This window comes from Lycium barbarum, chromosome 11, assembly GCF_019175385.1.
Source record: "Lycium barbarum isolate Lr01 chromosome 11, ASM1917538v2, whole genome shotgun sequence".
Taxonomy (NCBI): Eukaryota; Viridiplantae; Streptophyta; class Magnoliopsida; order Solanales; family Solanaceae; genus Lycium; species Lycium barbarum.
The window spans coordinates 94,532,236-94,676,414 of NC_083347.1; the positions used below are offsets into that span (position 1 = coordinate 94,532,236).

At 40.9% G+C, this 144,179-nt stretch overlaps 1 non-coding gene across 1 annotated transcript; it reads right to left on the reverse strand.

Moving 5' to 3' along the window:
- Positions 1-129,117: 129,117 nt before the first annotated feature.
- On the reverse strand, positions 129,118-129,223 carry LOC132620622 (small nucleolar RNA R71). Its single transcript, XR_009575062.1, has one exon. It is a non-coding gene; the product is annotated as a small nucleolar RNA R71 (small nucleolar RNA).
- Positions 129,224-144,179: the final 14,956 nt, after the last annotated feature.

Consider the following 144,179-nt stretch of genomic DNA (forward strand, 5'->3'; position numbering starts at 1 on the left):
CAAGCATCTCTGCTTAGGATTTATTCCAAACCACACGCAGAAAGAACACCTAATCATATTAAGCAAACATGATATGAATAAAAGTTCTAAAGGGGAAATCTGAGTCACAACAAGCCTGTCAGCTTGACCTATGTTCTAAGCCCCACATAATCTCATTAAGTAAGCATAATATAGACTAAATCTAAAAAAGGAGACAATCATAACAAGCACATCAGGTTGAACTTTGTCCTAAACCACAAACAATCACATTAACTAAGCATAGTATACACAGAAACTGAAAGGAAAGGCAATAAACCAGCATATTAACCTAAACTTTATCTTAAACGACACATAATCACATTGACTAAGTATAATATAGAGAGAATCTAGATATAAAGGCAATAAGCTAAAACACTAACTTAAACTTTATCATAAACCACACATAATCATATTACCTAAGCATAACATAAATAGAATCTAAGTATAAAAGCAATAAACTAAAACACTAACTTAAACTTTATCACAAACCACACATAATCTTATTAACTAAACTTAATAGAAATCTAAATATAAATCAATAAAATAAAAGGCATTTACCTTTTGTGAGTGCAACCGGGGGCAAACTATGAACTTGGAGGTTCTTATACTTCCAACGCCAAACTCAAAGCCAACAACACCATACAAAAAAAATAGAAGACAGCAATTTTGGAATTAGAAAAACTAAAACCCTTAGGTTAAATTAATTTTTTTTGACTTATGGAACTCTTAAGACTTAAAAATCGTAATTTTCAGCCTTTTTTTTGGTTTCCAACCTCTTTTCTTTGAACAAATGGGGTTCTATTTATAGAATCCCCAGAATACATATCAAAATTGCAACAAACGATGTGCGACTTGCAAATTTATGCAAGTCTCACTCACAAATCCAACACACGGTCCAGATTCAAGGTAAAAATGAAATCAACGGTTCAAAAACTTCAAAACTAGCAATAATGACGAAAAAAAAATATAAAAAGGGAGGCTTGTACCTTCAAGGGTTTGTTTGGCCGGGTTTTGTGGAGAGAAGGATGAAGCATTAATGGCTTCGCCTTCTCTCCTCATGCTATATGCCCACTACGATGGGACACGACTGTAAAGAGGCGGGGGTGGAGGAACAATGGGGCGGCGCTAGGGTTTTACCCCTAGCCGTCTCCCCCTCCTCTATTTTGCTAAATGACCGCTGAGGTCTTTGTAAATGAGACGGAGGAGAGGAGTATATTATTCCCTCCCTTTTAATTGCTAATGGACCGAGTTTTGGTCTATACTTGACTAGGCCTGGTCCTTTTATTTTAAAAAACATTTGGCCTGGTATATACATGGTGTGTATATGGAGGGTCGGGGAAAAATAAAAAAATAAAACTAAATATTAGGCTATCACGACTTAATTAATTTAAAACATGACTCATTTAAAATCATTTTGCAGATACTGGTTTTAAATTAATTAACCAGCTAATTTCCCAATTAAGCAACTACGCAAACACACACAGAATCAAGATTTAAGGGGTAAAATGGTCAATTATATTAATTACTCAAAGTGCCTTGGACAATAAAAATGGACTAAAATTACTCATTAATCTAATTTTCCTTGATTTAATTAATTAAGCAAATAATTATCCAAACGGGTTTTTGCCTTTGATTAATTTCAATAAAAATATTCCCTGAATATCATTAATTTCCATAAAATTTAAAAATACCTTGGAGACTTCTTTATCAATTTAAAGGGGTGAATATTATCCCAAATAATTCTATAAAAATTACCTAGACCCTTTAGGGTGCGCAGCTGATTTTATTTATTGTCCAAGGACTCCGAGCACTTAAAACAAGTTACGGGAGGTCAAATATTAGGTGCCAACAACTGCGGTGTTCGGGGATGGCGGGACCATCCCTGAGCAACGAAATTTGACTAACCCTAATTTTTGATGGACCCGACTCATCTTGCCCTTAAATTTCAAACAACTCGCACATGTGTGGTCAGACCCTGGCCTCCGGGTTTCCTACATATCTTGGGATGTACGAGAATTCAGGCCACCTGTAGCTCGACTCCATTAAAGACTTTTAAGTGATTGAGCAGGAAAACCTTGAGACTCCCGGTGTTGTGATCGGGGTTTCCCTGAACGGTGGTTAGAGTGCGGTCGACTCTCGTGTTTTGAGCCTGCCTACATATCCCTGGTCTCTGGAAATCAAGCCGCATGTAGTTCGACTTGCTGGAGAAGAGCATCCCGCTTTTGTGCAGGAATACCTTCGGATTTTATCGGTGTGTATCCGACCGGTAGCGGTTTTTTTTAGTAAAAGACAGATTGTGGCTGAGTCTGGGATTGGACGGCTTCCAAATCCTGGCCAGAGAGCTTGACTCTCATGGGCACCCTAGCTTGACTGGTTGCATAAGAAAAAGTCTACATTTGCTCCGCAATTCGTCTGGATCTGGTTCAGCAGGTTGGCTCTATCTTGGAGGCTATGCACCTGCTTCCAAAATTCGACAATATTGCAGATATATTTATGATATTTGTAAGAATGGCCCTCTCGGCAGCAGGAAATTAAACATGCAATGGCCCTCTCGGCAGTATGTATGAATGAATGGCTCTCTCGGCAGTATGTATGAATGAATGGCCCTCTCGGAAATATGTATGAATGAATGGCCCTCTCAGCAGTATTTATGAATAAATGGCACTCTTGGAAGTATGTATGAATGAATGTCCCTCTCGGCAGTATGTGTGAATGAATGTCCCTCTTGACAGTATGTATGAATGGCCCTCTCGGCAGCAGGATAGTAAACGTGCAATGGCCCTCTCGACAGTAAGAAAGTAAATGTGCAATGGCCCTCTCGGCAATATGTATGAATGAATGGCCCTCTCGGTAGTATTTATGAATGAATGGCCCTCTCGTCGGTATGTATGAATGGCCCTCTCGGCAGCAGGAAAGTAACATACAATAGCCCTCTCGGCAGCAGGAAAGTAAACGTGCAATGGCCCTCTCAGCAGCAGGAAAGTAAACGTGCAATGGCCCTTTCGGCAGCAGGAAAGTAAACGGGCAATGGCCCTCTCGCAAGCAAGAAAGTAAACATGCAATGGCCCTCTCGGCAGCAGGAAAGTAAATAAAGGAAATGACAGCTATGGCCCTTTCGGCTGAATAATCTTTCTTCCATTCGTTGTGTTGGCTGTTGACCCTTGTGGCCAGATATGCTTCTTTTGTTTTTTTGTCATTCTGACTCTTTTGGTCGTACATATTCTTTCTCGTTTGCTTGTTGCAGACCTGATGGTTAAACAAGTTGTTCCTGCTGGACTTGGTCTTCACAGTTCTTTCGCTTTCCTGTTAAAACCTATATCTACAGAATAATTGTGAGTTTCCTAAAAGGCCGATTAGCGTTGTTGTCCTCCTGTCTAGTGGCTCCTCTTGCCGTTCTTTTGAACCCTCTTGGGTTCGGTATTTCAAGAGATGGTTTTTAGAGTGTACTTACACTAATGGGTGCATTTTTCTTTGGAAATCTACAGTAAAAATTATTAAAGCGCGTTGTTCCGTATATATATTTTTTATTTGTCATGACATGTGACTTTGAGCGAGGTTTTTCGGATCCCCCGGGAGTTATGACTGCTGATTTCCGAACTGATGAAAGAATATTAAGATCTTTCTCGAAAAATTCTGTCTCAGTTTTGTATTTGCCTTGAGCGGCCCCTACTACTTCTTGTTATGCGGGAATTTTTGAGGCTCCCTAAAAAATTTTTCCCCAGTGTAGGGTTTCGTTTTGTTATCTCCCTGTTGATAATTCTGCCCCAGTGTAGGGTTGACGCTGGCCGGTTCTTGTATCGGTCCTCGTAGTTTGATCTCGTCGATGCTATCCTGCTTTATTGTCTCTGGGGTTTTCATAATGGCTTCTGGGTTTTTCTTTTATGATGACCGAGCTCGAAAATGCCTACATATCCTGTCGCAGCAGGAATTCAGGTCGAATGTAGTTCGAGGTAAAGTAACTGAATTTTGGATTTTACTAATAATATGATCGGGTCCTATACGGACTACCTACGTGTCCCACCGTGGGGAAGTCAGGTCATTGTGTAGTTTATTTCCGAAAGAAGGATACACATTTTGTTATGGAAGTACGATTACAAGGAAATGATAATACAATTACAAGCAAATGGAATCCTAAATGTTGTATCTCTTGAGCGCATCTGCATTGATGGTTTTAGGCCACTCCTGTCCATCCATCTCGGCTAGGACTATGGCTCCTCTCGAGAGTACTTTTCTGACCATGTACGACGTGAATTTTCCTTTATATTCTTCTTGGTGGGGAAAGACCCGCTTGAGCACGAGTTGTCTAATTTGAAAAAGTCGAGCTCTGACCCGTTTGTTGAAAGCTCGAGACATCCTTTGCCTATACAACTGTCTGTGGCATATGACCACTATTCTTTTCTCATCTATCATGGCCAATTGCTCGTAGCAGTTTCTGACCTATTTTGCGTCTTTTAGCTCCACCTCTTGAATGATCCGAAATGAGGGGATTTCCACTTCTGCGGGTATGACCGCTTCTGTACCGTAGACACGGAGATATGGAGTCATCCCGGTGGAAGTACGGGTTGTTGTCCGATACCCCAACAAGGGCAGCTGTTCGTGCCAATTCCTGTAGTCGTCGATCATCTTTCTCAGGTTTCTCTTGATGTTTTTATTAGCTGCCTGTACGACTCCATTCATCTGTGGCCGGTAGGTGGTAGAGTTCCTGTGGGTTATCTTGAATTGTTCGCAAATGTCCTTCATCAAATGACTATTTAAATTGGCACCATTGTCTGTGATGATGGATTCCGACACACCAAAGCGGCATATCAGATTATTTTTGACAAAATCAGCTACCCCCTTCTTGGTCACTGACTTGTGTGAAGTGGCTTCCACCCATTTAGTAAAGTAGTCGATGACGACCAAAATGAAACGATGTCCATTGGAGGCCGGGGCTCGATGGGTCCTATGACATCCATCCCCAATGCCACGAAAGGCCATGGCGAGCTCATCACTTGTAAATTGGTGGGAGGAACCTTGATTAAATCCCCGTGTATCTAGCATTGATGACACTTCTGTATGAATTTGCAAAAATCATGCTCTATGGTCATCCAGTAATATCCTGTCCTTAGGATTTTCTTTGCGAGGACAAATCCATTCATGTGAGGACCGCATGCCCCTGCGTGCACCACTCTCAGCAGTTTTGTAGCCTCTTCGGCATCCACACACCTGAGTAACCCCAGGTCAGGCATCCTTTTGTACAATACTTCTCTGTTCAGGAAGAAACCATTAGCATGACTCCTAATAGTCTTTCTTTGGTTCGTTGAAATTTCTAGGGGCTATTCTCCCTTCTCTAAGTATGTCTTGATGTCAGCGTACCCTGGTTGGCCATCCGGCTTGGCCAAAATGTGGGCGCAGTGAGCCTGTTCTTCTCTTAATGTGATCTCAAGAGGGTCAATGTGAGCACTCTCGGGGTGCAGGATCATGGAGGCTATCGTAGCCAATGCGTCCGCGAACTTATTTTGGGCTCTCGAGGTATCCCTGAAATCTATATTCTTGAATCTCTCGCACAGTCTCTGCACTAGATTTACATACGGGAGTATCTTATCATTTTTGGTCACCCAACTTCCTTTTACCTGATTTATGAGTAAATCGGAGTCTTTTTTTTACCAACAACTCTGGTATGTTCTTGTCCAATGCCATCCTGAGGCGGAGGACACATGCTTTGTACTCCACCTTTTTGTTGGTGCACCTGAAGTTGAGCTTTGTGGCCATTAGATAGTGTTGTCCTGTCTCCGATATCAATACCGCCCCGATGCTTGACCTTTTGCAATTGACTGCCCCATTGAAGAATAGCTTCCAACTCTAGTATGGTTCCGTCAACTCTTCTTCCATAGCGAGCACCTCCCTATTTGGGAAGAAAGTCCATAGAGGCTCAAGCCCGTTATCGACAGGGCTTTCTGCCAGCAAGTCGGCCAGGGCTTGTCCTTTGATTGCCTTTTGTGCTATGTATATGATATCGAATTCATTTAGCAGCATCTGCCATTTAGCCAATTTTCCCACGGGCATCGGTTGCCTGAAAATATATCTCAACGGATCCATTCGAGATATGAGGTGGGTGGTGAATATTGATAGGTAGTGCCTTAGCTTTTGAGCGATCCAAGTCAGCGCGCAACAGGTCTTCTCTACGTGCGTGTACCGTGCCTCACAGGATGTAAACTTCTTGCTCAATTAGTAGATGACATGTTCCTTTTTGCCTTCCTCATCATGTTTGTCCAGCATACAACCGAAAGCACTTTCCGATACTGACAGGTATAGTAAGAGAAGACTCCCTTGCCTAGGTGGCACTAGAACAGGGGGATTGGAGAGATATCTTTTGATTTTTTCGAATGCCCCTTGACATTCCTCCATCCAGTTCGTGGGAGCGTCTTTTTTGAGCAGTTTAAGGATTGGCTCCATGATCACAGTTGACTGGGCTATGAACCGCCCAATGTAGTTCAACCTTCCCATGAAACTCATGACTTCCTTCTTGGTCTTAGGTGGTGGAAATTCTTGAATCACTTTTATTTTGGTAGGATCCAGTTCAATGCTCCTGCAGCTGCCTATGAATCCTAACAACTTTCCAGCGGGCACTCCGAAGCCTGTCGAAGAACTTGCACAGGTGTATGGTGTGTTCTTACGTTTATTTTGATTTTATGATGACATCGTCCACATAGACTTCGATCTCTCTATGCATCATATCATGGAACAGGGTAGTCATGACTCTCATGTAATGGTAGCCATGACTTCTCAGCGTCTTCTTCGCTCATGAGTATTTGGTGGTACCCAGCGAAACAATCTATGTACGACTGCAGCTCGTGCTTGGTGCAGTTATCTATCAGGATGTGAATGTTTGAGAGAGGAAAGTTATCCTTTGGACTGGCCAAGTTGAGATCTTAGTAGTCTACGCAGATTTGAATCTTTCTGTCCTTCTTGGGTCTGGTACTATGTTGGCTACCCAAGTGAGGTAGGATGTTACTTCCACTATCCCCGACTCGATCTGTTTTTCTACTTCGTCCTTTAACCTGATACTTATGCTTGGTTTGAATGTTCGCGTCTTTTGTTTGACTGGGGAAAAACCCTCCTTGATGGGTAATATGTGGGCCACTATTTCAGTACTTAACCCTGGCATATCTGCGTATGACCAAACAAAGACATCCATATATTCTTTTAACAAAAGCTCTTCCCTTTGTGGGGCTCCTAAGTGAGTGCTGATTCGTGTCTCCTTGAAATCCTCTTCGTCACCGAGGTTGATCACCTCTGTTTCATCCATATTCGGCTTCTTCTTTTCTTCTAACTATTCCAGCTCCTCTACCAACCCTTCTGGCATCATTATTTATTCATCGCACTCCTCGTATTCCTGTTGGTTGCTTTCCTCGTTCGTTTCATGAAATGTCATGACATTTTTGGTCGTTTTATTATGATTATTCCTGAAAAAGCGAGGCAAAGTAAAATTAGGCTTATTCGTCGGTTGTTATTACCTAGTTAGTAAGAAAACTTTGTTATTATTAACCGGTAAAGGTAGCAATTAGTGTGGATTGAGGATTTCATTAATTCAAAAGGTAATTGATTACAATTGTGGTCCTGGTCCAGAATAATGTCAGACCATTTCCCTTTCTTTTTTAACATCGCGAAATAATTTTAGAAAAAGGCGATCATTCGGGTCTCAGCCAATGTTGCTGCTTTTAGAAAAAGGATTTTTTTAAGAAAAATTCATCTCTCTACCAAGGGGCCAAGAGGGGGGTGGATGTTCAATTGCTCAGGCGCTCTCCCGACCTCAGACTAATATGTTGGGCATCTCCTGACTTTCTTCGGCGATTGTGTAGCATCTCTTCTCTTGGAACAGTGATTGAGACCCCCATCAGCTTCCTCTTCATTCGGCATCAGCATCTTTCTGGGGAATGACTGGTACTGACCTGAAATTGGACAAGGTAGATTCCTTGTTCTGGGCTCTCTCTTGATTGCCCTCGTGAGCTCGTCTTTGCTAGGGGTATACCCTAGACCGAAGTGGTATTTTTCTTTCGGGATTGGCTCCTAGACGTTTTCTCATTTTTCAAATCCATTCCTCAGCATGGTAGAGACAATCATTCCATAGATTGCCAGCATAGGTCTACCGACCTCTTCCTCCGCATGTGTGGTGTTACACCCCGGAAATTTTCCGTTAACGTACAATGAGTAGACTAACTAAGGGCATGACGTATACGATGTTTTAATAAGTAAGAAATAACGTTTGATGATTTTAAATAAGTTTTCAAAGACATTCGAGGTAGGAGACGAAAGTTGTTAAGGAAAGCAAGGTATATGTTGTGTGTCGGGCAGGATAATGACGGCTTAATGATGTTCTGGAGAAGGGTTATAATGTGCCTTAGATGGTTATCGAAGTGTTAAATAAGTACCAAGAAGGTTCCATGAGGATTTGAGATCAAACAAAGTGACGAGAACCAAAATCAGATAAGAGGTGGATTATACGACCGATTATACGGTCCGTATAATATTATACGGTCCACAGAATTGTCAAGTGAAGGTCCCTCACTGATGGGATTATACAGTCACTTATACGGACCATATAAAATTATATGGACCGTATAATGTGCCGTAAAATGAACACAGAAGTGAGAAGTTGACGGGGTGATTTCACGGTCACCTATACGGGCCGTATAATGTGCCATATAATTGACACAGAATGAGTTGATGTTGGGATGATTTTTACGATCACTTATACGGACCGTATAAATTTATACGGACCGTATAAATTTATACGGACCGTATAAGTGTCCGTATAATTTCGTCGGGACAGATTTTAAGTTTTTAAATAAAGGACCCCAAGGTCATAATTTTCATTTCATTTTTATTGTACACGACTCAAGACATTTCTAGAACCTTCCACACACTTCTTATACAAGAACCCAAGAGAAAATTGATGATCAACTTCATCAAACCAACAAAACTAAGTGTGAGAAACACCTTAAAGTTCATCCAAGTCAAGAAATCTCATGGAAGATGGAACTAGGGTTTTGTTCAAGTGAAGTATTTCAACTTAAGGATTATTCCTACACCATGTAAGGTAGGTTTCATGTTATTTAAGGTGTTGAAAATTTGAGACACTTGGGTTGTGGAAGGGTATAGGAAATGGGACATGAAAATGGGAATAGTGTTATTTTTGAGTAGTAATTTAGAATAAATCATGAATATTGATATGATGTGATAGTAATTATGTTATGAAGGATGTGAAGAGCATGATAGGAACATTAGATGAGAATGAATGTAATGTTGTGCTATGACCATGATTATGGATGGCCTTGAGAGGAAATTGTGGGGATTGGATAATGATGAATTTGATAAAAGATATTGATGATGATATTATGAATGTTGCTAATGAAGTTTGGGAGTTGATATATGATATGGAGAAAGTAGTATAAATAAAGGGGACACTGCTCAATTTTCTCTAGCTTTTGTTCAAACACGCTTATGTTACCGATTATCTAATATGAGTATGAACTCTCTTGAAGGCAAAAACGTGAATATTGGAGAGGAACGTTCAAGCGATGGAGTAGCTAAACGAAAAGGTATGTAAGGATAATCCTTTCCTTCTACGGCATGAATCTTCTAAATTTTCCATGATCTTCTTATATAATGGAAATTATGAGCCCATGACTATACAAAGCTATATACGAGCATGATAACGATGGTGATGAATTTGAGTATAAGGAAATCCTAGAGTAACAGACGACGTCCATGAAGCTAATAATGCTATATATAGTTCCATTGATGATTCTCCTTGTGTACACTCACCTTAAAATATTAGTCCCTCCAAGGTGAGCTATGACGATTATGATTACTCCATAACGTAGTCGGGGGTTCACGACCTTATGTCACCTCGACATAGCCATGGTTACCTTCAAGCCTTAATGTATGATATTAATGATGAATGTATGATGATGTTAAGTTATGATAAGATTATGATATGTCTATTAGATGTGTAATAATGATGAGTTATGTTGATTATATGACGATACGATTCCACCGCGCCTAGTTGGCCGGGCATGTCACCTCGAAGGCGGGCTGCGTACGATTCCACCGTGCCTAAATGGCCGGGCATGTGACCACTAAGGCGGGCTACTATGTTTACACCGAGCCTAGAGAGCCGGGCATGATCACCACTAGTGGGCGGCATATGATGGTTACCCGGACGCGGGTTATCGATGATGATCTATATGATACGATGATGTATGCGATATGATGATACATGTGCTATGTTTATATATATATGATATACGTATGAAATGTATTCACCCTTAAAAGTCACGCAGGTTATATCCTCGTCTTATGACGTATGATTTCTCTATTATGTTCATTTCATCCATGCCTTACATACTCAGTACAATGTTCGTACTGACTTCCATTTTCTTTAAACGCTGTGTTCATGCCCACAGGTAGACAGAGAGGTGATCTAGACTCGTAGAAGTTATAAGCAGATTTACAGGAGCACTCCACTATTCCGGAGGTGCTATTTGGTTTATTCTTTTGTGTACATGTATATATGTATTTTGGGTACGACGGGGTCCTGTCCCGTCCATATGTCTAGTACTCTAGTAGAGGCTCGTAGATACGCATGTGTGGGTCATATGGTCTCACGATGTCCTCATTGTATAAATATGTATATACGTATTATTTTGATAGCCGAAGGGCTTATGTATATAACAGTAATTATGTTTCCAAATGAAAAATGTTTTTCCTATGATTTGGGAATAAATTAATGAATGTATGTTAAATGAGTATGATGAGTAATAGAATGAGTGGTGCTCGGTGGTTAGCCCCGAGTACCTATCATGGCCTTTAGTCGGGTCGTGACAAAAGTGGTATCAGAGCAGTTCAGTCCTAGGAAGTGTCTGCGCGCTGTGTCTAGTAGAGTCTTGTTTATGGTGTGTTGCGCGCCACACTAGTAAACAGGAGGCTACAGGGCATTTAGGAAAAATGGCCATCTTTCATCTTAAGAGATCGTGCGATAGAGCTGTGTTATAAGATTTTCTCCTCTTAATAATGTGCTATGATTTCAGAAATGCTGCCAAAGGGAAAAGCTACAGCCGTCCAGAAGGGAAAGGCTACGATGAAAAGGCGGGTAGAAAGAGGGACGCCAATGAATGTAGAAGAGGGCGAGTCACATAATGAGGCCCCATCTAATACTTCCTCCACCCCGCCCAATGTGGAAGAACAAGGAGGAGCTTCAGCTCCGGTTCCTCCACCGGCTACTTCGGGTCAACAAGTGACCGAGACTATTCATTTATTAATGCAGTTAGTTGCCGCCCAGGCACAACGGAAGAATGCGGGTCCAAGTGATCGGGCAACTAGTACCAGAGCCCGTGATTTCACGAGTTTGAATCCTCCAGAGTTTTTCGGGTCAAAGCCGAATGAAGACCCGCAAAGTTTTATTGATGAAATGTTGAGGAAGTTGAAGATTATTCATGCCTCCGAAACTGAATCTTTGGAGTTGGCATCTTAAAGACTCCGAGATGTGGTGGTATTATGGTACAATAATTGGATATCATCGAGAAAAGAGGATGCGCCTCCTCCCGTTTGGCAAGAATTTGTAGACGCCTTCATCTGCCATTATTTGCCACCCGAGGTCCGCTGAGCTAGAGCGGATAGGTTCTTAAATTTGAAACAAGGAAATATGAGTGCCCGGGAGTATAGCATTCAGTTTAATTCATTGGCTAGATATGCCCCGACTATGGTGGCCGATATGGGGGATAGAGTGCACCGATTTGTGAGTGGCTTAGGGCCACATTTATTTAAGGATTGTTTGACGGCTTCGTTGCAAGATGGGATGGGTATTTCCCGTATTTAAGCCCACTCCCAAAATTTAGAAGGACAACAATATCCACAAAGGGGTGACCGTGATACTGATAGAAGGCAAAGCAAGAGAGCCAGATCTATGGGGGCAGGTAGTGATTACAGAGGGGTATCGAGGCAGACATATCCCAGACATTCAGGCCAGTCGGCGACTAGTGCACCTCCACAATTTGCAGATAGGAGATTTGATCGCTCCTTTTTTTCAGGACGGGGTCAGAGTTCGAGGGCTTCAGGTCAGAGTTGGGGGTGACCATAGTCAGAGGAGATCACCAGTGCCGCAATGTAATCAGTGCGGTAAATTACATTCGGGGCTATGTCGCCAGCGTACAGATGCTTGCTATGTTTATGGACAGACTGGGCACTTGATGCGTGATTTCCCCTCGAGGTATGGTAGAGGTGGGGCTCAGCCCACAGGATCAGCAGCTGGTTCCTCTTCAGTGCGCCCAGTAGGGCAGACTCCCCAGATTCCAATAGGTCGAGGTAGAGGCAGAGGAGGAGCATCTACTTCAGGTACCACTCATCCTCGTATGTATGCTTTAGCCGGACGATAGGATCTTGAGTCCTCCCCGGATGTAGTTACAGGTACATTATCTGTATTTTCCTATGATGTGTATGCATTGATAGATCTGGGTTCTACCCTATCTTATATTACTCCATATGTTGCTGGTCGTATTAGGGTGAAACCTGAGCCAATTAAACCTTTTGAGGTATCTACTCCGGTTGGTGATCCCGTGATAGCTAGGCAAGTGTATAAAAATTGTGTAATTGTGATATGTGACCGCCAAACTAAAGTTGATTTAGTTGAGCTGGAAATGTTAGATTTCGATGTGATTATGGGTATGGATTGGTTGGCCTCATGTTATGCTAATGTTGACTGCCGAATGAAAGTGGTTCGATTTCAATTTCCGGGAGAGCCTGTGCTTGAATGGAAGGGTAATACAGCATCTCCAAGAGGTAGGTTTATTTCCTACCTTAAGGCAAGAAAAATGATAGCTAGGGGCTATATTTACCACTTAGTCTGAGTTCATGACACCGAAGCAAAGTCGCCAACTTTCCAATCCGTTCCGGTAGTGAATGAATTTCCGGATGTATTTCCAGACGAACTTCCAGGCCTTCCTCTGGAAAGGGAGATTGCTTTTGCCATTGATGTGTTGCTGGACACCAAGGCTATTTCTATTCCTCCTTACCAAATAGCTCCGGCAGAATTGAAAGAATTAAAGGCACAGTTGAAAGATTTGTTGGAGAAGGGATTTATTAGACCCAGTTCATCACCGTGGGGAGCACCAGTCCTATTTGTGAGGAAGAAAGATGGTTCCCTACGGATGTGCATTGATTATAGGCAGTTGAATAAGGTGACGATAAAGAACAAATATCCTCTCCCAAGGATTGATGATTTATTTGATCAACTATAGGGTGCCAAGTGGTTTTCCAAAATAGACTTGAGGTCAGGTTATCACCAAGTGAGGGTTAAAGAAGAAGATATTCCCAAGACAGCTTTCAGAACGAGATATGGTCATTATGAATTCCGGGTGATGTCGTTTGGATTAGCCAATGCTCCGGCAGTATTCATGAATTTGATGAATAATGTATTCAGGCCTTTCTTGGATTTATTCGTAATAGTATTCATTGACGACATTCTGGTATACTCTCGCACAGAATCAGAACATGCAGATCATTTACGTATTGTTCTTGGAATTCTTCGAACCCGAGAATTGTATGCAAAATTTTCAAAGTGCGAGTTTTGGCTGAATTCTGTGACATTTCTGGGTCATGTTATTTCAGATGATAGCATCCGAGTTGATACACAGAAGATTGAAGTTGGAAGACTTGGCAAGGCCTACGACGCCTATAGAAGTCCGTAGTTTTCTGGGGTTGGCAAGTTACTATAGAAGGTTCGTAGAGGGATTTTTCTCTACTTCAGCCCCGTTGACGAAGTTAACCCAGAAGTCAGCTAAGTTTAAGTGGAATGATGCTTGTGAACGTAGCTTCCAAGAGTTGAAGGACAGATTTACTTCAGCTCCGGCCTTAACACTCCCGGAAGGGCCAGATGGCTATGTTGTATATTGTGATTCTTCCAGTATTGGGTAAGGATGTGTGCTAATGCAGCACGGTAAGGTCATTGCTTATGCTTCGAGACAGCTGCGGAAACATGAAAAAAATTACCCAATTCATGATCTCGAATTGGCTGCAGTTATTCATGCATTAAAGATGTGGAGACATTACTTGTCTGGCGTGCATGTTGATATCTATACAGATCACAAAAGCCTTCAATATATTTTCAAACAGAAGGAGTTGAATCTGTGGCAGATGCGGTGGTTAGAATTATTGAAAGATTACGACGTGAGTATTTTATACCACCCCGGAAAGGCAAATATAGTAGCTGATGCGCTTAACCGCCGATCAATGGGCAGCCTATGTGAAGTTTCTCCGGAAAAGAAAGAATTGATTCATGAGCTCCACCAACTAGCTAATCTTAGAGTACGTGTAATTGATTCGGGTAGTGCAGGAATCGGTATTAATGATCCCACAGTTTCGTCCCTGAATATAGAAGTGAAAGAGCGTCAGTATGAAGATCCTCATTTGTGCCATTACAGAGATACATTTCATGAAAAAGAGAAGTCTCCATTTGAAATTTCTATGGAAGGAATTCTTAGATACCGAGGCAGGCTATGTGTGCCGAATGTTGTAGAATTGCGCCGTCGAATTCTAGAAGAAGCTCATTATTCTCGGTATTCCATTCACCCAGGTGCAACAAAGATGTATCATGATCTCAAATTGATATATTGGTGGGATGGCATGAAGAGAGACATAACAGAATTTGTAGCTCAATGTCAAAATTGCTAGCAAGTGAAAATCGAACATCAAAAGCCAGGAGGGTTATTGCAAGCAATGGAAATCCCTACTTGGAAATGGGAAGTGATTAATATGGATTTTATTGTGGGATTACCTCGTTCCCGAAGCAAGTATGATTCTATATGGGTGATCGTGGATAGATTGACGAAAGCAGCTCATTTTCTTCCGGTCAGAACCGCATACTCAGCAGAAGACTATGCAAGGTTGTATCTCAAGGAGATTGTTCGACTCCATGGTATTCCGATATCCATTATCACGGATAGGGGAGTGTAACTTACAGCCAAGTTATAGAAATCTTTCCAAGAAGGTCTAGGTACTCAAGTAACGCTCAGCACGACATTTCATCCGCAGACTGATGGGCAAGCCGAACGTACTATTCAGACCTTGGAAGATATGCTACGGGCATGTGTACTTGATTTCAGTAGTAGTTGGGATGACCACTTACCTCTAATCGAGTTTGCATACAACAATAGCTATCATTCCAGTATCCAAATGGCTCCGTTTGAAGCTTTATATGGAAGGAAGTGTAGATCCCCAATTGGATGGTTTGAAATAGGAGAAGTACAGCTAATAGGCCCTGAGTTGATTCAACAAGCGGTAGAAAAAGTCAAGGTGATCCGAGATCGATTATTGACAGCCCGAAGTCGCCAAAAATCTTATGCAGACAACTGCCGGCGAGACTTAGAATTTCAAATTGATGATTGGGTGTTCTTAAAGGTGTCACCAATGAAAGGTGTGATGAAATTTGGCAAGAAAGGAAAGTTAAGTCCTCGATGCATCGGACCCTATAAGATAATCCGCAAGGTGGGTCAAGTAGCTTACCAACTGGACTTGCCTTCAGAACTTGAATCAGTCTATCCAGTCTTCCATGTTTTAATGCTCCGCAAGTGTGTTGGAGATCCTACGAAGATTGTTCCAATAGATGATGTTCAAGTGACAAAAAATCTAGCATATGAAGAAATGGCCATTGCCATATTAAACAGGCAAGTACGGAGACTTCGAAATAAAGAAGTGGCCTTAGTTAAAGTCTTATGGCGAAGCAACAACCGAGAAGAAATGACTTGGGAAGCAGAAGAGAGTATGAAATTTAAATACCCGCATTTATTTCATCCCCCAGAAGAGATCCACGATGAAACACCAAGATTATGAGGTATGTGTGCTTTCTCTTTATGCAAATGGGTCCTGTGTGGCCAAACTTACATTACTATTGTGTTGTGGCCCTGTGAGGCAATGTTATTATGGGCCGTTGTGACAGGATGGTAGTGTCATATTATAGGGGAAACTATGGCGAAATTTTCGGAGAATTCCCGAGTGCTTAACATTCGAGGACGAATGTTCCAAAAGGAGGGGGGGGGGGGGGGAGAATGTTACACCCCGGAAATTTTCCGTTAACATACAATGAGTAGAATAACGAAGGGAATGACATATACAATGTTTTAATAAGTAAGAAATAACGTTTGATGATTTTAAATAAGTTTTCAAAGACATTCGAGGTAGGAGACGAAAGTTGTTAAGGAAAGCAAGGTATATGTTGTGTGTCAGGCAAGATTTACGAGTAGTGAATTAATGATGGCTTAATGATGTTCTAGAGAAGGGTTATAATTTTCCTTAGATGGTTATCAAAGTGTTAAATAAGTACCAAGAAGGTTCCATGAGGATTTGAGATCAAACGAAGTGACGAGAACCAAAATCAGAGAAGAGGTGGATTATACGACCGATTATACGGTCCGTATAATGGTCCGCAGAATCATCACAGTGAAGGTCCCTCGCTGATGGTATTATACGGTCACTTATACGGACCGTATAATGTGCCGTAAAATGAACACAGAAGTGAGAAGTTGACGGGGTGATTTCACGGTCACTTATACGGACCGTATAATGTGCCGTATAATTGACACATAATGAGTTGATGTTGGGATGATTTTTACGGTCAATTATACGGACCGTATAAATTTATACGGACCGTACAAGTGTCCGTATAATTTCGTCGGGACAGATTTTAAGTTTTTAGATAAAGGACCCCAAGTTCATAATTTTCATTGTACACGACTCAAGACATTTCTAGAACCTTCCACACACTTCTTATACAAGAACTCAAGAGAAAATTAATGATCAACTTCATCAAACCAACAAAACTAAGTGTGAGAAACACCTTAAAGTTCATCCAAGTCAAGAAATCTCATGGAAGGTGGAACTAGGGTTTTGTTCAAGTGAATTATTTCAACTCAAGGCTTATTCCTACACCATATAAGGAAAGTTTCATACTATTTTCATATTATTTAAGGTGTTGAAAAGTTGAGACACTTGGGTTGTGGAAGGGTATAGGAAATGGGTCATGAAAATGGGAATAGTGTTATTTTTGAGTAGTAGTTTGGAATAAATCATGGATATTGATATGATGTGATAGTAATTATGTTATGAAGGATGTTAAGATCATGATAGGAACATTATATGAGAATGAATGTAATGTTGTGCTATGACCATGATTATGGATGACCTTGAGAGGAAATTGTGGGGATTGGATAATGATGGATTTGATAAAAGATATTGATGATGATATTATAAATGTTGCTAATGACGTTTGGGAGTTGATATATGATATGGAGAAAGTAGTATAAATAATGGGGACGCTGCTCAATTTTCTCTAGCTTTTGTTCAAACACGCTTATGTTACCGATTATCTAATATGAGTATGAACTCACTTGAAGGCAAAAACGTGAATATTGGAGAGGGACGTTTAAGCGATAGAGTAGCTAAACGAAAAGGTATGTAAGGCTAATCCTTTCCTTCTAAGGCATGAATCTTCTAAATTTTCCATGATCTTCCTATATAATGGAAATTATGAGCCTATGACTATACAGAGCTATATACAAGCATGATAACGATGATGATGAATTTGAGTATAAGGAAATCCTAGAGTAACAGACGACGTCCATGAAGCTAATAATGCTAAATTTAGTTCCATTGATGATTCTCCTTGTGTACACTCACCTTAAAATATTAGTCCCTCTAAGGTGAGGTATGACGATTATGATTACTCCATAACGTAGTCGGGGTTCACGACCTTATGTCACCCCGAGATAGCCATGGTTACCTTCAAGCCTTAATGTATGATATTAATGATGAATCTATGATGATGTTAATTTATGATAAGATTATGATATGTCTAAGAGATGTGTAATAATGATGAGTTATGTTGATTATATGACGATACGATTCCACCGCGCCTAGTTGGCCGGGCATGTCACCGCGAAGGCGGGCTGCGTATGATTCCACCGTGCCTAAATGGCCGGGTATGTCACCGCTAAGGCGGGCTGCTATGTTTACACCGAGACTAGAGGGCCGAGCATGATCATTACTAGTGGGCGGCATATGATGGTTACTCGGACGCGGGTTATCGATGATGATCTATATGATACGATGATGTATGCAATATGATGATAAATGTGCTATGTTTATATATATATGATATACATATGAAATGTATCCACCCTTAAAAGTCATGCAGGTTATATCCTCGTCTTATGACGTATGATTTCTCTATTATGTTCATTTCATCCATGCCTTACATACTCAGTACAATGTTCGTACTGTCGTCCGTTTTCTTTGGACGCTGTGCTCATGCCCACAGGTAGACAGGGAGGTGATCCAGACTCGTAGAAGTTATAAGCAGATTTACAGGAGCACTCCACTATTCCGGAGGTACTATTTGGTTTATTCCTTTTTGTACATATATATATGTATTTTGGGTACGACGGGGTCCTGTCCCGTCCATATGTCTAGTACTCTAGTAGAGGCTCGTAGATACGCATGTGTGGGTCATATGGTCTCACGATGTCCTCATTGTATAAATATATATATACGTATTATTTTGATAGCCGAAGGGCTTATGTATATAACAGTAATTATGCTTTCAAATGAAAAATGGTTTTACTATGATTTGGGAATAAATTAATGAATGTATGTTAAATGAGTATGATGAGTAATAGAATGAGTGGTGTTCAGTGGTTAGCCTCGGGTTCCCGTCATGTCCCCTAGTTGGGTCGTGACATGTGGCCCCCACGTATTCCACTGTATGAAAGTTTGAGAAATGAGGACTCCCTTCGATCACAGGAATGGTGTTATAAGGATACTTCTGAATATCCCTCTCAGCTGCCACTATAATTTCCTGTCCTTGCCATTCGAGTTTTATGGCCTGGTGCAGACTTGATGATACCGCATCGACGGAGTGGATCCAGGGTCTTCCCAAGAGCATGTTATAATTAGCAGTGATTGCCATGACCTGAAACTCTATTGTGAAGGAGGTGGGTCTGACCAGGATTTGCAGATAGACTTCTCCTAAGGAATTACTTAGGGATCCATCGAATCCCCTGATGTTCGTCCCGCTTTAGCGACTCTTGAAGCTGTGTCAGGGTGGTTACGGGGCAAATGATGAGGCCTTGTTACACCCCGTAGTTTTGTATGTTGAGATTCGAGCTACCTTTCAGGAGGCATATGAGATTATACGTGTTTATCTTATGGTTATGAGGGTTTAAGTTCATATAATATGTTATGGCAGGATTGAAGGGCAAGTGAACTAAGGAAATTAAGTTTGTTGGAACTTCTGAGAAAATGTGAAGGGCAATTTTAGCCCAACTTGGAGGAAGAATATCTTTTAGTATACGAGGGGTTTTGAGGCAAAGAAAAAGCCAAAAGTGAATTTCATGAAGTCTAGTTTCCAACGCAACAAACCACTCATCGATACGGTATCGGAGTAAGGAGATATGGGCGTTACAAGTCGGGCTAGCAGGCCAGGAAAATGGTCTGCGCGAACGTGCCAGGGAGTGGAGCGAACGCGCAGAGGATCAAGGGCCAACTCAGCGGGTACGCGCCACTACTGGGTGCAAACAAGCCACTAGTAGGTGGGTATGCGTAGAGCAATTTTTAGGTCGGTTCAACCCGAGCCTAAAATGTTATAAAAAGGGGTTACACCCTTATTTTCTTCAAAGTCACCCCTGAACACCTCTCCAAATTTCTGGAATCCTCCACCAACTTCCACACACCAAATTTTAACGCAAATCGAGTATAATCCCCAGATACTGATCCAGACAGCGTATAGTTGCAATTATAAAATCGTATAGCGATGAATTTCAGCAGACTTTAAATGGAATTAAATCCAAGACTTAGGATAAGTATATGACGACATTGGGCCAAACCATAGTACGAATGGTTTATATGTAGATTTACGAGCTTGGAAGGAAACGTTGAATCGCTAAGGAGACCAAAAGGTATGTAAGGCTAGTACCTTTCTTTCTAAAGGCATGACTCCTACGTTACGATTCCATATATGTCTCCCATAACATCCTTGTTCCCGAAAAGCCAGAAGTTCATGATTCTCATGGTTTTATGATATTAAAGATAAGACGTTTTCTATGAGGACAATGATGACTTCTTTCTTGTGAATCCATACATGTTTTCCATAATGTCCTTATTTCCAAAAGCTAAAGATTCATGATTCTTAAAGTTTCTTATGACGGTAAAGATGATTATGTTTTCATGATGAAAATGATGATGTTGATGATGATTCCATTTCTAGAAGTTTCAATGTTTATGATTTTAAATGCTATAATGAGATTGTTGAGCTTATTTCATGATTTCCTTGTTTTTATTCATTGTTGTTGATCTCACCTTATAATCATTGTTCCTTCAAGGTGAGATATAGTAATGATGATTGTTCCATAACATAAATCGGAGGTTACCGACCTTACGTCACTCCGATAAAGTAACAACCTTTATTTGGGCTCTCATGCATGCTACTTATATTATATATGTTTATATGTATCTATATGTATATATGGGATATGGGAAAAGGGCGAGGCTTTATATACGCATAGCCACCTGATCAGTTGGCATATTATGATATCGTTCCGGACGCGGGATATATGGGATAAATGGATCGGGCTGTTTGTTCCGCGGTGATATAATATATAAATGGATTGGGCCATTTGTTCCGCGGCAATATAATATATTTATGGATCGGGCCGTTCGTTCCGCGGCAATATGATATACTTTTGGATCGGGCTACTAGTTCCACGTCATTACTATTTTGTGTATACATGTATAAGAAATGTTGTCCTACGAAAAGCTAAGCATGCATGGTATCCACCTTAAGAGGCAGTTAGAGGTAAAGGTTATTCCTTTATCTCATGTTATGCTCTATATTTCTTAATATGTTATTGTTCATGCCTTACATACTTAGTACACTCTTCGTAATAACGTCCTTTCTTGTGGACGCTGCATTCATGCTCGCAGGTTTAGGTAGGCAGCCAGGCGAGCAGACCAGGAAGACCGCCCCCCAGCCACAGTCAGTGCACTCCATTGATCCGGAGCTGCAACCCTTTTTGGTATGCTATTTTACTATGTAGATATGTCGGTATGACAGGGCCTTGACTTGTCTTTTCTACAGTTTATATTCTATAGAGGTTTGTAGACAGTTGTATATCGTGGGAGCGTCATGTAGCTTTGTGGTCTCTTATTTTATGTACAGTATATGTAGTGGCCATGTGGGACTGCGTTGTCATCATTTGCACGCATGCCTATATATATCCATGTGGACTATTTATGAGTTGTTGAGGTAGAGTTTATGGTATAAATTTTACAGCAGATGCTATCATTCAGATATAAGTTAGAAATGGGCCGCCAGGTTATTCTGTATATAGCAAGTATGAGTTTAGGGGTTCTTGGTCAGCAGTGGTCGGGCACTCGTCACGGCTCATTGGTTTGGGTCATGACAAGCCTGACTCATTATCCACAAGTACCCTTCCTACGGCCTTGTCACGGCATTCCAGGGTGATATGGAGTGTCTTGTTTTGGGATTTCCCTTCTATGGGTAGCTCTTCTTTGGAAAAGAAGATTTTATGTTCCCCAATGATATGGGGCACTAGCCCGGCTAAATCTTCACTACTTGTACCCGCTGGTACGTGTGCATCATCCAATACCTTCATGAGGGCATGCCTATGCGACAGTGAGCTAGCCAGTAATGATAGCCCCGAGATTTGAGCTGACATCTTCTTTAAGTGCTCCCAATAGAAGAGTCTTTTGGCTGCATGCGCCGCTAGAAATCTTCAGTTTCTCATTCGGTTATCGCGCTTTTCTGAGTATTCTCCTTCTTTGTTGCGTTCTGGGCTAATTTTTCAGGAATATAGCATATTCCTGAATGAGTCATGCCTTGGGTCATTGCTGCCTGCACAGTTATTGGCTTTTTGGGGTCAGACACAATCTGTTGTGCTACCTGCGCTATCACAGGTGCTGGGACCAAGGTCCTGAACATGGGTATAGCCTCAGGAACTCTCGAACTGGGGATCAAGACCTTAAATTTAGGCCGTTCTTGAAATGTGAGGGAAGCAACTGTCTGTTCAAGAGGCTCGGTGACTTTGGGAGACAACATTCCGCAAGCTTCCCAGTCTTCGTCCCTCTCTACCATGTGGACCCTGCTGTTTCCATGATATGGCAACGGATTCGTGTTTACGTTGGGAGTGGCAGTTTCTAAAATGATTTCCCTTTTGTCGATCAGATCATGGATTTTGTGCTTCAGGTTTATGCAATCCTTCGTGCCGTGCTCATTCCCTCCTGAATGGTAGGCACAAGTCTGATCAGCCCTGTAGAACCTGCTTTCGGGCTCTGCTAGCTTTGGCAAGGCTTTCTGAATTAATACTGCGGTCAGTAGCCTCTCCAGTAGTTGAGCCCTTGGTTCGAGGAGCATCGTGAATTCCCTCACAGGTCTTTTCTCAAAAGCTGGATATAGCGCATTATATGTTGAAGATGGTGGCTGATTTTGGTAATTCTAGGGTTGATAGGCTTGTGGGGGGTTGTTTTGTGGTGGGCGATAGTTTTGTTGAGTTGGTGGCTGATACGTTTGTTGTGGTGGTGGTTGATAAGCAAGAGCGGATACATGGATACTGGGCGGAGCCGTGTATGCTGGCACAATGGTGGTAAAGGCTGGTTGTGTGTAATACATGGGTACTGAGCTGTACGGAAGGGTAGTGTAATTCAAAATTGGTGGATCCTGGTAGGAAGGTGGTGGTCCCTTTGGATTTTTGTTTGAAATATGGGATATACTCACCACGTTCTTTTTCTTTTTGCGGAAGATTCCTGCAGCGGCTTGTCCAGATGCTTTGTTGAAGATACTGACGATCTTTCCATATTTGAGACCATCTTCTATGGCCTATCCCATTTTTACTAATTCGGAGAACGTCCTCTCGGCTATGGACAACATCCTGTCATAGAAATTCAACTCCTGTGACCTGATGAATACAAAATGAGTTCTCCCTCGCTCATTGGTGGCTACACGCGAGCCGCTTCAGCTCTCTATCTGATGGCAAATTCTCTATAGTTTTCTGTCGACTTTTGCTTGACCTTCTCGAGGAAGTAACGGTCTGGCACGATCTCGATATTGAACCCAAATCTCTCTATGAAAGATTCCGCCATGTCTTCCCAACGGAGCCATTGGCGCATGTCTTGTGTGGCGAACCATTCAACCGCCTTACTGGTCAGGCTACGATTGAATAGCCACATGATTAAGGGTTCCTTCTTCTTTACTCCGACTAACTGGTCACAGTACGAACGAAGATGGGCTTTGGGGTTTCCTGTCCCGTTGAATATTTTGAATTTCAGGATTTTAAACCCTTCTGGCAGGTCCAAATCTGGATGCATGCATAAATCATCATACCTCAGGCCTGTGGCCTTCCTCGTGGACCTGTTGGACTTTTCCAACAATTCCTCAATCTTCCTCTCCATATCTTTCTCACGCCTGTCTTGTTCGACTCTCCAGGCCCTTTCTATCTCCTCGTAATAATCCAACTCCTTGTGTCCTGGGGAGGATTCATTTTGGATATTGGGAGTGAAGAATGATACTTGGTGGGCGGGTATAGTTAAACGGGATAGTGGTGGTTTGCCCAGTAGGCGGGGCCGGTGCGTGTGTTTGGCTCGTCGGATTGAAGAATGCCTGCTGATGGGCTTGGTTCGAGCGGACTGAGTGGGTGGTCCCTGGGACCTGAGCATTTTTAACTGGCAATGCTGTACACCGGCATGGTTTGGATTGACGATGTTCAGTGGAGGGGATATGGTTCCTGGTGGGTAGACGGGAAAATGACCAGGCACTGGGAAGCTTAACGAGGGAAAGGGAGGAGGGGGCCTCCTTCCTGCAGCAGAGGCATTCTTTTCTGCATCGGCTGCCTCCCTTCTGGCTACCGTTTCCTAGAGAGTAGCGATGGTAGTTAACAATGTTGCAATCACATCCTCCTGGGATGCCGCCTCTTGCAAGTCCTGGGCGTCCCCGTTGTGGAGAGCGAGCTCATTTCTTATTTCTTCGGCGGTACCAGACATTTTGTCCATTCTTTTATCGGAGAGGGATGCTAACGTGGCCTTCGATCTTGTGAAGTATAGCAACTTTCGATGTCACACTAATTGGCCCCTTTCTATAAGATAAGAGTAACTCAATGGGAAAAAAAGTTAGTTTCTGGACATCTAAAGGCAAAATATCACATATGGGTATTTAAAGCGCAAATAGCATATAAAATCGTATATTGAAGCTTGAGTATTCTCGATCCGACGTTCTAAACTTTTGGATATCACGGGCCTTTATGTTCGGGTGGATCTTGGTTTGGTGGTCTCGTGGTTGACTTACCACGACGAACCATTTGACATGTCATTTAAGCGAATGAGGGGAATTTATAATTCGAATCAGGAAGGGACTGAGTCTTACGTAGACTGCCTACGTATCCCACCATGAGAAATCAGGACCTACATAGTTCGATTACAAAATAAAGATACATATTTATTCCTAAATATCCTTTGACTAATCCTAGCCACAGACATCCCCAGACCAGGCCCGACTAGGGCTTCTCGCGTATCCCTCCATTGGGACATCAGGTCGACGCAGTTCCTTTACATTTTTATAAGGGTGGGGGTAACATTTGTGAAAAAGACGGGACACCTAATATCTACCCAAAAGTATAGCTTCGGCAAGCCGCTGTCCTTACGAGCTTGCTTTCTTATGTCGAATCTTTCTTTACTCAGAACCATGGTGGGAGCAGGACCAAGATCTGTCTGGTCCTGATCATATTTTTTAGCTCAAGCTTGAAGGTATGGCATCCTTCAATATCATGTCCCATGGCTCCAGTATGGTATAGCCAGAACTTATTTCTGTTGGGCCCTAATGGTGCGGGCTCGTAAACAGGTTCCACAGGCCTGATTTTGTTCAGTGAAGCCAAAGTCGAGAAAAGGCCAGCGTATGACTCCTTGAAAATTGTGAAATCATACCACCACACTTGGGTCTCGGGGGTAACTCCCTCTCCTGGGGCAATGGGGTCATGGACCAGCAAGGTATGCGGCCCCCATAAAGTTCCGATGATCTTGGCGTCAATTAAACTGACAATCCTCCTTCTCAATGCCAAACACTCATTCAAGGTGTGTCCATCCTGGTTGAGGTGGAATGGGCATCTCTTGTAAGTGTATACCAAGTCAGGTACCGGTAATCTAGCCCTAGTGGTGCAATCTATCCCAGCGGCCATCATTTTCCTAAATACTTCTTTACAAGTGATGGGCAACGAAGCTACTCTAAATGGGGAGGACTGGGCTCTGAAGGCTATGCTCCATGGAGCCGGCGTATGGATATTTTCCCTTCCAAAGTTCTCCGAAGCCATAGTAGAGGCGGCAGGCATTAGCATGGGCGAAGGCGCGTAGAAATTTTTCCCTTCCTCAGTGGAGGCATAATAACCAGATTCGTCATCCGCATTCTTCCCTTGAAATTCAGGGAACATCTCAAATGGGTTCTCCCCTCGTTCGAACCTTATGTCGACAGGCTCTGTTTCTTCCATGTCCCGAGGCTCTTCCTCTTCCTCCTCTGGCTCTTCTTCTTCTGGCGCTTCTTCTTCCTCCGGCTTCTCTTCCTCAATGGGTTCGGGATCCCTTTTTTGGGGCTCTATTCTTTTTGGAGGGTCTGAAGCGAACACCCACGAATCCGAACCAGCCTTTTATTCCTCATCGGTTCCCTCTCTAGGTGTTACAGGTCTTCTTTCTAGCTATATGTAGTTTAGCACCAACTCCCTCACCTCTTCAGGGACATTTTCATAGTACTGTTCTTGGGTTATGCCTTCTGGAGGGTTCCCAACCATGTCTAGTAATCCATCTACCTCCTCAATCTTCTTCCCTATTTCTTGGAAGTGTTTCTCTATTTACAGCACTTTGCCTCGCAGCATCTCAGCTGTCTTCCTAGAGTCCACGCTTCCTACCATATTTGGTTCATCATTGTAAGTCAACCTTGAGTAGAGATGAGTTTGGGTAAGTTTCAAGCCTCATGGTTTTTATGTTGGGTATGTAGTTTAGATTATCGGATCAATTGCACTCAAGATTAATATACGATCACACACATAGCAAGTGAGCATGCGAAGCACGTAGCAAATAAGCAAGTAATTTAGAGGTATTTACACTACTCGTGTTCCTAAGGCCTCTTGAGTCAAAGCTTTCCTAGTCGTTTGAAACATATAGGTGCCATTTGTGAAAGTGAACCATTGCCTTGAAAAATCATCATAATTAATAATAAACAGTAATATCTTTCCCAAAGGGATTACAAAAGTGATGACAAAGCCGACATGAGGCTTATATATATAAGAAAAAATCAGCAATCAACGAGGTCCTATGGCAGCTGATGTCGAGGCTTGGCTCGTCCTGGCCTTCTTGACCCTTCGAAGGGTGGTCTGGATACGATGGCGTGCTTGATATAGCTCCATTCTGACAATCACCGGGTCTGTCTCTTTTACGATCCTAGCCAAATGCTCGTCTGTACCCTCCAAGCATTCTTTCATACGCCCCTCTTCCTGGGGTTCCTGGGACGGTACGGGCTCTAGCGCAGGTGCTAGAGCCAAGTGTCCTTGTAGCCATGCACAGTACCTGGGGTCACACACTGCTTTGAGCCTATCTAGGGCTAGAATATCTGGGCCCCAGCTCACACGGCCAATCCATTCTCTGAGGGTCACCCCAGCGTGCATGATTTTGTGTTCGGTGTGCTCAATGATGAACTGCTCAGAGTTTCCTACCTGAGGTATCACTTGCCTCCTGCCGAATTATCTTAAAACACTGGATGGATAGTAAGGACGGATTCCTCGAACCCCAACTAGCGGCACAAATGGGTAATTCTTGCCTCGGACTGCCACAGGCTCGGATATAAAATCAGGGAACATCTAACGGATCCGATCTTCAGTCAACTCGGTGACGAATTCAACCCAAGCATTTTTGGACATAAACCTGAGATTTGGACAGTAATCCACGAGGCGATCTACCCGGTTCGGTCGACTCCAGCCCTGAACTTCTTTGACCATGTTAAGGTGTTTGATGATCCACCATTGCAGCAACAAATTGCATCCTTAGAAGTATCGAAAACGATTTCGACACTTGTCTTGAGTTCGGAAGATATCGACCAATATGATGGGCTCTAGGTCGAAATACCTCGCCTCTAGATCTTTGGTTATGCCGTAGAAGATCGCATGGGCCAGGTATATCACCTTGGTGTCTATGGCCAATGACTCATCCTGTGGAAAAGCCATAATGCCTAATAGGGCTAGGGCAAAGGCTAAAGGTCTAGTGGTTTCCCACTCTTCTCGGATTTTGAATTCTCTTTGATATAGAGTGTACTCAGTGACATCGCCGAAATAACCAGTATAGATCTCAGAAGGCTACTGTGGGCCCTTGCACCCAGGGCGCTTCAGTCAAAGCAAGAAATCTCATAATTTGGCTGATGGTGGGCTTATGCGAAAATAATAGATTGTGGTCTGGCTTGTGTCGCCTCCTCAGACATGTTCCATTGCTATCTGTGGCATCCCTAATCTCTTCTAGGGTAGGAGTCATTTCAGTATCACCGAAACGGAACAACATTTCTTTATCATCCCAATGCCTCTAAGAATGAGACCTTTGTTGGAAAAGAATATCAATATGATGGCATGTATAAATTAAGTATCAGTGAAATAAATTATGTTTCTGCTTATACTGTTGAGTCTGATTCTTGTTTATGGTATCCTAGACTAGGACATTTAAATTTTGGCTCTTTATATTATATGTCCAAAAATGATTATATCACATGTAAAGCTGAACATGTCGATAAATGTGAAATTTGTATACAAGCAAAGATGACAAAGAAACCATTTCATAAAGTTGAAAGATCTTCAGAATTGTTAGATCTAATACATTCAGACATATGTGAATTAAATGGAGAATTACCTAGAGGAGGAAAATGATATTTTATTACTTTTATAGATGGTTTCTCTAAATTTACATATGTTTACTTACTTAGAACTAAGGATGAAGCTTTTGAAAAGTTTAAAGAGTTCTAGTCTGTTGACACCTGATTTTGGCCCTCCAATAATTTTATTTAATTATTCAGAGTTCTTGGATCTCGTACGGAGTGAAATAAGTATTTTACAAGCCAAAATGATTTTACAAAATTATTTCGATAATATTTTGTCATTTTCCTTTTGGCAAAATAATTTCAAATATATATTGTAAGTCATCAAAAAGTGCTTTGCATATTTTACCATCAATAATAAAGTACTTGTCAAAATTAAACCGAAATAGTCCAAAACGATTATTCAATTAATTGTTCAAATTATTAAATATCAAATTGACGAATATTTTACTCCGTTAATTCAAGAAAATTTATTAATTAAATAAATTAATAAATTTACCTCTCTGTAACGGTTCGCTTTTTACGCTGGGTTAAGGCATAAAAGGCTACTAAGAACTCGTTGGTGCTCTTTCGGACTTTGTTTTAAAAGAGTCGCTTCCTAGTTTTTAGGAAATTAGGAAAACTGGGGTGAAGGGGTTATTCAAATACCGTGAAAAAACCTTCTTAATCCAGAGTTCTAGGTAAGGGTTCTGATGATCCTCTGGGAAATGTGTTAGGCACCCCAGTATTAAGGATCCGTACTATACGGTTGACCTTCGAATTCCAAAGTATGAGTATTTGCCTGAACTTTCTGTTTAGTGTTTATTCTCGTAAAAAAGGTAACTGTCATTTTGTAAATTGCATATCATTTTTTTGGAAAGAATTTGAATATGTTCCCTTTATATATAGGGTATCGTAGTTTTCGGATTTACAATATCCGTGTATAAATAATCTCCTTCTATATACAAGGGGTATATTTTATTTCATAAATGAAGGGTAAAGAGAGGTTTTGGTTTTTATAGAATTAAGTTTATGTCATACTCATACTTTGGCTCGTATCGATCCGTTTTGGTACGTTCAGTCTTTTCCAGAATTTTATATTACGATTTGGATTTTATGTTATAAAAGAACATTTTTATGTGTCCAAAGGAGTATATCTCGGCTGTATATACTCATCTTTTTGGCCTTTTCTCGGCCCAAAATCTACAAGCATATGTAAAAAGCTTGGTTTTGTTTTGATTTTCAGGAAAAATGAGTTGTATACATATTTCTTTTATCAAAATCTGGTCCTTGCAGTTTTAAAGGTTGAGTATGGAACTGGTCCGTTTTTCTGAAATTATAAATGATACAAAATCTGCCTTCTTGACTAGCAATTATCCATGGGCTGAGGCCCAAATTCTTTTCAAGTTGTTATAAAAATCTCTTTCTGTAGAAACTTAAAGAAAAAACGAGTGAGTTTGTTTAAAGAGTTTGTAACTGTAGTCATTAAGCTTCTGAAAATGCTTTTATCACCAATAGTTATTTTTAACCGTTTGGAGTTTGAAAATATCTCAAGTTATATTTTGAAAAAAGGAGTTTAGAAAATCTCATTTTTACACTTAGCCTTAAAAACCGTTCAATTTGCTCAGGGTTTTGATAATTCGTTGGGGACCTAAAGTCATCTAAATAGTATAAGCACCATTGCCCTAAGACGGCTAATTCTAACCATAACATTTTCCACTATAAGATGAGTTTGATACAAATTACAAATACATCAAAGTTTTAAACAAATAACATTAGATGAAATGATAATGGAATAAAGTTAGACTAGGGGCGTACGAAGCCCCTAGTTTAGCCATTTTCACCCATGGCTGAGCCTTCTGCGTGCTTGGCTATTTACTTCACCTTCGTGGACTCGATTTTGAATTAATTTACTATTGGGTTTGGTCCAATAAGTAGGCTTTGAATGGACCCGAATGGCCATGAGAGTGAGGAGGGGGAAAGAAAAAATGAACCCGGTTTGTTTATAAACACTGATCTTATCACTAGAATAACTAAACTATACACACATATATATATATATAAACAAAGAGTACTTATATTGTTTCTATACTTGCCCCATTTTTTATCCTTAAGTGGAATTGTTTTGGTTGGAGATTTCCAACGGCATGGGGACTAAGACCTTGCCTTGTATTCCCGATGTCGCACAAGTTCCAAGGGGCTTCTAAGTACCCCAGGCATGGCTAACACCGGGAAGGCCGGGATGACCCCGAACTACCATAGTTTACCTCAACTAATACATCCTAACAAGAGGAAAAAGAGAGTACAAAACTTAGGAGTGGCAAAACAGGTTTTGAGCAGGCTTACAAACAAATGGCAGTCAAGTGTCATACTCTAAAGATAGACATTCATATCAAAACATAGCCAGTAGCAACATCTAAGTGAGACTAGATGATCAGCAAGTACAAAGGTAATGATGGGGAAATTTAGTTCCATGACTGGATGACAATAAAGATAATCTACACAACTGTTTTATAGGGAGCATGGATAATGATCAGCCAGTACATATACTTGTTAAGATGGTCATTGTAACAAGAGGATAAGCTGAACAAATCAGACATACCAAGGCAAATACAGGAGGGTTCATGGTTTAATGTAGGCTTGTTTCTTTTCAGACAACACTTAGCCCAGGACTCATCATAAAAAGGTCCCAAATGCACATGTTCAGACAGCCAGACCTATCCATTTATTAAGGTTCAAGCCACTTCCTAGAGGAAAAAAGACATGGTTACACTAATACAAGTGACAGCATACATCCTATCCCAAGACATGGTTACACTAATTCAAGTGATAGCATACATCCTATCCCAACTAACACCAAGATACACATGTCCAAGCCAATCTCAAAACAAGCATAGCATTTCTATAGAAGGGGGCCTAGGGGTGGCCTTACAAACAATCAAGGCTCATGGCAGTGTCACTTATACCAGGTAAAAAAGAAATTAAAAGCATTTGGGATTTTTAAGCAGATATTTAAAACTAGCAGTTTCTAAAACATACCCCTCTTTATTAACTCGATCACACAACAAGCTGGTGCACAAATCAGTGTTACTTGTTGATAAATAAATAAGTTTGAAGACCTTTGTTAAAGAGAAAGAGAAAGCAAGAAATGGATCTATAACATGATCACAGTTTGGCAAACAAGGGATTCAAACATCACATAAAGAGAAGGTCTTAATCAATAAACCAAAGTGACAAGTCTTAGGCACCAGTCATGGATAAACAAGCTAAGCAAAGGTGGACAAAGACTGTCACAACCCATTTTAGCCTAAGTCATACCGGCACCTACGATTCCCCCCTCGGTGGGCGAACCCTTAACTCAACGTTCAAAATCAATAAATATAATAAATAGCGGAAGAAGTAAATGACGTAAGTCTCACAATATAGTACATTATAGATAAGTGCGGAAGTAAATGAATCCACCCCAGTATCTGGTCTGGTCATACAAGAGCATCTAAATCTGAATAATTCTGGTCTGAATAATAATACATAAAATGTCTCAAATCATCTCTTGAAATAAAAGTAAGACATAAACAATAGAAGAGTCTTCGAGGTTAGCGGACGCCGTGCTCACCCTGGAAAACTCAAGTAGAAGCTGAGGAGTCGATCAGCCACAAGTCCGAGAAGTAGATCCGACCTGATACTTTGCTCTCTTAAAAGAATACCGCAAGTGCAGGTCAGTACAAACAACAGTACTGGTAGGCATCATAGGCCGACTAAGCATATTTAACACAATTCAGAAAATAATGCAGATAAACAAGTAGAACAATCAAGCATGAAACAACATAATCGTAACCGATAATCCATCAACACCTATGTAAGTATCTAACCCTAAGATAATAAGTCTGAGTATATCAATTCCTGGAACAATCAACACCACAAAGTCAACAACACAATCCACCACAATACAGTCATGACGACATCTCACTCAAGTCATAATGCAATGCAATGCAATAATGGTATGAATGTGATGCCATGCTATGCAAATGAGATGTACACATGTACTCCAGACGGAAATATCGACGTCTCGGCAGCACAACCCAGTGTGACTCGCAAAGTTTAAGTACCACCCGTCCCGAATCTTTGCCAAATAGACAGACGGGACCCTGGCTAATTGCTCACAAGGGGAGTCTCACTAGCACCACTCTGGGGGACACGCAGAGCCTATGCACTACAATCGAATCCGCGATAACATCAGAAACGACCATGCACATCGATGCCAGAATATAACCATCGGACATCCGCCTCCTCACAATCACTCAAAAGAGTTATCAAATATCAGTTTCATAAATCAACGATTCCGGAATTGAACCTTGGACATCGGCCTCCTCACAATCACTCAAGTAAAAGACTGTAGCATGTATCAATTTCATATAAACAATGATTCTGGAATGGATCTTCGAACATCGATCTTTTTCACAATCACTCGAGTCAAAGAGTTTATCAAATATCAGTTTCGCTCAATCAACAATACCAGATCATGACTAGATATCGGCCATGCATGATAGTATAAGAGAATGCATGCAACGCATATGTCAATCATCAACAAGTAAGCTCAACATCACAAGTACCTCAACGGGGTTTGCCAACAATATATCGCATCACAATACCAAAAGTGGGTATGCCAACATATGTCAATAACTCAAGTACCAATAGAAGGTATGCCAATCCTATCCCAAATCAGGACAACAAGCGACATTCGCTATCTACCAACTACACATGACATCAAGCCAACACCATTAAATAATCAAACACATATAACGGGGTGGCTAGTCCCAACACACATCAGGGCCCAACCTAAGGCAATATCCATCCCAACTTCACACCCGAAGGTTCACATGCTGTCTCTGACATCATAATCTAAATATGTGATTCACTATACTAAGTCTCACCAAAGGTAAATCATAACCTACCTGGACTGCCGAACTGCAACACCAACAAGTCACTCTATCGCCTTGCCCTTTCTATGAAGCTTAGAACCAAAATAGTCTAAGCATAATCGAATTCTAAATTAGGAATCATGAATAATGATACTAATATTGCTATGATATCAACTAGGTCCAAATTAACTTTAGAAATTGGGGAAACGGGCCTACAAGGGCGAAACGGGAAATTCACCGGTAAAATACCAAATTGAATCCTAGGTAATCATAACCCAATCATTTATTGTTGATTTAGCTAAAAAAATATCCCCAAATATGATTCTAGTAAAACCCCCAAATCGGGTATGAACCCTAATTCCCCAAATCTGAAATTCAACGTTAAAAGTGGAAGATAAGGGGTTACTAAGCTTAGATTCGTCACATTTTAGTACTAACATCATCAATTTTATCAATTATAATCCTAGGGAGAAGTCTGCCAAAACCCTTCTTCAAATTCTACTTCTAAGGGATTGAAAAAGGAAGGGATGATTCTAAGATGATAATGTTTAAAGAGAAGTGAGTGATTAGACAAAGCTTTACCTCCAAGAAATTCCTCAATTTATCCCCAAGAACAGCTTTCCCAAGCTCCAATATTGAGTTATGACATAATGAGGGTCTAGGTCTTATTTTAAGACACATTTAATGAATTTCCCCTGTCTGTGACCTCCACGACGATGGAATTGCCGCTATAGCAGCGCCGCTGCGGCGTCGGGGACACCGCTGTAGCGGTGGATGCCCCTTTACTCATTACCGCCGCAGCAGTCACTACACTGCTATGGCGGTACCGCCGGGGCGGCTCTGGTTCCGCCGTTGCGGGCACCAGACACCAGAAATCCCCAAATCCCCTAAGTCTTCCATCGAATTTTCGGGTTATTCCGAGGCCATCTTCTCATAATCCGACCACCTGAAGCCATACAAAAATATGCTACGAACGTACTCATGGTCTCAAAATTTCCAACGGAGGTCTCGTTGACTGAGTCAACCACCGGTGCCTACTTCCCATTTCCCATCCAAAGTCCCGAAATGCATCAAAATGCATTGGGAACCGAAACAATCATACATACAAGTTCTAAACAATCATCCAGACCTCTTAGAGTTGATAAAACTCCGGAAAAGGTCTGTTTGCCCAAAAGTCAACCTCGGGTCAAAATGAGTCAATAAACGCTCGAAAGTGGCGAAAGTTCCAAAAGGACTATAACGACCAAACGGGTTATTATATCAGATACCAATTGAACCGTTGCTCGTCCTCGAGCAAAGAAAAGAAAGAAGGCAGGGAAATACCTGAATCAGTGAACAACTGGGGATATCGGCTATGCATATCAGACTCAGTCTCCCAAGTAGCCTCTTCCGCAGGGCGGTGCTTCCATTCACCTTCACAAAAGCAATCTCCTTGGACCTCAATTTTCGAACCTGCCTATCTAGGATCGCAATAGGCTCCTCTTCATAAGTCAAATTCTCACCAAGCAATATAGAATCCCAACGAAAAATGTAGGTACCACCGGCATGGTATCTTTTCTGCATCAAAACATGGAAAATCAGGTGAACTCTCGCCAACCCTAGCAGCAAGGCCAACTCATACGCTACATCACTAATACAATCCACGATCTCAAATGGGCCAATGTATCTAGGGCTCAAGTTTCCCTTCTTACCAAACCTCATAATATCCTTCATGGGTGAAACCTTCAACAGAACGTGATCACCAATAGAAAACTTCAAATCCCGAACTTTTTGGTTCGCATACATCTTCTACCGGCTTTGAGCCGTCTGGCCTGAATAACTCTCACTCTATCAAGGGACTCTCTTAATAGATCCGTGCTCCCAGGTCGAGCCTCGAACCCATCGAACCAACCAATCAGAGATCTACACCTCCTACCAAATAAGGCCTCAAAAGGCGCCATATCAATACTCTAATTATAACTGTTGGTTTACGCAAACTCCATCAAGAGCAAGTGCTGATCCCAATGACCACCAAAATCAATAACACATGCTCTCAACATGTCCTCAAGCACCTGAATGGTCCGCTCGGACTGACCATCGGTCTGGGGTTGGAAAGCTGTACTAAAGTCCAATCGGATACCCAACTCATCATGAAATGCTCTCCAGAATCGGGAGGTGAAGATAGTACCCTGATCAGATACAACAGAAATAGGGATCCCATGTAATCTCACAATATCCCGAATATACATCTTGGCCAACTTCTCCGCGGTATAAGAAACCTGAACCAGAACAAAGTGAGTGGATTTAGTCAATCGATCCACTATCACCCAAATAGAATCAAACTTGCCAAGGGTCTTCGGAAGACCTGTGACAAAATCCATGGTAATCCTCTCCCACTTCAACTCGAGAATAGGCATCCTCTGAAATACCCCACCGGGTCGCTGGTGCTCATACTTTATCTGTTGAAAATTTCCACACTTAGCCACAAAATCAACAATATCCCTCTTCATACAGCGCCACCAATAGTGTTGTCTCAAGTCACGGTACATCTTAGTCACTCCGGGATGAATGGAATAGCAAAAGCTATGGGCCTCAGATAAGATTAACTGTATCAGGTCACCAACACGAGGAACGCATTCGCGTCCTCTAATCCTCATAATGCCCTCATAGTCAATCACGGCCTCCTTGGCCTCACCACTCAACACCCTATCTCGGATCTTGCTCAACTGAGAATCCTCAAACCGATGGGCCTTGATCTGATCCAATAACGATGATCTCGCCTCTATATAAGCCAAAATCCTCCCCGGGGTCGAGATGTCGAGACGGCCGAAACTGTTGGCCAGAGTCTAAACCTCTATAGCCAACGGATGCTCGAAAATAATCAATCGAGCTAAACTCCCCATACTCACTGCCTTACGACTCAAGGCATTAGCCACCACATTGGCTTTACCAGGGTGATACAAAATAGAGATGTCATAATCCTTTAAGAGCTCCATCCATCGGCGCTGCCTAGAATTAAGATCTCTCTGGGTGAACACATGCTGAAGGCTACTGTGATCGATAAAAACTTCACAATGGACATCGTACAAGTAATGCCTCTAAAGCTTCAAGGCGAAGAATACGGCCAATAACTCCAAATCATGGGTGGGGTAATTCTTCTCGTGAACTTTCAACTGATGGGAAGCATAAGCTATCACCCTACCCTCCTGCATCAACACTGAACCCAAACCCATACGGGAAGCATCACAGCAAACCGCGAAGTCCTTGCCATCCACAGGTAAGGCTAGGATCAGGGTTGTGGTCAAAAGAAGCTTGAGCTTTTGAAAGCTCTCATCACAATCATTTGTCCACTGGAAGAGAACATCCTTTTGAGTCAATCTGGTCAAGGACGAAGCAATGGCAGCAAAACCCTTCACAAAACGGCGATAATAACTGGCCAAACCTATAAAACTACGAATCTCGGTAACAGTAATGGGCCTCGCCGAACCCCTCACCGCCTCAATCTTCTGTGGATCAATCATAATCCCCTCCTTGGACACCACATGGCCCAAGAATGCTACAGACTCTAACTAGAACTCACACTTAGAAAATTTGGCAAATAAACTATGTTTCTTTAACAACCTAAGGACGGTACGAAGATGGCCCTTATTCTCCACTTTACTCTTGGAATACACCAAGATGTCGTCAATAAACACAATCACAAAAGAATCAAGGAACGACCTAAAGATGCCATTCATCAAGGTCATAAATGCAGCTGTGGAATTAGTAAGCCCGAAAGACATCACTAGAAACTCATAGTGACCATATCTCGTCCAAAATGCTTTCTTCGGAATATCTTCCGCCTTAATCTTCAACTGATGATAGCCGGAACATAAATCAATCTTAGAGAACACCGAAGCACCCTGAAGCTGGTCAAATAGATCATTAATACGAGGCATAGGGAAATTGTTCCGGATAGTGACCTTATTCAACTGGCGGTAATCAATGCACATCCTCATAGTCCCATCTTTCTTCTTCACAAATAACACTGGAGCACCCCAAGGGGAGACGCTCGGTCTAGTGAACCCCTTGCTCAATAAATCCTGCAATTGTTCCTTAAGTTCTCTCAACTCGGCAGGTGCCATCCAATATGGTGGGATGGAAATAGGGCGAGTACCCGAGTCCACGTCGATACAGAAATCAATGTCAGGATCGGGTGGCATACCCGGCAAATCTAACGAAAATACCTATGCGAACTCGCTCACAATAGGAATAGACTCAAGGGGTGGATATGCAACAGTCGTATCACGAATATGCGCCAAATACGCCAAACACCCCTTACTTACTAACTTCTTCGCCTGAAGGAAGGAAATAATCTCCTTCGGAGCGGGACTAAGAGTACCTCTCCACTCAAGCCTAGGGATGCCCGGCATGGGTAACGCGACTGCCTTGGCGTGACAGTCCAAGATCGCATGATAAGAAGAAAGCCAGGACATACCCAATATAATATCAAAGTCCACCATATCCAGAATCATCAAATCTACCCAGGTGTCATACCCCATAAAAGTAACTACACAAGACCGGTAGACTCGATCAACAACAACAGAATCTCCGACTGGAGTAGACACATGAACATGTATATCTATGCTGCCACAGGGTAAATCCCAACCAATGGCATGAAATGCAGATACATACGAATAAGTGGATCCAGGATCAAATAACATAGATGCTACTCTATGACGAACAGAAATGGTACCTGAGATCACAGCATCTGAGGCCGCTGCCTCGGGCCTACTAGGAAATGAGTAACAATGGGATAAACCATGCCCAACCTGGGATCCCCCTCTCGAACTCAAAGTACCACCTCTAGCCGGTTCGGACCCACCTCTTGAACTATGAAAAATACTGCGGCCTGACTGAGCACCGCCTCTCTGTGAAGTCCCTCCTCGACCACCGAATAATATAGAAGTCCCCGACGGCTGATAGTCTCGCCTAGGTCGGGGAAATCTCTTGGAAATATGCCCAACCTCCCTACAAGAGAAACAGGTAAGAGGAGTCGAATGCTGAAACACGAAAACTGAAGACCCGGATAAAGCAGTCCTGTCCACTGGTCTAGAGAACGAGCTCTCAGGAGCTCTCTGTCTAGGTGGCTCACTAGAAGAAGCCGGTAATGCTGAATATACGGGACGAACTGAATAGGGCTGAGGTGGCCTCGAAAACGGACCGACGCCCCTCATACCAAAACCCCTAAAGCTGCCAGTCTAACATGGCCTCTTGTCACCACCACTAAAAGCACGGGCCTTGGCGCCCTCAACCATCGAAGCATGGTCAATAATGGACTGGAAGGAAGCCTCTATAGACTCCATCTGGAGGCAAAGAATCTGTAGAGAGCCCACTAGTCCTCCTACAAAGCGTCTGATCCTATCAGCCTCGGTAGGAATCAAAGGAGTAGAGTATCGGGCCAAATAGGGGAAACGGGTCACATAAGACTCCAAGGATATGCCCCTCTGCTCAAAGTGTAGAAACTGCTCCCTACGAGTCTCGCTCAAAGGCCGGGGCACATACTTCTCAAGGAAGGCCCGGTATAACTAAGTCCAAGTCAATGGCGGAGAACCCTCAGGTCTGCACGACATGAAATACCTCCAGTACGTCTTCGCGTCGCCGCAAAACTAGTAGGACACATAATCAACGCCGTGAGTCTCCACTATCCCCATACGGTGCAGCAACTCATGCATATCAAGAATAAACTCATAGGTATCCTCAGACGAAGTTCCAGAGAACCTCGGCGACTCTAACTTCCTGAACCTCCCCACCAGATCCTGATCAGCAGCAGTCATAACGGCGCCATCGATAGGCCTAATATCCTCCCCAGGAGCGGGTATAACATTAATGCGGGAAGCCATAACTGCGGCGGGATATGCTACCCGCGTAAGTCCCTGCTCTAGGGTCCGTGCCCCAACCCTAGTCTGTGAACCCCCCGTCGAGAGTAGTAACACCGGCGGCCGCCTGCTAAGCATCAAGATGAAGTAGGACCCTGGCCATAGTGTCATGCATGGCCTGGTCAGATGTAGCCTCAGGCTGTGTCCGTGCTGGGGTCACGCCATCCCCTACAGTATAGTCTCTACCCGGCCGGTAGTTGGGCTTGGGGGATAGAGACCTCTCTCATCGCTAGCCCACCGTCGGAGCTCTACCTCTGGCTGGGGCAGCCCCGCGACCTCTCTCCCTACCGCGTCCTCTCACTGTAGCGGGCCCTCGGGTGCCAGCCGTAGCTGCGACCTTCGGCACCTGACCTCGGGCCGTAGTAGCTCGAGTCCTCACCATCTGTGAGGGAAGAGATAAGAGTCAAATACCAATTTAGTCTTTTCAAATACCAATTTGAATAAAGTAGCACAATGGAAAGAAAGAAGATGAGATTTCCCAAATGTCTCATACCCTCCCGTAGATAAGCACGGAGCTCATCGTACCGATCCACGAGACTCTACTAGACATGCTCTTGTATTAAAGACCGAGTAACCTAGGGCTCTGATAAAAACTTGTCACGACCCATTTTAGCCTAGGTCATGCGGGCACCTACCATTCCCCCCTCGGTAGGCGAACCCTTAACTCAACGTTCATAATCAATAAATATAATAAATAGCGGAAGAAGTAAATAACGTAAGTCTCACAATATAGTACATTATAGATAAGTGCGGAAGTAAATTAATCCACCCAGTATCTGGTCTGATCATACTAGAGCATCTAAATCCGAATAACTCTGGTCTGAATAATAATACATAAAATGTCTCAAATCATGTCTTGAAAGAAAAGTAAGACATAAACAATAGAAGAGTCTTCGAGGTCAGCGGACACCATGCTCACCCTGGAAAACTCAAGTAGAAGCTGAGGAGTCGATCAACCACGAGTCAGAGAAGTAGATCCGGCCTGATACTCTGCATTCATAAAAGAATGCAGCAAGTGTAGGTCAGTACAAACAACAGTACAGATAGGCATCATAGGCCGACTAAGCATAGTTACCACAATTCAGAAAATAACGTAGATAAACAAGTAGAACAATCAAGCATGAAACAATATAATCGTAACCGAGTATCCATCAACACCTATTTAAGTATCTAACCCCAATATAATAAGTCTGAGTATATCAATTCCTGGAACAATCAACACCATAAAATCGACAACACAATCCAGCACAATACAGTCATCATGACATCTCACTCAAGTAATAATGCAATACATTGCAATAATGGTATGAATGTGATGCCATGCCATGATATGCAAATGAGATGTACACATGTATTCCTGGCGAAAATATTGACGTCTCAGCAGCACAAGCCAGTGTGACTCGTGAAGTCTGAGTGCTACCTGTCCCAGATCTTTGCCAAATAGACAGACAGGACTCTGGCTAATTGCTCACAGGGGGAGTCTCACCGGCACCACTCTGGGGACTCGCGGAGCCTATGCATTACAATCGAATCCGGGATAACATCGGAAATGGCCATGCGCAATGATGCTCGAATATAACCATCGGACATCGACCTTCTCACAATCACTCAAAAGAGTTGTCAAATATCAGTTTCATAAATAGACGATTCTGAAATTAAACCTCGCACATCGGCCTCCTCACAATCACTCAAGTAAAAGAGTTTAGCAAGTATCAGTTTCATATAAACAACAATTCCGGAATGGATCTTCGGACATCGGCCTTTTTCACAATCACTCAAGTAAAAGAGTTTATCAAATATCAGTTTTGCTCAATCAACGATATTGGATCATCACCGGATATCGACCATGCATGATAATATGAGAGAATGCGTGCAATGTATATTTCAATCATCAACAAGTAAGCTCAATATCACAAGTACCTCAAAGGGGTACGCCAACAATATATCACATCACAATACCAACAGTGGGTATGCCAACATATGTCAATAACTCAAGTACCAACGGTGGGTACGCCAATAATATATCATAGTACAAATACCAACAAAGGGTATGCCAATCCTATCCCAAATCAGGACAACAAGCTCAATTCGCTATCTACCAACTACACATGGCATCAAGCCAACACCATTAAATAATCAAACACATATAACGGGGTGGCTAGTCCCAACACATATCAGGGCCCAACCTCAGGCAATATCCATCGTAACTTCACACCCGAAGGTTCACATGCTTTCTCCGACATCATAATCTAAATAAGTGATTCACTATACTAAGTCTCACCAAAGGTAAACCATAACCTACCTGGACTGCCGAACTGCAACACCAACAAATCACTCTATCGCCTTGCCCTTCCTCTGAAGCTTAGAACCAAAGTAGTCTAAGCATAATCGAATTATAAATTAGAAATCATGAATAATGATACTAATATTGCTATGATATCAATTAGGTCCAATTTAAACTTAGAAATTGGGGAAACGGGCCCAGAAGGGCGCAATGGGAAATTCACGGGTAAAATACCAAATTGAATCCTAGGTAATCATAACCCAATCATTTATTGTTGATTTAGCTCAAGAACTATCCCCAAATATGATTCTAGTAAAACCCCCAAATTGGGTATGAACCCTAATTTCCCAAATCTGAAATTCAATGTTAAAAGTTGAAGATAAGGGGTTATTAAGACTATATTCATCACATTTTAGTACTAACATCATCAATTTTATCAATTATAATCCTAGGGCGAAGTCTCCCAAAACCATTCTTCAAATTCTACTTCTAAGGGATTGGAAAGGGAAGGGATGAGTCTCCCAAAACCCTTCTTCAAATTCAACTTCAAAGGGATTGAAAATGGAAGGGATGGTTCTAAGATGATAATGATTAAAGAAAAGTGAGTGATTAGACAAAGCTTTACCTCCAAGAAATTCCTCAATTTATCCCCAAGAACAGCCTTCCCAAGCTCCAATAATGAGTTTTGACATAATGAGGGTCTAGGTCTTATTTTAAGACACACTTAATGAATTTCCCCTGCCCGTAATTGCCACAGCGAAGGAATTGCTGTTATAGCAGCGCCGCTGCGGCGTCGGGGACACCGCTGAAGCAGTGGATGCCTATTTACTTATGACCGCCCCAGCGGTCACCACACCGTCATGGCGGTACCGCCGGGGCGGCTCTGGTGCCGCCGTTGCGGGCACCAGACACCAGAAATCCCCAAATTCCCTATGTCTTCCATCGAATTTTCGGGTTATTCCCGAGGCCATCTGCTCATAATCCGACCACCTAAACCCATACAAAAATACGCTACGAACGCACGTCTCAAAATTTTCAACGGAGGTCTCGTTGACCGAGTCAACCACCAGTGCCTACTTCCCATTTCCCATCTCCCATCCAAAGTCCCGAAATGCACCAAAATGCATTGGGAACCGAACCAATCATACATACAAGTTCTAAACAATCATCCGGACCTCTCAGAGTTGACTAAACTCCGAAAATGGTCCGTTTGCCCAAAAGTCAACCTCGTGTAAAAATGAGTCAATAAACACTCAGAAGTGGAGAAAGTACCAAAACGACTATAACGACCAAATGGGTCGTTACAAAGACACTTGGCCAACAACAAAAGTAAATGTCAAATAACACAGTTGACACTTAGTCTTTCATGGGGTGGACTCATGCCAACATAATACACTCATCAGTCACACTCTTTTGCACAAAAATAGTTTAAGTAGTAGAACTCCATAGAAACAAGCAAACCCCCCAGATTAAGAGGGACACACTTTCAAGAGACATGGCAGAAATCCCACATACTTAGACTTTTCAACATTAACAACAATTCACTTGATTCTAAGTGTTTCTTCCCCCCTTTTCTACACAATTAGGTTGTTCTAAACCACATATGGCCTTTATGTGTCCCAAGGTCATGAAGGGAAGTTCTAAAAGAAACGGATGGGGTCTCAGGGTAAGGAAAGGGAAATAGGGTAGGGTGGGGTCATCACCTCCCCATCTCCTCCTCCTGAATCTCCTTTCAGCAGAGGGATCATGGGTTCTACTGGTCATTACCTCCAGTTCATGCCTAGTCTCACCTTTCACTCTCCCAAGACCTCTTTCCTCTCCTTTATGAGCTCATACTCATACCCCAGTGACACCACTAAGGGTCATGGGAAGATCTAGAACAACTTAACTTTATCACACAGCTCCCATAATGGACTCATGGAATAATGCCCAGATTTTAAAGACCTTTTATTACCAAATTCCATTATGAGTACATAGCAACAGACCCCTCATAAACACATTGCAAAAAATAACAAACTGGTGTTCCTGAACAACTTTTAAGCCAGATGATAATCCTGACAGGATTCCTTACTCTTAACCACATTGTGTTTTAAAAGGAGACACGCATTTTCTTTTACTATCAGGATTAAGTCACTCAGAGGAAGAAAACATACAGACTTCAATCCATTATTCTGAACTTATTATCACTCTTTTTAAAGGATCTTAGTTCCCAACATTAAAAGGAAACCAGAACAGCATCCAGGAAAAACCACACAAGGACAAAGCTAAGCAAAATTTATGACAAGGATCCCATTACCCTTCCTTCTCTTATTTTTTTTTAGACCCTTATTTCAATACACATTAATGTGACCCCAAATGCCAAGTTTTCAACCAAACAGGTATGACTTAGATGAAGCAGCAAAGATGAAGCCAAACAAAGGCATTTAATTCTCTTTAACCACCAACACCCTTAAGTCCAAGTAGGTTACTAAGTAGAACAAGTAGAATTCCACAAAAGACACAGTACACTTTCACTTTTTTAAAATGAAAACATCACTAGATAAGACAGACATGATCAGACTAGGTCTAATGCATATCAAAACTTCAACTCCCAAACAAACAACATAATTAGGATACATTATTCAGCACCAGATCAGACAACTTACTTTGAGCAGGCCTCTTGACCTCCTCTTTAGATAACCATCAGACCAAGACCCATTTCCAAATAGACACAACCAAAATGTAAGGCAAGTAAATCATTCAAAGAGCCTATAACTTCAAATCAACCCACTGAGCCAAACCTATTACATAGAACATGTAGGACTAGACCCACCATAATACTTAACAGACCTCCTTTGACTTCAATTCAAAACATAGGACTTATAACCCACATCAAGCAAACATATTAACTTAACCCACATCCTAGACCCCCACATAAAGCACTTAGTGGTGTTTGAACAAACATGATAGAACAGAAAGTCCAGAGGAAAATCCAAATCAAACAAACTCCTCAACTCAAACTATAGCCTAAGCCACACTTAAATACTCTTGGTCGCCACTAAACAAGCAGGACCTGAACAGAAGATCTAAATGGAAATGCCAAGTCAAAACAAGCATCTCTACTTAGGCTTTATTCCAAACCACACATAGAAATAACACCAAATCATATGAAGCAAACAGGCTATGAATAAAAGTTCTAAAGGGGAAATCTAAGTCACAACAAGCCTGTCAGCTTGAACTATGTTCTAAGCCTCACATAATCTCCTTAAGTAAGCATAATATAGACAAAATTTAAAAAAAGGAGACAATCATAACAAGCACATTAGGTTGAACTTTGTCCCAAACCACAAACAATCACATTAACAAACCATAGTATAGACAGAAATTGAAAGGAAAGGTAATAAATCAGCATATTAACCTAAACTTTATCTTAAACTACACATAATCACATTGGCTAAGTATAATATAGACAAAATCTAGATATAAAGGCAATAAGCTAAATCACTAACTTAAACTTTAATATAAATCACACATAATCATATTACCTAAGCATAATATAAACGGAATCTAAGTATAAAAGCAATAAACTAAAACACTAACTTAAACTTTATCATAAATGACACATAATCTTATTAACTAAACTTAACAGAAATCTAAATATAAATCAATAAACTAAAAGTTCCTTGGACAATAAAAATGGACTAAAATTACTCATTAATATAATTTTCCTTGATTTAATTAATTAAGTAAATAATTATCCAAACGGGTTTTTGCCTTTGATTAATTTCAATAAAAATATTCCCTGAATATCATTAATTTCCACAAAATTTGAAAATACCCTGGAGACTTCTTTATCAATTTAAAGGGGGGAAATATTATCCCAAATAATTCCGTAAAGATTACCTAGACCCTTTAGGGTGCGCAGCTGATTTTATTTATTGTCCAAGGACTCCGAGCACTTAAAATAAGTTAGGTAAGGTCAAAAATTAGGTGTCAACACTCTCAATTTTACAAGTTGCATAATTATATTTGCATTTATGTTCAAATTAATCAAGATAGGTTATATGATTAATTTTTGGGTACATTTGAAATAGTCAATTAATTGTTATGTGATAATTATGGCTATATTCGAAATAGCCAATTGCATGATTTAATTACAATTGGGTTATAATTGCAAAATTAGTCATTTTTATGTAAGTAATCGTTTTTAAAAGAAATTAATTGATTAATTAGTCTTAATTTGGTCATAATTGGAATGTTCAATTAATGGATGCTTTTGTTTTTGGCTATTTATTAAAAGTGGCATATTTTGCCCCCCATGTGTACACATGTATACATGAATATACATGTATATGATGTGTCACGAAATTCCGACACATTTGATACTTTTTGACGACAAATTTTACTTGTTTTTCAAGAAAATTTGGGTCTTTTGATGTGTTTGTGTTATGTTGCAGGTATTTATCGTGTTTTTGACGCAAGTCATGAAAAGGGCTTAAAGAGATGTTCAAGAAAGAAAAATAACTGAAGCTTGGATTTTTGGAGCAAAAGACGGACCGTATAATATTTACGGACCATCAATTCAAACCGTAGATCAGTGATAGAGAGATTTCATACCTGAAGGTGGAATTCACGGCAGAAAGTATGGACCGTACATTATGTACGGTCCGTAATTTCCACCATAGATCAGTTACAGCAAAATCTCAACTGAAAGAAGAATGCACAGACCAGTTATACAGACCGTAAAATATTTACGGGCCGTAAAAAGGGAGCGTAGATCTGGGCGGCAGAAGGAGATTTTACGGACAAGACTTGCAGATATTACGGACCGTATAATATTTACGGTTCGCATGTTGATCCGTCGGGGGAAATTTTGTCAACGTGTTTTTCACGACTTAGACTCTTATAAATACCTGATGTAGGTTTCTTGTAGGCTACAATTTTACCAGATTTCAGTTTTATTTCCTTAGCATTGAATACTCATAGTTTTTTGAAGTATTTTTGGGATTAAAAACAATTGCAATTATCTTCTCTTCAATTCCAATCATTCATTCGTAAGCATTATGATCTCAATTATTTATTATTGTTCTTCTACTTCTATGAGCAGCTAAATTTCTTTACTAAGGCTGTGAACCCAAGGATGGGTGTTTTGTGATTGATATACGCATAATGGATTGTTAGGGTTTATTTATTCTTTGTTTTCATCATATAGTTAGTGGTTGCAAACATTAGCTAACGCCATAAACTTTGGTTTATTTGGGAAAATAATTAGGGTTTGGTAAGAACAAATAACAAGAACTCAAGGCTTTAAACCTTGTTTAATAAATTCACTTAGGAATAAGAGGAATTTACTTTGCATAATTAACCGTTCTTCATGCATACTTTCCAATCTTTGAGAAAAGCATAGAAAGAAAAAATCTTTTCTTATTGGAAAATAGTCTAGATTCACATAGAGGTTCAGTGCATTCATACAACGATCCATTAGAAGTATATCAAGATCAAGACCCATGATCATACACTTTATCTGACGGGACACAACCTTGGTTCTTTTTACCCATAACTTTACAACTTTAAATTACTAGTCATTTTAAATTAGTCCACAAACCAAAACAGCTATAAAAACCCCTTTTTTGGAGTACACCAGGACCGTAAGATTAGTATAATACTTATTTAGTAAACTTTTTACACCATATTCTCTGTGGGATTCGACCCCAACCTTGTTGGGTTACTATATTTGACACCGTCCGCTTTACGCTATTAAAAGGTATAATTTGAGCGTATCAAATTTTGGCACCGTTGCCTGGGAATACGATTTTGAAATTACTAAATAGTGTTTACTCTTCTTAAAGTCTTTGTCATATTCCAACACACCTTGTTTTCTACCTTGTGAACCAAGTGATCGTGGCTAACAATGAACTTCCAGTCGACAACGTTTTTGCTGATGAGTCAGAAGCAGAGGAAGACTTTGCATGTGCAATAATTCATCCGAGGGTGACTACTGCTACTATTAAGTTTGATCAATCCCTCTATCATATGCTCAAACAAGAGGGATACATTCGGAATGCAGTCGATGATGATCCTCAACTACATATAACAAACTTTCTGGAGGTATGCTCTCATCATATCGGGGTGTGACTCAAGAAGTTGTTCGGCTGAAACTCTTCAAATACTCTTTAGCCGGAGAAGCAAGAAAATGGTTCATAATGCTGCCCCGAAACTCTATTGCTACATGGGAAGAGATGGTCAATGTGTTCCTCAGAAAGCGGTATCCCCCGAGTAAAAGAGCTGAAATTCGTGATCAGATTTACGAGTTCAAATAACGTCATGGGGAGCAACTTTTTGAAGCTTGGGTGAGGTACAAAGAATATTTGGATAGGATTCCAAACCATGGTTTCCCAGATCATATTCTGAAGGAGAAGTTCTACAGAGGGTTGGATCCTATGACTTAAGCAATAGCCAATAATGTTGCTGGCGGGTGTTTCATGAATAAGTCTTATGCTAATATTACAGATATACTTGATCGATTGACTACGCACAGTCAAGCATGGCATTCGAGTAACTCTGAAGGGTTATCACTTGGGACATCATTGATCCAAAATATTGTGAAAGATACCCAGGAGAGGAAGTAGATATTGGCACAACTGGCCACTAATCTCTCTTTACTGACAAAGAGGCTTGATGAGAGAGAGTCAAAGAAGGTAAACGTTTGTGAATATATCTCAGGCATGCAGCCTAGAATGTACCATCCAAGAGGGTCCAGATCAAGAGGGTCCCCCTCCGCTAGTTGAGAATGTTCAATATGAAGACTACATAGCGAAAGGGGATATTTCTGGGCCAATTCAGAGATACTGGAGACCTCAACAAGGGCAAAGTGCATACAACAACAACCATGGGAACTACAACAACAACGAAGAGAACTACAATAACAACTATGGTGCAACGAACCAAGGTAGATACAACAACAACAATGGTAACTTCGAAAACAGAAGTTCCAACCCTTACATTCCACCAAAAGGGCAGTCTAATGATAAAGGTAGTTCGAAGTTGGAGTCAATGCTTGAAAAAGTTGGCAAGTCAAACGAATATTGAAAAGACATTATCTGAGCTATCAAAGACAGTGGTTTCTCATTCAGTAGCTATTCAAAACCTTGAACAGCAGATGCATGATCTTTCTAGAGAACAACATCCTACTCCAAAAGAAGTACTTCTTAGTGATACTATTCCAAACCCGAAGAATGGTGGTGGTGTGAAACGTACTTTTGCTATTAGCACGAGGAGCGGTAAAATACATCAAAGTACTGATAAGAAGGTGGTTGATCTAGATCCAATTAATGAGGAAAAAGAGGTATAGTCTGATGTGCCTATTGTGGATGATGAGGTCTGTGGTGAAGAAAAAGTTACTAATATTCCAGAGGTTGCTGCTGATACAAGGAAACAGACGATAAAAGGGGTTCTTCGCCCGTTGACTCAGATGTACAAAGCAAAACCTCTCTTTCCTTAGTGGTTGGTCAAGAAGAATGATGATTCTAAGTGTCAAAAGTTCTATGATCAGTTGAGGCAGTTAAGAGTGAATTTTCCATTCTTAGATGTTATGAAAGAGATGCCCGGATTTGCTAAGTTTGTGAAAGACCTGCTTAAGAAGAAGAGGTTTGTTCAACATGAGACAGTGAATTTAACTTATCGTGTGAATTCGATTATTGGTTCCACCACAGTTCAGAAGAAGGGAGATCCAGGGGCGTTTACCATTCCGTGTAATATTCGACTTCACTCATTCACTCGTGCTCTGTGTAATAATAGGGCGAGTATCAAATTAATGCCCCTTGCTATTTTCAAGCAATTTGGATTGGGAATGCCTAGACCGACTTCTATGCGATTATAAATGGCGGACAGATCCATCAAGAAGTAAGTTGGGGTTATAGATGATGTGTTGGTACAAGTGGGTAAGTTCATGTTACCTGCTGATTTCGTTATTCTGGATTGTGCGGTTGATAAAGATATTCCCATCATCTCAGGAAGACCCTCCCTTGCTACGGGCAGAGCACTTATGGACTCTGAAAAGAATGAAATCAAGTTCTGAGTGAATGATGAAGAGGTGGCTTTCCAAGTAATTAAGGAGATGAAGTTTCCAAGTGCTTATGAGAATATCTCGGGTATTGATTCATTTGATGGGATTGATAATGCCGTTGAACACAAAAAGAAAGAAGAAAGTTTAGGAGAAGCTCTTGCTGCTGTTCTGGTGAACTTTGATACTGATGATATGGAGGGCTACATGGAAACTGTAAATACGCTTGAGGATATGGGTTCTTGCACTTACCACCCAAGAAAGCTTGATCTTGACCTTGCAAATAGAACCACTCCACCAGCAAAACCTTTTATTGTTGAGCCACTAAAGCTTGAGCTTAAGCAGCTCCCATCACATTTGAGGTATGAGTTCCTTGGTCCGAATAAGACATTGCCCATGATCGTTTCAGCATTACTGACTGAGGAAAAAATTGAGCAATTAGGGGAGATTTTTTACAAGTACAGACGTGCTATTGGTTGGACCATAACAGACATTCGGGGCATACCTTCTGGTATTTATGAGCATAAAATCTGGCTAGAGAAGGATAGCAAGCCGAGTGTTGAACATCAGCGAAGATTGAATCAAAACATGTAAGAGGTCATGCAAAAGGAGACCATGAAGTGGTTAAATGCTGGGGTAGTGTATCCGATTGCAGACAACAAGTGGGTTGTTACACCTCTTGTGTTCGTAGTAGTAGAACCTATGGTTTCCTGGTCAGGTATGCCCTTGGAATAGAGACCCGAGCCTGAGTTTGGAGGTAGAAAATGTCTTACCCCGTGTATGAGGGTACCAGCAAATATTCCTGGCAATTTATAGAGTTAGAAGTTGAATGAATCGAATCGACACGATCTGAACTGAACCAGAAAAAAATCTGCAGGACACCAGTCATCGTCGATGGGTCGTCGACATGTTCGATGGACCGTCGATGTGCGGCGTCGATAGGGTCCCGCATCCTTGCATCTGCAGGCACATGTTGACGGGGCAAGTCGATGGACCGTCGACCCGCTCGTCGAACCGGACCGCTGTAGCCTTTTTGGCTTCCAAGTATAAATAGGTGGTTCATGACCTTGTTTCATATTGTAATCCTTTCCAAATCAGAAAAACACTAAGATATTCTCTCCCAATAATTTTCATCATATTAGTGATGATTTGACAAGACTCGGACCCCGTAAACCCGAGATGGTGAAGAAGAAGGTTGCTTTTAGGGTTTCTTCAAGGTTGTGAAGTTTAGGGAGTTGAAGTTGAAGTGATTCTTAGGATTCTTGACCCCTCAAGGTATGTAAATGATTTCTACCCTTATATTTAAGTTGGTTATCAAGAGTTTTAGTGATGTTAAGTGAAGAGAAGGTAATTGTGAAAGTGTTAAGTTGATGAAGGGCAATGTAGTGATATAGGGTTATTTTAAGAGATGATTGGAAACGGGTTTACGTATATTTTGACACATATATATATATGTGTGTGTATGTGTGTGTGTGTGTGTTGTCATTGTTGATGTGAATGTTATAGTTGATGTGGGATCGAATGAGAAGTTGTAGAGTTGTAAGCTTACAAAGGAAATTATTGTCTATAGTTCATTGAGCTTTATACGTATTTGAGGATAGTTACTGTTACACCTCGGAAAATTTCCCGTTGGTACGCAAGTAAATGAACTAATGATGTGTGCGAGGAGTGCGAGTGTATAATGTTTCATGGGAAATGTATGTAAATGGATGTGGATGATTAGAATGAAAAGTCGAGAAATGAGAAAAATTGAAAATTGGCAAAACTGCCCAGTGGTCGTATAGTGCAAAATACGGACCGTAAAGTGCAATACGGTCCGTAAACTTGACGTCGTAAACTGGCATGTCCAACTTCAACTTTCTGCCAGCTGAGGAAATGGCTAAAATACGACCTAGTGGACGAACCGTAAAGTGATTTACGGCCCGTAAACCATGGTCGTAAATCACCATGCATGCAGGCCATAGTTTCTGGTTCTGCTTAAGATTAAAAACGACCACGAGGGACGGTCCGTAAATTGGAATACGGACCGTAAACCTCCATGGACGACCACTGTTCACCCAGCACAGATTTTTCAATTCATTAAATATGAGGATCAAGACTTGTCTTATTTCATTTACAACATTACACCACCTCTCTCTAGAACTTCTCTCTACATTTATTATATGAGTTTCCAAGGATTATAAGTCATCCATAACATTAAGAAAAGTGAATCAAGGATAAGGGAGTCATCAAGGATCATCCAAGTCAAGAAATCCAAATGGAGAAAAACTAGGGTTTTGCTCAAAGAAGAGTATTATCGACCAAAGCTTGTTCCTACAACTTCTAAGGTAAGATTCATGATTTTTACAAGATGTTTAAGGTATTGAAGAATTAAAATACATGGATTGTAGAAAATCTGGTCAACTAGGTCATGAATGATGAATAGTGACATTTTGAGAAATAGTTTGAATTGAGTTATGAATGTTGTTGTGTTGTGATATGGATGTGTTATAAATGGTATTAAGATCATGAACTAAACACTTTAGACGAATGGACGAAGATAGGTGTTATAATCATGAATGTGGGTGAATTAGAGGCAAATTGAGGAATCTAGATAATGTGGTTAATGTGAATGACTTATGGCCATTGTTATGACATTAATGAAGGTATAAACGCTAGCATTGGAAGGGAACGTGGAAGTGTAGAATAGTTCGATGGAAAGGTATGTAAGGCTAACCCTTCTTTCATAAGGCATGGTTCTTGGCCAAATTCCTAAATTCCTCTATATGAGTATGTTGTCTCCACATGGTTGGCATTCCGAGCTCATAAGCTCACGACCCTTGATATGTACTATGATTTTACTATGTTCCTCGCTTGACGAGTAAGTCTATAATGTAGATGTAACGATACTGATGAGGATAGAAATGATGATGAGAGTAAAATGAGATTAAAGATGCTTACGAGCTATGATGTATGTATATGTGCCTATGAAGGGCTATAATGATACCCCGAGCTTATAACGCCGGGTAGGATATATATATATATATATATATGTATATGATTATGTATGAAGTATGTATACGATTACGTAACGCGCGCACACCTCTGCAGAGGGTACGGATAACCCTGATGCCTTGGTAGGGCCAGGTATGTATGACCTTGAGCCTTGGTTGGCCAAGTATGTATAAGACACCGATCCCATGAGGTCGGGTATGCTATGTAAATTCTATGTATATGAAACGACTATGTATATAAAATGAATATGAATGTGAAAAGACTATGTATAGGAATACGAATAAGGACATGTATACGAATATGAGCACAAGTATGGTACGAGTATTATTATGGGATACGAACGACGGTGTATGCAAGTAAGCGACATGATGATGATATTACTTTCTGCCCTCCTATGCTATCTTCATATGATATCTATTATGCTTCTATATTGATGTTGATCATGCTTTGCATACTCAGTACATTCTTCGTACTGACGTCCTTTTGTTTGTGGACGCTGCGTCATGCCCGCAGGTGCGCAGGGAGACAGATTTGATCCTTAGCTGCTTATTCGGAGATTTCAGAGAGCTCCATTTCCTTCGGAGCCATATCTTTTGGGTACTCAATCTTTTGTGTATATGATTATGGGCATAGCGGGGTCCTGTCCCGCTAATGTGATATGTTATACTCTTAGAGGCTCGTAGACATGTGTGTGTGTGGGTAGATGTGTTTGGCCTCGTCGGCCTATGTTTTGTATATCATTTTGTCGGCCACGTTGGCCCAAGTATATTGATGTGGCATGAATGCTTATGATGATATAAATGTGCGGTTGTCCATATGGAACTAGTTGACGAATGAATAGAAATGCATGTATGATTATGGGGATCACCTAGATGTAAGTATAAGAGTAAGCTAAGAGGGTGCTCGGGTGGGTTAGCACCAGTGCTCGTCGCGGCCCCGAGTCGGGTCGTGACAAAAAGTGGTATCAGAGCAGTTCAGTCCTAGGATGTGTCTACGAGCCGTGTCTAGTAGAGTCTTGGTTATGGGTGTGTTGCACGCCACACTTATAAACGAGAAGCTGCGGACATCTTAGGAATATATGACCTTCTTTCTTCATAAGAATCGTGCGATAGAGCTATGATGTAAGAAATTCTTGTTCCTAAATCGTGTTTTGTGTATTTCAGAGATGCCTAAAAAGAGAATGGCTACAGCAGCCCAAAAGGGCAAGACGGTGGCAGAAAAGCGGGCTGAAAGAGCACCGCCACCGGTAGTAGAGGAAGATGAGTCCCAGAGTGCGGCTCAATCTCAGTCCTCCCAGACAGTGCCTATTACTGAGGAGCACGTGGGAGCCTCAGCCCCAGCTCCAGCTCCTCCACCGAATGCTTCAGGCCAAGATGTGAGAGAGGCCATTAATTTGTTGACTCAGTTGGTTGCGGCCCAGACTCAGAGACCAAGCGCAGGGCAAGGTGACAGGACTGTTAGTGCAAGGGCCCGTGACTTTATTGCTTTAAAACCCCCTTAATTCTTTGGGTCGAAACTGGAGGAGGATCCCCAGGACTTTATTGATGGTATGCTAAGGACGCTCCGGTTGATACATGCTTCAGACACCGAATCGGTGGAGCTAGCGTCATACAGATTGAGGGATGTCTCAATCCAGTGGTATACGGTTTGGATGGCTTCGCGGGGAGCCAATGCACCTCCGCCGGTATGGCAAGAGTTTGTCGATGCTTTTCTCCGTCAGTACATGCCTCCAGAAGTTCGGCGAACTAGGGCCGATAAATTCTTGAATCTGAGGCAAGGTAGCATGAGTGCTACAGAGTATAGTCTTCGCTTCAATTCCTTGGCTAGGTATGCTTCGGCCATGGTAGCGGATATGGGCGATCGGGTGCACCGGTTTGTGAAAGGCCTAGGGCCACACTTGATGGATAAATGTTTGACTGCGTCCCTTCAGGATGGCATGGATATTGCACGCATTCAGGCACATGCTCAGGAATTAGAGGAACACCTACAGCAGCGGAGAAATGAACGTGAGCAGGATAGGGACCATAACAAGAGGGCCAAACCTTCGGGTTCGAGGAGAGAGTCCAGGGGCGGACACAGACAGCAATTTCCCAGCCATTCAGGCTATTCTATGACCAGTACACCTCCACAGTTCACGGGGCAGAGATTTGACAGATCTACTCGTTCCGAGCCGAGTCAGGGTTATTCGGGGTCTCAGTTTAGAGGTGATTCAGGCCAGCCAAGGCCACCCGTACCACGATGTTCTCAGTGTGGAAAGTTTCATTGGGGTCAGTGCCGATCAGGTTCAGACGCTTGCCATTCATGTGGTCGGCCAGGCCATATTATGCGTGATTGCCCCTCAGTGCAGGGTAGAGGTAGGACCCAGCCATCAGGGTCGGTAGCCGGATCTACGGCATCTGTACGCCCTACGGGGCCAGGTTCACATGCGCCAGTCGGCCATGGTAGGGGTAGGGGCAGAGCTCCCAGCACTAGCGGTCCTCAGCACCGTATTTATGCTTTGGCTGGATGCCAAGATCTTGAGTCTTCTCCTGATGTGGTCACATGTATATTATCGGTATTTTCTCATGATGTATATGCTTTGATTGATCCGGGCTCCACATTATCATATTTTATTCCATATATTGCGGGTCGATTTATAGTTGAGCCGGAGTCTATCAAACCTTTTGAGGTGTCCACACCCGTGGGTGAATCGGTAATAGCTAGCTGAGTATATAGGAATTGTGTGATTGTGATTTGTGATCGTCGTACCATGATTGATTTGCATGAGCTAGAAATGGTAGATTTTGACATTATTATGGGCATGGATTGGTTGGCTTCTTGTTATGCCAATGTTGATTGCCGAATGAAGATGGTTCGTTTCCAGTTTCCAGGAGAACCACTCTTAGAATGGAAAGGGAATTCGGCATCACCAAAAGGTAGGTTTATTTCCTATCTAAAGGCAAGGAAGATGATCACGAAAGGGTGTATTTATCACCTCGTGCGAGTTCAAGATGTAGAAGCTGAGTCGCCGACTCTTCAGTCAGTTCCGGTAGTGAACGAATTTTCGGATGTGTTCCCGGAAGAGCTTCCAGGCCTTCTTCCCGAGCGAGAGATAGATTTTGCGATTGATGTTTTGCCAGACACTAAACCTATATCTATTCCTCCCTATAGGATGGCACCCGCAGAGTTGAAAGAGTTGAAGGAGCAATTAAAAGACTTGCTTGAAAAAGGCTTCATTAGGCCTAGTTCATCCCCGTGGGGAGCACCCGTATTGTTCGTCCGGAAGAAGGATGGCTCTTTGAGAATGTGCATTGATTATCGGCAATTGAATAAAGTGACAATTAAGAACAAGTATCCCCTCCCGAGGATTGATGATTATTTGATCAATTGCAAGGTGCCAAATGGTTTTCAAAGATTGATTTGAGGTCCGGGTATCACCAAGTAAGAGTTAGGGAGAAAGATATCCTTAAGACAGCTTTCAGAACAAGATATGGCCATTTCGAGTTCCGAGTAATGTCGTTTGGGCTAACTAATGCACCGGCAGTGTTTATGGACTTAATGAACAATGTATTCAGGCCTTTTCTGGATTTATTCGTGATTGTATTCATCGATGATATCCTAGTGTATTCTAGATCCGAGGCAGAACATGCGGATCACTTGCGTGTTGTCCTTGGAGTTCTTCGAACTCGAGAGTTATTCGCGAAGTTTTCCAAATGCGAGTTTTGGTTGAACTCAGTGGCATTTCTGGGCCACATTGTTGCAGCTGACGGTATTCGAGTGGATACCCAAAAGATTGAGGCCGCGAAGACCTGGCCAAGGCCCACGACCTCTACGGAGGTTCGTAGCTTTTTGGGCTTAGCCGGTTATTACAGAAGATTTGTTGAGGGTTTCTCTTCTATTTCTGCACCGCTCACCAAGTTGACTCAGAAGTCAACTAAGTTTCAATGGACAGATGCTTGCGAGCGTAGTTTCCAAGAGTTGAAAGACCGACTGACTTCAGCCCCAGTCTTGACACTTCCAGAGGTATTGGAAGGATATGTTATTTATTGTGATGCTTCAGGCATCGGGCTAGGCTGTGTATTGATGCAAAATGGCAAGGTGATTGCGTATGCTTCTAGACAATTACAGAAACATGAGCAGAATTATCCTACCCATGACTTAGAATTGGCCGCGGTGGTCCATGCTTTAAAGATATGGAGACATTACTTATATGGTGTCCACGTGGATATTTATACAGATCATAAGAGTCTCCAGTACATCTTCAAGCAGAAAGAGTTGAATTTGCGGCAACGACGATGGCTGGAGTTGCTAAAAGACTATGATGTTGAAATCCTGTACCACCCCGGAAAGGCAAATGTTGTGGCTGATGCTCTTAGCCGTAGGTCGATGGGAAGTCTAAGTGAGGTACGACCAGAAAAGAAAGAGATGGCCCGTGATCTTCAACAGTTAGCTAGCCTAGGAGTCCGAGTGGTGGACTCAGGTAGCAGCGGAGCTACTATTCAGAATTCAGCAGTTTCATCGTTAGTAGCGGAAGTAAAAGAGCGACAATATGAGGATCCTATGCTAATGCAGTATAGAGACACACTCCCTCAGAAGGAGGAGTCATCATTTGACATTTCGGAAGACGGAGTTCTCCGATGTCAAGGCAGGTTATGTGTTCCCGATGTGGCAGGTCTACGCCATCAGATTTTGAGAGAAGCTCATTGTTCCCGTTACTCCGTTCACCCCGGAGCGACAAAAATGTATCATGATCTTAAGGCTATATACTGGTGGAATGGGATGAAGAAAGACGTAGCAGAATTCGTAGCTCAGTGTCCTAATTGCCAACAAGTGAAGATAGAACACCAAAAGCCGGGTGGCTTATTGCAAGCTATAGAAATCCCAACTTGGAAGTGGGAAGTGATTAATATGGATTTCATTACAGGGTTACCCCGTTCTCGACGTAAATATGATTCTATATGAGTTATCGTGGATAGGCTCACAAAGTCAGCGCATTTCTTACCGGTCAGAACGACCTATATGGCAGAAGATTATGCCAAGCTTTATCTTAAAGAGATAGTGAGACTCCATGGCGTTCCGGTATCTATTATCTCCGATAGAGGAACTCAGTTTACAGCCAAGTTTTGGGGGTCTTTCCAAGAAGGTTTAGGGACCCAAGTGCGCCTAAGCATGTCATTTCACCCACAGACTGATGGGCAAGCTGAACGTACTATTCAGACTCTTGAAGATATGTTACGGGCATGTATGATAGATTTTGGAGGAAATTGGGATGACCATTTGCCACTCATTGAGTTTGCTTACAATAACAGTTACCATTCTAGCATTCAAATGGCACCGTATGAAGCTCTATATGGGCGAAAGTGTAGGTCCCCAGTTGGGTGGTTTGAAACCGGAGAAGCTAAGTTGATAGGGCCAGACTTGGTCTAGCAAGCAATAGAGAAAGTTAAGCTCATACAAGATCGGTTGCTAGCGGCTCAAAGTCGTCAGAAGTCCTATGCGGATAATCGTCGAAGAGACTTAGAGTTTCAAGTTAAGGATTGGGTATTCTTGAAGGTGTCGCCAATGAAAGGCGTTATGAGATTTGGAAAAAAGGGGAAGCTCAGTCCCCGGTATATCGGACCCAATGAGATTATACGCAAAATAGGCAAAGTGGCCTATGAGCTAGATCTACCTCCAGATTTGGAGTCAGTCCATCCAGTATTTCATGTCTCGATGCTTCGGAAGTGTGTTGGAGATCCTACGAGGATCGTCCCAGTGAATGATATTCAAGTGACAGAAAAGTTAACTTATGATGAAATGCCCATTGCCATATTAGATAGGCAAGTACGGAGGCTTAGAAACAAAGAAGTGGCCTCAATTAAAGTGTTGTGGAGAAATAACAATCGAGAGGAAATGACATGGGAAGCGGAAGAGAATATGCGATCCAAATACCCACATTTATTTCGGCCCTTGGAAGAGGTCCAAGATGAGACGTCAAAATCATAAGGTATGCATGTTTTCCTTTTATACATTCAGGTCGTGTGTGGCCAAATTTCTAGTGCTGTTGTATTATTGCCCTGTGAGGCATTGTTATTGTGGGTTGTTGTGACAGGGTGGTAGTGCCACATTACAGAGGAAACTCTGGCAAATTTTTTATAGGATTCCCCAAGCCTTTAACATTCGAGGACGAATGTTCCTAAGGGGGGTAGAATGTTACAGCTCGAACAATTTCCCATTGGTACGCAAGTAAATGAACTAATGATGTGTGCGAGGAGTGCGAGTGTATAATGTTTCATGGGAAATGTATGTAAAGGGATGTGGATGATTAGAATGAAAAGTCGAGAAATGAGAAAAATTGAAAGTTGGCAAAACTGCCCAGTGGTCGTATAGTGCAAAATACGGACCGTAAAGTGCAATACGGTCCGTAAACTTGACGTCGTAAACTGCCATGTCCAACTTCAACTTTCTGCCAGCTGAGGAAATGGCTAAAATACGACCTGGTGGACGGACCGTAAAGTGATTTACGGCCCGTAAACCATGGTCGTAAATCACCATGCATGCAGGCCAAAGTTTCTGGTTCTGCTTAAGCTTAAAAACGACCACGAGGGACGGTCCGTAAACTGAAATACGGACCGTAAACCTCCATGGACGACCATTGTTCACCCAGCACAGATTTTTCAATTCATTAAATATGAGGATCAAGACTTGTCTTATTTCATTTACAACATTACACCACCTCTCTCTAGAACTTCTCTCTACATTTATTATATGAGTTTTCAACGATTATAAGTCATCCATAGCATTAAGACAAGTGAATCAAGGATAAGGGAGTCATCAAGGATCATCCAAGTCAAGAAATCCAAATGGAGAAAAATTAGGGTTTTGCTCAAAGAAGAGTATTGTCAACCAAAGCTTGTTCCTACAACTTCTAAGGTAAGATTCATGATTTTTACAAGATGTTTAAGGTATTGAAGAATTAAAATACATGGATTGTAGAAAATCTGGTCAACTAGGTCATGAATGATGAATAGTGACATTTTGAGAAATAGTTTGAATTGAGTTATGAATGTTGTTGTGTTGTGATATGAATGTGTTATAAATAGTATTAAGATTATGAACTAAACACTTTAGACGAATGGACGAAGATGGGTGTTATAATCATGAATGTGGGTGAATTAGAGGCAAATTGAGGAGTCTAGATAATGTGGTTAATGTGAATGACTAATGGCCATTGTTATGACATTAATGAAGGTATAAACGCTAGCATTGGAAGGGAACGTGCAAGTGTAGAATAGTTCGATGGAAAGGTATGTAAGGCTAACCCTTCTTTCATAAGGCATGGTTCTTGGCCAAATTCCTAAATTCCTCTATATGAGTATGTTGTCTCCACATGGTTGGCATTCCGAGCTCATAAGCTCACGACCCTTGATATGTACTATGATTTTACTATGTTCCTCGCTTGACGAGTAAGTCCATAATGTAGATGTAACGATACTGATGAGGATAGAAATGATGATGAGAGTAAAATGAGATTAAAGATGCTTACGAGCTATGATGTATGTATATGTGCCTATGAAGGGCTATAATGATACCCCGAGCTTATAATGCCGGGTAGGATATATATATATATATATGTATATGATTATGTATGAAGTATGTATACGATTACGTAACGCGCGCACACCTCTGCAGAGGGTACGGATAACCCTGATGCCTTGGTAGGGCCAGGTATGTATGACCTTGAGCCTTGGTTGGCCAAGTATGTATAAGACACTGATCCCATGAGGTCGGGTATGCTATGTAAATTCTATGTATATGAAACGACTATGTATATAAAATGAATATGAATGTGAAAAGACTATGTATAGGAATATGAATAAGGACATGTATACGAATATGAGCACAAGTATGGTACGAGTATTATTATGGGATACGAACGACGGTGTATGCAAGTAAGCGACATGATGATGATATTACTGTCTGCCCTCCTATGCTATCTTCATATGATATCTATTATGCTTCTATATTGATGTTGATCATGCTTTGCATACTCAGTACATTCTTCGTACTGACGTCCTTTTATTTGTGGACGCTGCGTCATGCCCGCAGGTGCGCAGGGAGACAGATTTGATCCTTAGCTGCTTATTCGGAGATTTCATAGAGAGCTCCATTTCCTTCGGAGACATATCTTTTGGGTACTCAATCTTTTGTGTATATAATTATGGGCATAGCGGGGTCCTGTCCCGCTAATGTGATATGTTATACTCTTAGAGGCTCGTAGACATGTGTGTGTGTGGGTAGATGTGTTTGGCCTCGTCGGCCTATGTTTTGTATATCATTTTATAGGCCACGTTGGCCCATGTATATTGATGTGGCATGAATGCCTATGATGATATAAATGTGCGGTTGTCCATATGGGACTATTTGACGAATGAATGGAAATGCATGTATGATTATGGGGATCACCTAGATGTAAGTATAAGAGTAAGCTAAGAGGGTGCTCGGGTGGGTTAGCACAGGGTGCTCGTCGCGGCCCCGAGTCGGGTCGTGACAGTTACTAAGCGAAGTAAATAGCCTAATTAAGCCCTATGTTATCTTAATTGTAGACTTGCTAGTTCGAGAGGTAGAAGTTGGACGATTGAGTATACTTCCAGGTATGTTAAGGCCATTCCTTCCTTCTTTTTGGCATGATCCTATGATATGATCGAACAAGCGAGTAAGCGAGTTTCCATATTACTTTACTTTTAGAAGTATTAGGAGTACTTCAGTCTTTGATGTTCATCTACCCCATTTATGAGTAATCCTTATGTTCATGGGTCAAGTCGTATGTATCCAGTTATGTTCATACAGTTTATTCATGCATTACATTCATTATATATTTATGTACATTGACATATGACTAGAAGGAGTTATATACGCACATATATCAGGCATTATATACGCATTACTGCTATGATGATGATATTGATTATGGCCACAGAGGAGCCAATATGATATGACAAGATGCCATAGAGGCTTACAGGAGTTATATACGCACATACATCAGGCGTTATATACGCACACATATCAGGCATTATATACGCACACATATAGATGCACGACCATCATTGATAGGTATGAGCATGCATATTATGTGCCCACAGAGGCATTGTCAGTTACGCAGATTTATGCAGATTTAGGCAGATACTAGTTCATATAAGTACATGTAGTCAGTCATTTCGGTTTTTGAGTTCAGATCTTATCCATGATTCTTATGTACATATGTTGTTCTTATGCCTTACATACTCGGTACATTATCCGTACTGACTCCCCGTTGCTCGGGGGGCTGCGTTCATGCCCGCAAGTACAGGGAGATAGACAGGTGGTCCAGCTCAGTAGGACCTCTAGATCTAGCAGTGGCCAGTACACTCCATTTAATCCGGGGCTACAGTCAGTTTTGGTATGCCCATTTTTGGATGTGTATACATATGGGTATGACAGGACCCTGTCCCGTCCTTTCTACAACTTTTATTCCAGTAGAGGTCTGTAGATAGTGTATGTAGTAGTCAGATAATGTAGCCTTGTCGGCTTCTATTCTTATGTGCAAAATATATGTAGCAGCCTAGCTGGCTTGCACCGTTCTTCCGCACATTGTGTATATATATGCAGATTGTACAGAGTTCTGATATTTCCCTCTTATGAGATCAGTTTATGCCATTTATGGGCCTTTGATGTTTAGTATGTTTCAGATAAGTGTTTAGGGGTGTTTGGTCGCTAGAGGTCAGACTCCCGTCACGGCTCATCGGTTTGGGTCGTAACATGGGTGAGTCTTGTTCAATGTGTTCCAAAGAAAGGGGGCATCACTGTGGTTCCTAATGCAAAAAATGTGTTGAACCCCACTCGTACAGTTACTGGTTGGCATGTTTGCATGGACTATAGGAAGCTGAATTCAGCTACTTGTAAAGACCATTTTCCCATGCCTTTCATTGATCAGATACTTGATAGGCTGGCTGGGAGGTCTTACTATTGCTTCTTAGATGGGTATTCTTGTTACAATCAGATCAACATTGCTTTAGAAGATCAAGAGAAGACAACTTTCACTTGTCCTTATGGGACGTTTGCGTTCAGCCGAATGCCCTTTGGGTTATGTAATGCACCAATAACTTTTCAGATGTGCATGATGTCGATATTTTATGACATGGTAGAAGACTTCTTAGAGGTGTTTATGGATGATTTCTCTGTTGTGGACGATTCGTTTGATGACTGTCTTGACCATCTGGGTCAAGTACTGAAAAGATGTGAAGAGACAAATCTTGTGCTAAATTGGGAGAAGTGCCACTTTATGGTGAAGGAAGGGATTGTCCTCGGTCATAAAATCTTTGAAAAGGGAATTGAGGTTGATCAAGCAAAGATAGATGTGATGGCAAAACTTTCTCCACCCATCTCAGTTAAAGGTGTCCGGAGTTTCTTGGGACATGTTGGGTTCTACAGGCGCTTCATCAAAGATTTCTCCGAGATTACTAACCCGATATGCGAGCTTCTTGAAAAAAAGGCTAAGTTTGTGTTCGATGACAAGTGCCGAAAGGCATTTGATGAATTGAAGGAGCGTCTCACTTCTGCTCCTATCATTGTTACTGCTGATTGGTCCCTACCTTTTGAGTTGATGTGTGATGTTAGTGGTTTCATGATAGGTGCTGTGCTTGGCCAAAGGCACAATAAAATTATGCACCCGATCTATTATGCTAGTAGGACTCTTAATGCGGCGCAGATGAAATACAGGGTGACTGAGCAAGTGCTACTTGCTATAGTGTATGCATTTGAGAAGTTTAGATCCTATTTGTTGGGATCCAAGGTTGTGGTGTACACTGATCATGCTGCGTTGAGGTATCTTATGGCAAACAAAGAAGCTAAGTCGCGCCTGATTCGTTGGGTCCTTTTGTTGCAAGAGTTCGATTTTGAAGTGAAAGATCAAAAAGGGTCCGAAAATCAAGTTGCTGACCATCTCTCTAGGCTTGAAGAAACTGGGGTGCTAGCAAAGAAACCTGATATTGATGATGCATTTCCGAATGAGCAAGTGTTGGTGGTGTCTATGCAAGTGGCACCTTAGTGTGCGGATTTGGCTAATTACTTGGTGACTGGCATCATTCCTAACGGGATCAAATCTTACCATAAAAAGAAGTTTTTGCGGGATTCTCGTCAGTACTATTGGGATGAAACATACTTTTTCAAAACTTGCACTGATAACATTATTCGGCGTTGTGTTCCAGAGAGTGAGAAGTTGGAGATTCTGAAGGCTTTCCATGACTCTCCAGTCGGGGGACATCGTAGTGGTACGACGATTGCAGCAAAGATTCTCGAATGTGGTTACTATTGGCCCACTCTCTTTCATGATGCTAATTTGATGGTGCGGTCTTGTGATTAGTGCCAACGGCAGGGAAGCATTGGTAGGAGACAAGAGATGCCCATAAACTTTGTGATGGAAGTCGAGGTGTTTGATGTCTGGGGGATAGATTTTATGGGGCCCTTTGTAAGCTCCTGCGACATGAAGTATATATTGGTGGTTGTTGACTATGTGTCGAAATGGGTAGAAGCGGTGGCTTTACCTAATAACGAAGCCAAGAGTGTCATGGGGTTCCTAAAGAAGAACATATTTACTTGATTTGGTACCCAGAGGGCTATAATCAGTGATGGTGGTTCTCATTTATGCAATAGAGCCTTCGTGGGATTGATAGAGAAGTATGGCGTCAAACATAAGGTGGCAACACCTTATCATCCTCAGACAAGTGGGAAAGTTGAAGTCTCCAATTGAGAGATCAAGAGTATTTTGCTTAGACGGTGAATGCAAACAAGACTGATTAGGCCCGCAAGCTCGATGATGCTCTATGGGCTTACCACACCGCTTTCAAGACTCCGATTGGGACTTCGCCTTTCAAGCTAGTTTTTGGTAAAGCTTGTCATCTGCCAGTTGAACTGGAACATAAGGCCATGTGGGCCTTGAAGAAATTGAACATGAATTCGGAAGAAGCGACCAAACTCAGGTTGTTTCAACTCAACGAGATGGATGAATTTCGAGACTAGGCCTATGAAAGTGCAGCACTGTATAAAGAGAGGATGAAACATTACCATGATAACAAGATCCTCAAGAGAGACTGGCACGACCCGACTAGGGGCCGTGAAGGGTACCCGGGGCTAACCACCGAGCACCACTCGTTCTACTACTCGTCATACTCATTAAACGCTCTTTTATCAAATTCATACTCAAATCATAAGAAAATCATTTTTCTTTTGAGAACATAAATACTTTTATAGACATAAGCCTTTCGGCTATCAAAATAGTATCATATATATATATACACAATAGTAACCTCGTGAGACCATATAACCCACAACTGCATATCAACGAGCCTCTACTAGAGTGTTAGACATAGGGACGAGACAGGACCCCGTCATGCCCAAAATATACATATACACAAAAGAATAGTCAAAGGCACCTCTAGAACAATGGAGTGCTCTCAATCAACTACTAGCTCCTACGGGTTTGGATCAAGATCACCTCCCTGTCTACCTGTGGGCATGAACACAACGTCCAAAGAAAACGAACGTCAGTACGAACATTGTACTGAGTATGAGAGGCATAAGTAATAATAACATGTCAATGAGATAAAGGAAGCATCAAATAAAGAGCAACTGTAACTGACTGTCCATCATAAAGAAATAATGTATGCTAGCTCACTTCATAGTCATTATCATATCATATATGCACAAATATATAAGCTGCCCGTCCATATAGGTACGGTGTGATAATAATTAACCTGCGTCCTGGCCTCCTGCGTCCGGGGTATAAGCTGCCTACTGCAGTGGTGTGTCTACCCGTCCATATAGGCACGGTGTAATATCATCAACATATACTCATCATAATGCATGTATAATAACTCAAAGATAGCTATACTTTATCGAGGTGACATAAGGTCGTGAACCCCCGATTCCATTATGGACATCTATAGGTATTCTGCCTCACCTTAAAGGAAATAGTATATAAGGTGAGTGTATACAATAAATGACATCATTAACTTTATGGTATTCTGCCTCACCTTGGAGGAAATAATATATAAGGTGATTGTATACAACATACGACATCATTAGCGTTATAGGAACATCATATCATGAACTCTAGAATCTTTATACTTAACTCATCATCATCATTATTGAACTCATAAAATATCTCTTATCTCATATGGCTATTCATGATCATAGACTCTTGGCTTTCCGGGATATAGAGAATTCATGGAGAGGAAGGAGAAATCATGCCATCGGATTCATGCCATAGAAAGAAAGGACTAGCCTCACATACCTTTTCCATTTAACTAATCTATCGCTTGCTTGTTCCCCTTCAATGCCCACGGTTCTACCTTCAAGAGAAGTCGCATGAACATTAGTTAATCGATTACTTAAACGTACTTACTAAAGCTAAAGAAAATTGGGCAGCATTTCCTTTGTTTATACAACTTTTCCCCATATCACTTCTCAACTCCCAAACATCAATAATAACATTCATAGTATCATCATCAATGACTTTAGTCAAATTGATCATTATCCAATTCCTACAATTTCCTCTCAAGGTCATCCATAGTCATAATCATACTACAACGTTACATTCATTCTTATCAAATGTTTCTCTCATACTCCTAACATCGTTCATAACATGATTACAATCTCAACATATCAAGATTCATGAGTCATATTAATCTACTATTCACAATTGCCACTAATCTCATCTTTTGTAATCCATTTTCCATTTTCTTCCATAATCCAAGTGTTTCAACGTTTCCTTACCTTTAACAACATGGAATAATCATGAAACTCACCTTTGAATGCGTAGGAACGGGTTTTGGTTGGTAATACTTTACTTGGAGAAAACCCCAACTTCACTCCTAAGAGAATTCTTGACTTGGAGGAACCCTGGTGAGCTTCTTGCACTTGATTCCTTTGAATTCTTGTATATGAAATGTGTATGGAACCCTCTAGAAGTTTGGAGAGAAGTGGTGAAGTGAGGAGAATGAATAAAATGAAGTGGGATCACATTTAAATACTTGGATTAACTCATCCCGTCGGGACTTATACAGACCACTTATACGGTCCGTATAACATTTCACGGGCCGTATAAGTGTCCGTGGTTCACCACCATGGAACACATAGCTGCTGTTGGGTTATACGGACCATTATACAGTCCTTATAACATTTCACTGGCCGTATAATGTGGTCGTGTAACTCACAGTTTTTCCGAAGTTGTTCTCGTCGTTTCGTTTGATCTCCAATCCTTATACAACCTTCTTAACACTTGTTTAATACTTCATTAATGATCTAAACATCCCTATAACTCATCCTCAAGACCTTACCAAACAATTCTTAACGCAATAATTTACGAAACCTTTCCTAAACCTAACTTATACTCCACTTATCCTTATCAATCCTTATTCCATCAATTCATATAGCTTCAAGATCTTAACATACACATTCTAAGACCACCAAATATTCATCTTATAGTCTTAAGAACTTCCTGTTACCCTCAAGCTCGCATTGGTTCATTCACTATGCAACGACATGAAATTTCCAAGGTGTAACAGAGACTTTCAAAAAAGGGGATATGGTGTTGCTGTATAATTCAACACTGAAGTTGTTGCCTGGTAAGTTGAAATCTAAGTGGTCCAGTCCATTTGAAGTGGTTAGTGTTTCACCCCATGGTGCGATTGAGTTAAAGTTCGGAGATGGAACTCGGACATTCAGGTGAACGGGCAAAGGGTGAAGCATTACCATGGTTGCATTGATGGTGATAGAATTGTGAATCAACATAGGCTGAAACATGGATACACTCCTGACCCAGAGTAAAAATGGGCACCATCGTCGTGCCGCGACGTTAAATCGAGCGCTTCTTGGGAGGCACCCATGTTTAATTTTTGTTAGTTTTGAATTGTTGTAACTTATATAGGGCATGTATAGGGTATGGTTTGTTTTGGTGCAGGATGAAAAGTGGAGAAACTAGATTTGATCTACGCCAGAATATACGGCCCGTAAAATCTTTACGGACCGTAGATGGAAGCGTAGATTGAGGTAGCAAAAAGATGATTCTCTATTGATGATTTATGCCAAAATCTACGGCCCGTAAAATTTTTACGGACCATAGACGGAAGTGTAAATTATGAGCCTGGTAAAAGATCTTTCTGTTCTTGATTTACGCCAACATTTACAGACCGTGTAATTTTTACGGCTCGTAAATGGAAGCGTAAAACAAGGATCGTTAGATCAAATCACCGTTGCAAGTTTTACGCCATAATCTACATTCCGTAAAATTTATACAGGCGTAGATTGACAGCGTAAAAGGCCCAAGTATGTTTTAAATTTAACGTGGCTAGGGTACAAAATTTAATAAAACTACCTCTTTTATTCTTCAACTCAAAACGTATCACATAACTCCCTCTCCTTTTCAAACTCTACCACTACCTAATCACATCCCTAAATTCACTCCCCATAATCAGACGTTACATACCCTCTCCTATACATCATCACAACTCTTCACCTCAACACCACATCAACAAACCCTTCTCACCCATTTGAGTTGAAGCAAGAAGCAATTTTTTTTTCAATTTTACTCTTCGTGTTTATTTGATCACCAGCTTCTTTACAAAGTTTTTTGATCCTATCATGCATTAGTTATGATCTAAATGTTGCATAATAAAGAGATGGACGAATGCCTATTCGTCCTTCAATGACCTTGATTTGAAAATTCTTGAGTTTTGAGTGTATGGGGATAGATTCATGAAATTAGTTGGAGCGGGGATTTGGTTATGTTGTGCTTAAACATGGGACTCATGGGGAACGAGTATTCGAAACCCCCATTGAGTCGGTGGGCATTGCGATTGTCAATATCAAAATTGATATCACAATTCGTTATGCCCACCAACTATTCGATAAAATGCCTGAATTAAGCAAAGTATGAATTAAGGTGAAGTCTGAGTAACCCCGACATGATAATGAGCATAATAAGAAGGTTTAATGAAGAATAATCCATTGTTGAAAGCTTGGTATTAATAGGAATTCGCATGGGAATTTTGTATAGAGGGCATCTTATGAATTCATTTAACCGTAAATCTCTGTCGTAAAATGCTCTACTATACAATAAAACTCACTGTTCCCATTTTACGATACAACTTATGGACCTTAACTTGCATCGCAAAATGGTTTCCTCAGTTCCCAAGTTACTGTCTTCTATTTACGGTGGTGTTTACAGACCATAGAATTTCTACGAACCATAAAACCCTACCGTACATTATTCAAGCTTCTCCAATACAACACTGTTGCTACTTTACGCTTGCTTTTACGGACCGTATTTCTTTTACGGTCCGTAATTTTTTTATTTTTTTTTTATAAAACGTTTTTTTTGTACACTATTATCCGTATCTGTACCTCCATTATTGTAGATACTAATATGTAGTCCACAGGTATGGCTCCAAAGAATACTATTAGAAAAGGTCATGCCCACGCCACAGGTCAGGGCAGGGGGCAAGGCCAAACACATATACGAACAAGGCTTCATGATTAGGACCCTGACCAATTGACTGAAGAGGATCAGGCTCTTATCGCATGACTCACGAGGCTGCGTAGAGCAGCTCAAACTCCGGAAAACCCCCATTCTGAAGAGAGGTCCGAATCTAGGAACACCGGCTCTAACAGTGATAGAGAGAAATCATCTAGCTCTCCTAAATTACCACTCAGGAGGAGGCGAGTAACATGCCGGAGGAGTCTAATGTTGAGGAAGCGACATGACGAAATGAGAACAGAATGAAGGAGAATTTTGTGCATGCTATTCGGTTCTCGGTGCGAGGTTCAAAAGAAATATACGAGAAAGGGCTGAAGCCCAAGGAAGGAGGGCATAGTTTCCGCCGGAGCATCTATGAGTAGAGACAGATCAGTTTCAATGGGGTGGAATATTTCCCCAGCATATAGGCTATCATGGATCACCATGGATGGGGCTTCCTTAGACAACCGCTCGACATATATATACCCTCTCTTATGGAAGAGTTTTATGCTAATTATGCTGCGGAGTTAAATAATCGGTACAGGCCAGTCCAACAAGCTCGGACAGTCATACGTCTCCAGAAGGTAATTGTTAGGGGATTGAAGATTGATTTCTCTAGCAAAGCCATCAATCGATTTTACTTCGGGGACGACTATAACCCGCCAACAAACACTAATGAGTTTGACTACATAATGGGGGGAAACAGACCTGATATGTTAAAAGAGTTTCCATGGGTAGCTTCAGTGATTGCAAGAGAGAATCCCTCCTGGCGTACCAACTCGAGTGTGCAGATTAAAAAGAAATATCTTTCAGTTCAAGCCAAATTCTGGTAAAGCGTCCTGCTAAACAAAATCTTCCCGACTCAGGTAGATAATCAGCTTACTATTGACTGGGCAATCCTAGTGTCTTCCATCATGTCTCGGTATACAGTTGACATAGGGAAATTGATAGCAGATGAGATTCATACACGGGCAACCCAACCTGGCTTTCTTTGGTTTTTCCGCGCTTGATTAGGGGTCTTTGTTTGAAGACAGAGGTCCAGAAGTTCCCCTACTGGGACCACAGACTTAAGGCGGAGCATGTCTATAGCTTAACTAAGAGCAATGATAAGGATATTAAGGCTGCGTTGTTGACAACCCGAGGTGGTGTGGCGGCACCAGAACTTGTGCAATATGATTCCGACCAGAATGAGAAAGAGGGCATTACATTAGAGGAGACCCAAGAGGATTTTGAGACTACCACCACCATGACAGCACCAGCTCCCATAACGGTCCCAGAGTCCTTTTCGGGTCCTACCTCTTCAGCAGCCTCTGAGACCACTACTGAGCCTACCACCACGATTGCCCCACCTGCTTCTAGAGTCACCCCTATATCTACAGTACTTCCTGGAGGTGTCATGATTCCATTCAACAGGAAAAACGTCTATGACTCTTATGTAAAGGTAGACAGAGCTGATCGACAGTTTGCTAGCTTGTTAGAGGAGTTGGAAGGGGTTATAGCGCGACAGTCTGCAAGGAAATAGAGCCGCTAGAGGGGTCCCTCACCCAATCACACCGTCAAATTCACTCCAGAATTGATGGTATTGAGAGGAGAGTCCTTGAGTTAGAAAAGGTGTCATCAACAGCCGAGATGAAAACAGTGAAGAAGGATATTACACAATTGAAGGACGAGGTCTTTGCGCTTCAGGTGCAGGAGGGGGGAGTGTTTACAGATCCCCCTCAACCAGTAATGCCGATTGATTTGGCTTCTTTGGTGCCAGTGGTGGGACTGTCGAGAGAGGAGCCCTCAGCCCAAGATAGAGGCAAGAGGCTGAGATCTGAGGGTGATAGTGAGGGGCTAGACCTAATTGATTTAGAGGAGGGATAGCTGAAGAAAGCCACACGGCAGTCCCTTATTGACTACCACTTCATGGGGGCATCGAGCAGCATAGATCCCCCTGTTGAGCAGACGGTGCCCAGCATCGTGGTTCCTGGGGAGGCCGTGACTACTGTCCTAGAAAAGGACCCACTCCCACAGAGTCAGTCCAAGACTCCTAGAAGCACTATTGATCCAGCACCCGCCGATACTGAGGCGGTGGGTGCACAACAGGATGAGCATCTCGCCTATAGCACCTCAGACAGTCCTATCTCTTTTTTTTATGCTTACATTGATGCACTGAGGACAATACATAATTTTTTAGTTGGGGGTGGGAATACTTGATGTTGTTGTAATGTAAATATGTGTTTAGGAACCCCTTCGGCTTTTCTTTGCTAGAGTTGTTTTCTTGAGGGGTTTTAATTATGTTAAAACTAGCATGTTTAGGTTTTGTAGATAAGATTGATTAGCTATGACTTAGATGGTAGTGGTTAATGAACTTAAAGCTATGCATATTGATTCTGAAAATGTTTGTGAAATAATGATCCCTCTCCGAAATTTTTGATGTAGATACTCGGAATAGGTTGTGTATTGACATGCATGCTTCTGTGTATGACAGTTGGAATATTGGGTTATTATGTGTGTTAAATGTTACTTGGGTAGTAATTGAAGTGACCGTTATGCCATTGTGTGTGTGAGTACCTTAGTTGTGTTCATACTCTGCTTTTGCAATCTAGAATGTGTCTGGTTTTTCATGCTTGAACGCTTAGGATAGTTTGGTTGTGAAGTGATCGTAGGCTTTCTTTGGAATTCGGTCAGTTATAAGCCTTACCCTATGATATAAATAATCCCTAGTTTCCCCTTTTGAGCCTATAACCTTTTTCTTGACTAGCCATTAACAAACCCGTACTCGTGTTTTAATGAATCTATGTTTGCACCCGCTCCCTCCTTAACACTATTAGAGAAATAAGGCGAAACGCCTAAGTTGGGGGTCACAAAAGTGTGAAGAAGAAGCTAAAAGCCTAAGTTGGGTGTGGCATTAGTTATCAAGTCATGATTCGATGTGGGTGTTAAAAAAAAAAGAAAATCAGAAAAAGTGCAGCATAAAAAGAAAGTAGTTTAATTAATAAGCAACCCACATCGAGGTCGAACAAGTGAAAACAAAGGGAGGAAAATTGAGAGGCAAATCAAGGTAAAAGAAAAATTGTAGTTGTTCAAGGAGGGTGAGTCATTAATTCCTAAATGAGTATCCTACCCATCCCTAAGCCTACATTACAGGCAGAGAACAAGTCCTAGTGTGATCACGGCTGAACCGTCCGAAGTTAAAGCATTGAAATTAAGGGCAAGCATATGGTATGTGCATTTGTAGTGTGTGAACGTCTTTGTGAGTGTGAGTGTTTCTTCTCTCTCTAGTATTTGTCCTAAATTCTTTGTATATATGTGTGTGGGGCATTCTTTGGTCTGTGTGAGGGTATTAAGGTTGAGCAATATTGAATACTTACCCAAAAAGTAGCGTTTGAGCATGCATTAGTAGTTCCAATAACTTACTGTGATTTATGGAAGCTTCATCGTTAGTCAGGACGTGTTTTGAATTATACATCTGAGTTGAACTGTTTTAAAATTGAGAGGGTTAGTCAAGGGAAATCATGCAAGCTGGTAGTTCTTAGTCAAAATCATTGTAGACATTATTATTCTATTTGTATCTATGTTAGTTAAGTCCTTTGTGTCGTGTGACTTGCTTGAGGACAAGCAAAGACTTTAAGTTGGGGGTGTGATGTGAAACGAAATTCCGACACATTTGATACTTTTTGACGGTGAGTTTTACTTATTTTTAAAGCAAGTTTGGGTCTTTCAATGTGTTTGTGTTATGTTGCAGGTATTTATCGTGTTTTTGGCACAAGTCGTGAAAAGGGTTTAAAGAGATGTTCAAGAAAGAAAAACAACTGAAGCTTGGATTTTACGGAGCAAAAGACGGACCGTATAATATTTACACACCGTCAATTCAACCGTAGATCAGTGACAGAGAGGTCTCATACCTAAAGAAGGAATTCAAGGCAGAAAGTACGGACCGTACATTATTTACGGTCTGTAAATCCCACTGTAGATCAGTTACAACAAAATCTCAACTGAAAGAAGAATGTACAGACCAGTTATACGGACCGTAAAATATGTACGATCCGTAAAAAGGGAGCGTAGATCTGGGCGCAGCAGAAGGAGATTTTATGAACAGGACTTGCAGATTTTATGGACCGTATAATAGTTACGGTCCATATGTTGATCCGTCGGGGGCAATTTTGTCAACTTGTTTTTCACGACTTAGACTCTTACAAATACCTGATGTAGGTTTCTTGTAGGCTACAATTTTACCAGATTTCAGTTTTATTTCCTTAGCATTCAATACTCATAGTTTTTTGAAGTCTTTTTGGGATTACAAACAATTGCAATTACCTTCTCTTCAATTCCAATCAATCATTCGTAAGCATTATGTTCTCTATTATTTATTATTGTTGTTCTTTTTCTTCTATGAGTAGCTAAATTTCTTTACTAAGGTTGTGAACCCAAGGATGGGTGTTTTGTGATTGGGATTTTGTGATTGATATACGCATAATGGATTGTTAGGGCTTATTTGTTCTTTGTTTTCATCATATAGTTAGTGATTGCAAACATTAGCTAACGCCATAAACTTTGGTTTATTTGGGAAAATAACTAGGGTTTGGTAAGAACAAATAACAAGAACTCAAGGCTTTAAACCTTTCTTAATAAATTCATTTAGGAATAAGAGGAAGTTACTTGACATAATTAACCATTCTTCAGGTTTAAGAAATTCACTTAGAAATAAGAGGAATTTACTTAGCATAATTAACTGTTCTTCATGCATACTTTCTTATCTTTGGAAAAGCATAGAAAGAAATAATCTTTTCTTATAGGGAAATAGTCAAGATTCACATAGAGGTTAAGTGCATTCATACAACGATCCATTAGAAGTATATCAAGATCAAGACCCAAGATCATAAATTTTATCTGACGGGAACACAACCTTGATTCTTTTTACCCATAACTTTACAACTTTAAATTAGTCCACAAACCAAAACAACTATAAAACCCCTTTTTCTAAAGTACACTAGGACCGCATGATTAGTATAATACTTATTTAGTAAACTTTTCACACCATATTCTCTATGGGATTCGACCCCAACCTTGTTTGGTTACTATATTTGACATCTTCCGCTTCACGCTATTAAAAGGTGTAATTTGAGCGTATCAGTATACCATGTATATAGGTATACATGTTTGGGCCCCTTTTATTTTCCTTTCAAATCTCGGACTGAGTCTAGCCCAAATGGCCAAGACCCAGCCCAAGCTCCCTTCTACACAAACATATACAGATGGTGTATATGCCAAACGACCCCTTCATGTCGCAAAATGTGCAGATGAGGGTTTTTGTACCCAAACCCTAGCACCGCTTCATCATTTCCCCCTTCTCTCTCATCATCATCGCCCGCGAATGGCAAAGTAGCAGTGTACAAATGCTTTATTGCAGTGCTACTCCACCAAATTGGGCAAAACAATTAATGCTTTGCCCCAATTCCATCGTTGCTCAACCAAACAAGGTATATCTTTTTATTTCATTGTTTTTTCTGCAATTTCTATGGTCAAAAGACTGGTTTTGTTAATGGGTTTTGTTTGTATACGAATTTGAACACTTGATTTTCATTGGTTACCATTTGTTTGAGAGGGAATCCAAGAGAATTCCCCCAAAAAAATCCTTAGTCCCACATCAAAAATTAGGGTTCAAGTCTTCAGATTTGGGGTTCTATATAAAAAATCCCATATCTCACAATTACAGTGTTACACCTCCAAATTTCGGGTTGTTGTGCGGTGAATAGACTAATGCAAGTTAAGGTGTATATGATGCCCCTACAAGTAAAAAGGGATACTTAGTGATTTTAATTAAGATTCCAAAGACATTTGAGGCGAGAGAAGAAAGCTCATTCGAGAAAGTTAAGGTAGAAAGTACCTTACCCCGTGTACAAATGTACCAGCAGGTATTGCCGGTAATTTACGGGGTTAGAAGTTGAAAGAATCGAATCGATGCAATCTGAACTGATTCAGGACATTCTGCAGACATCAGTCAGTTTCGACGGATCGTCGTTGGGGCACCGTCAACATGCTTCTGTAATCAGGGATTTGCAGGTGTAAGTCGATGGAGCAAGTCGACGAACCGTCGACTCATCGACGGACCCTCGACTCGTTGACTCGTCGACGGGTCGTCGACCCGCTCATCAAACCGCCACGCTAGAACTTTCCAGTTCCAGTTATAAATAGACGACCCGTGCTCTCATTTTTCAGTTTCCACATTCTCCACAAGTTCTGAAAACTCTAGAATATTTCCTCCACCATATTAACACTAATTCAAGAGAGATTAAGGATCAAACACCAATAATCAAGGGAAATCAAGTGTATGGGTGCCCATTAGGGTTAATAGAAGCTAGAAATTCTTTGGAATTGAAGTTGAGCTTTTCTCCAAGTGGAGTATTTTCATCTAAAGACCATTCCTATATGATCAAAGGTGAGTTTCACATTTAATTCATGTTACTAAGAATATTGAGTAGTTGGAAGACTTGGATTATTGAAGAAAGTAGAGTATGTAGTTCAAATATGAAAATAGTGGTATTCTTGAACATTAACTTGACTTGAATTATAGTTCTTGACATGTTATGAGTGCAATATTTTGGTGAATAATACAAATGATGTTAAAGGAGTATTATATGAGAATGAACATGGTATTATGTCATGGTTATGGTTACGGGTGACATTGGAAGGGCATTATAAGAATTGAATAATGTTTAACTTGAAGAAGTTTATTGATTATGATGTCTTAGGTGCTGTTAATGATATTTGGGAGTTGTTGATTTTATGGAGAAAGTTATAGAAATAAAGGAAATGCTGCCCAATTTCCATTAGCTCTTAGTCGTTCTAGTTTAGACTTAAGTAGGTTTTCAATTACCTAATCCTAATACGAATCCTCTTGAAGGTAGAATAGTAAGCTTGGAAGGAAGGTGTTGATTGTAAAGAGATGTAAAGGTATGTAAGGCTAGCCCTTCTTTTCTAAGGCATGATTCCTATAACAAGATGTCCTCTATCTTTCCATGGCTTCCTTACATTTCAAAAAAAATTATAAGTCTATGATTACTAAGAGCTTCTCATGAGATAGAGCTAAGAGATGTGTTATGAATATGATCATGATAATGATGAATCTATGTCCAGAGATTTTGAAGCTCATGATATGATGCTATTGTGATGTTCATAATTTTTATATGATTCCTTGATGTTATTCATTGTTGGTAGTCTCTCCTTATAATGCTAGTTCCTTCAAGGTGAGACATGATGATCATGATGTTCCATAATGTAATCGGAGGTTACCGACCTTACGCCACTCCGATAGAGTTACAACTTTTACTTGAGCTCTTATGCATGCTTCAGGTTAAGTATATGATGATGATTACACCGTGCCTAGTTGGTCGGGCAGCACCACTAAGGCGGGCTGCTTATAGATAATGATGATTACACCGTGTCTAGATGGTCGGGCAGCACCGCTAAGGCGGGCGGCTCATGATAACACCGCGTCTATATGGCACTGGCATCACCACTAGTGGGCGGCGTGAGATGATTACCCCAGATGTAGGAGGCCCGGACGCGGGCTAATGATGTTATCGATTCAGGCAATTTATGTATGTATGCGTGATATGTTCTAAAGGTAAAAGTGAGCATGCATGATTCCGCCTCAAGAGGCAAGCAGTTACAGTTATCCTTTCTTCTTAGACTTTCTATACTTCCTTATTATATTCTCATATATGCCTTACATACTCAGTACATTGTTCGTACTAACGTCCTTTCTTTTATGGACACTGTGTTCATGCCCACAGGTAGACAGGGAGACGGCCCAGACACCTAGGAGCCTTACCAGCAGCTGTACAGGAGCACTCCACTACTCCGGAGATACCGCTCATTGGTATATTCTTCTGTGTGCACATTTGGGGCATGGCGGGGTCTTGTCCCGTCCTTATGATCTCAATATTCTAGTAGACGCTCGTAGATACTTATATGTGGGTAATAGATATTATGAGACTTCTTTAGCCTATACTTTGTATATCATTTTGTATCCTTATGGGACTATGTAAGCACACATGTTTTGGGAGATATTTGGAGATTGTTTCATGATAAGTCGGGTGTCGAGAATGATGTATGTTCAGGCTGAGTATGATAGACAGCATGATGAGTGGTGCTCGGTAGTCAGTTCCGAGCACCCGTCATGGCCCACTAGTTGGGTCGTGACATACACACACCTTCACTAATACACCCACAAGCATTTTCACATAAGTGCAAAAACCTAGAAACTTAGAACTTCTAGCAAAGGGATGCGACTAGAATTGGAGCCCTAAGGTAGTTTTCTTCAAGTTTTGGGGTTAGTCTTTAGTTATCTTCAAGTTTTGGGATAGTCTAAAAAATTTATTTTTTCTTTTGTGGCTGAGTTGGGTCTGAGGAGCATCAGTCTTCAAAATTTCAATCTCGACTAAACGGCTGCACTCGAAAAAGGTAAATGTTTCTCTTTTTCTTTATTTATTGTATCTATTTGAGTTTATGTGCTTGTGTTAGGTTGATGTTTATCATATCTGTTAGTATGTAGCTTAGTTTCACATGCTTATTTATGTTTTTAATCTTTGTTTAAGCCTAGTTAAATTGTTTGTTCATACCTGCTAGTATTTAACATATAGTTAATTATGTTGGCCTATTAGTTCAGTTTTGTTTGTTTAGATGTATTTAGCTCAGTGATATGTATGTTAGTTTGGTCCCATATGCTTAAGTAGGGGGTTTGTTTTAAATTAGTAATGTCACGACCCATTTTGCCTAAGCCGTGCGGGCACTTACCTTCCCACCTCGATAAGCGAACCCTCAACCCAACAATGTATAAATACATAAAAGAACGAAATTAAGCAACGGAACAGAACAAAGACGTAAGTCTCACGATATAGATATAGAAGTAATAGGATAGTACGGAATAATATCAACACCCCCAAGGTCTGGTCTGAATAACACAGGAGCATCTAATAAGGGAGATAGTACAAATCTGGAATACTAATACATAAGTATCTATGTCTCTGAATAAAATAAGACATAAAGATAGAAAAGTCTTCAAGGCAGCGGAAGGCCATGCTCGCCCTGGAAACTCAAGAGAAAGTTAAAGCGACTATCAACCACGCGTCACGGAAGTGGATCCGACCTGATACTCTGCATTCATAAAAGAATGCAGCAAGTGCAGGTTAGTACAAGACAACAGTACAGGTAGGCATCATCAACTGACTAGGCATAGCTAACACAAGTCAGATAATAAAGCAGATACGCTACAAAACCAACAAGTATAAGACAATGTAATCAAATTCAAGTATCCGTCATCGCTTATGTAAAGCATCTAATCTCAAATGTGTCAAGTCTGAATATATCCAATCCAATACAACATCAAACATCTCAATCAGGTCATAATGTGATGCAATACAATGATGTATGAATGCAATGCAATGCCATACAAATGCGGTGTACACATGTACTCCGGATGAAAATATCGACGTCTCGGTAGCACAACCCAGCGTGACTCGCGAATTCTAAGTACCACTCGTCCTGGATCTTTGCCCAACAGACAGACGGGACCCTAAATCTTTTCTCATAGGGGTTCTCACCGACACCACCCTAGGGGACCCGCGGAGTCCATGCACTAACAACGATTTCAGAACTAATATCGGATATCGTCCATGCAACAAAGATTTCGGAATTGTTCATCGGACATCTCACGTCACTCAAGTAAAAGAGTTTTATCAAGTATCCGTTTTACTCAATCAACGATTCCAGGATGAACATTGTACATCAGCCATCTGACGTTACTCAAGTAAAACTGAGCCCAGCTCATCAAGTGTTTCATCAAATATCATCAATATCTCAACAGTATATCATGAAATGAGAGTGCGTGCAATGCATGTATCAACATCAACAATCATGCTCAATATCACAAGTACCAACGGTGGGTACGCCAATAATGTACACGAATCACAAATACCAACAGTGGGTATGCCAATGATATAACCGAATCACAAGTACCAATAACGGGTATGCCAACAATATATCCGAATACAGTTACCAACAGTGGGTATGTCAACTATATCATAGTCAAGAGGATAAAACAAAATCCAGTATCCACCAACGACTCATGGCATCAAGCTGGCACAATAGAACAATCAAATCACACATAATGGGGTGGCTAGCCCAAACACACAATAGGGCCCAACCAAAGGCAATATCAAACCCAACTTCATACCCGAAGGTTCACATGTTGTCTCCGACAATAAAATCTAAATATGCGCTTCGCTATACGAAGTCTCACCAAGGGTAAGCCATAACCTACCTGGATGGCCGAACCGCAGCATCAACGACTCACTCCTTTGCTTTGCCTTTCCGCTGAACCTCAGAACCAAAGTAGTCTAAGCATAATCGAATTCTAGATTAAAAATCATGAAGAATGATACTAATGTTGCTACTATTTCAATTAGGTCAATTCTAGCCCTAAAAATTGGGGAAACGGGCCCACAAGGGTGAAACGGGCAATTCAAAAGCAAAATGCCAAATTAAGTACTAGGTGATCATAACTCAACCACTAATTGCTGATTTAACTCAAGGATTATCCTAATTTCTGCTTTCAACCAAAACTCCCAAATTGGGTATAAACCCTAATTCTTTGATTCCGAAATTCAACCCTAGAAATGGAAGATATATGATTAATAAGCTTAGATTCATCAAAATCTAACAAAAACATCATCAATTTCCTCATTAATGAGCCTAAGGAAAAGTTCATCAAAACCCTCTTCCAACTTCCATAAACAAGAGATTATTAAAAGGAAGGGGAAAATGTAGGATAATTAGGATTAAAGGAAAAGTAAAGGAATAAGCAAGATTTACCTCCAAGAATATCTCCAAAATATCCCCAAGAATTGTTCCCCAAAGCTCTAATTTCGAAATGCGAAATAATGAGGGTCTAAAGGCTTATTTAAATCACATTTAATGAAATAATAGGCCTGTTACCATCACAGCGGTAACAAGGCCGCTACAACGGCGCCGCTACAGCGCCTATCAGGCCGCCATAGCGGTCTGGCCAACATGCATATGGCCGCCCCAGCGGCTAACACATCGCAACAGCGGTGCCGCCATTTCGGGCACCAGGTACTAGAATTCTTCCCAATTTCCTAAGTCTCAATCGAAATCCCGAACCATTCCCGAGGCCATCTGCTCACAAACCACATACATAGACCTACACAAAAATACGTTCGACGCGCTTATGGCCTCAGAATTCCCAACGGAGGTCTCGTTGACCGAGTCAACCCCCGATGCCTTAGTTTCAATTTCCAACCGAAGTTCCAAAATGCATCTAAGTGCATTGGGAATCGAACCAAATACACACACAAGTTCTAAACGAACATCTGGACCTCTTGGAATCAACTGGATTTTAAAAAAGGTTTGTTTACCCAAAAGTCAACTTCGGGTCAAAATGAGCTAGTCAATGCTCGGAAAAGGCGAAAATGCCGAAAAGACTATAATGAACAAACGGGTTGTTACATCAAATACCAATTAAACCGTCGCTCGTCCTCAAGCGAAGAAAAGAAAGAAGCCGGGAAATACCTGAATCGGTAAGCAACTGAGAATATCGGCTATGCATGTCGGACTTGGTCTCCCAAGTAGCCTTCTCAACAGGATGCTACTTCAATTGCACCTTCACCAAAACAATCTCTTTCGATCTCAACTTTCGAACCTGCCTATCCAAGATCGCGATAGGCTCCTCCTTATAAGTCAAATTCTCATCACCAATATAGAATCCCAACGGACAATGTAGGTACCGTCGGCATGGTACTTCTTCAGCATCGAAACATGAAAAATCGATTGAACTCCCGCAAAGCCTGGCGGCACTGCCAACGCATAAGCTACATCACCGATATAGTCCACAATCTCAAACGGATCAATATACCTAGGGCTCAACTTGCCCCTCTTACCGAACCTCATAACACCCTTTACGGGTGAAAACTTCAACAGAACCGGGTCACCAATAGCAAACTTCAAATCCCGGACCTTACGATCTGCATACTTCATTTGCCGACTCCGAACTACCAAAATCTTGGCCTGAATAACTCTCACTCTATAAAGGGACTCTCTCAATAGATCCGTGCTCCAAGGTCGATCCTCGAACCCATCAAACCAACCAATCGGAGATCTACATCTCCTACCATATAAGGCCTCAAAAGGCGCCATGCTAATACTCGAATGATAACTGTTGTTGTACAGAAACTCTACCAATGGTAAGTGATGATCCCAATGACCTCCAAAATCAATAACACATGCTCTCAACATGTCCTCGAGCACCTGAATGGTCCACTCGGACTGACCATCGATCTGGGGATGAAAAGTCGTACTGAGATCCAATCGGCTACCCAACTCCTCATGAAACGCCCTCCAGAAACGAGAAGTGAAAATAGTACCCCGATCAGATACAACAGAAATAGGAACCCCATGCAATCTCACAATATCCCACTTGTACTTCTTGGCTAACTTCTCTGTGGTATAGGAAACCTAAACTGGAACAAAGTGAGCGGACTTAGACAACCGATCCACTATCACCCAAATAGAGTCAAACTTGCCAAGGGTCTTCGAACGACCCGTGACAAAATCCATGGTGATCCTCTCCCACTTCCACTCGGGAATGGGCATCCTCTAAAGCATCCCACCGGGTCGCTAGTGCTCATACTTTACCTGCTGACAATTTCCACACTTAGCCATAAAATCAATTATATCTCTCTTCATCCGACACCACCAAATGTGCTGTCTCAAGTCACGATACATCTTAGTTACGCCCGGATGAATGGAATAATGAGAGATATAAGCCTTAGACAAGATCAACTGAATCAGATCACCAATACGAGGAACACACACGCGTCCTCTGATCCTCAGGATGCCCTCAGAATCAATCACGACCTCCTTGGCCTCACCTCTCAAAACTCTATCTCAAATCTTGCTCAACTGAGCATCCTCAAACTGTTGAGTCCTAATCCGATCCAATAAAGATGACCTCGCCTCTATACAAGCCAAAATCCTGCCCAGAGGTGAAATATCAACGCGAACGAAAATGTTAGCCAGAGTTTGAATATCCATGTCCAACGGATGCTCGAAAAAAATCAATCGAGCTAAACTCCCCATACTCACTACCTTGCGACTCAAGGCATCAACCACCACATTGGCTTTCCCGGGATGATACAGAATAGAGATGTCATAGTCCTTCAGGAGCTCCATCCATCGGCGTTGCCTGGAATTAAGATCACTTTGGGTAAACAGATGCTGAAGACTGTGGTGATCGGTGAAAATCTCACAATAAACACCGTACAAATAATGCCTCCAAATCTTCAAAGCGAAGACCACGACCAACAACTCCAAATCATGAGTAGGGCAATTCTTCTCATGAGCCTTTAACTGACGGGAAGCATAAGCTATCACTCTACCCTCCTGCATCAACACAACACCCAAGCCCACGCGGGAGGCATCACAATAGACAGCGAAATCCTTACCCTCAACGAGTAATGTTAAGATCGGGGTTGTTGTCAAAAGGAGCTTGAGCCTTTGAAAGGTCGCCTCACAATCATCAGTCCAATGGAAGGGAACGCCCTTCTGAGTCAATCTAGTCAAGGACGACGCAATCTCCGCAAAATCCTTCACAAAGCGACGGTAATAGCTAGCTAAACCCACAAAACTACGAATCTCAGTAACAGTAGTGGGCCTCGCCCAACCCCTCACAGCCTCAATCTTCTGTGGATCAATCGTAATCCCATCTTTAGATACCACATGTCCCAAGAATGCTACAGACTCCAACCATAACTCACACTTAAAAACTTAGCAAACAGTCTATGTTTCTTCAGCAACCCAAGAACAGTACGGAGATGGCTCTCATGCTCCTCTCTACTCTTGGAATACACCAAGATGTCATCAATAAACACAATCACAAAGGAATTAAGGAACGACCTAAATATGCCATTTATCAAGGTCATAAATGCAGCCGGGGCATTTGTAAGCGCAAAAGACATCACTAGAAACTCATAGTGGTCATATCTCGTCCGAAATGCTGTCTTCGAAATAACCTCTTCCTTAATCTTCAACTGGTGATAGCTGGAATGCAAATCAATCTTCGAAAATACTGAAGTACCCTGAAACTGGTCAAACAGATCGTCAATACGAGGCATAGGGCAATTATTCTGAATAGTGACCTTATTCAACTGGTGGTACTCAATACACATCCTTATGGTCCCATCTTTCTTCTTCACAAACAACTCAGGAGCACCCCAAGGGGAGAGGTTTGGTCTAATGAACCCCTTGCTCAACAAATCCTGTAACTGCTCCTTAAGCTCTCTCAACTCAGCTGGTGCCATCCGATACGGTCGAATGGAAATAGGATGAGAGCCCGGATCTATATTGATACAGAAATTAATATCACGATCGGTTGGCTTACCCGGCAGATCATGTGAAATACCGCCGCGAACTCGCTCATAATAGGGATACACTCAAGGGGTAGAGATGCAACTGTCGTATCACGAACATGAGCTAAATAAGCTAGGCACATCTTACTTACTAACTTCTTCGCCCTAAGAAATGAAATGATCTTCTTCGGAGTGGGACTAGGAGTACCCCTCCACTCAAGTCTAGGAATGCCTGGCATGGCTAAGGTGACCGTCTTGGCATGACAGTCCAAGATCGCGTGATAGGGAGAAAGCCAGGACATCCCTAATATAACGTCAAAATCCACCATATTTAGGATCATCAAATCTACCCAAGTGTCATACCCCATAAAAGTAGCCAAACAAGACGAGTAACTCGATCAACAATCACAGAATATCTGACATGAGTAGACACATGTACAGGTACATCTATGCTATCATAAGGCAAGTCCCAACCAACGGCATGAAATGCAGATACATACAAATAAGTGGATCCAGGATTAAATAACACAGATGCTGCTCTATGACTGACAGAAATGGTACCTGAAATCACAGCATCTGAGGCCTCTACCTCGGGCCTACTAGGAAATGAGCAACAATGGGCTCCACCATGCCACTGAGATCCCCCTCTCGTACTCTGAGTACCACCTCTAGCTGGCTGGGGACCACCTCTAGAACCATGGAAAGTACGGCGGCCTGACTGAGCACTGTCTCTCTGAGAAGTCCCACCTTGACTGCCACATGATGCAGGGGTCCTCGGGGGCTGATAATCCCACCTGAGTCGGGGACATCTCCTAGCAACATGCCAACCTCTTCATAAGAAAATTAAGTAAGAGGGGTCGAATACTGAAACACAGAAGCTGAAGACCTGGATGAAGCAGCCCTGTCCACTGGTCTGGAGAACGAACTCTCGGGAGCTCTCTGCCTAGTTGGTTCACTAGAGGAAGCCGGTAATGCTGAATGCACGGGACGATCGGAATATTACTGAGGTGGCCTTGAAAACTGACCCGTGCCTCTCGAACCAGAACCCCCAAAACTGCCAGTTTGACGTGGCCTCTTGTCACCACCACCAAAAGCACGGGCCTTAGCGCCCTCAACCATAGAAGCATGCTCGATAATGAACTGGAAGGAAGCCCCCATAGACTCCATCTAAAGACAAGGACTCTGTAGAGAGCCCACTAATCCTCCAACAAAATGCCTGATCCTATCGGCCTCAGTAGGGATCAACGGAGTAGAATAACGGGTTAGATAAAGGAAACGGGTCACATAGGACTCCAAAGACATGCCCCTCTACTCAAGGTGTAAAAACTATTTCCTACACGCCTCTCTCAAAGATCGGGGCACATCGTTCTCGAGAAAGGCCCGGTATAACTGAGTCCAAATCAAAGAAGGGGAACCCTTAGCTCTGCACGCCATGAAATACCTCTACCACGTCTTTGCGTCACCGCGAAACTAGTAGGACACATAATCAACGCCGTCGGTCTCCACTATCCCCATACATTGCAGCAACTCATGCATATTAAGAATAAACTCATAAGCATCCTCAGACGAAGTACCAGAGAATCTCGGTGGCTCCAACTTCTTGAATCTCCAAACAAGGTCATGATCAGAAGCAGTCATAACGGCGCCCTCCATGCGCCTAATCTCATCACCAGGAGCGGGTACCGCATCAATGCGAGAAGCCATAGCTGCAACGGGATGTGCTGCCCGCGTAGGTCCCTACTCAAGAGTCTGCGCCCCAACCCTGGTCTGTGAACCCCCCACCGGGAGTAGTAACACCAGCTGCCACCTGCTGGGCATTAAGATGAAGTAGAATCTTAGCCATAGTGTCATGCATGGCATGTTCAGAAGTAACCTCAGGCTGTGTCCGTTCTGGGGCCACACCATCCTCTACGGCCTAGTCTCTATCCGGCTGATATTCGGGCTGGGGAGATGGAAACCTTTCTTGCCGCTGGCCCATCGCAGGAGCTCTACCCCTAGCTGGGGAAGCCCCGCGGCCTCTCGCTCTACTGCGTCCCCTGGCTGTAGTGCGTCCTCGGGTGTCAGCCATAGCTGCGGGCCTCGACACCTGACCTTGGGCCATCGTAGCTCGAGTCCTCATATCTGTGAGAGAAGAGGATATAGTCAAATACCAATTTAATCTTTGCAGATACCATATTGAATAAAGTACCACGAAGAATGAAAAGAAAGTGAGATTTCCTAAATGTCCTATAGCCTCTCACAGATAGGTATGGAGCTCATCGTACCGATCTACGAGACTCAACTAGACACGCACTGGTATTAAAGATCGGTTAACCTAGGGCTCTGATACCAACTTATTACGACCTATTTTGCCTAAGCCATGCGAGCACTTACCTTCCTACCTCGGTACGCGAACCTCAACTCAACAATATATAAATACATAAAGGAACGAAATTAAGCAACAGAATAGAACAAATACGCAAGTCCCATGCCATAGATATAGAAGTAATAGGATAGTATGGAATAATAACAACACCCCCAGGGTCTGGTCTGAATAACACAAGAGCATCTAATAAGGGAGATAGTACAAATCTAGAATACTAATACATAAGTATCTATGTCTCCAAAAAAAAATAAGACATAAAGATAGAAAAGTCTTCAAGGCAGCAGACGGCCATGCTCAACCAGGAAACTCAAGAGAAAGCTGAAGCGACTATCAGCCACGCATCACCGAAGTGGATTAGACCTAATACTCTGCATTCATAAAGGAATGCAGCAAGTGCAGGTCAGTACAAGACAACAGTACTGGTATGCATCATCGGCCGACTAGGCATAGCTAACACAAGTCAGATAATAAAGCAGATAAGCAATTAAACTGACAAGTATAAGACAATGTAATCAAATTCAAGTAACCATCATCGCTTATGTAAAGCATCTAATCCCAAATGTGCCAAGTCTGAAATTATCCAATCCAATACAACATCACAATACAACACCAAACATCTCAATCAGGTCATAATGCGATGCAATGCAATGATGTATGAATGCAATGCAATGCCATGCAAATGCGGTGTACACATGTACTCTGGACGGAAATATCGATGTCTCGGTAGCACAACCTAGCATGACTCACTCCTTTGCTTTGCCTTTTCGCTGAACCTCAGAATCAAAGTAGTCTAAGTATAATCTATTCTATATTATAAATCATAAAGAATGATACTAATATTGCTACTATTTCAATTAGGTCAATTCTAGCCCTAAAAATTGGGGAAACCGGCCCACAACGGCAAAACGGGCAACTCAAAAAGCAAAATGCCAAATTAAGTACTAGGTGATCATAACCCAACCACTAATTGCTGATTTAACTCTAGGATTAGTCTAATTTTTTATTTCAACCAAAACCCCCATATTGGGTATAAACTCGAATTTTTTTGTTCCGAAATTCAACCCTAGAAATGGAAGATATATGATTAATAATCTTAGATTCATCAAAATCTAACATAAAAATCATCAATTTCCTCATTAATGAGCCTAAGGAAAAGTTCATCAAAACCCTCTTTCAACTTCCATCACTAAGGGATTATTAAAGGGAAGGGGGAAATCTAGAATGATTAGGATTAAAGGAAGAGTAAAGGAATAAGCAAGATTTACCTCCAAGAATATCTCCAAAATATCTCCAAGAATTGTTCCCCAAAGCTCTAATTTCGAAATAATGAGGATCTAAAGGCTTATTTAAATCACACTTAATGAAATAACAGGCCCGTTACCGTCACGGCGGTAACGGGGCCGCTACAACGGTGCCGCTACAGCCCATCAGGCCGCCATAGCGGTCTGGCCAACATGCACATGGCCTCCCCAGCGGCCAACACACCGCAACAGCGGCATCGCTGGGACGGCACTGGTGCCGCCATTTCGGGCACCAGGTACCAAAATTCCTCCCAATTTCCTAAGTCTCAATCAAAATCCCGACCCATTCCCGAGGCCATCTGCTCACAAACCATATACATAGACCCACTCAAAAATCCGTTACGAACGCGCCTGTGGCCTCGGAATTCCCAACGGAGGTCTCGTTGACCGAGGCAACCCCCGATGCCTTAGTTCCAATTTCCAACCGAAGTTCCAAAATACATCCAAGTGCATCGGGAACCGAATCAAATACACACACAAGTTCTAAATGAACAATTGGACCTCTTGGAATCGACTGGATTTCGAAAAAGGTCTGTTTACCCAAAAGTCACCTTCGGGTCAAAATGCGCTAGTCAATGCTCAAAAAAGGAGAAAATATCAAAAAGACTATAACGACCAAATGGGTAGGTCATTACAAGTAAGGTAGTTATCTATACTAATTTGGTTAAGTTAATGTTCATATCTGCCCTGTTTAACTTAAATGATACTTAGCCCTATACTTGTATGATAACTTTAAGTTCATTAAAGTGTCTAATATGGATTAATAGAATGCCATTAGTAGTAGATTTATTTGTTTATTTTAAGCACTAAGTAAATTGTTAAATTTGGACCATGTTAGATTAGCCATTGGAATATGCTCAGTTTCTGGTTTAGTTTAGCACAGTAGCTTTGTCTATTCATCATGTGTAACTATTGTTAAATAGAGACAGATTAGCATAACTACCCATTTACTCTAGTTTGATCATCCACTTTTCTGTATGTGCATTTGCTTGGCCTAATTTCTGCATACTGTTGGTCAACAATGGTTTGATGTTTTTTCTTGCTTGAATTTTGGTAGATTGACCATCAATCTGATTAGTTCAAAATGTTTAAATGATGTTTAGATGTAACTAGTTTCATCTGTATCATTAGCATACTTATAAGTTACGTTGAATCTGAATGTATCTGCTTTCCTTGTCATTGAACATGTTGGGTATGCAAGTGTAATGCTTTTTGTTTATGTCCATATTTACTTAAGCCTAAAAGCATTATAAGTGAATGTTGTGTCATCTTGATCATCCTTGTCTCTCCCTGTCCCTTTTTCATGTCTTATTCACGCTTTTCTCAATATGTTTAAATGATGCACTGAATTAGTCTTATAGGAGATGACTTTGTTTATGTGTACCCACTGCCAATATGAGTGTTCATATCCCTCTATGTTAAGACACCTGCTATATGTTATTTCGTTTTCAAATTGATATTGTATTGACCTTTCCCCCCTTTAAGGTATGAATATACTGAACTTAGCTGAGTATGAGACTTATATGTGTGTATATGCATGTTGTTTGAGTTAAGGCTTTAGAGGTTGTCACTTAGTATGTGAAGGCAGAGGAAGTGACTTACCTAGGGCTAGAGAGGGTTTAAGAAGGGCTTTAAGTTATGCTCAGCCTGGTACTACCCATCTCAGGATGTTGGGGTTCCTCCTCATGCCCTCATAACATTATGGGACCCTCTGAGTTCTCAAATGGTTAAGACAAGGAAAACCATGTGAAGTTGCTTGCTAAATTTGTATTCTGAAGTTTATACACTAAATGGCATTATGTATGTTTGTTTGTCCCTGTTAAATACTTGAAATCACTGAAATCCTGCCATATACTCAACTGTTCTGATGTTTACTTATCCCATTTATATTTTCTGAGTGAAATCATGCTAAATCTGGGCTGAAGTAGATGGTTATATTGAGAGTAATTCAGTGAGGTCATTTGCTACTTGTTATTAAGTGTTAGACAGTAATGACTGCCTGATCCTTACATACCCTAGCCCTCAATTTCTTTTCTTTGGTGCTATATACTGCCTAGAAGTGGTTAACGGTGTGATTTCGTTATCTTTCAAATTTTAAATTTGCTTGTATTCCCTTGTCAAATGAAATCTGGATATTTTAGTACAAAATGAGTATATTGGGTTCTAAAGTGGAATAAGGTGTTGCATTCTCTTTGTTGGTATTAATTGAAAGTTATGCTCCTGCCCTTGTTATTTTTGTCTTGAGAAACTGCTATAAATGGAGTATATACATAGATATAAAAGACATATACAGTCTTTATATGCCTTTGGTATATATATGGGCTTGTATATCTCACCATGGACTTTAGAATAGAAGTGTTATTTCTTAGAATTGGCCTCAGCCTCAAAGGTGACACTGTTGGGCTTATTTTTGGATTAATATTTATTCATTTTGGGCCTATTTCCGACACTATTTCTTCCTTGATTGGGCCTGTCCTTGTTCCAGTTTTATTCTCAATACATCTGGACCTCTTTCATTCTTTGCCTTAACTGGTTTGCTTGTATACATATGTGGACTGAGATATACGCTGATATATGTATATATGTATGTATTTAATGCATATTCCCTAGTTCATATTAGAAGAATTATTAAGTCTAGGTGCTCTCTAACTGGCATTTCTTTTTCCCCTCCTTTGTTTGCATGGAAAAACGGTGGGCCATTCGGGCACTTTCTTCAAACCACTATTGGGCCAAATGCCCAACACCCTTATTCTATCAAGTCCGGACAGGAAATGCATAGAATGCCCAACCATGGGTGAAAAATGGTAACTAGTGGGCTTCGGTTGGCTAACTAGCCTATACTCATCTGTTTTTTTCTACGCGATTTTCCAAAATTCTAACCATCGGGGTTTCAATAATTACAAGCATTTGTTTATATATACAACACACACACACACACACACACACACACACACACACATATATATATATATATATATATATATATATATATATATATATATTATAGGTTAGAATTTAGAAAAATCGCTTAGAAAGTGAGAAATTTCTCAAATTGAACACGGTATACTTGGAACAAATGCATGCAATTGGTAAATGACTTTTGGTGAAGTAATTCAAAACTGAAACAAGTATATATATTATTTGGATACGAGGAAGAAAAACTGTTTTTGGCCTTTTAGGCCCCGTGAAAGCAAAATAGGATTGTTTTGGGCCTTTACTTTTGGACAGAAAATAGAGACTTAACGTCATTATATTTAGGCCGAATCTGAATAAAAAGAAGAGCAAAAACTGAATTTTTTACAAAAAATAAATGAGTTGTTGTCCAAAAACCAAGTTCAAAACTTAAGGTCTTTTAAACCTTTTTGGGGCCCAAACCTTAAGTCATTTGAGCAAAGAGGAAATATACTTGAACCTCATTTTGAAGTAAAGGTTTAAAAATAGGATATTGGTTGACCTAAAATGGGACAAATGATAAATAAAATGCAAAGCCTTTTTCATATTTGTATAAAAATCATGGCATATTTACAAAGGAAATTCATTTAAACCTTTTTTTCCCATGAAAGTTATAAAGGGTTAAAAGCATAAACAATTGAACCAAATTAGGTTGGACTCTACTTAACACTAATCTTAGGTGTGTCTTGGTTAGGAAATGGAATGATTTTAATACTTTATACACATTTTGACGAAAAAATCCAACTCTTTTTGTCTTCAAATAAATTTTTGCCAAAACATGAGTATGATATGCCATGACAATTTATACAAGGAAATAAACTCTTTTAAGTAAGTAATTACAATAATCACACATTGAAGCTCGTAGGTCAACCGTATTCTACGAATCCTTAATACTGGGGTGCTTAAAATCTTTCCTGTGGGATCACCAGAACCCTTACTTAGAACTCTGGTTTAAAGGGATTTTTTTCTTGTTTGATAAACCCTTTTCCACTTGGTTTTCCTAATTTCCCTTATAAATTTTGTGGCGACTCTAAAAATATGAAAATCCTAATAGAGTCCACAACCTTGAAGTAGCTTTTATGCACCTACGTAAAAGTGAACCGTAAACAAATAAAGATAGAGGTGACAATGTGCAAATAGAACCAAGGAAAAGTCAAACAATAAGAAAAGAAAAGAAAAGAAGTTTGGTTCTGATTTTATTTCTTCACAGTCTATAGCTTTTGTTGTTGAAAGAGATATAAAAATTGTCTGTAATTAAATTCTTATCTTGTTAAATGTTGAAGAAGATCCAAAGACGTTTCAAGAAGCAATATTTTCTAAAGACGCTGCTTTTTGGAAAGAAGCTATTAATGATGAAATGGACTCAATTATGTCCAATAATACTTGGGTTTTTGGTTGATCTTCCTTTTGGATCAAGGCCTATAGGTTGTAAATTGGTCTTTAGAAGGAAATACAATAAAGACAGTTCTGTCCAAACATTCAAAGCAAGATTAGTTGCAAAAGGCTTCACTAAAAAAGAAGGCATAGATTATTTTGATACTTATGCTCCTATTGCAAAGATAACATCCATTAGAGTACTTTTATGCTTAGCATCTATTATGATCTCTATGTGCACCAAATGGATGTTAAAACTTCCTTCTTAAACGGAAGCCTAAGTGAAGAAATTTACATGCAACAACCCGAAGGATTTGTTCTTCCGAGAAACAAGAAGAAAGTTTGTAAATTAATAAAGTCTCTTTATGGTCTCAAACAAGCGCCTAAACAATGGCATGAAAGATTTGATAGTGTGATGCTACCAAATGGGTTTGTACATAATCATGCAGATAAATGTATTTACTCAAAATTCACAAAAGATTATGGAGTAATTATTTGCTTATATGTCGATGACATGTTGATTTTCGGTACGAATCTACTAGGAATTTCTGAGACCAAGAAGTATCTAACTTCAGTTTTTAAGATGAAAGATTTAAATGAAGTTGATACTATTTTGGGAATTAAAGTCAAAAGAGATAATAAACAGATGACTTTATCGCAAACACATTATATTCACAAAAACCTTGCTAAGTTCAGTCATTTAGGAATAAAGGAGTATAATACTCCTTATGATTCTACTATTAAGCTAAGCAAATACTGGAAGAGCAGTAGCACAATTTCACAGCCCAAATTACGGATCGCGCGGGCTCCTACCTGATAATATCCTAGTAGGTGAACTCTTACCAACCAACCCCTTTCGTAAAGCTGTTTTGAAGACAAATACAACCAACAATAGTAAATAAAATAAACCTTACGAAAACATTCTTTAATTAGTTAGAAAAATTCAACTTTCCCAAAAATCTAGTTTAGACCGGTACAAGAGCTTCTAAATTACAGAGAGATAACTAAATAAAAAGACACAGCTTCCGCCTTTGGAATGAGATGTATAGAAGCTATAGGAAGATATCCGCCACTTCAACTAGTGAAACCTTCAAGCAAACCTGAAACACATCAACACCCAAAAAGGATGTTGCAAGAGTAGTATCAGTACACCACACGTACTGGTAAGCATCATAGGTCGACTAAGATTAATTCGCGCAACACGATATAAAATCAAACAGAATAGACAAGTGAGTATAATCGTAACACCTCTTTATATCCTACTCATAATTAAACCATTTTGACTTAACATGTTCATAACTGATTACCACGCCAAGCAACATTAGGAAGTAAAGACCAACAGTCAACAATGATCATCTTCAAGTAGGACTCCTAAGCCAATTACCATATCAATTTGTACAGAACAGAACTCAACCTCCCTACCCACCGACACTCAGTGGGACCACTAATTCTTACCTCATTATCCTTACTCTAACACAATGGAAATTTAACGATTAGACTCATTCAAACACTTAACCCACAATGGACACCAGACTCAAACTACTTATCAAGTATCAAGTAAGAACAGTAAATCAATATGGTCAATGACAACAAATTTGTATACTTCCCAAACACTTAGCCACGCTAACGGGGTCAACTCAACCTACCTTCCTGTATTTTTCATCGGATTCCGAGGTTAACTGTAAGCGCCTCATTTTCACAATCATGAGGAAATCAATTGTAACTTACCAGAATGAACCATAACTATGTGCCATCCAATCGGGATCGGCTCTACCACCGACACAAATATGAACACATGAGTATAATGTAATAAATGTTAGTATCGTATCTGTACACATGCTAAATGGTAATGTTTGACCCATTAGCCCTGACCTGTAGGGGACCCATAGTGTCCATGTACTACTCGCTCCAGAACTAACCTCGGATCCCGAGCCCATAACTAGGCTACATCCTCACCCCCTGTCAAATGTGCCTTTTCATATTTATATTATCTTTCTCATCACAATATATTTCCGTTCTATAATCAACAAGGAATGTGAATAATCAAAAATCAATATCAAGACTAACGAATCAATGTATCAGTATCAAGAATACGAGTCACCCTATCACGAGTCACAACAACACTTAAAAAATCACCCTCCTAGTAATGGGGATACTGTACGAAGATGTATACAGAAAGAATACACGTCATCATGCAACAGCCACACCCAGACTCAGACTCGACTCATCAATAATACGAATAAGGAATCACTCTGAAATCCACAGGGAAGTAAATACTGACGATTCCTGCATGCTGAGTACATAGAATAATGACAACATGAATACTTGATGGGGACACCTACAATTTAGGAACAGGTCACCCCCACCCATGGTACAACAAGACTCTATTATGGCCAACTTGGTAATTACACATACCCATCCTCTAACTGGATTAATAACAGACCATAACTACTAGTTTGCTTCCCTTTTAGGCATATCAACTACACATCTTGTTTTGCTTATTTACTTAATGGCACGATGCCCACATAAATCAACATTCATCTTACCCTACACACTATCCATCTGAACTCCGTGTCCGAAGACCTAATCATGGTTTCTCCCATAAATTCTATAACATATATTCGATTTACTAATAAAAGTATAACTCAAGTAAATCATAACCTACCTCGTTGCCAAGCAGCTTTCACGAATGTTCAGGGAATATCCACCATCCCGTCTTGGAGTTGGAAACCGTGATAGAGAAATCTTTAAGGAAGATAACGCGAAGGATGTTTAGAGAGCCACCTTTCCCTAGTCATCAAGTGTTTTTGTTACACCTCGCACTTTCAGAGCATGATCATGCCATGTATTTCATCGTATTAATGGAGTATCGGAGACGTCCCTTGAAGTTTTGAAAGGTACAAGCCATGGGAAGTACGTTGCAATGAAGTAAAGGATGAATTTTAATCTCGTAAGTCGTAACCAGGAAGGAAAACCTTGGAACCAAAGGACATGACCATTATCAAGTATGATTAATGATAAATATCATGTATGGAGAGTTTCGGAATATTCCAGGACCAAGAAAATCGAAGAAAATAAGTTTATCGCAAAATTTAAATAATTTGGCAGAATTTTGGACAGAAATTCTGGGTCAACTTTAGAGAATTATATCTCCAAGTATATCAAGAGTTTTGAGGTGTTTCAAAAACCTAAAATGAAGTTCGTTGAGTCTAGTTTCCAACGCAACAAACTGTTCATCAAAACGAAATCGGAGTAAGGAGTTATGGGGCATTTCAAGATAAGCCTCGAGGCTGCCAAATGTCTCTTCGCGGGCCCCACATGGAAATTCGGTGGAACCGACTCTCAAGGGTTATAAATACCCTATTATTCCCCTTTTTTCATCATTTACACTTTTGTTGAGTTCTAGACACATCCATACACTTCCCTTAAACACTTATAACCCTTTAAATCAAGAATTCAACAAGATTACACCAAACTAGTTCATGAAAAGTGATTGTTCTTGTTTCTACTTGATGTTGTGGTGAGTTTGGTCTTGAACAAAGTTAGTGTGGCTAAATTTCTTCAATTATAAGGTATGTTCTTCATCCTATCCCTTATGTTGAGTTGATTTGAAGGTTTAGCAAGTCTTAAAAGTGAAAATAGTTATGGAGGAAAGGTCATAAATGTTGTACTGTAGTTATTGAGTTTATGGACTGTTTTGAGTTTGTTGTAGCTGGGTTTTTAGGCTAATTTCCATGTATATAGATGGTATCTAATGTTGTTGGTGTGTTGATGAGATTATGCTCCTTGATTGGGAAGAAAGGAAGTGTATATTGTTATTGTATGTTGATAAACATCATGTGGGATGTTTTATGGAATATTTTAGTATTGATGATGATGTTGGTGGTGTTAGTGTTGTTGTTGTTGTGTTGGTTGTTGGTATTGTGATTTCGGGATAGGGATCTAAACAGGGGAGATGCTGCCCGAATTTTGGCAGATTCTAAAGGGGTTTAATTTGAAGACTTAAGATAATTATATGACGATAAACCTAGCACTAGTATGAATTCTCTTGAATGTAGATTTACGAGCTTGGAAGGATAAGCGTTCAGTATTACGAGACCAAAAAGGTATGTTAAGGTTGTCTCTTTTTTTCTAAAGGAATGATTCTTTTCTTATGAACCCATACTTGTTTTCCATAATATCCTTATTCCCAAAAGTTAGAAGTTCATGATTCTTAGAGTTTCTTATGATGCTAAAGATAAGTATGTTCCATGATGATAACGAAGATGATGATGATTCCATTTTTGGAGATTCCAAAGCTTATGGATTTGATGCTATTATGAGATTATTGAGCTTATTTCATGCTTTCCTTGATTTTATCCATTGTTGTTGATCTCATCTCATAATACTTGTTCCTTCGAGGTGAGATATAGCGATGATGACAATTCCATTTCCAATGCTATCCAAGTTCATCAATCTTGATACTCTCATGACAGTATCGATCTCATCTTACGATAGTTGATCCTCTAAGGAAAGATATGGTGAAAATGATAATGATGATGATGATGATGTGATTTTATTTATGTACTCTTATATATAGTCATGTGTGACACCGAGTCCCGAAAGGGCAGGGTATAGATATGACCGAGTCCCGAAAGGGCCGGGTACAAATATGACCGAGTCCCAAAAGGACCAGGTACAGATATGACAGAGTCCCGAAAGGGCCGGGTACATATATGATCGAGTCCCAAAAGGATCGGGTACAGATATGACCACGTCCCGAAAGGGACGGGTACAGATATTATCGAGTCCTATTATGGTCGGGTACCGATATTGTATAGGTATTCATGTGGATATATGAAATGTTTTATCTAAAAAAAGGTTAAGTAAGCATGATGAATGTCTTAAAGGGTATCATGAGGTATAAACGGTTCTTTTATCTTACGTTATTCTTCGTGCTTTTATCATGTTACTATTCATGCCTTACATACTAAGTCCATTGTTCGTACTGACATCCTTTCTTGTGGGCGCTGCGTTCATGCCCACAGGTAGACGGACCTGACCCATAGGAGCTTCATCAGCGAAATCTCAGGAGTGCTCCTGTCACGACCCGACTAGGGGACATGACGGGCACCCGGGGGATAACTACGGAGCACCACTCATTCTATTACTCATCATATTCATTAAGCGTAGATTCATTTATTTATACTCGATTCATAGGGAAAACCCTTTTTCATTTGGAAACACAATTACTTTTATCATACGTAAGCCCTTCGACTATCAAAATAATAATATATATAATAGTAACATCGTGAGACCATACTATCCACACATGTGTATCTACGAGCCTCTACCAGAGTACTAGATATATGGACGAGACAGGACCCCGTCGTACCCAAAATACATATATATACACAAAAGAATAAACCAAATAGCACCTCCGGAATAATGGAGTGCTCCTGTCAATCTGCTGATAACCTCTACGAGTCTGGATCACCTCCCTGTCTACCTGTGGGCATGAACACAGCGTCCAAAGAAAACGGACGTCAGTATGAACATTGTACTGAGTATGTAAGACATGAATGAAATGAACATAATATAAGAATCATAAGCCATAGGAGGAAGGTATAACCTGCGAGAGTTTTTTGGGTGAATACATTTCTTACATATATCATATTTTTATATAATCATAGTACATGTATCATCATAGCGCATACATCATCGTATCTTGTAAATCATCATCGTTAACCCGCGTCCGGGTAACCATCATATGCCGCCCACTAGTGGTGATCATGCCCGGCCCTCTAGGCTCGGTGTAAACATAGCAGCCCGCCTTAGCGGTGACATGCCCGGCCATTTAGGCGCGGTGGAATCGAATGCAGCCCGCCTTCGCGGGGACATGCCCGGCCAACTAGGCACGGTGGAATCGTATCGTCATATAATCAATCATATACTCATCATTAGTACTCATCTCATAGACATATCCTGACTTAACCTCGTTATACATTTATCATCAAAGCATACATTAGAACTTGAAGGCAACTATGGCTATGTCGGGGTGACATAGGGTCATGAACCCCCGATTATAGTATGGAGTAGTCATCAACATCATATCTCACCTTGAAGGAATTAGCATTTTATGGTGAGAGTATACAAGGAAAAACATCAATGGAACCATACTTAGAATCATTAATTTCATGGACATCTTACTTTACTCTAGGATTCTTTATACTTAACTCATCATCATCATTATCTTGCTTGTCGTATCTCTTTTCTTTGTCTCATACCTATATAGCTCATTACAGTTGTGGACTCATAGTTCCTCTATTTAGGAAGACTATGGAAAATTTAGAAGATTCATGTCATAGGAGTCATGCCATAGAAAGAAGGGACTAGCCTTACATACCTTTTTCGTTTAACTAATCTATCGCTTTCTTGTTCTCCTTCAATGCCCACGTTTCTACCTTCAAGAGAATTCACATTAATATTAGCTGATCGATTACATAAACGTGCTTACTAAAGCTAAAGAAAATTGGGCAGCATTTCCTTTGTTTACATAACTTTTCCTCATTTTACATATCAACTCCCAAACATCAATAACAATATTCATAATATTGTCATCAATAACTTTTATCAAATTCTTCATCATCCAATCCCCACAATTTCGTCTCAAGGCCACCCATAATCATGATTATAGCACATATTACATTCATTCCCATCTAATGTTTCCATCATGCTTTTAACATCATTCATAACGTAATTACAATCACAATATATCAATATTCATGATTCATATTAATCTACTACTCACAATACCACAATTTCATATTCTGTAACCCCTTTTTCCATCTTCTTCCATAATCCAAGGGTTTCAACTTTACAACACCTTAAACAACATGGAATAACCATAAACCTCACCTTTGAATGCGTAGGAACGGGTTTTGGTTGGGAATACTTCACTTGAAGAAAACCCTAGCTTCAACTTCCAAGGGATTTCTTGACTCTAGCAACCCCAAAGAGCTTCCGTTCACTTTATTCACTTGAATTTATGGTATGAACCCTTGATTTCCCCTTGTATTATTGAAAGTGATATGTATGGAATATTCTAGAAGTTTGGAGAGAAGTGAAGAAGTGAGGAGAATGAATAAAATGAGGTGGGAACACATTTAAATACTTGGAATTACTCAGCCCGTCGGGACTTATACGGACCACTTATACGGTCCGTATAACATTATACGGTCTGTATAAGTGTCCGTGGTTCACCACCATGGAAATATTTGTTGCCGTTGGGTTATACGGACCATTATACGGTCTGTATAAAGTTCCACGGTCCGTATAATGTGGTCATGTAACTCACAGTTTTTCCGACGTTGTCCTCGTCGTTTCGTTTGATCTCCAATCCTTATACAACCTTCTTAACACTTGTTTATTACTTCATTAATGATCTAAACATCACTATAACTCATCCTCAAGGCCTTACCAAACAATTCTTAACGCAATAATTTACGAAACCTTTCCTAAACCCCACTTATACTCTACTTGTCCTTACCAATCCTTATTTTATCAATTCATATGACTTCGAAATCTTAACGTATGCATTCTAAGACCACTAAATATCCATCTTATAGTCTTAAGAACTTCCTGTTACCCTTAGGCTCGCATCGGTTCATTCACTACACGACGACATGAAATTTCCAAGGTGTAACAGCTCCAATTACTTCAGAGCTGCAGTCTATTGGTATTAGTCCTTATGGTCACTTGTATTCTATGTAGAGGCTTTTAGACATGTGTGTACAGTTAGACGTTTCATATCCTTATTAGTGCATATTGTTGTGTAATAGTATGGTAGCCTTGTCGGTTTGTGACGATAGGCATAGTTGTTGACGATGATGTAAAGTTATGCCGTTATTTTGTGATGTATGAACCTTTACAAATTATGATATCCGTGAGCTATCTTTATGGTCCACCCAGAAATGATTATGAGATATATGTTTAGAGGTCCTCGGTGTGTTAGCTCCAAGTGCCCGTCATGGCTCTCTAGTTGGGTCGTGATAGTTTTACTCTGGAAATACCCTAATAACGGCTTAGAAGAGGGGTTTGAGAATAAAAGGGGTTAAATCCGGAAAAAAGGTCATTAAATACGGGTTATGATCCGCATATGCCGCTGCAGTAGATAACGTGTCCGCTACAGCGGGACCGCTAAAGCGGTTGATCACCTGCTACGGCGAAGAAACTTACCCCAGGGCCCACAGCTTTTTAACTCTCATCTAATTCACTTATGATTAAATATTACACTAAAAAATCCCCCGAGGACTAATCTTATGAAGACACACTGGGTTTCCATACACGGGTTATGGAAGGTCCAATAACGACCAGGCGGGTCATTACATTAGATACCAATTAAACAACCGTTCGTTATCAAATGGCGTCGGGCGGATTTGGGTCGCGAGGTTATATTATACGGGACGTTATAAAATTACGCATCCCATACCGCATCGCAGGTTTTACATCCTTACTCAAGTTTACTTGCCCCTAAGTATCAATAACTCAGCCATATGAAACTCGTGTCATTAGAACGATTGTACTAATGAGGGGATGAAGCTCCGGACTCAGAAAATTGTAGTATCAGAACAACTGGAGAACTGGAACTCATACGTAATTAAGATCCCTATGGCTGGATAGGTGGGACCACGAGCCGTTGTCGCAACTCGGGGACTGAATGAAATAGCGGACTGCTACAGCGGTTTGGTTCCCCCCTACTGTGGTTCCGCTGCAGCGAATAGAGGAACGCTCTAGCAGAATTACCCAGGCAAAATTAAAAACGGGGGAGGTGATATTTTGCCTTCCTACTTCATACTTCACCCTTTACCGAAAACCTCTCCACTACCAACGATTTTTCTTTCCCCCATTCACTCCCTTAGACTCCTAATATTCCCCCTCTTCCCTTTTTAAACTCCCCACCCACTACATTCAACTCCTACACTTCCAAACACAGAGAAAAAAGGTGGAAAAATTGGGGAAAACAACAAGGGTAAATTTTCTGGAGCAAAATCTTGCAATCCTTTGCCAACTTAAGGTATGTACTCTCCTCTACTTCTCTATTAGATTGTTAGACCCCATTATTACAAAAATATCCATGCTAAAGTTGCTGGATAATGTTGAAATGTGGGAATTTTGGAACAATGGTTTTTGATTCCTTGGGGAAGGGAGATTTCAAATTATGGCATGTTATTTCGACGTTCAGAAGGTGTTAGCATCACTGATTACTTAAGAACTGCTTGAATATAGGGGTAGAAACTTGTTGGGGTAGTGGATTCATTTGGTAGAAGTATTTTTTGATAATGCATGAATTTCCGGGCTATTTGTTGTTAAAAAGATGTTTCATGGTATGTAAACAACATGCATGCTAACATATTACCCGATCTATGTCGAAATTTGTAGAAATTTGAACAAAATTCTAGGCCACCATTTTTTACGAATAGAGGTTTTTCTCACTGGGGAAGACAGGTCCGCTGCAGCGAGACCCTCTTTGCAGGCGCAGCCTTGCTACACCGGGTATATGACCGCTGCAGCGAAGGCTGCTCGAGCAGAATCTATTTACTGGCATTTCGCCAACCTAGGTTGAGTTTTGTTGGTCCTTAATTGGGTTGTACATGTCTTATGGCTAGCTGAACTTGGTGCAACATCGAACTAACGCGGACTCTTTTCATAGGTACTCAGTCTTACTAAGTCATGGCCGAACATTAATAACAAGCAGCCCCGGTTTATGCCCCGTTCATCAGCCCCCAATGCCGGAGGCGCTATATGGAGCAGTAGATTAAGGGGTTGTTGCACGAGAGGGGTTTTATTATGGACTGGGTGGATAAGCTTGCCCCGGAATTATACAACCGTTTATAAGAGATTGGGTGGAACAGGTTGGTTGAGGACCCCAACAATTGCAATGCCAACTGGGTCAGGGAGCTTTATGCCATGCTCCCCACTGTTGACTGGACCTCTCTTGACCCGGAGATCACAGTTCGGGGCGTTCAGGTGAAGGTCAGGGCGGAGGTGATCAATGAAGTTTATGGGCTGCCCAATCCTCCCGAGGATGAGATGCTTGCTAGGGACCACGATTGTAATGGCCCTTGGTTGGTGAATATGCTGGTAAAGGAGAATAAGAGGATTAAGGTCACTTGGGTTGTTAGCCAGACCGGAATCAAGAGTACCTACTTCACCCCCGATACTCGAAGGTGGCTGAACCTAGTTTCCCGGAGGGTTTGCCCTTTGAGTAGCACTACTGACGTAACCTACTCCCAGGTCCTTGTGATTGCTTGCATCATGGAAGGCATGCCCATAAATGTGGGTAAGCAGGTGATTGAGAAGTGGAGAAGTTTCATGGTTAAGGCCGGCCCGAGTCTGATGTTTCCCTCTCTTATTATGCACTTATGCCGGTAGGTAAATGTGCTTACAGAGCCTGCGGATCGGATAGTTGAGTGTAATGTTGACTTTGACCTGTTGAGGGTAAAGGGTTAGCAGACTCGTAGCAAAAAGAGAAAGATAGATTCGGATGAGGAGGAGAGTGAGGATCAGGAGGGAGAAGGAGATGACACTGACCCTTCACAGCCCCAAGGCCCCTTGGAGCAGATGGCGGCTGAGTTGGAGGCCATAAGGAGTAGGGTGGAGGGGTTCCCATGACCTTCCATGGAGGTCGGTTCGTCTAGTGTCGCTGCTTGTGCTGATGCTGGCTATTTCACCCAAGATGGGGGTGAAAGGGTACATGGAGACGCAAACCAAGATAAAAGAGTCTGTGGACACCTTGCAGGATGTGTATGGTTCTCTGGCCCAGGCCCATATGGAGCTCCGAGAGGATTTGGACAAGGAGAAGAAGAAGAGGTGATCTCGGGATAAATTGTTTGCGAAGATGTGGAAGGGCATCCTAAAGACCTTGGACCCAAAGGGGAAGCTGCTTAAGGTAACCAAGTGTGATGCCCAACGGGTCTCTTTCCTGGGTGGGTTAGGGCTCGGCAGTGATGACTCTAGCAGTTCCAGTACTGGAGGTGACGGGGCAACCGGCAGAGAAGTGGCCTAGTGTTCTTCCCCCCCCCCCCCCCCAATTCAGCATGGTATCCCTTGCTCTTGTAGGGATTTTATTTAAAGACAATGGTTTATTTCATTTTGGTTGATGTTTCACACACTTTCTTTTATTTTTCTGCATTGATATTTGGATAACGATGTTTGGTACTGAATGGCCCTTTCCCTCGTTGGGCTAAGTGCCTCTATAAATTTGTTGTGTTAGGAAATTTTTGGGTTTTCATTGAGTTTTGGATGAATTGAACAGGTTGAGAAAATTAGAAACAGGGAAATCTGGTCACTGGAATTTTTGACCGCTACAGCGGTGTGTTGTCCGCTATAGCAGAACCCTTTTTGGCGAGTAAGGCTTCATGCCTACGAGAAATCTAAAGTCGTAAAGGTCCGCTGTAGTAGACTAAGTCTATCTACGGAGAACCCGCTATGGCGGTGAATGAACCGCTGCAGCGAAGGATATGGGACAGTGAGCGTTTTTTTGCCCAACAGGATATTACAAACAGGGAACTCCTTTTAAACAATTGTAACACATATACATACTTCACATATCACTGATAGGAAGGCACCGCCAGATACCTATTGGAATCGACCAGATACCAATTGGACTCGTCGAGATACTAATTGGGATCATCCAGATACCAATTGGATTCAACATAGAGGTGAAACTGACTGAGATAGCACAATGAGAAAGAAAGAGAGAAAGGGAGTTTCCTAGATGCCCAATAGCCTCCCGTGGATAGGTACGGACGTCATTGTACCACTCCACGAGACTCTACTAGACATTGCTTTTGTACTCGTGAGACCGGTAACCTAGGGCTCTGATACTAACTACCACAACCCAAATTATGGATCGTGAGGGCACCTAACTGATTATCTCCTACTAGGCGAACCCTTACCAACCAACCCTTTTCGTAAAGCTGTTTTGAAGACAAATACAACCAACAATAGTAAATAAAATAAACCTTACGAAAACATTCTTTAATTAGTTAGAACAATTCAACTTTCCCAAAGATCTAGTTTAGACCGGTACAAGAGCTTTTAAATTACAGAGATATAACAAAATAAAAAGACACAGCTTCCGCCTTCAGAATGAGATGTACAGAAGCTGTAGGAAGATATCCGCCACTTCAACTAGTGAAACCTTCAAGCAAACCTGAGACACATCTACACCCAAAAATGATGTAGCAAGAGTAGTATCAGTACACCACACGTACTGGTAAGCATCATAGGTCGACTAAGATTAGTTCACGCAACACGATATAAAATCAAATAGAATAGACAGGTGAGTACAGTCATAACATCTCTTTATATCCTACTCATAATTAAACTGTTTTGACTTAACATATTCATAACTCATTACCACGCCAAGCAACATTAGGAAGTAAAGACCAACAGTCAATAATGATCATCTTCAAGAAGGACTCCTAAGCCAATTACACCATATCAATTAGTACAGAACAAAACTGTCACGACCCAGCTAGGGGCCGCGACGGGTACCCGGAGCTAGTTACCGAGCACCGCTCACTCTACTACTTATCTTGCTCATTTAATACTCTTTTATAAATTTACATACTAGTTGTAGGAAAATCATAATTAAACAAACATAATTACTTTATATACAATTGCCTTTCGGCCATCAAAATAATATACACGCATATGAAAACGTCTTGTGAGACCATCTAACCCACACTGCGTATCTACGAGCCTCTACTAACATACTGTATATACATGGACGGAACAAGACTCTGTCGTGCCCAAAATATGCATATATACTAAAAGGATAATCCTAAGCACCTCCGGACGACGGAGTGCTTTCAACCAGCTGACTGCTACTGAGGATCTGGGCCAAGCTCTCCTCTCTGTCTACCTGTGGGAATAAACACAGCGTCCGAAGAAAGGACGTCAGTACGAATGTTGTACTGAGTATGAGAAGCATAAACAATGAAAGAAAACATCAACAATATAGTGATAACATCAACATGAAATATCTGGATCAGTCTGATAATCATAAAGGAAATCATGCGTGCCATCTTACTCATACTCATCCTCATAACATATATGCATCATATGCAAGCTTCCCGTCCATGTCGGAACGGTGTGATAATCAATAATATTAGCCCGCGTCCAGGCCTCCCGCGTCCGGGGTACCATCTCATGCCGCCCACTAGTGGTGTCTGTCCATGCCAAAGGGTCATGGTGTATCCGTATAGCTGCCCACCTTGGCGGTGACTGCCCGGCCAACTAGAAACGGTGTGGAATGCTCATGTCATGCTTATCATAAAATGCTCATAATAATAATATACTCATCATAAAATACTTATCTCATTGTAATACATGCATAAGGCTCAAGATCAACTTTACTCTATCGGGGTGACGTAAGGTCGTGATCCCCTGACTACATTATGGAACAACTATTGATACTCTGCCTCACCTTGAAGGAACTAGTACATAAGGTGAGTGTAGGCGATAATTAACATCATCATTATATTAGCATCATCATATCGTATTCCACATCTTATATAGACATTAAGGAGTTAGACTCTTAGCCTTTCGGACTATAAGAACTCATGAATAGAATAGGAATTTCGTGCTACAAGATTCATGCCATCAGAAAGAAGGGACTAGCCTCACATACCTTGGTCGTTTAGCTAAGATATCACTCACTCGTTCTCCTTCAATATCGCGTCGTTACCTTCATAAAGAATTCATACCAACATTAGCATACTAACTACAAGAACGCGTCGCTAATTCTAGGAGAAGTCGGATAGCGCTTCCTTTGCTCATACTACTTTCCATGTTGTATATTACCTCCCAAAATTCATAACATTATTCACAATATCGCAATCAACAATCGCCGTTTACGTACATTTAGCAAAATCCACCATTTTCTTCCAATTTTCCCTTATTTAATGATTTTAGCTCATCGTTGCATTTAATGCTTGTTTCATGATATAAACATCATTTATAACGTATTTTTACTCATAACACTCCAATATTCGTAGTTAAATTCCACTATCATTCATTCATGTCACTATTCATTCAATAATGACCCATTTCTATGTTCTTCTACATTTCAAGTGTCTAAGCCTTTCAATGCCTTGAACAACATGAATATATCATGGAACTTACCTTGGATGTTGGTTGAACAAGTCTTGAGTTGCAATACTTCACTTTGGACAAAACCCTAGTTGCACCGTCTTGGGAATTACTTGACTTAGATGATCCCTTGATGTGTTCTTGCACTTGATTTTATAGGTTTTGTGTTGTTGATCTTTAGCTTTCCCTTGATTCTCTTGGATTCTTATGGAGGAAGTATTTGGAGAGTTCTAGAGTGTTCTTGAGTTTTATGAATGAAGAATGAAATAAAATGAGGCCTAAGTTCCTTTTAATAACTCAAAAGCTGATGTTTAATGAATTTTTGTCGGGATGAACAGTGGTTGTAAACTGCAGTTTACGGACCGTATTTTGATTTACGGGTCGTCCACTGTGGTCGTATTTAAGCATTCCAAAAACAGAGAGTTTGGCTGGTGGACATGGCAGTTTACGACCTGGTTTACGGTCCGTAAACCAGTTTACGGGCCGTAAACTGGGTCGTATTTAACCATATTCAACATTTACAGAAAGTCTTGGCTGAGGGACCTGGTGGTTTACGACCTGGTTTACGGTCTGTAAACCAGTTTACGGGCCGTATTCTGGGTCGTTTTTAACCATTTCAACACTTAACAGAAACTTGAGATTTTTGACGCAATGAAAGACGATTGCACTATACGGTCCGTAAATCACTTTACGGGCCGTATAGTGCCATGTACGACCACTGGGTGAAAATTTTTCTGCAACTTTATTATTTCCAAAAATGCAAAATTAGCCATTCCCGACTTAGTAAAACACCATACACTCAAGTCCTTCATTGTTCTACTCATCACACAAGTACGGAAAAATTTCTGAGGTGTAACATTTTTCCCCCCTTTTGGAACATTCGTCCTCGAATGTTCGACACTCGGGGATTCTAGAAATTTTTTTCCAGAGTTCCCTTTGTAATTTGGCACTACCAATTTACCACAACGACCCATAATAGCATCGCCTCACAGGGCTATATCACAATATCAGCATATTTGTGGCCACACACGACCAAAAACATAAAACTAAAACATTCATACCTCATATCGTCGACGTCTCATCTTGAATCTCTTCTGGGGATTGGAACAAATGGAGGTACATAGATTTCATCTTCTCCTCCGCTTCCCAAGTCATTTCTTCCCGATTATTGTTCCGCCATAGCACTTTGACTGAAACAACCTTTTTATTCCGAAGCCTTCGCACTTGTCTATCCAAAATAGCAATGGGCACTTCTTCGTATGTCAACTTCTCTGTCACTTGTAAATCATCAATCGGAACAATCCTCGTGGGGTCTCCAATACACTTGCGGAGCATCGACACATGAAATACTGGATGAACCGCTTCAAGCTGCGAGGGTAGGTTTAACTCATATGCTACCTGTCCCACCTTACGGATAATTTGGTAAGGTCCAATGTATCTTGGACTTAGCTTTCCTTTCCTACCGAACCTCATTACCCCTTTCATTGGAGATACCTTCAGGAATACCCAATCGCCAACTTGAAATTCTAAATCCCACCGGCGGTTGTCCGCATAAGACTTTTGGCGACTTTGAGATGTTAACAGTAGGTCTCGAATCACCTTAACCTTTTCAACTGCTTGTTTGACCAAGTCGGGGCCTATCAATTGTACTTCTACGGTTTCAAACCATCCAATTGGAGATCTGCATTTTCTTCCGTATAAGGCTTCATACGGAGCCATTTGGATACTGGAATGATAGCTGTTATTATAGGCAAATTCAATAAGAGGCAAATGCTCATCCCAACTACCGCCAAAGTCCAATACACATGCCCGTAGCATGTCCTCTAAGGTCTGAATAGTGCGCTCGGCTTGCCCGTCGGTCTGTGGGTGGAACGCCGTGCTGAGCTTAACTTGAGTACCTAGACCTTCTTGAAAGGACTTCCAGAACTTGGCTGTGAACTGCGCCCCTATATCCGTGATAATGGCCCGAGGAATACCATGAAGTCGTACAATCTCCTTGAGATACAATTTAGCATAATCCTCCGCTGAATATGTAGTCCTGACGGGGAGAAAATGAGCTGCTTTTGTGAGCCTGTCCACGATCGCCTATATAGAATCATACTTCCCTCACGTACGGGGTAATCCTACCACAAAATCCATATTAATTTCTTCCCATTTCCACGTAGGAATTTCCATTGCTTGCAATAAACCTCCTGGCTTTTGATGTTCAGCTTTCACTTGCTAACAATTTGGACATTGGGCTACAAACCCTGCTATGTCTCGCTTCATGCCATCCCACCAATATAGCAACTTAAGGTCGTGGTACATCTTGGTTGCACCTGGATGAATAGAATACCGGGAATAATGTGCTTCCTCTAAAATCCGTTGGCGTAAGTTTGCCACATCCGGTACACATAACCTGCCCCGATATCTAAGGACCCCTTCTATGGAAACTTCGAATGGAGACTTTTCTTTTTCGTGAGCTAGATCTCGATAATGGCTTAACTGGGAATCCTCGTATTGCCGCTCCTTCACTTCTAGATTCAATGATGAAACTGTGGGGTCATTGATGCTAATACTTGCATCTCCTGAATCAGTCGCACGTACGCCGAGACTTGCTAGTTGATGGAGCTCACGAACTATTTCCTGCTTTTTCGAAGGAACTCCACATAAACTACCCATCGATCGGCGGCTAAGTGCATCTGCCACTACATTCGCCTTCCCTGGATGATATAGAATGTTCACATCGTAATCCTTTAGTAATTCTAACCATCGCCTTTGCCGCAGGTTCAACTCTTTCTGTTTGAAAATATATTGGAGGCTTTTTTGATCCGTATAGATGTCAACACGTACACCATACAAGTAGTGCCTCCATATTTTTAAGGCATGGATAACCGCGGCCAATTCGAGATCATGAGTCGGATAATTCTGTTCATGCCGTCGCAACTGTCTCGAGGCATATGCAATGAGTCTCCCATGCTGCATCAATATGCATCCTATTCCCACACCGGAGGCATCACAATATACGACATAGCCATCGGACCCTTCGGGAAGTGTTAGCACTGGCGCTGAGGTCAACCTGTTTTTCAACTCTTGGAAACTACGCTCACAGGCATCATTCCACTGGAATTTAGCCAACTTATGAGTTAACTTCGTCAATGGGGCTAAAATAGATGAGAAGCCCTCTACAAATATCCTGTAATATCCTGCTAACCCAAGAAAACTACGAACTTCCGTAGGTGTCGTAGGCCTTGGCCAAGTCTTCACAGCTTCTATTTTCTGAGTGTCGACTCGGATACCATTATCTGAAATAACATGACCTAGAAATGCCACGGATTTTAGCCAAAACTCGCACTTCGAAAACTTTGCATACAATTCCCGATCTCAAAGAACGCCAAGAACAATTCTTAGATGATCTGCATGTTCTGACTCTGTGCGAGAATATACCAGGATATCGTCGATAAACACTATCACAGAAAGATCCAAGAACGGCCTGAACACATTATTCATTAAATTCATGAACACCGCCGGGGCGTTTGTCAACCCAAACGACATCACTCGGAACTCGTAATGGCCGTACCTCGTTCTGAAGGCTGTCTTGGGAATGTCTTCTTCTCTGATCCTCACCTGATGATAACCCGATCTTAGGTCTATCTTAGAAAACCACTTAGCACCTTGTAATTGATCGATCAAGTCGTCAATTCTGGGAAGGGGATATCTGTTCTTCATAGTCACCTTGTTCAACTGTCTATAATCGATACACATTCATAGCGATCCATCTTTCTTTCGCACGAACAAGATCGGTGCTCCCCACGGCGATGAACTGGGTCTAATAAAACCCTTCTCGAGTAAGTCTTTCAACTGTGGCTTTAGCTCTTTCAACTCTGCTGGAGCCATTCGATAGGGAGGAATAGAAATAGGCTCGGTGTTGGGTACTACATCAATAGCAAAATCGATTTCCCTTTCTGGAAGAAGGCCTGGTAACTCGTCGGGAAACACATCTGGGAATTCATTCACTACCGGGAAAGACTGGAAAGTTGGCACTTTCGCTTCCGTGTCATGAACCCGAACTAGGTGACACATATAACCCTTGGCTATCATCTTTCTCGCCTTAAGGTAGGAAATAAACCTACCCTTTGGGGAAACTGTATTACCCTTCCACTCGAGTATGGGCTCTCCCGGAAATTTGAATCGAACTACCTTTGTCCGGCAACAAACATTAGCATAGCATGATGCCAACTAGTCCATACCCATAATTACGTCAAAATCTATCATCTCAAGTTCAATCAAATCAGACTTTGTCTGACGATCACGTATAATGACTACACAGTTCTTATATACTTGTCTCGCTATTACAGGATCACCAACCGGAGTGAATACTTCGAAAGGTTTAATTGGCTCGGGTCTCACCCCAACACAATCAGTGATATACGATATAATATATGAGAAGGTAGAACCTGGATCAATCAGAGCATATACGTCACGGGAAAATATAGTCAGGGTACCTGTGACAACATCTGGGAAGACTCGAGATCCTGTCGCCCAGCTAAAGCATACACACGGGGATGAACAGCACCTGAAGTAGATGCTCCCCCTCTACCTCTGCCTTTACCTGCTGTAGTCTGAGGAGTCTGTGCTGTCGGGCGTGCTGAAGAAGAACCCGCTGCTGAACCTGTAGGCTGAGCCCTAGCTCTATCTCTCGCTGAGGGGCAATCTCTCATCATGTGACCAACTTGCCCGCAAGCATAACAAGCATCCGAACCCTGACGACACCGTCCGGAATGTAATTTGCCACACTGGCTACACCGCGGTACTGGAGGTCTCCTCTGACTAAAATCTCCCTGATACTGAGAACTTGGGGCCCTCGAACTCTGACCCTGCCCTGACTGGAAAGAGAGATCGAACCTCCTGTCTGAGAATCTGGGAGGCGCACTAATCGCGGACTGACCTGAGTGCCTGGGATGTGTCTGTCTCGGTCCCTCTCTATACTCACTGCTCTCTCCCATAGATCTAGCCCTCTTACCTTGTCTTCTGTCACCATCACGATCACTTCTTTGATGTCGTTGTCGTTCCTCGAGATTCTGAGCATGGGCCTGTATCCGGGAAATATCCATCCCGTCTTGCAAGGAGGCCGTCAAACAATCTCTGTACAAATGTGGCCCCAGACCACTCACAAATCTATAGATTCTGTCTCCCATGTCGGCCACCATAGTCCGAGCATATCGGGCCAATGAGTTGAATTGCATGCTATACTCTCAGGCACTCATACCCCTTTGCTTTAAATTCAGGAACTTGTCCGCTCTAGCTCGGCGGACTTCGGGTGGCAAGTAGTGACGAATAAAGGCATCTACAAACTCTTGCCACATGGGAGGTGGAACATTTTCTCCTCTTTTTATCACCCAATTCTTATACCATAACACCGCCACATCGCGGAGTCTATAAGAAGCCAACTCCACGGATTCGGTCTCGGAAGCATGGATAATCTCTAAAGTCCTCAACATCTCATCAATAAAATTTTGCGGATCTTCATCTGGCTTTGACCCAAAGAATTCCGGAGGATTTAAGGCCATAAAGTCACGGGCTCTCGTACTAGCTGAACGATCCCTTGGACCCGCATCCTGTCGTTGTGCCTGAGCGGCAACCAATTGTGTCAATAAATGGATGGCCTCGGATACTTGTTAACCCGAAGCACCCGGTGGAGGAATCCGAGCTGAGGCTCCTCCCTGCTCTTCTACATTGGGCGCGGCCTCACTTTGCGATTCGTTTTCCTCTACATTTGTCGGCGGCTCTCTTTCCGCCTGCCTCTTTGTCGTAGCTTTGCCCTTCTGGGCAGCTGTAGCTTTTCCTTTTGGCGGCATTTTCTGAAACCATAACGCACTTTTAGGAATAACATAATCCTAAGCATGGCTCTATCGCACGATTTCATGAGAAGAAGGATGGTCATTTTCCTAAATGCCCTGTAGCCTCTTGTTTATTAGTGTGGCGCGCAACACACCATAAACAAGACTCTACTAGACACGACTCGTAGACACTTCCTAGGACAAACTGCTCTGATACCACTTCTGTCACGACCCAGCTAGGGGCCGCGACGGGTACCCGGAGCTAGTTACCGAGCACCACTCACTCTACTACTTATCTTGCTCATTTAATACTCTTTTATAAATTTACATACCAGTTGTAGGAAAATAATATACACGCATATGAAAACGTCTTGTGAGACCATCTAACCCACACTGCGTATCTACGAGCCTCTACTAACATACTGTATATACATGGACGGAACAAGACTCCGTCGTGCCCAAAATATGCATATATACTAAAAGGATAATCCTAAGCACCTCCGGACGATGGAGTGCTTTCAACCAGCTGACTGCTACTGAGGATCTGGGCCAAGCTCTCCTCTCTGTCTACCTGTGGGAATGAACACAGCGTCCGATGAAAGGACGTCAGTACGAATGTTGTACTGAGTATGAGAAGCATAAACAATGAAAGAAAACATCAACAATATAGTGATAACGTCAACATGATCTGGATCTGTCTGATAATCATAAAGGAAATCATGCGTGCCATCTTACTCATACTCATCCTCATAACATATATGCATCATATGCAAGCTGCCCGTCCATGTCGGAACGGTGTGATAATCAATAATATTAGCCCGCGTCCAGGCCTCCCGCGTCCGGTGTACCATCTCATGCCACCCACTAGTGGTGTCTGCCCATGCCAAAGGGTCATGGTGTATCCGTATAGCTGCCCGCCTTGGCGGTGACTGCCCGGCCAACTAGGCACGTTGTGGAATGCTCATGTCATGCTTATCATAAAATTCTAATAATAATAATATACTCATCATAAAATACTTATCTCATTGTAATACATGCATAAGGCTCAAGATCAACTTTACTCTATCGGGGTGACGTAAGGTCGTGATCCCCCGACTACATTATGGAACAACTATTGATACTCTGCCTCACCTTGAAGGAACTAGTACATAAGGTGAGTGTAGGCGATAATTAACATCATCATTATACTAGCATCATCATATCGTATTCCTCATCTTATATAGACATTAAGGAGTTAGACTCTTAGCCTTTCGGACTATAAGAATTCATGAAGAGAATATGAATTTCATGCTACAAGATTCATGCCATCAGAAAGAAGGGACTAGCCTCACATACCTTGGTCGTTTAGCTAAGATATTTCTCACTCGTTCTCCTTCAATATCGCGTCGTTACCTTCATAAAGAATTCATACCAACATTAGCATACTAACTACAAGAACGCGTCGCTAATTCTAGGAGAAGTCGGACAGCGCTTCCTTTGCTCATACTACTTTCCATGTTGTATATTAACTCCTAACATTCATAACATTATTCACAATATCGCAATCAACAATCGTCGTTTACGTACATTTAGCAAAATCCACCATTTTCTTCCAATTTTCCCTTATTTAATGATTTTAGCTCATCGTTGCATTTAATGCTTGTTTCATGATATAAACATCATTTATAACGTATTTGTACTCACAACACTCCAATATTCGTAGTTAAATTCCACTATCATTCATTCATGTCACTATTTATTCAATAATGACCCATTTCTATGTTCTTCTACATTTCAAGTGTCTAAGCCTTTCAATGCCTTGAACAACATGAATATATCATGGAACGTACCTTGGATGTTGGTTGAACAAGTCTTGAGTTGCAATACTTCACTTTGGACAAAACCCTAGTTTCACCGTCTTGGGAATTACTTGACTTAGATGATCCCTTGATGTGTTCTTGCACTTGATTTCATAGGTTTTGTGTTGTTGATCTTTAGCTTTCCCTTGATTCTCTTGGATTCTTACGGAGGAAGTATTTGGAGAGTTCTAGAATATTCTTCAGTTGTATGAATGAAGAATGAAATAAAATGAGGCCTAAGTTCCTTTTAATAACTCAAAAGCTGATGTTTAATGAATTTTTGTCGGGATGAACAGTGAACGTAAACTGCAGTTTACGGACCGTATTTTGATTTACGGGTCGTCCACTGTGGTCGTATTTAAGCATTCCAAAAACAGAGAGTTTGGCTGGTGGACATGGCAGTTTATGACCTGGTTTACGGTCCGTAAACTAGTTTACGGGCCGTAAACTGGGTCGTATTTAACCATATTCAACATTTACAGAAAGTCTTGGCTGAGGGACCTGGTGGTTTACGACCTGGTTTACGGTCCGTAAACCAGTTTACGGGCCGTATTCTGGGTCGTTTTTAACCATTTCAACACTTAACAGAAACTTGAGATTTTTGACGCAATGAAAGACGATTGCACTATACGGTCCGTAAATCACTTTACGGGCCGTATAGTGCCATGTACGACCACTGGGTGAAAATTTTTCTGCAACTTTATTATTTCCAAAAATGCAAAATTAGCCATTCCCGACTTAGTAAAACACCATACACTTAAGTCCTTCATTGTTCTACTCATCACACAAGTATGGAAAAATTTCCGAGGTGTAACAAAAACTCAACCTCTCTACCCATCGACACTCAGTGGGACCACTAGTTCTTATCTTATTCCCCTTACTCTAAAACACTTAAACCACTCATCAAGCATCAAGTAAGAACAGTAACTCAATGTGGTCAATGATAGCAAATTCATATACTTCCCAAACACTTAGCCATGCTAACGGGGTCAACTTAACCTACCTTCCTTTATTTTTCATCGAATTCTGAGGTTGATTGTAAAATCCTCATTTTCACAATCATGAGGAAATCAATTGTAACTTACCAGAATAAACCATAACTATATGCCATCCAATCGGGATCAGCTCTGCCATTGACACAAATATGAATACACAAGTATAATGCAATCAATATTAGTATTGTATCTGTACACAAATGCTAAATGGTAATGTTTGACCCATTAATCATGACCTGCAGGGGACCCATGGTGTCCATGTACCACTCGCTTCGAAACTAACCTCGGAACACGAGCCCATAACTAGGCCATATTCTCACCCCCATCAAATGTGCCTTTTCATATTTATATTATCTTTATCATCACAATGTATTTCTGTTCCACAATCAGTAAGGAATGTGAATGATCAAAATCAATATCAATGAACAATAGTCACCATGCCACAAGTCACTTCAAGACTCATGAATCAATTTATCAGTATCAAGAATACGAGTCACCCTATCACGAGTCACAACAAGACTTAAGAAATCACCCTCCTAGTAATGGGGATACGCTGCGAAGATGTATACAGTAAGAATACACGTCGTCATGCAATAGCCATACCCAGACTCGGACTCGACTCATCAATAATACGAATAAGGAATCACTCTAAAATCCACAAGGAAGTAAATACTAACGATTCCCGCATGCTCAGTACATAGAATAATGACAACATGAATACTTGATGGGGACACCTACAATTTAGGAACAGGTCGCCCCCACCCATGGTACAACAAGACTCTATTATGGCCAACTCGGTAATTGCACATACCCACCCTCTAACTGGATTAATAACAGACCATAACTACTGCTTTTCTTCCTTTTTCGGCATATCAACTGCACATCTTGTTTCGCTTATTTACTTAATGGTACGATGCCTATAGAAATCAACATTCATTTTACCCCACACACTATCCATCTGAACTCTGTGTCCGAAGACCTAATCATGCTTTCTCCCATCAATTCTATAACATATATGTGATTCACTAATCATAGTCTAAATTAAGTAAACCATAACCTACCTCGTTGTCGAGTAGATTTCACGAACGTTCATGGAATATCCACTATCCCGTCTTGGAGTCGGAAACCGTGATAGAGAAATCTTTAAGGAAGATAACGCGAAGGATGTTTAGAGAGCCACCTTTCCCTACTCATCAAGTGATTTACTCTGGAAATACCCTAATGACGGCTTAGAAAAAGGGTTAAATCCTAAAATAAGGTCATTAAACGCGGGTTCTGGTCGGCATACACCGCTGCAGCAGATCGCGTTTCCGCTATAGCGGTTGATCACCCGCTGTGGTGAAGAAACCCACCCCGGGGCCCACATCTTTTTAACTCTCATCTAATTCACTTATGATTAAATATTACACTAAAAACTCCCCCGGGGACTAATCTTATAACGATGCACTGGGTTTCCATACACGGGTTGTGGAAGGTCCAATAACAACCAGGCGGGCCATTACACACAACTAGAATATACGTGTGCGATAGGTAGTATGATGTATGCAGTGCATTGTACAAAACCCGATATAGAATTTGTCATATGTAAACTTTCAAGGTTTCAAGTAATCCAAGTAATGATCGTTGGAAAGCAATAAGTAGAGTACTTGGATATTTAAAATATACAAGGCACCTAGGCATTTGCTATAATGGTTTTCCTATTGTATTAGAAGGATATTCTGATGCAAGTTAGATTACAAGTGTTAACGATAATAAATCCACGACAGGATGGATATTTACTTTAGGCGGTGGAGCAATTAGTTAGGCTCCAAGAAGAAAACGTGTATTTCCCATTCTACTATGAAATCCGAATTCATTGCGTTAGCAACTGCTGGAAAAGAAGCGGAATGGCTGAGGAATATGTTACTCGATATAAAGTTGTGGCCACAACCTATGCCAGCCATTTCTATGTTTTGTGACAGTGAGACTACCATGTATGTTGCTCACAATAAAATGTATAATGGGAAATGGAGACATATAAGCTTGAGACATGCTTATATAACAGAATTAGTAACAAATGGAACTATAGCTATAGTATAAGTGAGGAGTTAACGAGTTGTTAAATGTCTGTCATAACAGGGGCATAAAGATAAACTTCAAGGTGCAAATTGTTACAAGAAAAGGTTGAATTAATCATAATGGAATTAGTAATTGTCTGGAGTAACAGGGACATAGTAGCTAAATTCCACCCATATGAATATTGAAGTGGTGCTGCTTCTAGTAAGATTTAAAAGGGTTGATTTTGTAAATATTCATGAAATCAGGATGAGCACATGGTCGTAAACGTGCTAAAGCGAATACTGGATTTTCTAAGCTACTGGAAAACACTGCGTGTGTGGTATTTTTGATTTTGACATATGGAGTTGTGGTTCAAATCTTTTAAGATACCAGTAACTTCATCAAAATTTTAAAGTACTTAGACTAATGGAAAGTTCAAATCTATTTAAGATACGTTTCATTATGCGCAAGTGATATAGAACGATATACCAAACTAGTGGAGGATTGTTAAGATAGTTTGCTATATCAAATTGGGAATATAAGTACTCTCCCACATTGGTGGTGGAAGATTTATTTGTGGGCCTTAAAAGTCCTTGTCACTTTATGTACTTTGATAAAGTACACATTCTTACACAATCCTAAAGCATGTAAGTAAATACATAATATATTAACTATCAAAGACTTAGACTTGAGGTTTGGGCGCGGGCCGGATCCTAAATTAAATATCTTATTTTTATTTCTGTCACAGAAAATTAGTTTATTTAAATTTTAGTTTTAAATTCAAATTTGAATAAACAGATATGTTTGTTCACGAAATAAGGTGTCTTTTCTGAAAGGATATGATTTGATAAGGTGCCTCTTTTGAAAGGCAGCGATGGTTGCCTATATAAACAAGAATTCCCAACGAAGTAATATAGAAAAATCTGCAAGCATATTTTGGCTTTGTTGTATCCTGAAGAGAATCATTTGTGTTTCCCCAAGTCAGTATACGAGCGATAACTCTTTAAGAACAGTCGATTTTTCACGCCTCAAAGTCGTTCTTTGTTTTATTCTCTGTTAATTAACTTTTTCTTTCATTAATCACTAGAAGTATATCAGTATCCCTATGTTCCACTCACTATAATCTTTTGAGTTTTTCGCGATTTTTATGAAGCTACATTCAGTTAAATTTGTGCACCGCGCTGCATTTTTTGCGTAAATGTTTCATAGAATTTGTTTGATGTTTTCTAAAAAAACCGATGTGAAGGAAGCACATTTTGGAGAACTATTAGATCGATTAAAATTTGGGGAAAAAAATAGAAACTCCATTAAAGAAATGTTGAAGCTTCGATTTAAAAATTGGGTTGGATGATTTGGAGCGTTTTAGAGGTGAACGTATTAGTTTCAAGTAAAATTCACCTGAAGCTTCAAGAGTGTATGTCTCTAGTCAGTATACCAGTTGTATATCAGTATAAATCCACTTTTATAACCATGTATATTCACTTATAACATTGTATCTCTTGTATATCGTATATATGTATTTTTCAAACATACATATATCAGTATATATCTACGAAAATGTATGTGTTATATACATTGATAGACATATACACTGATAGACACGATATACATACTTAGTGTACAACATCACTATCATGTATATCATAAGGGCTCGGGTTTGACATTTTGTTGACTTTTGACCAGACTCTTTTATGTCAATTTGAGTGTTGTTGGATTCATCTAATACTATAGAGTACACTTTTAATTAGATTTGCAGCGTTCAGAGGCTTGAGGTGAGGAAAGACCCGTTGAGAAGTTGTAAAGCTTCGTTCCAAGGTAAGTTAAGATTTGACTTCGATAAGAGAATATTTTCCCAATTAAGTGATTAATGTAGAGTTAAGGGTAAAAAAGGTACCGTATACGCGATGTGACGAGCATTTTGTGCAAGTACGTTCATGTCGGAGTATTTTAGTCGTTAGGTGTAATCTTTCGTGATACTTTATTTGTCAATTGAATTGTTGACTATGCTTTATAGTTGTAGTACTAAGTTGCATGCTAGAACATCACTCCGGATATCTCGCGAACTTTATGAGAGTTGGGTTGCATAGATTAAATTCATGAACTGTTTTTATGTTGTACATGTGTGTATGAGATTCATGTCATTCATTCCTACATTCTGTGATGGTTTATGCAATTATGACTTGATGAAATTTGGTTCTGGGTGGAGTGATCAGATTATGGCCCGAAGGGAAGCTTGATATGATTATTAGCATGATGAGATCTTGTTCCATGCTAGCGTATGGACAATGCGGTTTTCCCTCATGAGTTGCCGCCGACATAACCCCCAACAGGTCCAGGTGTATGAAGAATGCTGAAGGCACCGGATGAGACAATTGTGGTAAAGATTTTACATCAACCTTTCATCATGACTCTTGTATGTGCATATCATCTATATATGATGACTTCTGAATTTATTTATGCCAAATAGGCTGAATTTGTGCATATCATCCTTATATGCTGATTTCGTACACTTTTATGACATTGTTTGACTGGATTTATTCAATAGTTGACATTATGTATATCTATTCAGATCATAACTTATCGGAATGTAAGGTACCTATTTTAAAGACCAAACCTCATCACTATCTTGTTGGGGCCGGTTGATGATACTGATTGGGTACACGTTATTCCTTCATACTCATGCTAAACTTGATGCACTCTTTTGCACAGATCTTGATTCGAGTACTAGTGGAGCCCGTGACCGTGTCTAGTAGCTGTTGATTTGGAGATTCTAGAATTAGCAAGTTGGCTGATCTGTAACACTGGACTCCCTTTGTCTTTATCATTCTATCTTGGGCAAAGGTGCAAATATACCCCTCAACATTGCGATTTAGAGCAGATATACCCCTCATTACAAAAGTGATGTATATATACCCTCGTCGTTATAAAATGGTGCAAATATACCCTTTTGGCTGACAGGATTTAAAAAAAAATCATTTAGGTTATTTTTTAATTAAAAAAAATGTAATGTGACTTTAAAAACAAAAAGTCTGCCCATTTATTTTTAGTAGCCATACTTTTCTAAAGCCACATAGTAATTTTTTTTCCTGGTGCGTGGGGTCTGATTCGTTTTAAAAAATGGGTAGACTTATTTTTTTAAAACGAATTAGACCTGACCCTCCAGAAAACAAATTATTATGTGGCTTTAGAAAAGTATGTCTACTAAAAAAAATGGGTAAAATAGTTTTTTAAATCGCGTTACTTTTTTTAAATTAAAAAATAAACTTAAAGATTTTTTTTAAAACCCCGTCAGCGAAAAGGGTATATTTGCACAATTTTGTAACGGCAGGGGTATATTTGCACCATTATGTAATGGCAGGGGTATATTTTATCACTTTTGTAACGAGGGGTATATCTGCTCTAAATCGCAAAGTTGAGGGTTATATTTGCACCTTTGCTCTTCTATCTTTATATTTCAGACAATTTTTCAGACTTGTATTTATTTTACTCTTAGACACTCTTGACTCAAATCACCTGTTTTTGGATTGTATTTATGATTTCCCCACTTTTGATTATTTGAGATGCCATCTTTATGATTTATAACTGTTTTGAATGTTTACTTTATGCTTGTTATTAATAGAAATCGATTAAAATTGGAAAATGTTGACTTACCCGGTTGGGGAGTAGCTGTCATCACAGCTTAGGGAAATTTTGGGTTGGTGACATTGTACAATCTCTTTTTCAGATAGAGGTGGTTTCTTAGCAATTTCGTAGAATACAGATCTTCCAGCTCATCCATGCCTTTGATGTAGAAGTTTTTGCACAATCTCACGAAGAACACTATCTGTAACGCTCATGAAGATTGCATTCAAAGACCTCTCCTTCAGGTTTACTTCTCTGACACTTTCATCTCTCGGAGAAAATCATCATAAATAGCCTTTCATAACCCTTTGTAACACCTGAGAAATATCTCATCCTAATCTTTCATAAAGTAGAACTTGACACCCCGTCAGATTTGTCTACTTCATACTTTGTCAAAGATGATAAGACGTCTTAACCCTAGGTTATGGGTAAAAAAATACTAACCATAACTCTAATACCAATTATTACATAATAGCGTTGGCTAGCTAGCACCATATTACACATAAATTAAATAGATAAGAAGAAATAAAATAAAAATTTCACGAGGTTCGCCAAGCCTACATCCTCGGGGAAGAAGCAGAGAGTTATTCAGTGTGAATGAGAAAAATAGTACAAAGAATCTCTAATACAACTCCTATATATATTTCCCAAGTGTTTCCCAAACCTACAAGGAAATATGTTTCCCAAACCTACAAGGATAATGAGTTTCTCAAAACTACTAGGAAATATGACATAATTAGGATTCACAAAATTCAAGCCATGAACAACAAAAACAAAATAGTCTACCTCCATTCCAATTAGGTGTCTTAATTTGTGGGCACAAAGCTTAAGGAATAAAAAGGAGACTTTTAAATTTTGTTGTCCTAAATTAAAAATGTGTGTAATGTACTAAAATGTCGTCCCTTGAATCTTGTGGTTTAAACTTGACATGTAGGATGTTTGAATTGTCAACTTACTAAATATAAGCGCTCTTTTTGGGATAGACCAAAAAGAAAAGTAAAACACTTAAATTGCGACGGAGGGAGTAGTAATTACTCTGCAATTTGTACTTAAATTGATAGAAATTTAAAAAAAAAATCTGAGAAGACAAAGTTGCTGGGTCTTTCAACAATATGAGAATACAAAATTGTTGGATCTTTCATCAATCTTAATAATCTCTCTTATTACCGGTTAAATTAGGCACTGATGGTATAAAAACATTTACACAATAATGTATCTTTTAGAAAATATTCTTTATTGGTTGTTGAAAGCACGAAATTCGAAAGTAAAGGAAAGAAGGAACATAAACTGAGAGAACCCTTGGCGGATTATCTCAAAAGTCATTACAAGGTGGGGAAGACCTTAATGGTGCTATCCCTAAATCATTGTTTGACGGGTCTAAATGTAACAGAGAAATGATAAAATTGGGAAGAACATTAAAAAATATTGTTTCTGCATCTTCTATCACTTGGACATGTTGAGAATTCCCATACTTTGCAAGCTTGTCTGCAGTCTTGTTTGCTTCATGGCTCCTTTGCTATACCAGAGGTTTCTCCATTGTTGCTAGCAGGAAGCTGCAATCAGGTAATAAATTTGTGTGAGCACATATTGTTTTATCGCTAGTGAAGTGGTCTACTAGTACCTGGGAATCCTTTTCCACAATAAGTGGGAAAAGATTCTTTGTAAATGCTAATTCCAGGCCAATGAATAGAGCTTGCAGTTCTAGAAGGAGTGTTGAGTGCGCAGTGATTCTCTTTGCAAAACCTTCTTTCCAGTTTCTTGAGGAGTCACAAATCAGTCCTCCTGCTCCACCAATGTGCTCCTTCCTTTTGTAAGAGCCATCAGTGTTTAATTTAAAGAAGTGAATGGGTGATTTTTCCCATTAGGTGTTGGTGTCTGGATTTGGATTATTCTTAAAGTTTGAGGCAGCAATATGAATGAATTCAAGGGTATGGGTGATAATATCTTTGACATCAGTGCATTTATTTTGATGATTGGAAAGGTAGTTATTATTCCGAGTAACAAATTATGTCATAATGTAAAAGGTATGAGCGCAGATAGGGGAATTATCTGGTGTTGAGGTTTGATAGTGACATCAGAGGTGCACTTGGTTTTAATCCATTCTATGAAGTTGTCAATGTTTGGAGTATCAATGTTGAAAAATTGCCTGACCTGAGTGTTTTTTGGGCATTGAATGAATATATGGTAGTAAGTTTCCGGAGAGTTGTAGTGCTTACACTGATATGAAGGAATGATATTTTGGTGGTGCAGAAGAGCTGTAGTTGGTAACTTGTGTTGTACTAGTAACCAGAGGAAATATTTAAGCTTGTGGAGGCATTGGAGTTTCCAGATCCAGCTGTGATTGAAGTCAGGTGGGTGAAGGTCTTTTCCTATAGAGTTCTGATAGATGGTGTATGCGTCCCTTGTGTGAAAGTATCCATCAGGTGAGATGTGCCAACATGGAGAGTCTTGTGTTGTATCATTGAAGGAAATGTAGGTGTTGTGTATTTTTTGGAGAATGTCTTGGGTTAGGTCAAAGGAGATGTTCTCGAAACTCCAAAAATTATCTTTCATAATGGTATTGACAGTGAAGTGAGTTTCTTCCTTGTTAAGAGGCCTGTGAATCAATTCCCTAAGTGTATTATTTGATGATATCCATCTATCTTCCCATAAGTTGATAGTGTTTCCATTTCCTATAGACCAAGTAATTCATTTATTAAAAGTAGTTTCAACTTTGGTAATACTTTTCCTAATATATATAAGAATCATTATTCTTGAAGCAGTTAGTATTCCTTTTGTATTTGTTCTTGAAGATTTTTACCCAAGGGCTTTCCTTGTTCTTGTGCATTCTCCAAATTGGGCTAGATAGTACGGAAATGTTTTTACGTGTTTAACCCCAGTCCTCCCTTGTTTTTTGGCTTGCTAACACACTTCCATTTAATAAGGTGAACCCTTTTTTTCTTTCAGGAGTAGTACCCCAAATGAAATTTCTTTGGATGCGATCAATATGATTCTTTGTTGAAGCAGGCAAATAGTTTATTTGCATTTGATGGACTAGAATGGAATTAAGGACAGCTTGAGCTAGGGTGCATCTGTCAGCCATACGTAGCATTTTAGTTTTCCAGCCCTTTAGTCTATTTTTCATTCTATCAAGGATGGTTTGGTAATCAGCAGCTTTGGGGTGATAATTTGTGATGAGAAAACCTAAACACTACCAAAGTTTTTAGAGGGTTTGAATTTGCACATGGTGGAAATTTGGATGACCTCCTCCTGATGAACACTTTTGGAGGAGAATCTTAGACTTCTTAAAGTTAATTTTTTGCCAAGAATGCCATGTGACCAGGAGGTCACGGGTTCGCGCCGTGAAAATAGCTTCTTGCAGAAATGCAAGGTAAGGCTGCGTACAAAAGACCGTTGTGGTCCGGCCCTTCCCCGGACCCCGCGCATAACGGGAGCTTTAGTGCATCGGGCTGCCCTTTTAATGATGTGCTAGATCATTGAAGGTGCGTATAATGGAGGAGGTAGTGTGGGGTGTAGCTTCACCAAAAAGAAAAACATCATCAGCAAAGAATAGATGGGATATTTTGGGGCCAGATTGGCTTATTATAATTGGTTTCCAGTTTCCTATGTCTGTTTCATGGTCAATTCTTCTAGTAAGAGCTTGCATGCAAATAATGAAGAGATAGGGTGACAAGGGGTCTCCTTGTCTAATTTCTCTTTAAGGGTTGGAAGAAATCAGAAGGTTCACCCATTGATAATAATAGCAGTGCTTCTGGTGGTGATGCAACTCATTATTAGGGAAGTAAGTTGAGAGGGGAAGTTAAGTTCATTTAGGAAATTGTAAATTCAAGACCATTCCAACCTATCAAAAGCTCACTACAAGAAAGAATAGAAATGACAACAAAAATTTTAATATTTGACAACAATTTAGTTTTATTATTGGCAAATGAACTTTTTTGTTGTCAAAGAATTTAATTTTGTTGCCATAGTATTGATTATTGTTGCAAAAAGTACTTTTGGCAACAACAACAAAAAGTTGTTGCACGTTGTTGCAATAACAGCCGTTGGGAAAAATCTATGCAACAAAAAAAAATTGTTGCCAAATATATTTGTTCTTGTAGTGGCTTTCTCAAGATCAAATTTTAGAATCATTTTTTTCTTAGAATTGGATAACTTCCTAAATGAATGAATGGCTTCCTGCACAATAATGGCAATGTCCACAGCTCTTCTACCAGGAATAAAGCTACATTGGTTAGGGCTAATAATCTTATTGAGGATGGGTCTAATTCCACTGACAATAATTTTTGTGATATGGTTTTATAGCTGGTATTGCACAAACTGATAGGCCCGTATGACAAATACTTGATGGATTCTTAATCTTAGGGATCAAGGTGATAAAAGTATTATTAATATCGGGGGGGGGGGGGGGGGATGCAGGATTGTGAGAAACTATTAAGGCATGTGAGAGAGATGGCTAACTTGGTTTCCGCCCAGAATTTCTGGAAAAAGACAGGGTGGAGTCCATTAGGGACAAGTGTTTTAAGGGGATTAAAGGAGTGTAATGCTTTTGAGATTTCCTCCAAAGTATGCTTGCTAGCTAGATTGTAAAAGCCTGTGGGGTCCAGTCCCCTATCCCATATTTTAAGGAAGGAAGATTTTTCTTCCTTTGACAATATCACATTGGTAGCAATTGTGGAATTGGCCAACAAGCCAATTCTTTTGTTCACATAGTCGTGATGTAAGCGCTTACCTCATCATAGTCGTGATGTAAGCGCTTACCTCATCATAGTCGTGATGTAAGCGCTTACCTCATCCTAGGAAATTCATTCCTATAAATAGGCAGCTTATGGTTCATTTGTGATATACCAAAAAATCTCAGACAATACATCTGAGTGAGAGCAAAGTGAGGTATTCCATAGACTGTAAGAAAATAGTCTGTGAAGAAAAATAGAGTGTGAGTGATATTGTAGTGAGGTGGGAAAATCAAAAGAGTGTTATTTCTTTTGAGGGTGTAGTGGTCTTAGGAGTATTTGTACTCGTTACTACACAACGTAAAATTCCTTACTATAGTGATATCAGCTGCTCCTCTTGGCCATGGTTTTTCCCTTATTCAGAAGGGTTTCCACGTAAAATCTTGGTGTCATTATTGCTGCATTTTATTCTTGTTGATTTAACCATAATTTAGTGTTCCGCGTTTATCACTAATATCGTGAATATTATTTTTGCGGGTCTATTTTATTCCCAACAAGTGGTATCAGAGCCAAGGTTCTGTCTGAGTATGCTCTGTGGTTGCAGCACAGTCTGAACTTCCACATCAGAAAAGAATTACTTTGGTCTTAGAATAAAATAGTATTTGTATTTGTGATAAACGTTGGAAGTCAACACTAGTAGAATGGTTACTTTGAGTGGCGTAAATTATGCCATTTGGAAGGGCAAAATGGAAGATTTGCTCTATGTCAAGAATTTTCATCAACCTGTCTTTGCCAATAAAAAGCTTGATAATAAATCAGATGAGTAGTGGAATTTGTTGCATCGACAGGTTTGCGGCTTTATTAGACAGTGGGTTGACGATAATGTGTTGAACCATATTTCTGGGGAGACACATGCTCGGACCCTATGGTAGCATCTTGAAAGTTTGTATGCTCGGAAAACTGGTAACAACAAGATGTTTTTGATAAAGCAAATGTTGGGTTTAAAATACCATGATGGTTCCGCAATGACAGATCATCTGAATACTTTTCAGGGGATCATGAACCAGTTATCTGCTATGGGCATTAATTTTGATGAAGAAATTCAAGGCTTGTTTGTACTTGGTTCCCTACCAGATTCTTGGGAAATCATTAGAACTTCATTATCAAATTCTGCTCCGAATGGTGTGATCTCTATGGATCTTGCCAAGAGCAGTCTTTTAAATGAAGAGATGAGAAGAAAATCTCAAGGTTCTTCCTCATCAGATAGAGCTAAGGGGGCTTCAATCCTTACTCTTTATCCCCATCTTCGCCCAGGCTAACGTCTTGGTGACTGACACTAGGGGGAGAGGCAAGAATCGTGGTTCTCAAAATAGAGAACATCATAGAAGCAAATCCAGAAGCAGACTTAAAGATATTGAGTGCTATCATTGCGGGAAAAAAAGGGCACACAAAGAAGTTCTGCCGGATTTTGAAAAAGGAGAATAGAGATAAGGAGGAAAAGAAAGAAGATGGAAATCGTGCTGCCGCTGTCACTACAGAAGATATTGTTACTGTCCTTGATGCGGATCTGATAAATATTGCTTGTGATGAGTCAAGCTGGGTTGTGGACAGTGGTGTCGCATCTCATGTGAATCAAGGAAGGAATTTTTCTCATCCTATACTCCGGGTGACTTTGAAACTTTGAGTTTGGGTAATGAGACTGTATCTAGGGTGACTAGTGTTGGAACGATTTGTTTGAAAACTAGTATTGGAACTAAACTAGTTTTAAGCAATGTAAAGCATGCACCCGATGTTCGTTTGCACTTGATCGCTGTTGGTGTTTTGGATGATGAGGGATATGTCAGTACCAATTGTGCTGGAAAGTGCTGGAAAGTGGAAGCTTACTAAAGGTTCCATGATTGTGGCTCGTGGCGAAAAGCGTCGTGGTCTATACTGGACTACAGCCTCTACCTATGTTGATATGGTGAATGCAGTTGAGAGCAATAGCTCTTCAACGTTATGGCATAAGAGGCTTAGCCACATTAGCGAGAAAGGACTAAATATTCTGCCCAAAAAGAAATTATTGTCAAATTTAGAAAGTGCTAAATTAGAAAAGTGTGAGCACTGCTTGGCTGGAAAACAAAATAGAGTTTCTTTCAAGTCTCATCCTCCTTCAAGAAAGACAGAGTTGCTTGAGTTGGTGCATTCAGATTTATGTGGTCCAATGAAGACAAGGACTCTGGGTGGTGCATTTTACTTTGCTACCTTTATTGATGATTGCTCAAGGAAACTTTGGGTCTACGTCTTAAAGACTAAAGACCAAGTGTTGGGTGTCTTTAAGCAGTTTCAGGCCTCAATTGAAAGAGAAACTGGAAAGAAGCTGAAGTGTATTCGTACTGATAACGGTGGTGAATATTTTGGACCGTTTGACGAATACTGCAAGCAACACGGTATCAAACACCAGAAGACTCCACCTAAGACTCCTCAGCTTAATGGTTTAGCAGAGAGGATGAACAGGACCTTGATAGAAAGAGTCAGATGTTTGCTTTCTGAAGCAAAGTTGTCGAATTCCTTTTGGGGTGAGGCTTTATTGACCGTCGCACATGTTATTAATCTATCCCCTGCGGTTGCTTTGCAAAGTGATGTTTCAAACAGAGTTTGGTATGGCAAGGATGTTTCCTATGACCACTTGAAAGTGTTTGGTTGCAAAGCTTTTGTATATGTGCCTAAAGATGAGAGGTCAAAATTAACTGCCAAGACAAGGCAGTGCATCTTCATCGGTTATGGCCTTGATAAGTTTGGTTACAGGCTATATGATCCAATTGAGAAGAAGGTCGTGAGAAGCCGTGATGTTATCTTCGTGGAGGATCAAACCATTGAAGATATTAACAAAGCAGAGAAGATAAAATCTTCAAGTTCTGAAGGTTTAGTTAATCTTGATCAAGTCCCTCATACAAATGTTGCTGAAGTTGGTGGGCTCGATGACGATAGTGATGCCCAGAATCTTGTTCCAGATCAGCATGTTGATGATGATAATGATGCTGCTATTGATGAGGTAGATGCTTGATGTGGCGTGATTTTACGCCACAATCGATGATTTTTTACTCTAAGTTTTACTTGTTTTTAAGCAAGCCTATGTGATTTTACGTGGTTTTTAGTGTTTTTCAGGTAAAGGAACAGATTCGGCACAATCACAGTTGAAGGCAGAACCAGGTCGTAAATTGAAGTTTACGGCCCGTATTCTACAATACGGATCGTATTCCATGGTCGTGTTAAAGGATCCTAGAAACAGAAAGTCTAGCTGAGAAGATGGTGATTTACGAGCTGAGTTTACGGACCGTATTTCAGTTTACGGTCCGTATTCCATCTCGTATTTAGTCATTCAAGCATCTGGCAGAAAGTCTAAGATTAGCAAAGTGAAAGACGACCAACCAGTTTACGGACCGTAAACCACTTTACGGTCCGTATTTTGGAAGGTTAAGTTGCACACAACTGAGAGAACGACGTGGGCGTAAACTATTTTTACGGTCCGTAAAGTGATTTACGGACCGTATTTCATCATGACGGGACTGAAGTGCAAAATCTGTAACTTATGTATTTTCAAAACTTATAAATAGTCATTGTAGGGTTTTAACAGATACCATTCATTATATTTTGTCTCTTGACTTAGAAAATTAAATTCTCTCTAGTTTTTGAAGATTCAAACATCAATTCAAGTATTACCAATTCCTTTTTCATTCCAAAGTAAGCAATTATGAATTCTTTAACTTCTTATTTCTTGTTCTTTGTCATGAGTAGCTAAATTCCCTTACTAGGGTTGTGAACCCAATGATGGGTGTTTGGTGATTGGGTTTGTGATTGATATACAAATAATGGATTATTAGGGTTTAATTATTCTTCATTCTTCATTCATAATTAATGGTTGCAAACATTGATTAAAGCCATAAACCCTAATTTATTTGGGAAGATAACTAGGGTTGGTAAGAATAATTAACAAGAACTCAAAGCTTTAAACTTTGTTTAATAAATTCACTTAGGAATAAGAAGAATTTACTTGGCATGATTAATCGTTCGTCATTATCACTTTCTTATATTTGGGAAAATCATAGAAAGATATAATCTTTATTTATTGGGAAATAGTAGAGATTCACATCGAGATTAAATGCATTCATATAATGATCCATTATAAGTATATCAAGACCAATACCCATGATCATACACCCTATCTAGCGGGGACACAAACTTAGTTTCTTTTACCATAAATTTCCACCAAAGCAATATTTTAGCAATTAGTCATAGAAACAACCAACGTTTACACAAATTATCGGATTAAGACATTAGACCTAGAACCTAGCATCTACGATTTTACTAACCTTTTCACACCATATTCCCTGTGGGATTCGACCCCAACCTCGTTGGGTTACTATATTTGACAACGTCCGCGTTATACCACTAATAGGTGTAATTTGAGCGTATCAAATTTTGGCGTCGTTGCCGGGGAATACGATTTTGAAATTACTAAATAGTGTTTGCTTTGATTAAAGTCTTTTGCTTATTCCATCACACCTTGTTTGCTACTCTGTGTAAACTAGGTGAACATGAATCAAAATCAGCAGAATCAGCGTGCTGGTAATCAGGTGAATCGGTTGAACAATCAGGCGAATGAATCTGATGATGAGAATATTTTTGCTGAACTTGTTCAAGAGGAGGACTATGCATCTGCTATTGTTCAACCTCGAGTTGGTGCTGCTACAGTGAAAATTGACTCATCTTTATACCAGCTGTTGAAACTTGAGGGATACTTTCGGAACTCTACCGAGAATGACCCTCAACGTCATTTGCAGAATTTTGTGGATATGTGTGCTAATCACATCCAGAACAATGTTCCACAAGATGCTATTCGGTTGAGGTTATTCAAATATTCCTTAGCTAGGGAGGTAAGAACATGGTTCGAGAAGCTGCCCCGAAATTCGATTACTTCATAGGCAGAAACGGTAGCTGTTTTTCTTACAAAATGGTACCCCCCTAGCAAGAAGGCTGAGATTCGCGACAAGATATATGAATTCAAGCAGCTACCGGGGGAACAACTATATGAAGCCTGGGAGAGGTTCAAAGAGTATTTGCAGAAGAGCCCGAATCATGGTTTTCCAGAAAATATATTGATGGAGAAGTTCTACCTAGGGTTAGATCCAGTGACACAGTCAGTAGCTAACAATGCAGCTGATGGGTGTTTTATGAACAAGACCTTTCGACGAGTGACCACCATACGTAACAAGCTGACAACTCATAATCAGGCTTGGCACTCAAACAATGCTGATGTGGTACCATATGGTAGTGCTATGCTCCAGAATATAGTGAAGGAGAATCAGGATACCCAGCAAACATTGGCAGAGCTTGCAACAAATATTTCCTTGCTGACGCAGAAGTTCGATGAATCCCAGATCAAAAAGGTAAATGTTTGTGAGGATGATGCAGTTTTGCCCAAATGGATGTACCATGCTCAAGATGGTCCGTTCCTTGATGGGCCACCTATGCAGGTTGAAGATGCTAATTATGTTAATAACTCTCAAGGGGGTTATCAATGACAGAATTACCAGGGTGGCTATCAGAATCAATGGAGACCTCAGCAAGGTCAAGGTGCTTACAACAACTCTGGGAACTACAACAATAATTATGGTGGTGCGAACCAAGGGAGCTACAGTAACAACAAAAATTTTGGGAACAAAAGTTCCAATCCTTACATACCACCAAAAGGGCAGTCGACAGAGCAGGGTAGTTCAAAAGTTGAAGCAATGCTTGAGAAGATTCTGGCTAATCAATCGAAGTCTGAAAGGACTTTATCTGGGCTGACAGAAACAGTGGGTTCTCATACAGCGGCTATTCAGAAGCTTGAGTCACAGATGAGGGATATCTCTAGAGAGCAGCACCCTCCAAAAAAGGGAGGACTTCCAAGTGACACTATTCCAAATCCCAAAAATGGGGGAGGCGGTTTAGACCGTGTATTTGCCATCACTACTAGAAGTGGCAAAACAATACAGGGGGCTGCTGAGAAGATGTTTGATAGTGAGCAGATAGATGAAGAGAATGAGGTGCAGTCTGAAACACCTATTATTGCTGATGAGATGCCTGCTGACAAGAAGGTTGCTGATATTCCATAGATAGTGAGAGAAACTGATGACACTAGCAAGCAGGCTGTAAAAGGGGCTCTTCGCCCTTTGACATAGCTTTTCAATTCTAAACCTCCTTTTCCTCAGAGGTTGGTAAAGAAGAATGAAGATGCTAAGTTTGAGAAGTTTTATGATCAGCTGAAGCAGTTATCTATAAATTTTCCCTTCTTGGAAGCTGTCAAGGAGATGCCCGGTTTTTTCAAAATATCTGAAGGAGTTGCTGACTAAGAAGAAGACGGTTCGACATGAAAACGTGAGTTTGACTCACACTGTGAGTTCCATTATCTCAACCACAACTGTCCAGAAAAAGGGAGATCCCGGGGCGTTCACCATTCCTTGTTCTATTGGGCACCATGATTTTGCTCGCGCTTTGTGTGATAATGGGGCGAGTATTAATTTGATTCCCCTTGCTATATATAAGCAATCAGGTTTTGGGATGCCGAGACCGACTACGATGAGGCTGCAGATGGCTGATAGGTCTATCAAAAGACCTGTTGGGGTGGTTGATGATGTGATTGTGCTGGTTGGTGAATTTTTGTTGCCCGCTGATTTTGTGATTCTTGACTGTGCTGTTGATCGGGACATTCCTATCATTCTGGGGAGACCTTTCCTTGCTATAGGGAGGGCTTTGATGGATTCTGAGAAAAATGAAATCAAGTTCCGAGTCAACAATGAAGAAGTGACCTTTCAAGCCAGTAAAGGGATGAAGTTACCAAGTGCTTATGAGAGTATTTCGGTAATTGATTCATATGATGTTGCTGATGAAGCAGTGGAGTACAAGATGGAAGAAGAGAGCTTGGGTGAGGCTTTGGCGGGTATTCTAATGAATTTCGATGCTGAAGACATGGAAGGCTATGAGTTGACAGTAAATTCACTTGTTGGGTTGGGCTCATACACATACCACCCAAAGAAACTGAATCTTGATCTGGAAAATAGAACAACTCCTCCAGCAAAGCCTTCGATCATGGAGCCACCTAAGTTGGAGCTTAAGCAGCTCCCTTCACACCTGAAATATGAGTTCCTTGGTCCGGAAAATACACTACCGGTGATTGTTTCAGCCTTATTGACTGAGGGGCAGATTGTGCAGCTTTTGGAGGTATCGAGGGAGTATAGGAGGGCTATTGGTTGGACCATAGCAGATATTCGAGGTATCCCATTTGGGATCTGTGAGCACAAAATTCAGTTGGAGAAGGGCAGCAAACCAAGTGTATAGCATCAGAGGCGACTAAACGAGAATATGCAAGAGGTCGTCAAGAAAAAGATCATCAAATGGCTAGATGCAGGTGTGGTTTACCCAATTGTTGATAGCAAATGGGTGAGCCCGGTCCAATGTGTTCCTAAGAAGGGTGGCATCACTGTTGTGCCGAATGCGAAGAATGAGTTGATCCCGACCAGAACTGTCACCGGATGGAGAGTTTGCATGGATTATCGCAAGCTCAATACAGCCACTTGCAAGGACCATTTCCCTATGCCCTTCATTGATCAGATGTTTGACAGGTTAGCAGGGCGTTCCTACTATTGTTTCCTTGATGGTTATTCGGGCTACAACCAGATCAACATCGCTTTGGAGGATCAGGAGAAGACCACCTTTACTTGTCCTTATGGGACATTTGCATTCAGCTGGATGTCGTTTGGTTTGTGTAATGCACCAGCCACTTTTCAGAGGTGCATGATGTCAATCTTCTCTGACATGGTAGAGGACTTCTTGGAGGTATCATGGATGATTTTTCGTTAGTGGGTGATTCATTTAAAGACTGTCTTGGCCATCTGGGTCAAGTACTCAAAAGGTGTGAGGAGACCAATCTGGTGCTAAACTGGGAGAAATGCCATTTTATGGTGAGGGAAGGAATCGTCCTCGGTCACAAAATCTCTGAAAATGGAATCGAGGTCGATCATGCAAAAATTGATGTGATCTCCAAACTCCCTCCACCTATCTCAGTCAAAGGTGTCCAAAGTTTCTTGGGGCATGTTGGGTTCTACAGGCACTTCATCAAAGATTTCTCTAAAGTTGCCAATCCCTTATGCAAGCTTCTTGAAAAAGAGGCTAAATTTGTGTTTGATGAGAAGTGCCAGAAGGCGTTTGAGGAATTAAAAGAGCGTCTCACTACTGCTCCTATTATTGTTGCTCCCGACTGGTCCCTACCATTTGAACTGATGTGTGATGCTAGTGGTTTCGCAATAGGTGCTGTGCTTGGGCAGAGGCACAATAAAATTATGCACCCGATCTATTATGCTAGCAGAACGCTGAATGCTGCACAGATGAATTACACAGTGACGGAGCAAGAGCTGCTTGCCATTGTGTTTGCCTTCGAGAAATTCCGGGCCTACTTGTTGGGGTCCAAAGTTGTGGTTTATACTGATCATGCAGCCTTAAGATACCTCATGGCAAAGAAGGAAGCAAAGCCGCGACAGATCAGATGGGTACTATTGCTGCAAGAGTTTGATTTCGAGGTAAAAGACAGAAAGGGTACTGAAAACCAGGTAGCTGACCATCTCTCTCGGCTTGAAGAAGCTGGGAGACCTTCTCATGAGCTTGATATCGATGATGCTTTTCCAGATGAAAGGGTGTTGGCTGTGTCGATGGAGGTAGCACCGTGGTATGCTGACATTGCCAATTATTTGGTAACAGGTATAGTTCCCGATTATATCAAAACTTTCCAAAAGAAGTGCGGGATGCTCGGCGGTACTATTGGGACGAGCCTTATTTGTTCCGAACATGCGCTGATAACATCATTCGGCGCTGTGTTCCGGAAAGTGAAGTGATGGCAATTCTAAAAGCATGCCATGACTCTCCTGTTGGGGGTCATCATAGCGGAAACCGGACTGCAGCCAAAGTACTTGAGTGCGGCTATTACTGGCCGACTATGTTTCATGATGCTAATCTTTTGGTGCGGTCCTGTGATCAATGTCAAAGGCAACGGAATATCGGCAGAAGGCAAGAGATGCCTATGAATTTTGTTATGGAGGTGGAAGTGTTTGATGTCTGGGGGATTGAATTTATGGGACCTTTTGTGAGTTCTGGTGGAATGAAATATATCTTGGTAGTTGTGGATTATGTGTCAAAATGGGTAGAAGCGGTGGCTTTACCCAATAATGAGGCCAAGAGTGTTATGGGGTTCCTTAAGAAGAACATATTTACTCGTTTTGGTACTCCGAGGGCGATAATCAGCGATGGTGGATCCCACTTTTGCAATAAAGCGTTCGCGGGACTGATGGAGAAATATGGTGTAAAGCATAGGGTGGCAACGCCTTATCACCCTCAGACAAGTGGACAGGTTGAAGTGTCCAATAGGGAGATCAAAAGTATTCTAGCAAAGACAGTGAATGCCAATAGAACTGATTGGGCCTGCAAGCTCGATGATGCTCTATGGGCATACCGGACTGCTTTCAAGACTCCAATTGGGACTTCACCCTTCAAGCTTGTATTCGGGAAAGCTTGTCACTTGCTGGTTGAACTTGAACACAAAGCTATGTGGGCGCTGAAGAAGCTGAACATGGATTGGGAGGAAGCAACCAAGCTGCGGTTGTTCCAATTAAATATGATGGATGAATTTCAGTACCAGGCGTATGAGAGTGCAGCCCTCTATAAAGAAAGGATGAAGCAATACCATGACAAGAAAATTCTGAAGCGAGAGTTCTACAAGGGCGACTCTGTATTACTGTTTAACTCTCGGCTGAAGTTGCTACCGGGTAAGCTTAAATCCAGGTGGTCTGGTCCATTTGAGGTGGTAGGTGCCTCACCCCATGGCGCGGTTGAATTGAAGTCCGGAGATGGTACTCGGACATTTAAGGTGAATGGGCAGAGATTGAAGCACTACCACGGAATGGTTTCGGAGGAGAGGATTGTTGATCGCTACAATGAACAATGATCTGGTATACCAAGATAAGGAGTGATTGGTCACCACCGTCGTGCCGCGACGTTAAATCAAGCGCTTCTTGGGAGGCAACCCAAGTGTAATGTTTATTTTTCTTTGTTGTTCTTCGTACATATAGGGTAATGGTTGTTTTGGTGCAGGGAAGTATGACAGAAAAATTCTGCTGAGATGCAGGTAAGTTCAGTTGTCAAACACTATTCTGCAGCATTGCAAAAGAAGCCTGAAGTTTACGGACCGTATTTCACAATACGACTCGTAACACAGGGCGTATTTAACAATGCTGCAAAACAGTGAGCACTGTAATGTAACATGCTGGTTTACGACCACGTAGGACGGACCGTATTTCACAATACGGTCCGTAAACCTGAACGTAAACTAACATGGGACAATACAGTGTACTGCCCGCTATAACATCTCTAAATACGGGCCGTAAATCAATTTACGGACCGTATTTAGAACAATTTAAAAAAAAATATAACGCAGCAACTTAAATATAACGAGCGATTGAAAAAAAAGGGCAGAGACTAGTCAAGATAATTCCCTCCATAAAACAGCACCCCCACGATTTCCCTCCATTAATTCCCCCTCAATCTTCACGTTTTCCTCTTCACCTCTCTACACCCCACGATCTCCAATCCAAAACCCTTCATCTTCCATCGTCCTAAACCACCATAAATACTCAACTCACACCCACCAACTTACTCATCTCACCAAAAATCTCTGCCCTATGGTCGAAATTGTTTGTGCTTCAAGCTGTGTTTCTCTTCAATTCCCTGTTGCCTGTGATCAGTTAGTTCTTCATCAAAAAGGTATGATTGGTTTTCCTTATTCTTCTACATCTGTGAGTTTGAATTTAGTGGTAAGTGTAATTAGGCTGGGTCTGTGAAATTAAGTGCTGATACCATGGTTAATGATCTTGTGGGGGATAAATATGTTTAATTCTTTCAAATTCTAGTGGGTCATTGTTAATTAAACCCAAATGGGTTGGAGGGCATTCCATACTTCAAAATTCAAAATTTGAAGTTTTGGTCTGCCCACCAATGGCTTGACTCTACGGGAATTATGAAAATTGGTAAAATATGGGTGAAGTCTGAGTAACCTAAGCCCCGAACACAATGTGAAACCACGATGTGCAATGAAATTTTGAAATCAAAAAGTGTGTCTGTCTGTGGTGCGTAACACGACTTCACTTTACGGACCGTATTTCAATTTGTGGTCCGTATTTAAGCATGTATGAGTGAACAGATTGTTATCCAAAAGGAATCCCAGTTTACGTGCTGAGTTTACGGACCGTATTTCAGTTTACGGTCCGTATTTAAGCTTATAGAATGGGACAGAATGTTATCCACTACAAGAGCTCAGTTTACGATCGTACTTTACGGACCGTAAACCAGTTTACGGTCCGTATTTTGTGTTTCCGACCACAGACAACACATGTATTCTGTGTACAGTCATATATTCTTATCTTTGGTTGATTGTCCATGGTAACTAATATGTGGTGTCTTTTGCAGGAATGGGTCAGAAAAGAAAAGCAATGAGAGCGGGGGCCCACAGCACGAGCAAGAAAAAGAGAGCGCGCTCGGATTCAAGGTTGATAGATGAACCTTCCACTTCGGAAGGGGAACAATCAGGATCCGAGTACGCCGAGGTTATACCACCACCAAAAGTCCTGGGGGCCCCCACCTAAGACACAATGGCAACCACATCATCCATGCCCTCACCCATGACTCCATCAAAGCCTGCGTCGGAAGCCTCCCAGTCTGAAGAGGGGGATTCTGACGCGGAAGCATCAAGCAGGGGGGCTGCTACCTAGACTCCACCAGAGAGTGACTCAGCAGGGCCTAGTGAGGGCAGTGATCCGGTTGATGGTACGCCGCCTAAGGGTCGTAAGCTAGTCGTCAGGACCAAACAATTGGATGAAGAAAAGCTGCGGTTCTCGGTAAAGGGGTCAAAGGAATTGTATGACCAAGGGATGGCCGGGTCTGAGACTGGTGGGCAGCCGTCGAGGAAAATATTTGAAGAACGGCGGGTGATTTTCGATGGTATTTCAGCTCACCCACAGCTGAATGATACCATCAAAGGATACAAATTAGATGCATTCACTCATGAGCCGGGGAAGTATGCTCCACATATTGTGCGGGAGTTCTATGCATCCTATGGGGCCGTCTTGAGGTCGATGAAAAAGCCGAGTCTTGCCTGGCATCAGATCCCAATGCTGGAAAATGTGACGGTCCGGAACTCCCTGGTTGATATCTCCTCCAAAGCCATCAACAGGGTCCTGTTTGGTGATGATTTTGTGGCTCCTACTGATCTGAGCCTGTTCTTAGACAAACGAGACATGAAGGACAACAAATCTGTCAGGGAATGGACTGCAGCACTTATCACATCTGAGCCACATGAGCAGAAATGGACTAACGATGGGAAGGTCAAGATCATTAAAAGTTGTTTGTCCACAGAGGCCAAATTTTGGTGGACCTTGCTGCGGTACAGGATCACTACAACACAGGAAGATAATACCCTTTCCACCAATCAGGCAGTCACTATTGCCTCCTTCATGTCAAGGTACCCAATGGATATTGGGGAACTGATAGCTGAGGAGCTGCATGTCCGGGCACACAAGCCCAACCAGAACATGGTATTTCCGTGCCTTATCACGGCATTGTGTCGACGAGCAAGGATAATTCTACTTCCAGATTGGGATGGTACCATTACAGCTGCACATGTAGGGGATTGGAGGAAAAACAATCCGGTAAGCAAAAAGGACCGGGAGGCAGATCAGTCCGGTGAGACGACGACTCAGCTAGAGTTGAGTCCGAGTCGTGCTTATGGGATTGATCCAGTAGGGTCCGAGTTTGCTACTGCTACTACTGGGCCTGAGGTTCCCACGACAGGTGTTTCGGATACTGTCCATGCACAGGATGCCGTAGCCACACTTGGTATTTCTGAGGCAAGACCTCCACCACCACTTCCGGCCACACAAGATCCTCCTTCGGGGTCCGCCACTGCTGCTGCGACAGCCGAGCCTACTGATCCAGAGCTGGGGTTACTGCACTTCAGCCCGGCTAACTATATCCAGATTGCAATCAAAGCGGTGCTGACCGAAAGGCAAGTCGCCAAAATCTTGCAACAATTCAGGCCGAAGGTGGTGAAAATAGTGCAACAGCTGGTTACTGAGGCAACCACAGATATCCGTGCAGATTTTGAGAAAAAGCACGAGGTGTATCAAGCTAGACTTGACAGCTTTGAGGCGATATTGTTAACTCGAGAGCAGACCGCACCCGGTGGGGAGTCTGGTTCTCTGAGGAGTGAGTTGGAGAAGCTGAAAAAGGAGCTTGAAACACTCAAGGGGCACGGGATGATAGCCGCACCAGCCCCAGCACCACAGCCCATTCTGCCTACTACGTTTAAGGTGCTGGATTTGCTTGATTCTGAGGAGGAGACGGAGGATGCCGATCCCTCTGTCCGCGGTACTGGAAAGAAGGTCCTTGAGTCATCTGAGGACCCGGATGAGTTGGCCATGAGATTAAGGAAGACTGAAAAGAAGGACTTGCAGCAGGCAATCCTTCAGTCATTAGTTGAGCCGCAGCACCAACCAGGAGAGTCCTCGAGTCACCCACCGGATGCGGCGAGTCAGCCATGAGATGTTCACAGCATCCAGGTACCATTTACTTGCTCCCTTGTTCTTATACTTGAAGCACTGAGACAGTGCTTGATTTTTAGTTGGGGGTGGGACCAATTGATAGTAGAGTAGTGTAAATATGTGTTTAGGAACCCCCTTGGGTTTTCTTTGCCAGAGTTCTTTTCCTAAGGGGGGTTTTTATTCTGTTGAAACTGACATGTTTAGGATGTTGCTTAGGTTGAATAGAATAATTTTGACTTACTTGGTGTTACTTTGTAATTGATGGCATGTGTTGTGGTTTGTTGAGAATTTTTGGACCCCTCAGAAGTTTTGGAAAAATGCATACTTAGAACAGTTATTGTCTGACATGATTGATTCTTTATATGACATTGTGATTATTGGGGTGTTGTGTGTGATGAATGGCTACTTAGGAGGTCACAAGTGTAAAAATGATTGTCCTTATGCCGATGTGTGTGTGAGTTGTTAATTTACTTCTGTTTACGCATGTATAATCTAGAACTTGCCTGGTTGGTCTTGTTTGAAATCCGAAAGTTAGTTTGGTTGTGAAATGATCTTAGGCTTTCTTTGTGTTAATAAGTCACTTTGCCTAAATAAGCCTCACTAAAAGCTGAAAATATCACTAGTTTTCCCTTTTTTGAGCCTTTTGACCTTTTTCTTGGCTAGCCAATTATGAAACTTTACCCTTTGTGCAAATAATCCATCTTCGCACCTGTTCCCTCCTTGATGCTACTAGTTAGAAGAGGCAAAATGCCTAAGTTGGGGGTGAATTAAATGTGGAGTTGATGTTAAAAACATGAGTTGGGGGTGGTGGAGTTTGCTAGTGGAGATTCGATGTGGTAATTGCATGTATATATATATATAAAAAAAAAAATTGTAAGTTGGTTAGGAGTAAAACCACATCGAGGTCAAAAACTTTAAAGGAAATAAAGGGGTTGGAAAGAAAAGAGGCGAATAAAGATGAAGAGATGTTGTAGTATCAAGGAGGGTGAGTCACTAATATCCAAAAAAGTATCCTACCCGCCCCTAAGCCTACATTACAAGCCGAAACAGGTCCTAATATGATCACAACCGAACGAGCCTAGGATGAGAACATAGAAAATAAGGGCAAGCCTATGGTATTTGCATGTGTAAATATGAATTCTTTATGAGTGTTGAGTGTTTTTCTCTTCTCTTTCATCTTCGTCCCATTCTTGTCATATATATGTGTGTTGGGACATTCTTTGGTCTATGTGAGGGCATAAGGATCAGAATTAAACAAAATAACGTGACCGCCGAAAGTAGCGTTGTGTGTATGATAATATGTTCGATAATATAATGTCATGTATTGAAGCTTCATGGTTAGTCATAACGTTCTTAAGTTGTGTAATATTGCTTTACAATAGACAGTTGGGGTGGTCATTTGAAGGGAAACATGCATCCCAGAAGTTCCGAGTCAAAATTGATGTAGACATTGTTATTCTGTGATATCTAGGTGTTAGATTGAGTCGTTGCGTGGTATGGCCTGCTTGAGGACAAGCAAATACTTTAAGTTGGGGGTGTTGATGTGGCGTGATTTTACGCCACAATCGATGCTTTTTGACTCTAAGTTTTACTTATTTTTAAGCAAGCCTATGTGATTTTACGTGGTTTTTAGTGTTTTTCAGGTAAAGGAACAGATTCGGCACAATCACAGTTGAAGGCAGAACCAGGTCGTAAATTGAAGTTTACGGCCCGTATTCTACAATACGGGCCGTATTCCATGGTCGTGTTAAAGGATCCCAGAAACAGAAAGTCTAGCTGAGAAGATGGTGATTTACGAGCTGCGTTTACGGACCGTATTTCAGTTTATGGTCCGTATTCCATCTCGTATTTAGTCATTCAAGCATCTGGCAGAAAGTCTAAGATCAGCAAAGTGAAAGACGACCAAGCAGTTTACGGACCGTAAACCACTTTACGGTCCGTATTTTGGAAGGTTAAGTTGCACACAACTGAGAGAACGACGTGGGCGTAAACCATTTTTACGGTCCGTAAAGTGATTTACGGACCGTATTTCATCATGACGGGACTGAAGTGCAAAATCTGTAACTTATGTATTTTCAAAACTTATAAATAGTCATTGTAGGGTTTTAATAGATACCATTCATTATATTTTTGTTTCTTGACTTAGAATATTAAATTATCTCTAGTGTTTGAAGATTCAAACATTAATTCAAGTATTACCAATTCCTTTTTCATTCCAAAGTAAGCAATTATGAATTCTTCAACTTCTTATTTCTTGTTCTTTGTCATGAGTAGCTAAATTCCCTTACTAGGGTTGTGAACCCAATGATGGGTGTTTGGTGATTGGGTTTGTGATTGATATACAAATAATGGATTATTAGGGTTTAATTATTCTTCATTCTTCATTCATAATTAATGGTTGCAAACATTGATTAAAGCCATAAACCCTAATTTATTTGGGAAGATAACTAGGGTTGGTAAGAATAATTAACAAGAACTCAAATCTTTAAACTTTGTTTAATAAATTCACTTAGGAATAAGAAGAATTTACTTGGCATGATTAATCATTCGTCATTATCACTTTCTTATATTTGGGAAAATCATAGAAAGATATAATCTTTATTTATTGGGAAATAGTAGAGATTCACATAGAGATTAAATGCATTCATATAATTATCCATTATAAGTATATCAAGACCAATACCCATGATCATACACCCTATCTAGCGGGGACACAACCTTAGTTTCTTTTACCATAAATTTCCACCAAAGCAATATTTTAGCAATTAGTCATAGAAACAACCAACTTTTACACAAATTATCGGATTAAGACATTAGACCTAGAACCTAGCATCTATGATTTTAGTAACCTTTTCACACCATATTCCATGTGGGATTCGACCCCAACCTCGTTGGGTTACTATATTTGACAACGTCCGCGTTATACCACTAATAGGTGTAATTTGAGCGTATCAATGCTCCTACTCATGAAGTCGTGGATGAGGCAGATATTCCACTTAGAAGGTCTACTAGACAGCATGTTCCTTCTTCCCGTTATTCACCTAATAAGTATGTATTACTCATTGATGGGGGAGAACCTGAATGTTATGAGGAGGCCATGGAAGATGAGCACAAGGATCAATGGATTGAAGCTATGCAAGATGAGATGAAATCTCTGCGTGAGAACCATAATTATGAATTGGTGAAATTGCCTAAGGGCATGAGAGCTTTGAAGAACAAGTGGGTGTTCAAAGTTAAAGCCGAAGAACACAGCTTGAAGCCCAGATACAAAGCTAGATTGGTTGTTAAGGGATTTGGTCAAAGGAACGGTATTGACTTTGACGAAATATTTTCTCCTGTCGTGAAAATGTCCTCCATTCGGATAGTTCTTGGTTTGGTTGCTAGTCTTGATTTAGAGATTGAGCAGATAGATGTGAAGACTGCCTTTCTTCACGGTAACTTAGAAGAGGAGATTTATATGGAACAACCTGAGGGCTTCAAGGCAAAAGGTAAAGAAAATCTTGTATGCAAACTTAAGAAGAGTCTATATGGATTGAAGCAAGCTCCCAGACAGTGGTACAAGAAGTTTGAGTCTGTTATGGGGGAGCAAGGCTACAAGAAGACATCTTCAGATCACTGTGTGTTTGTACAAAGATTTTTTGATGATGACTTTATCATGCTTATGCTATATGTGAATGATATGTTGATTGTAGGCAAGAATGCTTCCAAGATTGACGAGTTGAAGAAACAGTTGAGTAAGTCTTTTGCAATGAAAGACTTGGGTCATGCTAAGCAAATTTTGGGCATGAGAATTACTCGTTCGAGAGATGAAAAGAAGCTTTATTTGTCGCAGAAAAAGTACATAGAACGTGTACTAGAGCGCTTCAATATGAAGAGTGCTAAGTGGGTTAGCACACCTCTTCCTGGTCATCTGAAATTGAGCAAAAAGATGTGTCCTACAACAACAGAGGAAAAAGAGAGAATGGCCAAGATTCCTTATTCCTCTGCCGTCGAAAGTTTAATGTATACAATGGTTTGCACTCGACCAGATATTGCTCATACAGTCGGTGTTGTTAGCATATTTCTCGAAAAACCAGGGAAAGAGCATTGGGAAGCTGTGAAGTGGATACTCAGGTATCTAAGAGGAAGCTCAAATGAATGCTTGTGTTTTGGAGGATCAAATCCAATTTTGAAGGGCTATACAGATTCTGATATGGCAGGTGACCTTGATAACAGAAAATCCACTACTGGATATTTGTTTACTTTTTCAGGGGGAGCTATATCATGGCAGTCGAAGTTGCAGAAGTGTGTCGCACTGTCTACAACGGAAGCGGAGTATATTGCAGCTACTAAAGCTGGCAAAGAGATGATATGGCTCAAGAGATTCCTTCAAGAACTTGGATTGCAGCAAATGGAGTATGTTGGCTATTGTGACAGTCAGAGTGCAATAGACTTGAGCAAGAACTCCATGTACCATGCGAGAACAAAACACATCGATGTCAGATATCATTGGATTCGTGAGCAATTGGAAAGCGAATTGTTCCAAGTCAAGAAGATTCACACGAATGAAAATCCTGCAGATATGCTGACCAAGGCGGTACCGAGAGACAAGTTTGAATCGTGCAAAGAACTTGTCGGCATGCACTCAAATTAGAAGCCAGTGTACCCTCCTTCAGGTGAATGGGACTGGAGGGGGAGATTTGTGGGGTCCAGTCCCCTATCCCATATTTTAAGGAAGGAAGATTTTTCTTCCTTTGACAAAATCACATTGGTAGCAATTGTGGAATTGGCCAACAAGCCAATTCTTTTGTTCACATAGTCGTGATGTAAGCGCTTACCTCATCATAGTCGTGATGTAAGCGCTTACCTCATCCTAGGAAATTCATTCCTATAAATAGGCAGCTTATGGTTCATTTGTGATATACCAAAAAATCTCAGACAATACATCTGAGTGAGAGCAAAGTGAGGTATTCCATAGACTGTAAGAAAATAGTCTGTGAAGAAAAATAGAGTGTGAGTGATATTGTAGTGAGGTGGGAAAATCAAAAGAGTGTTATTTCTTTTGAGGGTGTAGTGGTCTTAGGAGTATTTGTACTCGTTACTACACAGTGTAAAATTCCTTACTATAGTGATATCAGCTGCTCCTCTTGGCCGTGGTTTTTCCCTTATTCAGAAGCGTTTCCACGTAAAATCTTGGTGTCATTATTGCTGCATTTTATTCTTGCTGATTTAACCATAATTTAGTGTTCCGCGTTTATCACTAATACCGTGAATATTATTTTTGCGGGTCTATTTTATTCCCAACAAAGCCAACAACATGTAAGAATCTACGCTTAGGGTTTGGTTTTAAAACAAATTATGCAGGAATTGTAATATAGAATTAGTAATACATGAATTATAATAGTAGATTATTTTTTATCTGACGTCTGATTTATTGTATACAAAATTGGGCATACAGTGTATAACTTAAACTCGTGTTTGATTTAAAATTGTACAAGAGTTTGAAGAGACATATAAGGGTAGTTTTGGCATTTTGATTGCTCTATATCAATGTAAAACTTAATCATGGTATTATCATACCACATTGATCTTGGTATAAAATAGTATGCAAATTGATTTATAAACTCATATGAGGAGTAGTTATGCATGATTCCAAGGAGAAATCAAACATTGGATAAAATAGCATCAAAGTTTATACTATGATTATTTCACTAAATCCATTAAACCAGACAAGCTAGAAGAGCCTAAACGGGTAACCTGTTGAAACCGCTAAAATTGGACTAAAAATGTAAAATTTTAAATATAGGTATAACTTTAACTCTAAAGAAAATTTAATAACCCTATCAATTATTGATAGTTTAATTTCATACATGGTACGATAACTCGACCCCTTATTTTGAATTTTTGAGTTTAAATCATGTTTTGACTCTTTGTATAAGTTGTTATTAATATTTTGACGTGTTGCTATGGTTTAGATTCGAATTGGAGGGGCTCAGGGTGGTTCCACGCTAGCACTTAAAAACCAACAATTGAAAAGCTAGTGCATAACTCTGGTGCCTGAAATCACGAGGGGGGCGACCGGGACCCCGACGAAAGGAGTTGACCAGTAAGCCAGAGTTTTGTGTTTTGTGATTACAAGGAAGTGACTATGAACACGGAGGTCAAATAAGTTGACCTATCATGATGTTGAAAAAATATTGTTTAATATCCAAAATGTTATAAAATAAAACTATGAAGTAAATACACAGAAGAAATATGTAGAGAGAATATGTAGAGAGATATCAGATTATATTACTTCTGCTCTTTCAGCATTGCATCTGTGCATCCTATTTATAGGAGCAACAGGACATGGGATATTTTGAGATATTTTGGGATATTTTGGGATATTTATAACTTAATGGATATCCACTACTTGGGATATTTATAACACTCCCCCTTGGA